Here is a 121,347-nt window from a genome sequence, read left to right on the forward strand (position 1 = left end):
TTTAACAATTAGCACGTTCGTGTTTAGCAAATATTAAAAAAAAAATAATTTGTTCAACATGACCTTAAAATAAATTTAATTATCTTTTCCAAAAAAAATTTTGGCAAACACGATAAATTCTAATTAAATTTTAAGAACATAAAGAAGAAATTAGCAGCTCTAAAAAAATTATTTAAAAAATCTACGCCTTAGGGTTGCCTCTAAAAAAATTATTTAAAAAATCTGCGCCTTAGGGTTGCCTCTAAAAAAATTATTTAAAAAATCTACGCCTTAGGATTGCCTCTAAAAAATTATTTAAAAAATCTACGCCTTAGGGTTGCCTCTAAAAAAATTATTTAAAAAATCTACGCCTTAGGGTTGCCTCTAAAAAAAATTATTTAAAAAATCTACGCCTCATGGGCAGCTCTAAAAAAATTATTTGAAAAATCTACGCCTTATGGGAGTCACTAAAAATTATTTAAAAAATCTACGCCTTATGGGCAGCTCTAGAAAAATTATTTAAAAAATCTACGCCTTATGGGCAGCTCTAGAAAAATTATTTAAAAAATCTACGCCTTATGGGAGTCACTAAAAAAATTATTTGAAAAATCTACACCTTATGGGCAGCTCTAGAAAAATTATTTAAAAAATCTACGCCTTATGGGCAGCCCTAGAAAAATGATTTAAAAAATCTACGCCCTATGGGCAGCTCTAGAAAAATTATTTTAAAAATCTACGCCTCATGGGCAGCTCTAAAAAATTATTTAAAAAATCTACGCCTTATGGGCAGCTGTAGAAAAAATTATTTAAAAAATCTACGATTTATGGGCAGCTCTAGAAAAATTATTTAAAAAATCTACGCCCTATGGGCAGCTGTAGAAAAATTATTTAAAAAATCTACGCCTTATGGGCAGCTCTAGAAAAATTATTTAAAAAATCTACGCCTTATGGGAGTCACTAAAAAAATTATTTAAAAAATCTACGCCTTATGGGCAACTCTAGAAAAATTATTTAAAAAATCTACGCCCTATGGGCAGCTCAAGAAAAATTATTTAAAAAATCTACGCCTTATGGGCAGCTCTAGAAAAATGATTTTAAAAAAATTTCCCTTGAACAAATGACTGCAATCAATCCACATCGAGAGAGTGTCTTATCCACAAATCAATTGACACCTCATCGTGGTGGTGGTGGAGGTGCTGCTGCTGGTGGTGGTTTGACTGGCTGGCTCTTTAATGGTGTCTGGTGTAACCGCCATTCTAGCACCTGTCAATAAAATCATTTCTAACAAGGCAAACATTCCATTGTCATATCTACTGAACATTGTCACTATTATGTGGGGCTGGCAATGACATGCGGATCAATTTGTTTTTATGTTGAAATGACAGTTAAATGGCAACAAAAGATCGATACAAAAAAATCAATTTTATGGTGGTTGGGCCAATAAATTCCTAAACAACCAAGCGAGAAAAAAATAAAGACCTAGGTTAAATTGCATTGCAATGTAAAGCAAAAGGGCAGCATGACATTAGGGTGTAATGGAAATTTTTTTAAATTATTTTTTTTTATATATTATTATATTCTTAAATTAATTTTTTTGTTTCATTTTTTTAATTGCAGGTATGTCCTTGGAAAAAATTGAAAAAAATATTTTGTGAGTATTAATTTTGTATTTAACCCGCCATCGATGGTTCTGCTAATTGTATTGGCTTACTTCGGATCCAATTATTATTTTTGGATTTTATCACAAATCCATATTTTGCTTTCTGTTTCTTTTTTTTTGTTTTTGCATAATCCAATTAGTTTTGTGCCAGCTCATTTGGCGTGATCATGTAGAGTAAGCCATTATAATCAAACAAAAGACTTAAGACACACACTTGATATTTTTCCATGTTCTTTTTTCTTTTATTTTTGGCATTTAACAATTAGCACTTTCGTGTTTAGCAAATATTAAAAAAAATAATAATTTGTTCAACATGACCTTAAAATAAATTTAATTATCTTTTCCAAAAAAAAAAAAAAAATTGGCGAACACGATAAATTAATTAAATTTTAAGAATATGGAAGAAATTAGCAGCTCTAAAAAAATTATTTAAAAAATCTACGCCTTAGGGTTGCCTCTAAAAAAATTATTTAAAAAATCTACGCCTTAGGGTTGCCTCTAAAAAAATTATTTAAAAAATCTACGCCTTAGGGTTGCCTCTAAAAAAATTATTTAAAAAATCTACGCCTTAGGGTTGCCTCTAAAAAAAATTATTTAAAAAATCTACGTCTTAGGGTTGCGTCTAAAAAAAATATTTAAAAAATCTACGCCTTAGGGTTGCCTCTAAAAAAATTATTTAAAAAATCTACGCAATAGGGTTGCCTCTAAAAAAATTATTTAAAAAATCTAAAAAAATTATTTAAAAAATCTACGCCTTAGGGTTGCCTCTAAAAAAAATTATTTAAAAAAACTACGCCTTAGGGTTGCCTCTACGCCTTAGGGTTGCCTCTAAAAAAATTATTTAAAAAATCTAAAAAAATTATTTAAAAAATCTACACCTTATGGTTGCCTCCAAAAAAATTATTTAAAAAATCTACACCTTATGGTTGCCTCCAAAAAAATTATTTAAAAAATCTACGCCTTAGGGTTCCCCCTAAAAAATTTATTTAAAAAATCTACGCCTTAGGGTTGCCTCTAAAAAAATTATTTAAAAACTCTACGCCTTAGGGTTGCCTCTAAAAAAATTATTTAAAAAATCTACGCCTTAGGGTTGCCTCTAAAAAAATTATTTAAAAAATCTACGCCTTAGGGTTGCCTCCAAAAAAAATTATTTAAAAAAACTACGCCTTAGGGTTGCCTCTAAAAAAATTATTTAAAAAATCTACGCCTTAGGGTTGCCTCTAAAAAAATTATTTAAAAAATCTATGCCTTAGGGTTGCCTCTAAAAAAATTATTAAAAAATTTACGCCTTAGGGTTGCCTCTAAAAAAATTATTTAAAAAATCTACGCCTTAGGGTTGCCTCTAAAAAAATATTTTAAAAATCTACACCTTAGGGTTGCCTCTAAAAAAATTATTTAAAAAATGTACGCCTTAGGGTTGCCTCTAAAAAAATTATTTTAAAAATCTACACCTTAGGGTTGCCTCTAAAAAAATTATTTAAAAAATCTACGCCTTAGGGTTGCCTCTAAAAAAATTATTTAAAAAATCTACGCCCTAGGGTTGCCTCTAAAAAAATTTGTTTAAAAAATCTACGCTTTAGGGTTGCCTCTAAAGAAATTATTTAAAAAATCTACGCCTTAGGGTTGCCTCTAAAAAAATTATTTAAAAAATCTACGCCTTAGGGTTGCCTCTAAAAAAATTATTTAAAAAATCTACGCCTTAGGGTTGCCTCTAAAAAAATTATTTAAAAAATCTACGCCTTAGGGTTGGAACATTTTAAAGCGATCAGCGCTATACTTCCGCTTTTCAGTGTGATAATCGGTTACTATATAATATCTGAATACATAAGCACCTGTAAATATTTAAGTGTAACTCCCACATCTGAGTTTATACGACCATATAATTGGTATCAATTTAAGGGTCAACCACAGCCCTTGGATATACCAACAACTTTTCGTGTCTATGTCCTCAGGAGTAAATATATATGACGTAGAATATAAATTTTGTCATTTTTCACACAAAAGTCAGGGTCCACTTGACCCGCTAAATATTGACCGATCTTTATCAAAACAGGCATGCTTATTCTTTGGCCCGATCCCCTTCTCCATGCAAAATTTCACGATGTTCGGGCCATTATTGCGGCCTCTGGAGCGACCAGAAAACCCGACCAAAAATTAAGTATTTGACCCATTTCAACTCCTAAATAATAACCGATCTTTACCGAAAACAATAGGGGTCTTCATTGGCCAGAACCCATCCTACATTCAAAATTTCGTGAAGATTGGTCCATAACTGTGGCCTGTATCGTGTTTACAAATTATAATGGACAGAGGGACGGACGGACACACATGTCTAGATCGACTCTGCTAGTCGAGATATGACGATCAGTGTATTTAAAGGTGGGTCTAGGACCAATATTTCGCGGCGTAACATACTCTTGGGGCTGCACAAAGCTATAATACTCTGACAACATAGTTGTGTAGGGTATAAAAATCTACGCCTTATGGTTGCGTCAAAAAAAAAACTATTTAGTGAGTCCCATAAGGCGTATATTTTTTACAGGCAACAATAAGGCGTAGATTTTTTAAATCATTTTTCTAGAGCTGCCCACAAGGCGTAGATTTGTATACCCTTCTCCTTCTCACTGTGCTACAGGTTATTATGTCTTTGTGCATATGTTTGTAACAGGCAAAAGGAAACGAGATAGACCCATAGTTCCTTTTGAGAATATGCATAGAATCACTGTCTAAGTCGATTTATGATTGTCCGTCCGTCTGTCTAATCTGTCCATGTTAAATTGTAAACAAAGTACAAAGTATATCCAAAGTACAAAGTATATCCTTCGATTTGCACGAAATTTGGCACAGCGTACTGAAATAGGTCTAGAATGATGTGTGTTAAATTTCCTGAAAATGGGTCCAGATTTCGATATAGCTCCCATATTTGTTTTCGTCCGATTTTAGGTAAATGGCGTATTAAAGTCCCTATATATCTTACGATTTGCACGAAATTTGGCACAGCGTAATGAATTAGGTCTTGAATGATGATTGGTAAGTTTCATGAAATTCGGTTCACCTGTTGAATATACTCAAAGTGTTAAAGGGTATCATATAGTCGGCCCCGTCCGACTTTACTACTTTCCTTACGGGTTTAAATAATATTTGTGATGACTCAATTTTTTTCTATGTTGATGGCAGTGACGTCTTTTGTGTTCCAAATAAATAAAATACAACAAAAACAGCAACACCAAAAAATTACAATTTTAAATTTCGAATGACAAACTCTAAAATCAGATAATATCTAAGATAAACTATTTAGAAAAACAATAGGAAAAAAATAAAAAAACCGAAAAAAATCTATAACGAACTCTAAATGGTGATCTGGTTTTCAAAAGGAGGATTGATTAAATGTGATAATGATCACAAATTTATATAAGGTTAAAGAACAATAAATATTTGCTTTTCGAATTTTAAGTACCTTAGTGAAATATCGTTTTAATTTTTTCGGACAAAAAAAAAAAAAAAAAAAATATAATAAATATATATATATATATATATATATAAAATGTTAAAAAAATATAAAAATTAAATTTAAATTTTTTTAATGATTGCCATTATGTGCAATTAATTCAAAACTACTTTCGTTTAGAATTTTTTTTTATGTTACCGGATCAATTGGTAATTAAAAAAAAACCAGCAACTAACTGAGCCATTAGAATTGGAAATTAATTTAAATGCAATTTTTTTCGAAAACAATTTTGCAGCAGGAAATAAAAATCATAGAATTTTTATGGCTTTTAAATTGGCGTTTGAGAAAACATTCAAATCAAAAAATTAAAAAAAAATCGCAACCTTGAAAAAATTATTTTAAAAATGCACGTGGGGTCAACATAACCCCAAAACAAATTATTTAAAAAATCCACACCTATGTGGACCCTCAAAAAAAAATCCACGCCTTATGTGGACCATCAAAAAAATTATTTTAAAAATCCACACCTATGTGGACCCTCAAAAAAAATCCACGCCTTATGTGGACCATCAAAAAAATTATTTTAAAAATCCACACCTATGTGGACCCTTAAAAAAAATCCACGCCTTATGTGGACCATCAAAAAAATTATTTTAAAAATCCACGCCTCCAAAAATTATTTTTAAAAAAATATTTTTTTTATGTTATTAACTTTGTCAAATCCGCCTGGATTTGACCCATTTTCCCATGTTCCATTTTTTTTCTTCATCTTTCCCAATCTCGTCAGCGTCAGCCCCATTGGCTATAAACCATTTAACCTTTTCTTTTCTTTTGTTTTTTTTATTTTTTTGTCTTTTCAAATGCAAATAACGGAATTTATTGGAATAATAGAAACAACAATAACACCAGAAACAACAATAAAATCGCAAATTGTCTAGCAATTTGTCAAACGTCGATTGATTTAGTATCGGACAACTGTTTTTTTTTCTATTGGGATTTCAAAGCGAGATTTTGATTTACCTCCGCAAAACTTTCAATTTTTATGACACACCCGCTGAAGCCATGAGAATGGAGGAGAGGGAGGAGTCGGGTATCTTGGAGGGTAGGTGGTTTGAAAACAATAAACCCAAACTGGCTGTGAAATCAATCACTAAATGATTTTGGTTTTTTTATTTTATTTTTCTTGTGCGAACTGGTCAATCAGAGCAACAACAAAAAAGGGAAACCACTTCACTTTGCAATTGAATCTGAAATCAGAGTAGAAACAATAACAACATCGAATTGAAATCATGGCAATTGTTTTCGCCAATTGCCATAGACCGATCTACTTTCCAACTTCGAAAAAATGGAGTGACTAAAAATACAGAAAAAGCTCTGAGCCTGTCAATCAAGTGTGACAATTGAGGCAGCCTCATCGACAGCAGAAGAGCAGACCAAAAACAATTGAAAATAATCACAACAACAACAGCGACATTGAAATAGTGAAAGTTGGTATTTTATTTGCAAGAAGAAAAACATGGCCAGAAAAAAATACTGACATGGAATTTTGAGGATTATCCCCCCATTCTCAGATCTCATCCCGCTTTACATTAAAATAACACTTCTGGTCCTGCATCGGGAACTTATTTCCCAATGTTTCACAAGTCAAATTTTATTTCAATTATTTTTTTTTTTACAAAATTTGTTGTTGTAAAATTTAGATATGGAAAAAAATACTAAAAATCCGCCGTCATTAACACAAAAATTGGATCTTGATATGTGTTGTTGGCGTTACAATAATCACTTGTTGCTGTTGTTGTTTTTCCATTACATGACACAACAACAATAGACACATTTTTTTTGTAATACAATCGATATAACACTAGAAAGCCAAAATAACAAGGCACACTTCGGTGGTTTTGAAATAAAAACCAGTAAGGAAAGTAGTAAAGTCGGACGGGGCCGACTATATGATACCCTTCACCACTGTGGGTATATTCAGCAGATGAATCCTAACAGACGTCGCATTATTGAAGAACCATTAACATGAAATTAAACATGTCATTCTGCAACATATACTAAATTTTGGTCAGGTATAGAGTTGCTTCTTACGATGGGACAAAATAATGTAAATAAATTTAAAGCGAAATATCGAAATCTAGGTTACACTTATTTCAGTATGGTTTTTGCATTCGGCCACATTTTGAGTTCTTTATTTACTTATAAATCCAAATTTACTTATAAATCCAAAATCGGACGAAAATATATATGGGAGCTATATCTAAATCTGAACCGATTTTCACGAAATTTTACACACCTCGTTCTAGACTTAATTCCGTACGCTATGCCAAATTTCGTGCAAATCTAACGATATATAGGGACTTTGGTGCAATATTTACCTAAAATCGGACGAAAATATGTATGGGAGCTATATCTAAACCTGAACCGATTTTCAGGAAATTTAATACACATCATTCTGGACCTAATTCAGTACGTTATGCCAAATTTCGTGCAAATCGAAAGATATATAGCGACTTTGGTGCACCATTTACATGAAATTGGACGAAACTATATATGGGAGCTATATAGAAATCTGGACCGATTTTCTCGAAACTTGGCAGACATCATTCTAGGCTTAATTCAGTACGATATGTAAAATTTCGTGCAAATCGAAAGACATATGGGGACTTTGGGGCACCATTTACATGAAATCGGACGAAACTATATATGGGAGCTATATCTAAATCTGGGCCGATTTTCTCGAAACTTGGCAGACATCTCTCTAGGCTTAATTCAGTACGTTATGCCAAATTTCGTGCAAATCGAAAGATATATAGGGACTTTGGTGCACCATTTACATGAAATCGGACGAAACTATATATGGGAGCTATATCTAAATCTGGACCGATTTTCACGAAACTTGGCACATATCATTCTAGACCTAAATGATTAGGCTGTACCAAATTTCGTGCAAATCGAGAGATATATAGGGACCGTTTACATTAAATCGGTAAAATATATATATAGGAGCTATATCTAAATCTGAACCGATTTTTCCCAATTTCAATAGGGTTTGTCCTTGGGCCAAATAAGTGACCTATGCCAAATTTCATCCAATTCGGATCATAAATGCGACCTGTACTTTGTTTACAATTTAACATGCACAGACAGACAGACGGACGGACATGCATTAATCGACTTAGAAAGTGATTCTATGCATATTCTCAAAGGGAACCATGGGTCTATCTCGATTATTTTTGCCTGTTACAAACATATGCACAAAGACATAATACCCTGTACCACAGTGTGGTGAAGGGTATAAAAACTATTAAAATGAACATCATCGCCAACTCACACCTCGACCCACCCTCACTGCAGCACAATTTCAAAAGTTACGCTAAAATATTTTAAATATTTTGAAGAACGCGTGGATTTTTTAAAAATATTTTTTAAACCGGAGTGGATTTTTATACCCTACACAACTATGTTGTCAGGGTATTATAGCATTGTGCAGCCCCAAAAGTTTTGTAACGCCGCAAAATATTGGTCTTAGAACCACCTTTAAGTATACCAATCGTCATATCTCGGCTAGCTGAGTCGATCTAGACATGTGTGTCCGTCTGTCCGTCTGTCCATTATATTTTGTAAACACGATACAGGCCACACAGTAATGGACCAATCTTCACGAAATTTTGCATGTAGGATGGGTTCGGCCCAATAAAGAAGATCAGTTAATAATTAGGGGATGAAATGGACCAAATACTTAATTTTTGTCTGTTTTTCTGGTCGCAGTTATAATCCGAACATCTTGAAATTTTACATGGAGAAAGGGATCGGGTCAAAGAATAAGCATGCCTGTTTTGATAAAGATCGCTCAATATTTAGCGGGTCAAATGGACCCTAACTTTTGTGTGAAAAATGAGAAAATTTGTACTCTATAGCGTATAGATTTACCCCTGAAGCGCATAGACCCGAGATGTTGATAGTATACCCAAAAGGAGTGGTTGACCTTTAAATTGATACCAATTATATTGTCGTAGGTACTCGGATGCGGGAGCTACACTTACATATTTACAGGTAATTACGTATTCATATATTATTTAGTAACCTATTACCACACTGGAAGGCGGAAATGTAGCGCTGATCGCTTTGAAATGTTCCATGAGGTTCCAGTTATGATCAAAGACAACGCCTACAATGTTAGGTGATGATCAGATAATAATTTTTGACGGATGAAGTGGACCGAAAACTTAATTATTTGTACTTTTTGAGTCGAAAGCCGAACATCACAACACAAGCCACGGTGAAAGGAATCAAGGGTCAAATAATTAGAGGGGCTGTACTGATTATTAGTAACATTTGCTGACCTCTAGCCAAAGTCAAAAGTATGCAAATATCGCGAAATATTGCCCAATCTCAGAATATAGAACCACAAAATGTTAGATTTTCACGAAAGTTGTGTAGGGTATCGTATGGTCGGCCCCGTCCGACTATACTGCTCCGCTCACTGGTTTTCATTGGCAATGAAATCTTTTATTTATTATACCCTTCACCTACCCTGTGGCACAGGGTATTATGTCTTTGTGCATATGTTTGTATATGTTTGCAAAAGGAAACGAGTTCCTTTTGAGAATATGCATAGAATCACTTTCTGAGTCGAATTATGCATATCCGTCCTACCGTCCGTTTGTCCGTCTGTCTGTCCATGTTAAATTGTAAACAAAATACAAATTTCATCCAATTCGGATCATAAATGCGACCTGTACATTTATGATCCGAATTGGATAAAATTTGGCATAGGTCACTAATTTGACCCAAGGACGAACCCTATTGAAATTGAGAAAAATCGATTCAGATTTAGCTCCCATAAATATGTTCATCCGATTTTATGTAAATGGTGCACAAAAGTCTCTATATATCTTTCGATTTGCACGAAATTTGGCATAGCGTACTGAATTAAGTCTAGAACGATGTTTGTTAAATTTCGTGAAAATCGGTTGCGATTTAGATATACCTCCCATATATATTTTCGTCCGATTTTAGGTAAATAGTGCACCAAAATCCCTATATATCCTTCAATTTGCACGAAATTTGGCACAGCGTAATGAGTTAAGCCTAGAATGATGTGTGCTAAATTTCTTGAAAATCGGTTCAGATTTAGATATAGCTCCCATATATATTTTCGTCCGATTTTCAGTAAATGGTGCACCAAAGTCCCTATATATCTTTCGATTTCCACGAAATTTGACGCAGCGTAATGGATTAGGCCTAGAATGATGAGTGTTAAATTTCTTGAAAATCGGTTCAGATTTAGATATAGCTCCCATATATATTTTCGTCCGATTTTAGGTAAATGGTGCACCAAAGTCCCTATATATCCTTCGATTTGCACGAAATTTGGCACAGCGTAATGAATTAAGCCTAGAACGATGCTTGTTAAATTTCGTAAAAATCGGTTGCGATTTAGATATAGCTCCCATATATATTTTCGTCCGATTTAATGTAAATGGTCGACCAAAGTCCCTATATATCTTTCGATTTGCACGAAATTTGGCACAGTGTAATGAATTAGGTCTAGAATGGTGTGTGTTAAGTTTCGTGAAAATCGGTTCAGATTTAGATATAGCTCCTATATATAGTTTTCTCCGATTTAATTTAAATGGTCCACCAAAGTCCCTATATATCATTCGATTTGCACGAAATTTTGCACAGTGTACTGAATTGAGTCTAGAATGATGTGTGTTGAGTTTCGTGAAAATCGGTTCAGATTTCGATATAGCTCCTATATATAGTTTTGTCCGATTTAATTTAAATGGTCCACCAAAGTCCCTATATATCATTCGATTTGCACGAAATTTTGCACAGTGTACTGAATTGAGTCTAGAATGATGTGTGTTGAGTTCCCTGAAAATCGGTTCAGATTTAGATATAGCTGACATATATATTTTCGTCCGATTTAAGGTAAATGGGGCACCACATTCCCTATTTATCTTTCGAATTGCACGAAATTTGACATATGATACTGAATAAGGTCAAGAATGACGTGTGTTGAGTTTCGTGAAAATCGGTTCAGATTTAAATATAGCTCCTATATATAGTTTTGATCGATTTAAAATAAGTGGTGCACCAAAGACCCTATATATCTTTTGATTTGCACGAAATTTTGCATAGTGTACTGAATTGAGTCTAGAATGATGTGTGTTGAGTTTCGTGAAAATCGGTTCAGATTTAGATATAGCTCCTATATATAGTTTTGTCCGATTTAATTTAAATGGTCCACCAAAGTCCCTATATATCATTCGATTTCCACGAAATTTGACGCAGCGTAATGGATTAGGCCTAGAATGATGTGTGTTAAGTTTCGTGAAAATCGGTTCAGATTTCGATATAGCTCCCACAACTCCTAATGTTTGTCCGATTGACACGAATTTTTGCACAGCGTATCAAATTGAGACTTGAATGACGTTATTCCGTTGTCATGAAATTGGTACAGATGGAGCCATAGGAGCCTTGTACAACAAATTTAATCATGTCTTTAACCAGTGTTCTGTCCATTTGTTACAGTAAAATTCATTATGTTTTCATTTAGTTTTCTATGGAGGTTAGTTAGGGTTATTGTTTTCCATTTTTTTTTATTTTTTGGTTTGCATTGAATTTGATTCGCCATTGCAAAATCACAAAATATTATAATAGAAAATGCGAGCATAAATTGCATAGAAATCTTTTGAAATACAAAAAGAAACAATATTTTGATTCGGATTCATTTAATGCTAACAAGTACCGCAACGTTTCTATTTTTTTTTTTTTAATTTCTTGGTAATCAGCTAATTATGACCAACAACCATAGTAAAAATTAAAAAAAAAAACTTAATCTAGCATTTGAACTTGAGCCAGCACAGTTATGCAAACGAAAAAATTATCAGCCGAGAAATCGAAACAAATGAACAACAAAAAATCTATGATGGCGAAATTTAATAAAAAACCCCCCAACATCCTTCATGGTTAAATACGTAACGCAAAAGCCGATTTTATTTATTTTTTAAAAATATTTTTATTTTAAAAACAATTTATAAGCTTATGTAGAAGGTGGAGTTTTTAAAAATATTTTTTTCGGGGGTCTATATAAGGCGTGGATTTTTTTAAATAATTTTTTCGGGGGTCTATATAAGGCGTGGATTTTTTAAATAATTTTTTCGGGGGTCTATATAAGGCGTGGATTTTTTAAATAATTTTTTCGGGGGTCTGTATAAGGTGTGGCTTTTTTAAATAATTTTTTCTGGGGTCTAAATAAGGCATGGATTTTTTAAATAATTTTTTCGGGGGCCAAATAAGGCGTGGATTTTTTTAAATATTTTTTTCTGAGGTCTATATAAGGCGTGGATTTTTTAAATAATTTTTTCGGGGATCTATATAAGGCGTGGATTTTTTAAATAATTTTTTCGGGGATCTATATAAGGCGTGGATTTTTTAAATAATTTTTTCGGGGATCTATATAAGGCGTGGATTTTTTTTAAATAATTTTTTCTGGATTTTTTAAATATTTTTTTCTGAGGCCTATATAAGGCGTGGATTTTTTTTAAATATTTTTTTCGGGGTCTACATAAGGCGTGGATTTTTTAAATAATTTTTTCGGGGATCTATATAAGGCGTGGATTTTTTAAATAATTTTTTCGGGGATCTATATAAGGCGTGGATTTTTTAAATAATTTTTTCGGGGATCTATATAAGGCGTGGATTTTTTTTAAATATTTTTTTCGGGGGTCTATATAAGGCGTGGATTTTTTAAATAATTTTTTCGGGGGTCTATATAAGGCGTGGATTTTTTAAATAATTTTTTCGGGAGTCTATATAAGGCGTGGATTTTTTTAAATAATTTTTTCGGAGGTCTATATAAGGCGTGGATTTTTTAAATAATTTTTTCGGAGGTCTATATAAGGCGTGGATTTTTTAAATAATTTTTTCGGGGGTCTATATAAGGCGTGGATTTTTTAAATAATTTTTTCGGGAGTCTATATAAGGCGTGGATTTTTTTAAATAATTTTTCGGGGGTCTATATAAGGCGTGGATTTTTTAAATAATTTTTTCGGAGGTCTATATAAGGCGTGGATTTTTTAAATAATTTTTTCGGGGGTCTATATAAGGCGTGGATTTTTTAAATAATTTTTTCGGGGGTCTATATAAGGCGTGGATTTTTTAAATAATTTTTTCGGGGGTCTATATAAGGCGTGGATTTTTTAAATAATTTTTTCGGGGGTCTATATAAGGCGTGGATTTTTTAAATCATTTTTTTCAGGGGTCTATATAAGGCGTGGATTTTTTAAATAATTTTTTCGGGGGTCTATATAAGGCGTGGATTTTTTTAAATAATTTTTTCGGGGGTCTATATAAGGCGTGGATTTTATAAATAATTTTTTCGGGGGTCTATATAAGGCGTGGATTTTTTAAATAATTTTTTCGGGGGTCTATATAAGGCGTGGATTTTTTTAAATCATTTTTTTCAGGGGTCTATATAAGGCGTGGATTTTTTAAATAATTTTTTCGGGGGTCTATATAAGGCGTGGATTTTTTAAATAATTTTTTCGGGGATCTATATAAGGCGTGGTGCCAAATCTAGCCCATTTCAGCAATTATCACCTTTTATTTCTTCCGCAGAAAAAATAAATATTCTAACAATAGCCCCAGCTTTGAGTAACTGTAATAAAATTAGCACCTTTCGAGCCAAAAAAAAAAAAAAAAAAAAAAAACAAGAAAACGGTAGCCGATTAGAGCTGTTCTACTAACCAAACAAAAGACTTAAGCAACAAACTTGGACTTAATTAAAATGTCATTATTTTTTGGCTTGGCAAGCACAACAAAAATATAAATTTGTATTATGCAGTTGCTGTTGTTGTAATTGGTATAGCATTTTTTTGTTGTTGTCAACTATTTTGAGGTTTTGAATTTCATTTGTAATTTTGACTCTAAATTCATTTGGTGCACATTTTTTTCCTCAATTTCAGATTTTTGTTTGTTGGTGAATTAAAGGCGCGTGCTATGATGGCTGGCAGCTGTGCCTGCCACCGTCATAAAAAATCTATGACATAAAAATTTTAAAACTTTTTAACACCTTTGGTTGTTTGGAGATTTTTTTCCAGTTTTTTTTTTGTTTGGTTGAGGATTTTTTAGCGGAAATTCCGTCTTATTTGTCTGCTTAAATTTGCGGTTGCAGAGATATTTTTGAACAAGCGGATTTAGTTTGACACTTCAAATGGGGAGTCAGAGAGACACACACACAGAGAAAAATATAATTCCACACACCTTGTAACAAAATCTCCAAATTAATGAATAACTGAAGTGGTCAGGCCATACGCCTGCATTGCAAATAATTTGACAGGTTTTCTGGGCACATATTCCACCCATTGCAGGCAATTTGAGATGGAGCATTAAAAAATAAAATAAAACATATTAAACATAAATATTTTAAATATTTATGGGAATGACAAATCACACAGAACTATTTAGAGGATTAAGAATTTGTCGGGCATATATTTGGATTAAAAAATATTTAATATTTAATTTTAAAAATAAAAAAATCCACGCCTTTATAGGCCCTTGAAAAAACCAGTAAGGAAAGTAGTAAAGTCGGTCGGGGCCGACTATATGATAGTCTTCACCACTATGGGTATATTAAACAGATGCATCCTAACAGACCTTTATCAAAATGTGAAACGACTTAGATCAATCCATAATCGGATGAAAATAGATATGGAAGCTATATCTAAATCTGAACCGATTTTCACGAAACTTAGCACACATCATTCTAGACTTAATTAAGTAGGCTATACCAAATTTCGTACAAATCGAGAGATAAATAGGGACTTTGGTGCACCATTTACCTAAAATCGGGCGAAACTATATATGGGAGTTATATATGAATCTAAACCGATTTTCACGAAACTTAGCACACATCATTCTAGACCTAATTCATTACGCTGTGCCAAATTTCGTGCAATGCGAGAGATAAATAGGGACTTTGGTGCACCATTTACTGAAAATCGGTCGAAACTATATATGACAGCTATATCTAAATCTGAACCGATTTTTACGAAACTTAGCACTCATCATTTTAGACTTAATTCAGTAGGCTGTGCCAAATTTCGTACAAATCGAGAGATAAATAGGGACTTTGGTGCACCATTTACTGAAAATCGGACGAAAGTATATATGGAAGCTATATCTAAATCTGAAGCGATTTTCACGAAACTTAGCACACATCATTCTAGACCTAATTCATTACGCTATGCCAAAATTCGTGCAAATCGAATGATTTTCGGGCACTTTGGAGCACCACTTACCTAAAATCGGAAAAAAACTATATATGGGAGCTATATCTAAATTTGAACCGATTTTCACGAAACTTAGCACACATCATTCTAGACTTAAATCAGTAGGCTGTGCCAAATTTCGTGCAAATCGAATGATTTTCGGGCACTTTGGAGCACCATTTACTGAAAATCGAAAGAAACTATATATGGGATCTATATCTAAATCTGAACCGATTTTCGCGAAACTTAGCACACATCATTCTAGACTTAATTCAGTACGCTGTGCCAAATTTCGTGCAAATCGAAGGATATATAGGCACTTTGGTGCACCATTTACTGAAAATCGGACGAAAATATATATGGGAGCTATATCTAAATCTGAACCGATTTTCACGAAACTTAGCACACATCATTCTAGACTTAATTAAGTAGGCTATACCAAATTTCGTGCAAATCGAATGATATATAGGGACTTTGGTGCACCATTTACCTTAAATCGGACGAAAATATATGTGAAAGCTATGTCTAAATATGAACCGATTTTTCCCAATTTCAATGGGGTTCGTCTTTGGGCCAAACAAATGAGCTGTGCCAAATTTCATCCAATTCGGATCATAAATGCGAACTGTACTTTGTTTACAATTTAACATGGACAGACAGACAGACGGACGGACGGGCATGCATAAATCGACTTAGAAAGTGATTCTATGCATATTCTCAAAAGGAACTATGGGTCTATCTCGATTCCTTTTGCCTGTTACAAATATATGCACCAAGACATAATACCCCGTACCGCAGTGTGGTGAAGGGTATAAAAATCCACTCCTTATATGGGCCCTTGAAAAATTAATTTCAAAATCCACGCCTTATATAGGCTTTAGAAAAAAATGATTTTAAAAAATCCAAGCCTTCTATAGGCCCTTGGAAAAATATTTCTAGAATATATCGCCGCTCATTTTTTGAAAAAAAAATAATTTTTTTTTACAAATGACAAAAGTGGAAAGTGAAAGCGTTTAAAGATGATATGAAACCATACAACAAATTGAAAAGAAAACTGAACAATAACAAAAAGCTGCAACAACAACACCAAGAAGAAAAACAAAACAGATCAAATGCCATGGAAACGAAAATGAAAACAAAAAAGCAAAAAACAAAAATTGAAACTGAAACTTTGCTGAACTGAAAATTATGCTACAGCAAAAAAAAAAAAACACACACACACAAATTATGTGTTGTTGTTATTCTTGTTGTTGCTGCTGCCACAGTTTATGTTTCGGTGACATGGTCTCCGGTTTCAGTACATTTCACTTCTTCTGTTCATTGCTTCGGTTTTTGCACTTTTGTGTTGGATTTTAGTCTTTGTTTTTTTTTTTTTTGCAAAAATATGTTTTTTTCTTCTTTGGAAATTTGCTGTTTTAGTTCCGCCTCAGAGCTGGAACGAAAGTAATTTTTTTTTGCTTATTAGCAAAAAAAAAAATAAATAAAACACTGCTAATACACCATTAAGTAACAAGATCAGTTAAGATGGTTGCTGCTTTTTTGTTGTCTGAGGCTAATTTTATATAAGCTTTAACCTTCAGTAACCTCCCCTGCCGACGAGTTATTATCGACAGCTTGAAAATTATTATTTTTTTTTTTGGCAGTCATTATGAAGTCTAATGACTGAATGGATTATTCGGGGAAAATAATAACCTGAGAAAGAGCCCTATAAATATTTTTTCAAGGTGTGGATTTTTTTTAATTAATTTTCAAGGGTCTACATAAGGCGTGGATTTTTTAAATAATTTTTTCAAGGCCCAAAATGAGGCGTGGATTTTTTAAATAACTTTTTCAAGGCCCAAAATGAGGCGTGGATTTTTTAAAAAATTTTTTCAAGGCCCAAAATGAGGCGTGGATTTTTAAATAATTTATTCCAATGCCCAAAATGAGGCGTGGATTTTTTAAATAATTTTTTCAAGGCCCAAAATGAGGCGTGGATTTTTAAATAATTTATTCCAAGGCCCAGAATGAGGCGTGGAATTTTAAATAATTTATTCCAAGGCCCAGAATGAGGCGTGGATTTTTAAATAATTTATTCCAAGGCCCAGAATGATTTTTTAAATAATTTTTTTTCCCAAGGCCTATCAAAGGCTCAGAATGGGGCGTGGATTTCTTAAATAATGTTTTCCAAGGGCCTAATATAAGGCGTGGTTTTTATTAAATAATTTTTTCCAAGGCCTATATAAGGCCCAGAATGAGGCGTGGATTTTTTAAATAATTTTTTCCAAGGCCTATATAAGGCCCAGAACGAGGCGTGGATTTTTTAAATAATTTTTCCAAGGCCTATATAAGGCCCAGAATGAGGCGTGGACTTTTTAAATAATTTTTTCAAGGCCCAGAATGAGGCGTGGATTTTTAAATAATTTTTTTCCAAGACCTATATAAGGCCCAGAATGAGTTGGATTTTTTTTATAAAGCCCAGAATGATGCATGGATTTTTTAAATAATTTTTTCCAAGGCCTATATAAGGCCCAGAATGAGGCGTGGATTTTTTAAATAATTTTTTTCCAAGGCCTATAAGGCTCAGAATGAGGCGTGGATTTTTTAAATAATTTTTTTCCAAGGCCTATATAAGGCTCAGAATGAGGCGTGGATTTTTTAAATAATTTTTTTCCAAGGCCTATATAAGGCTCAGAATGAGGCGTGGATTTTTTAAATAATTTTTTTCCAAGGCCTATATAAGGCTCAGAATGAGGCGTGGATTTTTTAAATAATTTTTTTCCAAGGCAAATATTAAAAACATTTGGGTTTTATTCCCCTATGAATATAGGAATGCCGTATTTTTTTGCGAACTCCTTCAATCTTCTCCATTCACACCCCCTCAGTTCGGTTAGTCCGTGAAGAGTGCCATTTCCCAAGAATTGTCTACGAAGGCATGGCAATGGGCACAGGAAATGTTCCAGCGTTTCACAGTCTTCCGCACACGCTCTGCACATGCTGCTACCTTCGCATCCAATATTGAGTAGATGTGCCTTCAGGCTGAGGTGTCCCATCAGAATATCCGCCAGGCGGCTTATTTATTTTTTTTTGTTTAGCGTTAGGATTTGCTTAGTTTTAACCTGTTATAGCATGAACCTCCGCCTGTATGATCGTGCTGTGCTCTGTAAGACGAAGAGAAATTTCGATACCCGGTTCTTCGATAAAAAGTCCCAGTCATGTTTTGCCTTCTAGTCGTCCTACCAGGCGGCATTCGAACTAGTGTTTCGCCATTCCATTGTTCTCTATGTGGTATTATAGTTTAGCACCGTGTCACTACTCTCGTTTCAGATATGCGATGCGGTCTGAATCAAAGGTATTGATTGTTGACTCAGTAGTTGCCTGTAAAATGTTTTTGTGCAGTATGTTGCGTGTCCCGTGTCTATCCCCTCGTCCATTGCATTAAGTCTTAAAGCTACAACCGCCACTTCATATTTTATTTGGATGTCTATTGGATGTATATATAATATTGTCTCCAGACAACAGACGCGTATGATTTGGATTGAAACCCCATTTAGAGCCTACGGCTCTTCTACAGAAAGACAAGCATATATGGGCCCTTGCAGCCCTCTGCTGTATGTGGTCTTACCATTTCATTTTCGTGTCTAGAATTACTCCAAGATACTTAACTTTGTTTGATATGGCTATGGATGGGCTCTTCATATTGACGTATTTTTGTCTTTCTAGTGAAAAAAACATATCTCCGTTTTGAAACGTCGTTGACGCTGTCTACCTGTTGGCATAACAGCTTCCAGATGTTGCGTTTGGCGGTTCTTGTCAATTTATTGTGTATTTTTTCCGTTTATCGTGGAAGTTGTCCCAGAATACTGAAGTTTTTTTTCGGCGTGCTCTGTTGTAAAGCTTTCGAAGCTCTTTTCCTTTGTTCGGAATCTCCCCCATGTCATCCAGGGTTTTTCAAAGGCAGATTTCTCAGGGCTTCTATGCTTTTTGGATTTTCAAATTCCAACATTAGATAGTCCCCCTTTGAAATTGACCGTCCATAATCCATAATTGATAGTCCATAATCTTGGTATTGACCGCATTTAACACTTCCTTATGGGTCTCCTTCTTTAGCCATTCCGGACGCGCTATTTCCGTCGATCACTGCATAGCAGATAACGTCTCGATAGCACTTCCTGGCAATCTTGGCATAAGATGGCGGCTCCTTACCATCTGTTGCTGTCATCTACCTCTTTCGCATCTCCTGTTTGGTCCTTTTGGGATTTCCGGTCTTTGCAGAGGATTCCGACTCAGAACTCGTCTGCCCTCGTCAGTGGATTCTCGTGGCAGTCTTTTTTGACACTGGTGGTTTGACTCAGCTTTCTCTTATTATCGCTCGACGGTAAGCTCTTTTTCTTTTTGGCAGATTTGACAGTCGCCTGCTCATCCGGAGACCTTCTGGCCATCTTCCGCCTTTGTGCCCCAGACAACTGCTTCTTCTTCTGGTTGTGAGTTTGGCAATATTTTTACTCACCTCCTCTATCATCTTGTCAGCCTCTTCTCTCTTCTGGCTTTCCAAGACAATTATGTTTGTCTGATTATCATGATCAGATTTAGAGTTCGAAGTTGACTCCACTCCTGTCTCTAAAGGCTGGGTCGAGATTGCTATTCCCCTGTGGTTCCTAAAATTCGAGTTGGTGCTGCCCAAAGGCTGAGTGCTTGTAGCTATATCTTCGACTACAGACTACAGATGCCCACATCTGTAGGCATCCACTTCTGATGCTCACATCTGTAGTTGATTGTTGCTCACGATCGCAGGATGACGACGGGGCGGGACTCGTGGGCAGATCAACGACACACGCCGGTACTGAGTTATTTAGACTCTGCACCGTAACTTTAATTCTTTTTTTATACCCTTCACCACTCTGTGGTACAGGGTATTATGTCTTTGTGCATATGTTTGTAACAGACAAAAGGAATCGAGATAGACCCATGGTTCCTTTTGAGAATATGCATAGAATCACTTACTGAGTCGATTTATGCATGTCCGTCCGTCCGTCCGTCTGTTGATGTTAAATTGTAAACAAAGTACAGGTTGCATTTATGATCCGAATTGGATGAAATTTGGCACAGCTCATTTGTTTGGCCCAAGGACGAACCCTATTGAAATTGGGAAAAATCGGTTCAGATTTAGATATAGCTCCCATATATATTTTTGCCCGATTTACGGACTTTAGACACTGAAAATCTTTCGATTTGCACGAAATTTGGCATAGCGTACTGAATTGAGCCACGAAAGATGTGTGCCAAGTTTCGTGAAAATCGGTTCAAATTTGGATATAGCTCCCATATATAGTTTCGGCCGATTTTTGGTAAATGGCGTACCAAAGTCCCTATATATCTTTCGATTTGCACGAAATTTGGCATAACGTACTAAATTGAGCCTAGAGTGATGTCTGTCAAGTTTCGTGAAAATCGGTCAAGATTTAGATATAGCTTCCATATATATTTTCGTCGGATTTAATGTAAATGGTGTACCAAAGTCCCTATATATCTTTCGATTTGCACGAAATTTGGCTCAGCGTATTGAATTAGGTCTAGAATGATATCTGTTAAGTTTCTTGAAAATCGGTCCAGATTTAGATATAGCTCCCATATATATTTTCTACCGATTTTATGTTAATGGTGTACCAAAGTCTCTATATATCTTTCGATTTGCATGAAATTTGGCATAACGTACTAAATTGAGCCTGGAGTGGTGTCTGTCAAGTTTCGTGAAAATCGGTCAAGATTTAGATATAGCTCCCATATAAATTTTCGACCGATTTAATGAAAATGGTGTACCGAAGTCCCTATATATCTTTCGATTTGTACGAAATTTGGCATAACGTACTGAATTGAGCCTAGAGTGATGTCTGTCAAGTTTCGTGAAAATCGGTCCAGATTTAGATATAGCTCCCATATATATTTTCGACCGATTTAATGTAAATGGTGCACCAAAGTCCCTATATATCTTTCGATTTGTACGAAATTTGGTATAGTTTAATGAATTAGGTCCAGAATGTGATGATGTGTTAAGTTTCCTGAAAATCGGTCCAGATATAGCTCCCATAGACAGTTTCGTCCGATTTTAAGTAAATGGTGCACCAAAGACCCAATTTTTGGCCGATCGACACAAAATTTTGCACAACATACAGAGGTTGATATAACCTAGTGTGTGGAACGTTTTGACATCGATTCAGATTTGGACACCCTGATTGATATTTGCTTTAAACTGATTTACATAATTTTGTCCCACTGTAAGAAGCAACTCTATATCTGACCAAATAAAAAATATATTTTAAGTTGCAGAATGGCATGTGTATGGATCCATTGTCATGTTAATGGTCCTTCAAAAATGCGACGTCTGTTAGGATTCATCTGTTGAATATACTATACCCAAAGTGGTGAAGGGTATCATATAGTCGGCCCGTCCGACTTTAGTACTTTCCCTGCAGGTTTTAATTTAATTTTTCAAGGCCCAGAATGAGGCGTGGTTTTTTAAAATTTAATTTTTCCAAGACAATTAATTCATTTTCACTTGCTTGGTCTAAATACAAAATTTGTTAATTACAGTCTAATTTGTTTATGACCCCGAAACAAAAATCCCCATTTACTTTTTTTTTCCTTCGAATGAAAATGAGAAATACTTTCACGTATCTTCCCCATCTCCAAAACCACCTACGCACTATTAATTAGCAATCCATGTGTCTTATGGGGATTTTTTTCTGATTGTTCTTCTTTTAATTTGCAGTTTTTTTATGGCATGACGAATTACCCACATGTTGCCATCCCTCCCCTACCCTCCCCTCCTCTCCCTTGTTTTTATTCCACATTTGAATAAATTTCGTAGTTGTCTGACTTTCATGAAAAACTTGTCGAATTAATTGGCCACAATCATGCCGAAAACACTTTCTGTAACAAAAATCGTTTCGGTCTTTCTCTTCTTCTTCTTTGTTGAGAATAACAATTTTATATGGATTTTATTATTGTTGTTGTTTTTTTATTTTTTAAGAAAGTACGTGAAATGGAGCAACACGAAGTAAAACAAAGCTAAAAAAAATTAGAAACATATAATTTGCACATTCACTCATATGTGATGGCAATAATGGAGAATAGAATAATAGTCAACACATGCGGAACAGGGGCGTAGTAAAAATATTTTTTGAAATAAGGGAAGGGGGTTCTTAAAAATAATTTTCTGTGGAGGACGACAAAAATACTCCCCTTAACATCAAATATTTTTTTATAATTTATATTTTTTATTTTAAGGAGGAGGGTTCACCACCACGTCCCTGCTCCCCCAGCCCCACTAATTAAAGTGATTGTAAATACTTTGAATTTCTGTTCATTTTTTTTCATTTCAAAACTGCACACATAAAAAAATACCTCAACCTGATATGAAAGTGTTAATTGTCGTTTCTCGTAATTACAAAAAATGACACGATTTGTTGTTCTTATTGTTGTTGTTGTCGTTTTTTGTTGCTGCAAATTGTTGTCATTATTTGCAAAATAGTTGTCATCGCACAAGCCAACATACATTCGTACATTAGAATTATATGTGTGATATTTTTATTTATTTTTATTCGAGACATTCTCTTTTCAATTCAAATGATCGATCGGCGAGTAGATTACATGTGGCAGGTTTGTTGCTTAAGTCTTTTGTTTAAATGGGGGTAGTTTTATTACTTTATTATTATTTTTTATTGGCAAAAATGTTTCCATTAGTAAATTGGGTTAAAGAGGAGAACAGGTTTTGGAGGATTTAAAAAATATTTTGTAGGGATTTGTTTTCAAAATGTTTTTAAAAAATCCACGCCCTTGAAAAATTAATTTTAAAAAATTCACATCTTAAAAAAATATTTTTAAAAAATTTTTAAAAAAAAATATTTTAAAAAAAAAATCCACGCCTTGAAAAAATATTTCTAAAAAATCCACGACTTGAAAAAATATTTTTCAAAAAAACAAAAAAACAAAAAAAAATCCACGCCTTGCAAAAATATTTTTTAAAAAATCCTCCCCTTGAAAAAATATTTTTAAAAAATCCACGCCTTGAAAAAATATTCTTAAAAAATCCACTCTTTGAAAAAATATTTTTTAAAAACCAAAAAAAAAATATTTTTTAAAATTTTTTTAAAAACCAAAAAAAAAAATATTTTTTAAAATTTTTTTAAAAATCCACGCCTTGAAAAAATATTTTTTAAAAATCCACGTCTTGAAAAAATATTTTTTAAAAATCCACGCCTTGAAAAAATATTTTTTAAAAATCCAAGTTCTTGAAAAAAAAATTTTTAAAAATCCACGCTATGAAAAATTTTTTTTAAAAAAATCCACGCCTTGAAAAAATATTTTTAAAAAATCTACGCCTTGAAAAAATATTAAAAAAAATCCTCGCATTGAAAAAATATTAAAAAAAATCCACGCCTTGAAAAAATAATTTTTAAAAATCTACGCCTTGAAAAAATATTAAAAAAATCCTCGCATTGAAAAAATATTTTTTAAAAATCCACGCCTTGAAAAAATAATTTTTAAAAATCCACGCCTTGAAAAAATATTTTTTTAAAATCCACGCCTTGAAAAAATAATTTTTAAAAATTGACTTGAAAAAATATTAAAAAAATCCTCGCATTGAAAAAATATTTTTTAAAAATCCACGCCTTGAAAAAATATTTTTTAAAAATCCACGCCTTGAAAAAATATTTTTTAAAAAACCAAAAAAATCTACGCCTTGAAAAAATATTAAAAAAATCCTCGCATTGAAAAAATATTTTTTAAAAATCCACGCCTTGAAAAAATAATTTTTAAAAATCCACGCTTTGAAAAATGTATAAAAAAATCCACGCCTTGAAAAAATATTTAAAAAAAATCCAAGCCGTGGGAAAGCCTTGGTGAACCTTGAAAAAAATATTTCTAAAAAATCCACGCCTTGAAAAAATATTTTTTAAAAATCCACGCCTTGAAAAAATACTTTTTAAAAATCCACGCCTTGAAAAAATATTTTTCAAAAATCCACGCCTTAAAAAATTTTTTTAAAAAAATCCACGCCTTGAAAAAATATTTTCAAAAAATCCAAGTTCTTTGAAAATATATTTTTTGAAAACCACGCCTTGAAGAAATATTTTTAAAAAATCCACGCCTTGAAAAAATTTTTTTTAAAAATCCACTCCTTGAACAAATATTTTCAAAAAAAAAAAAAAAATCCACGCCTTGAAAAAAATATTTTTTAAAAATCCAGGCCTTGAAAGAATATTTTTTAAAAACCACGCCTTGAAATAATATTTTTTAAAAAATCCTCCCCTTGAAAAAATATTTTTTAAAAACCAAAAAAAAAAATATTTTTTAAAATTTTTTTAAAAACCAAAAAAAAAATATTTTTTAAAAACCAAAAAAAAAAATATTTTTTAAAAACCAAAAAAAAAATATTTTTTAAACTTTTTTTTAAAAATCCACGCCTTGAAAAAATATTTTTTTAAAAATCCAAGTCTTGAAAAAATATTTTTTAAAAATCCAAGTTCTTGAAAAAAAAAAATTTAAAAAATCCACGCTATGAAAGAATTTTTTTAAAAAGTCCACGCCTTGAAAAAATATTTTTAAAAAGTCCATGCGGTGAAAAAATAATTTTTAAAAATCCACGCCTTGAAAAAATAATTTTTTAAAATCCACGCCTTTAAAAAAATAATTTTTTAAAATCCACGCCTTGAAAAAATAATTTTTAAAAATCTACGCCTTGAAAAAATATTAAAAAAATCCTCGCATTGAAAAAATATTTTTTAAAAATCCACGCCTTGAAAAAATATTTTTTAAAAATCCACGCCTTGAAAAAATATTTTTTAAAAAACCAAAAAAATCTACGCCTTGAAAAAATATTAAAAAAATCCTCGCATTGAAAAAATATTTTTTAAAAATCCACGCCTTGAAAAAATATTTTTTAAAAATCCACGCTTTGAAAAATGTATAAAAAAAATCCACGCCTTGAAAAAATATTTAAAAAAAATCCACACCTTTAAAAAACATTTTAAAAAAATCCATGCCTTTAAAAAATATTTCTAAAAATCCACGCCTTGAAAAAATATTTTTTAAAAATCCACGACTTGAAAAAATACTTTTTAAAAATCCACGCCTTGAAAAAATATTTTTCAAAAATCCACGCCTTAAAAAATTTTTTTAAAAAAATCCACGCCTTGAAAAAATATTTTCAAAAAATCCAAGTTCTTTGAAAATATATTTTTTGAAAACCACGCCTTGAAGAAATATTTTTAAAAAATCCACGCCTTGAAAAAATTTTTTTTAAAAATCCACTAATCCAACAAATATTTTCAAAAAAAAAAAAAAATCCACGCCTTGAAAAAAATATTTTTTAAAAATCCAGGCCTTGAAAGAATATTTTTTAAAAACCACGCCTTGAAATAATATTTTTTAAAAAATCCTCCCCTTGAAAAAATATTTTTTAAAAACCAAAAAAAAAAAATATTTTTTAAAATTTTTTTAAAAACCAAAAAAAAAATATTTTTTAAAAACCAAAAAAAAAATATTTTTTAAAAACCAAAAAAAAAATATTTTTTAAACTTTTTTTTAAAAATCCACGCCTTGAAAAAATATTTTTTTAAAAATCCAAGTCTTGAAAAAATATTTTTTAAAAATCCAAGTTCTTGAAAAAAAAAATTTAAAAAATCCACGCTATGAAAGAATTTTTTTAAATAAATCCACGCCTTGAAAAAATATTTTTAAAAAATCCACGCCTTGAAAAAATATTTTTAAAAAATCCACGCCTTGAAAAAATATTTTTCAAAAAAAATCCACGCCTGGAAAAAATATTTATTAAAAATGAAAAAAATATTTAAAAAAATAGACGCCTTGAAAAAATATTTTTTAAAAATCCACGCCTTGAAAAAATATTTTTTAAAAAATCCACGCCTTGAAAAAATATTTTTTAAAAAATATTTTTAAAAAAAAAAAAAAAAATCCACGCCTGGAAAAAATATTTTTTAAAAATGGAAAAAATATTTAAAAAAATAGACGCCTTGAAAAATTTTTTTTTAAAAATCCACGCCTTGAAAAAATTTTTTTTAAAAATCCACGCCTTGAAAAAATATTTTTTAAAAATCCACGCCTTGAAAAAATATTCTTTAAAAATCCAAGCCTTGAAAAAATATTCTTTAAAAATCCACGCCTTGAAAAAATTTTTTTTAAAAATCCACGCCTTGAAAAAAATTTTTTTAAAAATCCACGCCTTGAAAAAATATTTTTTAAAAATCCACGTCTTGAAAAAATATTTTTTAAAAATCCACGCCTTGAAAAAATATTTTTTAAAAATCCACGCCTTGAAAAAATATTTTTCAAAAAAAAAATCCACGCCTTGCAAAAAAATTTTTTAAAAATCCACGCCTTGAAAAAATATTTTTTAAAAATCCTCGCCTTGAAAAAATATTTTTTAAAAATCCAAGTTCTTGAAAAAAAATTTTAAAAAATCCGCGCTATAAAAATTTTTTTTTAAAAAAATCCACGCCTTGAAAAAATATTTTTAAAAAATCCACGCATTGAAAAAATATTTTTTAAAAAACAAAAAAATCTACGCCTTGAAAAAATATTAAAAAAATCCTCGCTTTGAAAAAATAATTTTTAAAAATCCACGCCTTGAAAAAATATTTTTTAAAAATCCACGCTTTGAAAAATGTATAAAAAAAATCCACGCCTTGAAAAAATATTTAAAAAAAAATCCACACCTTTATAAAATATTTCAAAAAAATCCATGCCTTCAAAAAATATTTCTAAAAATCCACGCCTTGAAAAAATATTTTCAAAAAATCCAAGTTCTTTGAAAATATATTTTTTAAAAACCACGCCTTGAAGAAATATTTTTAAAAAATCCACGCCTTGAAAAAAATATTTTTTAAAAATCCACTCCTTGAACAAATATTTTCAAAAAAAAAAATCCACGCCTTGAAAAAAATATTTTTTAAAAATCCAGGCCTTGAAAGAATATTTTTTAAAAACCACGCCTTGAAATAATATTTTTTAAAAAAAATCCATGCTTTCAAAAAATATTTTTCAAAAAAAAAAATCCACGCCTTGAAAAAATATTTTTAACAAAAAAAGAAATCCACGCCATGAAAAAATATTTTTTTTAAAAAAAAAAAAAAATCCACGCCTTGAAAAAATATTTTTCAAAAAAAAAAAAAAATCCACGCCTTGAAAAAATATTTTTAAAAAATCCCTGCCTTGAAAATTTTTTTTTTTAAAAATCCACGCCTTGAAAAATTAATTTTAAAAAATCCACGCATTGAAAAAATAATTTTAAAAAATCCACGCATTAAAAAAATATTTTTTAAAAATCCACGCCTTGAAAAAATATTTTTTAAAAATCCACGCCTTGAAAAAAATATTTTTTACAAATTTACGCCTTGAAAAAATATTTTTTAAAAATCCACGCCTTGAAAAAATATTTCTCAACAAAAATCCAGGCCTTGAAAAAATATTTTTCAAAAAAAATCCACGCCTTGAAAAAATATTTTTCAAAAAAATTCCACGCCTTGAAAAATTAATTTTAAAAAATCCACGCCCTTGAAAAATTAATTTTAAAAAATACGCGCCCTTGAAAAATTAATTTTAAAAAGTCAACGCCCTTGAAAAAATATTTTTAAAAATACCCACGCCTTGAAAAAATCACGCCATCTATAAGCCCCTGTATCTGTCCTATCATTTTGTAAAAAAAAATTCCGATTTCCTTATTTGTTATTTCCCACCAAATAAGGGATATCAGAATAGCTCGCCATTATGGTCCATTGTTGTTCTAAACAAAAAGTAGAAGAAAACCCGAACTTCGAATTCTATTGTGTGATGGAAAGCCAGCTGAAACTGGAATACAGAAAAAAATCTCCTGCTTTTCCCCAAATGGCAACTAGGCAGTCATGGATGCTGGCTTCATCCACCATCCCTAACCAGAAAAAAATGAAGATCCCGCAAAAACGTTTTTTGGTAACTGCTGGCTGGTTGGGATGGCTGGCGGAATGGCTGACTGCCTGCCTGCCACAACAAAGACATTGAACATCTTGTTAGGCTTAGATTGTGATATTGTTAATGATTTCGAAGCTGGAGGTTTTCTGTTTTCTGTTACGTTTTTTATGTGGTTGCTTCGCATTGGAGGACTCCTTGTGGATGTTTCCACTTTTTCTTCTTCATCGAGGCTGCCAATGCCATGGCGGAAAATGCTGATGGTCATTGTCGTAGTACATCGACCGATTTCTTTTGCGCTGCCAATTTTTATTGCCTACCGAACTACTGTCGGTTGGCTGGCTGGTACTTAGTGTGGTGGACCCTGGCAAGAGCCTAACCATGTCTTTGGCGGAATGTGCCAAGGAAGCTAAGAAAAGTTTACAATGGAGTCTTGTTGTTGGTGTTGCTGTTGTTCTCTTTGTTGTTGTTGCTGTTATCCTCGAGGGTGCATGTTTAAGTAGTTATTTATGGCCACAAAAGTGTCAGCTCTTATCAACATGAAACATCTATGTTTTCAAGTAGGCAAGACAAGACAGAACCACAACACGAACCAACGGCAACAACAACAACAATGGAGGAGGAAAATAAACATTGTTCTGTTTGTTGGGCACTAAATCTTGTTAGGAAAAATGTGCAGCACCAAATAAGGAAAATATCCAGCCAATTGGGAATTTTTAAGAAAAGTGTTTTTTGCTTTTCCTTTTTCTTCTTTTTTTTTTGTAAAAAAAAAGATCAAAAGGAATCTTCATCATTGTTTGTTGTAAAGAAGGTACAACAAGACTTAGAAATGATCAAATGGGAATAGCCATCAAGTCGTGTCATTTGGAGGACAAAAACAAAAAATATGGACAATAAAGTTCGACATTGCAAAAATGATTTAAAAAATCCACGCCTTATGTAGACCCATTCTGGGCCTTGAAAAAATTATTTAAAAAATCAACGCCTTATGTAGACCCATTCTGGGCCTTGAAAAAATTATTTAAAAAATCCACGCCTTATGTAGACCCATTCAGGGCCTTGAAAAAATTATTTAAAAAATCCACGCCTTATGTAGACCCATTCAGGGCCTTGAAAAAATTATTTAAAAAATCCACGCCTTATGTAGACCCATTCAGGGCCTTTAAAAAAATCATAAAAAATCCCCGCCTTAGGTAGACCCATTCTGGGCCTTGAAAAAATTATTTAAAAAATCCACGCCTTATGTAGACCCATTCAGGGCCTTGAAAAAATGATTTAAAAAATCCACGCCTTATGTAGACCCATTCAGGGCCTTGAAAAAATTATTTAAAAAATCCACGCCTTTTGTAGACCCATTCAGGGCCTTGAAAAAATTATTTAAAAAATCCACGCCTTATGTAGGACCCATTCAGGGCCTTGAAAAAATTATTTAAAAAATCCACGCCTTATGTAGACCCATTCAGGGCCTTGAAAAAATTATTTAAAAAATCCACGCCTTATGTAGGACCCATTCAGGGCCTTGAAAAAATTATTTAAAAAATCCACGCCTTATGTAGACCCATTCAGGGCCTTGAAAAAATTATTTAAAAAATCCACGCCTTATGTAGGACCCATTCAGGGCCTTGAAAAAATTATTTAAAAAATCCACGCCTTATGTAGACCCATTCAGGGCCTTGAAAAAATTATTTAAAAAATCCACGCCTTATGTAGACCCATTCAGGGCCTTGAAAAAATTATTTAAAAAATCCACGCCTTATGTAGACCCATTCAGGGCCTTGAAAAAATTATTTAAAAAATCCACGCCTTATGTAGACCCATTCAGGGCCTTGAAAAAATTATTTAAAAAATCCACGCCTTATGTAGACCCATTCAGGGCCTTGAAAAAATTATTTAAAAAATCCACGCCTTATGTAGACCCATTCAGGGCCTTGAAAAAATTATTTAAAAAATCCACGCCTTATGTAGACCCATTCAGGGCCTTGAAAAAATTATTTAAAAAATCCACGCCTTATGTAGACCCATTCAGGGCCTTGAAAAAATTATTTAAAAAATCCACGCCTTATGTAGACCCATTCAGGGCCTTGAAAAAATTATTTAAAAAATCCACGCCTTATGTAGACCCATTCAGGGCCTTGAAAAAATTATTTAAAAAATCCACGCCTTATGTAGACCCATTCAGGGCCTTGAAAAAATTATTTAAAAAATCCACGCCTTATGTAGACCCATTCAGGGCCTTGAAAAAATTATTTAAAAAATCCACGCCTTATGTAGACCCATTCAGGGCCTTGAAAAAATTATTTAAAAAATCCACGCCTTATGTAGACCCATTCAGGGCCTTGAAAAAATTATTTAAAAAATCCACGCCTTATGTAGACCCATTCAGGGCCTTGAAAAAATTATTTAAAAAATCCACGCCTTATGTAGACCCATTCAGGGCCTTGAAAAAATTATTTAAAAAATCCACGCCTTATGTAGACCCATTCAGGGCCTTGAAAAAATTATTTAAAAAATCCACGCCTTATGTAGAGCCATTCAGGGCCTTGAAAAAATTATTTAAAAAATCCACGCCTTATGTAGAGCCATTCAGGGCCTTGAAAAAATTATTTAAAAAATCCACGCCTTATGTAGACCCATTCAGGGCCTTGAAAAAATTATTAAAAAAATCCACGCCTTATGTAGAGCCATTCAGGGCCTTGAAAAAATTATTTAAAAAATCCACGCCTTATGTAGACCCATTCAGGGCCTTGAAAAAATTATTTAAAAAATCCACGCCTTATGTAGACCCATTCAGGGCCTTGAAAAAATTATTTAAAAAATCCACGCCTTATGTAGACCCATTCAGGGCCTTGAAAAAATTATTTAAAAAATCCACGCCTTAGGTAGATCCATTCTGGGCCTTGAAAAAATGATTTAAAAAATCCACGCTTTATTTAGACCCATTCAGGGCCTTGAAAAAATTATTTAAAAAAATCCACGCCTTATGTAGACCCATTCAGGGCCTTGAAAAAATTATTTAAAAAATCCACGCCTTATGTAGACCCATTCAGGGCCTTGAAAAAATTATTTAAAAAATCCACGCCTTAGGTAGACCCATTCTGGGGCTTGAAAAAATAATTAAAAAAATCCACGCCTTAGGTAGACCCATCCTGGGTCTTGAAAAAAAAAAATTGAAAAATTAATTTTCAAAAATCCTCTACTCTCACCTCTGTATAGATATTTATAGACCAATTATTTTTGCCAAATAATCAAAACAAAGGCCCAGAAAATCCCAATACGCAAATAAATAAACAAAACAAATTGGTGACTCATAATTTTGATCTGTATTTGGATCAACGAAAATAAATAAATAAATATGCGTGACGCACTTCGACACATTCATAAAATTCTCAATAAATATATTCCAAATTATTATTAATAACACAGACAAACAGAGCGATCGACACCACACACACACACACACTGACACACTCATTTACACAATTTGACGAAATTACAACAAAGACCACAAAAATTCAATAACACAAAGAAGAGGAAGAAACACAAGAATGGCTAACAACCGATGGTAGAATACAAAGAGCCAAACAACAAACGGAAAACGGTACCTAACTGTCGATACAAATAATTAGCATATTCACACATAAACACATTCACATATATAGGGAAATACAAAGAAAGGCATGGGAATGAAAAAAAGTGTAAGAAAGTAAAAATATTTTTTAAAAAAATCCACGCCTTGTGTTAGGCCCTCAAAAATATTTTAAAACCCAATAAGGAAAGCTGTAAAGTCGGACTGGGCCGACTATATGATACCCTACACCACTTTGTATATTATATATATATTCCACATAAGTCTGCTAATAGACTCCGCCTTTTCGAAAGAACTTTGGCATGAAATTGAACGAACTTGAATATGTGATAAGTATGCCTTTCTGGAACCTATGCTAAATTTCATTTCATTGAACCGATTTTCACGGACGAAATATATATGAGAGCTATATATAAATCTGGAACGATTTTTACGAAGCTTATAGCACATCATTCTAGACTCAATTAAAATTTCGTGCAAATCGAAAGATATATAGGGACTTTGGTGTACCATTTCTATTAAATCGGACGAAAATATGTAAGGGAGCTATATCTAAATCTGAACCGATTTTTACGAAACTTAACACACATCATTCTAGACTTAATTCAGTACGCTATGCCAAATTTCGTCCAAATCGAAAGATATATAGGGACTTTGGTGCACCATTTACATAAAATCGGATGAATATATATATCGGAGCTATATCTAAATCTGAACCGATTTTCACGAAACTTAGCACACATCATTCTAGACCTAATTCATTACGCTGTGCCAAATTTCGTGCAAATCGAGAGATATAAAGGGACTTTGGTACACCATTTATCTAAAATCCGACGAAAATTTATATGGGAGCTATATCAAAATCTGAACCGATTTTTCCCAAATTCAATAGGCTTCGTCCTTGGACCAAATAAGTGACCTATGCTAATTTTCATCCAATTCAAATCCCAAATGCGCCCTGTACTTTGTTTACAATTTAACATCAACAGACGGACGGACGGACATGCATAAATCGATTCAGAAATTGATTCTATGCATATTCTCAAAAGGAACCATGGGTCTATCTCGATTCTTTTTGCCTGTTACATACATATGCACAAAGACATAATACCCTGTACCACCACAGTGTGGTGAAGGGTATAAAAATCCACGCCTTGTTAGAGACTCCCAAAAAAAATATTTTTTTGAAAATCCACGAAAATCCGTATTTTTTAAGAGACTCATTTGGTTTTTTTTTTTAATTATTAAATTTTTGGTATTCTGCCTCCATAAAAACCCTCTTTGGTTATTTTATTATATCATCACCATCCGTCCGTCCGTCCCCATGATGATGATGATGATGAGTTAAATGTTCCATAAATTTTAATGACTGATTCCTACGCTCGACAAAAATTGTCATAAAAAATCTGACAGACTGACTGACAGTCTGTCAGTCTGTTACAGTGACGATCGAAATAACCTTCGTGGTTATGAATTGCATTCTGAAAATCCAAAAAAACAAGTTGTTAATTCATGGACCTCCATCAACGTAAATGCAGTGAACCCATAACTGCCAATAAGTGACCCCGCGTTTGTGTCTTAAGTCTTTTGTTTATCTCTTTGGAAAATTTACAATTTATTTCATTTTTATTTTTTTTTTTTTTTTTTTGATTCAAATAGACAATTACACTATTAATTAGCGTAAAACGCAAACTCATAAAAATAAATAAATTTTATTTTACTCCACCCCCCAACCAGTCCCGCACCATTGATCTAGATCGCAACAAAATTCGTAGCAGTGAACTTGACTTTGATAATGAAGTCGTTTAGGCAAAAGGCCAAATGACTCCAATTTGATATGATTGAGTGGCAGTTTTTTTTTCGAAAACAAGTTTTTTGTTGTTTTTTTAAGCCTAATTAAAACATCATGGCACAGTGCAAACCACCCGGCAGCACACCAAAACAGCCTAAACGTGCATTGTATTTAAAAAAATCCAATCGAAAAAAATTCACAATTCATGTGGTGACTTTTGGACAAGTGCAGAAAATATATTTTTGTCAACACATCAGTGGATAGATAATAAACATATTTATGTTTATAAAAATCAAAGCACACACACACAGCTGCACATACGGACACACACAGTGATTTGATCTTTTATTTCAAGATTAAATATTGGTGGTCGTTTTTTTTTTTCGTTGCGTATTATTATCACGCTCTGTGGCAATAATTTACCATGATGGCCATTGTGACAATTTATAGGTGTTACATACATATATACAATATATATGTATGTCGAGAAGAATAGTCAATTAATATACAATAAATATTCTACAAAAAAATATTTTATTTATTTATTGGAAATTCGGACGTTTCAAGGACTGGAATTTAAAAAAAATATATATATTTATTTTTGAGGGTCTACCACAAGACGTGGATTTTTTAAAAATTATTTTTGCGGGTCTTGAACAAAATTATTTTTAAGAGTCTTAACCAAATGGTGGATTTTTTAAAAACTATTTTTTAGCTTCTTATCCAAGGCGTGGATTAAAAAAAAAATATTTATAGCCTTAACCATGGCGTGGACAAGTCTGGAACCTTAAACCAGTAAGGAAAGCAGTAAAGTCGGACGGGGCCGACTATATGATACCCTTCACCACTATGGGTATATTAAACAGGACTATTAACATGAAATTGGATGAAATAATATATGTGATATTTATCTAAATGTGAATCTACCTAGATATATCCATAAAGTATGTAAATCGACTTCAAACAAATAAAAATAGGTCATACGTTGAGCTATGTCTGTACTTTTAGAAAACGCAACTACGTAATTCTATGCTCAATTTTGTACGTTGTGCACAATTTGATGTGAATCTGACTAACATGAGGAGTTTAATGCGAAAATATATATGGAAGCTCCATCCAAATATTATGCGATTTCAAGCAAACTTGTCACAGGATAGGTTATACTAATTTCAGAACATGTTATTCCTATTACTTCAATTACTTAAAATATGTGAGCTATATATATGCGAGCTATATAGAAATCTGGACCGATTTTCTCGAAACATGGCAGACATCACTCTAGGCCCAATTCAGTACGTTATGCCCAATTTCGTGCAAATCGAAGGATATATAGGGGCTTTGGTGCACCATTTACATGAAATCGGACGAAACTATATATGGGAGCTATACCTAAATCTGGACCGATTTTCTCGAAACTGGGCAGACATCATTCTAGGCTCAATTTAGTACGTTATGCCAAATTTCGTGCAAGTCAAAAGATATATAGGGACTTTGGGGCACCATTTACATGAAATCGGACGAAACTATATATGGGAGCTATATCTAAATCTGGACCGATTTTCTCGAAACTTGGCAGACATCATTCTAGGCTCAATTCAGTACGTTATGCCAAATTTCGTGCAAATCGAAAGATATATAGGGACTTTGAGGCACCATTTACATGAAATCGGACGAAACTATATATGGGAGCTATATCTAAATCTGGACCGATTTTCACGAAACTTGGCAGACATCATTCTAGGCTTAATTCATTACGCTGTGCCAAATTTCATGCAAATCGAACGATATATAGGGACTTTGGTGCACCATTTACATGAAATCGGACGAAACTATATATGGGAGCTATATCTAAATCTGGACCGATATTCTCGAAACTTGGCAGACACCACTCGAGGCTTAATTCAGTACGTCATGCCAAATTTCGTGCAAATCGAAAGATATATAGGGACTTTGGGGCACTATTTACATGAAATCGGACGAAACTATATATGGGAGCTATATCTAAATCTTGACCGATTTTCACGAAACTTGGCAGACATCATTCTAGACCTAAATGGTTAGGCTGCACCAAATTTCGTGCAAATCGAAAGATATATAGGGACAGTTTACTTTAAATCGGTTAAATATATATATGGGAGCTATATCTAAATCTGAACCGATTTTTCCCAATTTCAATAGGGTTCGTCCTTGGGCCAAACAAATGAGCTGTGCCAAATTTCATCCAATTCGGATCATAAATGCGACCTGTACTTCGCTCACAAAAATACATGGACAGACAGACAGACGAACGGACATGCATAAATCGACTCAGAAAGTGATTCTATGCATATTCTCTAAAGGAACCATGTGTCTATCTCGTTTCCTTTTGCCTGTTACAAACATATACACAAAGACATAATACCCTGTACCACAGAGTGGTGAAGGGTATAAAAATATGTTAAAAAAATCCACGCCTTATATAGGCCCTTGAAAAAATATTTTTAAAAATCCGCGCTATCTATAGACCCTTAAAATATTTTTATAAAATCATCGCCTTCTAAAATCCACGCCTTTTATAGGCTCTTGGAAAAATTTATTTTTATAAAATCCTCGCCTTCTAAAATCCACGCCTTTTACAGGCTCTTGGAAAATTTTATTTTTATAAAATCCACGCCTAATATATAGCTTTGAAAAGTTTATTTTAAAAAATCCACGCCTTATACTTACTTACTTAGCTGGCTTGTTACAGAACTTTCGTTCCATAACCCGAGCTTAAAAAAAATCTAAGAGCGTCGGTCTTATAAAATCCTCGCCTCCTAAAATCGATGCCTTTTATAGGCTCTTGGAAAAATATTTTTATAAAATCCACGTCATCTATAAAATATTTTTATAAGGCTCTTGAAAAAAATATTTTTAAAAATCCGCGCTATCTATAGACCATTAAAAAATATTTTTATAAAATCCTCGCCCTTGGAAATATATTTTTTAAAAATCCACCCCTTTTATTGGCCCTTGAAAAATTTATTTTTATAAAATCCTCGCCTTCTAAAATCCACGACTTTTATAGGCTCATGGAAAAAAATTTTATAAAATACACGTCATCTATAAAATATTTGTATAGGATCTTGAAAAATATATTTTTGAAAATCCGCGCTATCTATAGACCCTTAAAATATTTTTATAAAATCATCGCCTTCTAAAATCCACGCCTTTTATAGGCTCTTAGAAAAATTTATTTTAACAACTTTTTACTTAGCTTTACTTACTTAGCTGGCTTGTTACAGAACTTTCGTTCCATAAGCCAAGCTTAAAAAATTCTAAGAGCGTCGGTCTTATAAAATCCTCGCCTTCTAAAATCCACGCCTTTTATAGGCTCTTGGATTTTTTTTCAAAAATCCACGCCTTTTATAGGTTTTGAATAAATATTTTTATAAAATCCACGCCTCATACTTACTTAGCTGGCTTGTTACAGAACTTTCGTTCGATAAGTCGAGCTTAAAAAAAGATTTCCAAGCGCGTCGATCTTGTGCGCATCTCCTCCAAGTTGAAAGACCACCTTCAAAATGGTTGCTTTCCACTTGGTCTTTCCATTTGATTCGTGGCCTTCCCCTTCTACGGGAACCATCAGTAGGCTCGCTTTAATATTCCTTTTGAGCTGGGGTATTCTCATTCAATCGCACAACATGGCCTAGCCATCGTAGTAGCTGTAGCACTACAACTGACTATATCAATGTCCGGGTATAAATGGTAAAGCTCATGGTTCATTCGACACCGATATTCACCGCCAATGCAGATCGGCCCATAGATCTTACGGAGAATTTTTCTTTCAAATACCGCAAGAGCTGCCTCATCTGCTTGCGCAAGTACCCATGCTTCAGATCCATATAACACAGCACGGGTAGTATCAGCGTCTTGCAGAGTGTGAGTTTGGTCTGACGGGAGGTGGCCTTGTTTCTAAACTACTTACTTAGACCATAGTGACATCTTTTGGCCATCACAATCCTTCTCCGAATTACAAAACTGATGTCATTCGTTTTATTTATGGCGGTACCAAGGTACATCACATCTTTAACTACCCCGAAGCTGTAGTTCTCAAGTTCCACAGTTGGTCCGAGTCTACTGGACGTCTGGCGCGATGATACCATACGCTTGGTCTTCTCGCCGTTTACTGCCACCCACCCACTTTGGCAGACTCCTTCTCAATTTGTTGAAAGGTGGCTGTTAGCGCTCGCAATGTTCGACCCATTATATCGATGTCGTCGGTGGGGCGTAGGTGAGTAACATATGCTGTTTGTTGTACAGAGTGCCATTTCTGTTCACTTTTGCCTCTCGTGTGACCTTTTCCAGCAGGATGTTAAAAAGATCACACGACAAACTGTCACCTTGTCTGAATCCTCGTTCGATATTAAAAGGGCTCCGATAGGTCCTTTCCGACTTTAACTGCTGATCTTGTGCCAGTTAAAATTATCCTGCATAGCCGTATTAATTTTGCAGGAATGCCAAACGCAGACATAACGTTATACACCTCTGAAGGGATACGGCTGTCGAATGCGGCTTTATAGTCGACGAATAGGTGGAATCGATGTCGATGTGTTTTTCTTGGGTCTTTTCCAGGATTTGGCGCAGAGTGAAAATCTGGCCAATGGTGGATTTGCCAGGTCTGAAGCCGCATTGGTATGATCCAATTATGTCATTGACCATTGGCTTCAATCGTTCACTCATCACTCTGAATAGCACTTTATATGCGATGGTAAGAAGGCTAATTCGTCTATAGTTGGCACATATTGTCTTGTCTCCTTTTTTTGTGCACGGGACACAGGATGCTGAGGTTCCATTCATTTTTGTGGATTTTTATCGCATTTTTCGACAGAATTGTCTGTAATTTATTTTAGTTCTTATTGGGTAGCAAATCTCCGCGCTAAAAATTATAAATATAGGTCAATTTTTCGGATAGCCCCCATATAAGGGTAACCTTATAACAAATCTCCCTATCAAAAATTATTAATATTAGCCCACTTTTAGGGGGCTAACCTCCTTTTTATACCCTTCACCATAGTATGGAGGGTATATTAATTTTGTCATTCCGTTTGTAATTCATCGAAATATTCCTTTCCGACCTTATATATTCTCGATCAGGGTTAAATTCTAAGACGACCTAGCCATGTCCGTCAATATGCCCGTCCGTCTGTTGTAATCACGCTAAAGCTTCTGAAGGATTTGAGATAGGCTGCTGAAATTTTTGTATAGCTTTGTCTTTTGTCTGCTGGCAGGTCAACTTCGATTATGGGATATATCAATGCACAGTTAGGCTTAGCTCTCATATAACGGTACCCGCCAATTTTCGGTATTTTGTAATTTGGTCACATATGGTAACACATCTTCCTACCAAAAATTATTAATATTCGCCCTCTTTTAGGGGTTAGTTCCCATATAACATAAGAAGGACCGATTTTCACGAAACTTGGCAGACATCACTCTAAGCTCAATTAAGTACGTTTTACCAAATTTCTTGCAAATCGAAAGTTATATAGGGACTTTGGTGCACCATTTATATAAAATCGGACGAAACTATATATGGGAGCTATATCTAAATCTGGACCGATTTTTACGAAACATGGCAGACATTATTCTAGGCTTAATTCATTACGCTGTGCCAAATTTCGTGCAAATCGAACGATATATAGGGACTTTGGTGCACCATTTATATAAAATCGGACGAAACTATATATGGGAGCTATATCTAAATCTGGACCGATTTTCACGCAACTTGGCAGACATCACTCTAAGCTCAATTAAGTACGTTTTGCCAAATTTCTTGCAAATCGAAAGATATATAGGGACTTTGGACGAAAATATATATGGGAGCTATATCTAAATCTGGACCGATTTTCAGGAAACTTGGCAGACATCATTCTAGGCTTAATTCATTACGCTGTGCCAAATTTCGTGCAAATCGAACGATATATAAGGACTTTGGTGCACCATTTACATAAAATCGGACGAAACTATATATGGGAGCTATATCTAAATCTGGACCGATTTTCACGAAACTTGGCAGACATCACTCTAAGCTCAATTAAGTACGTTTTGCCAAATTTCTTGCAAATCGAACGATATATAGGGACTTTGGTGCACCATTTACATAAAATCGGACGAAACTATATATGGGAGCTATATCTAAATCTGGACCGATTTTTACGAAACTTGGCAGACATTATTCTAGGCTTAATTCATTACGCTGAGCCAAATTTCGTGCAAATCGAACGATATATAGGGACTTTGGTGCACCATTTACCTTAAATCGGACGAAAATAAATATGGGAGCTATATCTAAATCTGAACCGATTTTTCTCAATTTCAATAGGGTTCGTCCCTGGGCCAAATAAGTGAACTGTGCCAAATTTCATCCAAATCGGATCATAAATGCGACCTGTACTTTGTTCACAAAAATACATGGACGGACAGACGGACGGACAGACGGACAGACGGACGGACGGACATGCGTAAATCGACTCAGAAAGTGATTCTATGCATATTCTCAAAAGTAACTATGTGTCTATCTCGATTCCTTTTGCCTGTTACAAACATATGCACAAAGACATAATACCCTGTACCACAGTGTGGTGAAGGGTATAAAAACTCGAACCTGACTATAATGAAATATATCGGACATAAGGCGTGGATTTTTTTAAAAATATTTTTCAAGTCTTTCCTTAGGTGTGGATTTCTTAAAAAATATATTTTTTTTTTTTCAATTAGCCCCGATTTAATTATTTGCAATCAATTCTATGCTTTCTCAGCAATCATGTTCCGACCACAACAACATGTTGTTTGTTCTCATTCTTAATGTGGCCAGCCGGCCAGCTAATTCCGCAATAAATATGTGAACTAGTTTTCACCATCCTCATGCGTTTATTGCCTCAATCAATTGTTGTTTTCTTTGAAAAAAAAAACTCAACACAAACAAAGTTATTCCGGTCATGTGGTTTTTCTTGATTTTTCCACTCGCACACACACACACACACAACAATGTTTTCATCAACGACGACAACATGAGGGGAAAATTAGTGTTAACTGCAACATAAACTTGTTCTTGTTTCGATGCATTTTCCAATGATTCGCTATAATCAGTTATCTTCTGGTTGTTTGTTGGTGTTGTTGATTTTTCCTCACCATCGGAAAAGTAGAAAAAAAAAAAGAATCGCACGAATCAAAACAACTTTGAACTTGTACTCATTTTTCAATTCTTTGGAGTTGTTTGTTGTTGTTCTTGTTTTTTTTTCAAACACACAAATCGTCTGGTTTTCAGATTTTTTTTTTTGCTACATTGAAAAATATTAGTAGGCTGTGGCGGCCCCCATTGGGTAGTAGCCAGTCTACTACAGGCTACTGATCTTCTATTTTTTTCTGCTGGTAGTTGGTCTGCCTATTGGTCATATGTTGTGGAATAATTACCGAACAAGAATCACATATGAGGTTATTAATGGCTGGTCTGCCTGCATGTCTGCCCATATTTGTTTGCTTATTCATAATTCCAAAAAATTCAAATCACTCGGAACTGTAGAACATGAACGTGCCAATTGTTATGGAACTCATTTACAAAATTTACAAAAATACCAGCGGAGTGGAGCAGTATAGTCGGACGCGGCCGACCATATTATACCCTACACAACTTCCACGAAAATCTAACTCTATGTGGTTTTAAATTCTGAGCTTGGCAATATTTCGGGTTATTTGCATCCGCTTGATCGACTAGAGGTCAACAAATATCACTTATATTCAGTAGAGCCCTTCTAATTACTTGTCCAGATTCCCTTCACCGTGGTTGTGTTGTGATGTTCGGCTTTTCATTGTGGCCAATAGGTCGACTCGAAAAAAAGACAAAAAATTATCCGTGACCATACCTGGATCTTTATGGAAAATTTCAAAGCGATCAGCGCTATATTTCCCCCCTCTAGGTAATGGGCTACTATATAATTGGTATCAATTTAAAGGTCACCCACTCCTCTTGGATATACTATCAACTTTCCGGGTCTATGTCCTTCAGAATTAAATATATACGCCATAGAATACAAATTTTGTCATTTTTCACACAAAAGCCCGGGTCCATTTGACCCGCTAAATATTGACCTATCGTTATCAGAACATTCATGTTTATTCTTTGGCCCAATCCCCCTCTCCATGTAAAAAATCGAGATGTTTGGGCCATAATTGCGGCCTCTAGAGCGACCAGAAAATCCGACAAAAATAAAGTTTTTAGTCCTTTTCATTCCCCTAACAAAAACAATAGGGGTCTTCATTAGCCACAAACCATCCTACATGCAAAATTTCGTGAAGATTGGCCCATAACTGTGGCCTGTATCGTGTTTGCAAATTGTAATGGACAGACAGACGGACGGACACATATGTCTAAATCGACTCAACTAGTCGAGATATGACAATCGGTATACTTAAAGGTGGCTCTAGGACCAATATTTCGCGGCCTTACAAACTCTTGGGGCTGCTATAATACCCTGACAACATACTTGTGTAGGGTATAAAAATCCACGCCTTATGTTGAGCCCCAAAAAAAATAATTTAAACCCGTAAGGAAAGTAGTAAAGTCGGACTACTATATGATACCCTTCACCACTTTGGGTATATTCAACAGATGAATCCTAACAGACGTTGCATTTTTAAAGGACCAGTAAAATGAAATTGGATCCATAAATATGTCATTCTGCAATTCAGTACGCTGTATCAAATTTCGTGCAAATCGAAGGATATATAGGGACTTTGATGCACTATTTACCTAAAATCGGACGAAAATATATATGGGAGCTATATCTGAATCTGAAGCGATTTTCAAGAAATTTTACACACATCATTGCAGGCTTAATTCAGTAAGCTATGCAAAATTTCGTGCAAATCGAAGGATATATAGGGGCTTTGGTGCACTATTTACCTTAAATCGGGCGAAGCTATATATGGGAGCTATATCTAAATCTGAATCGATATTCACAAAACTTTGCACACATCATTCTAGACTTAATTCAGTACGCTGTGCCAAATTTCGTGCAAATCGAAGGATATATAGGGACTTTGGTGCACTATTTATTGAAAATCGGACGAAACTATATATATGGGAGCTATATCTGAATCTGAATCGATTTTCACGAAACTTTCCATTCTAGGCTCAATTTAGTCCGCTGTGCCAAATTTCGTGCAAATTGAAAGCTATTAAGGGACTTGGGTGAACCATTTACCCTAAATCGACCGAAGCTATATATGGGAGCTATATCTAAATCTGAACCGATTTTCACGAAACTTAACACACATCATTCTACCCCTAACTAATTACGCTTTACCAAATTTCGTGCAAATCGAAGTATATATATGGACTTTGGTGCACTATTTACTGATAATCGGACGGAAATATATATGGGAGCTATAGCTGAATCTGAATCGAATTTCACGAAACTTAGCACACATCATTCTAGACTCAATTCAGTACGCTGTGCCAATCGTGTGCAAATCGAAAGCTATTTAGAGACTTTGGTGCACCATTTACCTTAAATCGGACGAAAATATATATGGGAGCTATATCTGAATCGATTTTAAGGAAATTTTACACATATTGTTTTAGACTTAATTCGGGGCGCTATGCCAAATTTCATGCACATCGAAGGATATATAGGGACTTTGGTTCTCCATTTACCTTAAATCGAACGAAAATATATATGGGAGCTATATCTGAATCTGAACCGATTTTCACGCAATTTAACACACATCGTTTTAGATTTAATTCAGTACACTGTGCAAAATTTCATGCAAATCGAGAGATATATAGGGACTTTGGTTCACCATTTACCTTAAATCGGACGAAAATATATATGGGAGCTATATGTAAATCTGAAGCGATTTTCACGAAATTTAACACATATCGTTCTAGAGTTAATTCAGTACGCTGTGCCAAATTTCATGCAAATCGAAGGATATATTGGGTCTTTGGTGCACTATTTACTTCAAATCGAACGAAAATATATATGGGAGCTATATCTGAATCTGAATCGATTTTCACGAAATTTAATACACACCATTCTAGACCTAACCCATTACGCTGTGCCAAATTTCATGCAAATCGAAGGATATATAGGGACTTTGGTCCACCATTTACCTTAAATCGGACGGAAATATATATGGGAGCTATATCTAAATCTGAAGCGATTTTCACGAAATTTAACACATATCGTTTTAGACTTAATTCAGGACGCTGTGCCAAATTTCGTGAAAGTATATATGGGAGCTATATCTAAATCTGAACCGATTTTTCCCAATTTCAATAGGGTTTGTCCTTGGGTCAAATAAGTGACCTATGCCAAATTTCATCCAATTCGAATCAAAAATGCGACCTGTACTTTGTATACAATTTACAGACGGACAGAAGAACGGTCATGCATAAATCGACTCAGAAAGTGATTCTATGCATATTCTCAAAAGGATCCATGTGTCTATCTCGTTTCCTTTTGCCTGTTACAAACATATGCACAAAGACATAATACCCTGTACCACAGTATGGTGACGGATTATTTAAAAAAACCTTGGAAAAAATTATTTCAAAAAATCCACGCCTTATGTGGAACTTGGAAAAAAATTATTTAAAAAATCCACGCCTTATGTGGACCTTGGAAAAAATTATTTAAAAAATCCACGCCTTATGTGGACCTTGGAAAAAATTATTTAAAAAATCCACGCCTTATGTGGACCTTGGAAAAAATTATTTAAAAAATCCACGCCTTATGTGGACCTTGGAAAAAATTATTTAAAAAATCCACGCCTTATGTGGACCTTGGAAAAAATTATTTAAAAAATCCACGCCTTATGTGGACCTTGGGAAAAAATATTTAAAAAATCCACGCCTTATGTGGACCTTGGAAAAAATTATTTAAAAAATCCACGCCTCATGTGGACCTTGGAAAAAATTATTTGAAAAATCCACGCCTTATGTGGACCTTGGAAAAAATTATTTAAAAAATCCACGCCTTATGTGGACCTTGGAAAAAATTATTTAAAAAATCCACGCCTTATGTGGACCTTGGAAAAAATTATTTAAAAAATCCACGCCTTATGTGGACCTTGGAAAAAATTATTTAAAAAATCCACGCCTTATGTGGACCTTGGAAAAAATGATTTAAAAAATCCACGCCTTATGTGGACCTTGGAAAAAATTATTTCAAAAAATCCACGCCTTATGTGGACCTTGGAAAAAATTATTTAAAAAATCCACGCCTTATGTGGACCTTGGAAAAAATTATTTCAAAAAATCCACGCCTTATGTGGACCTTGGAAAAAATTATTTCAAAAAAATCCACACCTTGTAGAGATATTCAAAAACTCCAATGTTTTTATTCACGCCTTAATGTAGACCCTCAAAACATTAAAATACCCATACAAATATCGCCTAGAACGGATTATTATTTTGTCATTGAATGATTAGATGACAAGACACGTTCGTTTCTTAAGTCTTTTGTTGTGTGTGTGTGTTTTTTTTTCTTGGGGTACGACAGAAACACACCTACCTAACACCATGATAAAGCAACTGTTTAACGGAGACACTTTAAAAATATAATTTAGAAATAGATAATTGCAGAACAGAGCAGAAACATGATCCCCTCACCTCATGCTACACCTCTCTCCCCCTTCCTCCTTGTCATTATGGTCATTGGCACTTCCCACAAGCAGAAAAAAATAAAAACCCGACACGTCTCATTTTTTTATTATTATTAATGTACGTTAAATAAAGCAAATATTTAACAAGTAATCATTCTTGGCAATCATAATTTTTTTGTGTTGTTGTTGTTCAAATAGAAATGAATACAACAACAAACACCCTCACCACAAAAAAATTGCCAGCAACAACAACAACAGCCATGGCTATGATTTATTTAATTGCTGTTATTTATTTAAAGATTGATGTTGATTATTTGTTGTTGTTGTTTTTGTGTGTGTGTCTTATTATTACAGTGGAGGAGGGAAGGTAGGGGAGTGGATCATTGGATTGATGTCTAGAAGAAACCTGAATTAGTGGAACAACCACAAAAACACAACAACAACAAACACCAACACCACACGAAACACGCAATAGTTACATTTTGTTCTGCTTCTTCTCCTTAATTTCATATCAATTTCTTATTAGCGCATAGAATGTAAATGGAGCCACCTCCGAGCTTAAGCTTCCGCATTGAAACACGGTCATGATCGATGACCACCATATGGAGGTGTGGAAGGGGTAGTGTTTATATACCCTTCACCACACTGTGGTACATATGTCTTTGTGCATATGTTTGTAACAGGCAAAAGGAATCGAGATAGACCCATTGTTCCTTTTGAGAATATGCATAGAATCACTTTGTGAGTCGATTTATGCATGTCCGTCCGTCCATATATTTTTGTGAACAAAGTACAGGTCGCAATTATGATCCGAATTGGATGAAAATTGGCATAGGTCACTTATTTGGTCCAAGGACGAACTCTATTGAAATTGGGAAAAATCGGTTCAGATTTAGATATAGCTCCCCTATATATTTTCGTCCGATTTTCAGTAAATGGTGCACCAAAGTCCCTATATATCTTTCGATTTGCACGAAATTTGGCACAGCGTAATGAACTAGGTCCAGAATGATGTGTGTTAAGCTTCGTGAAAATCGGTTCAGATTCAGATATAGCTCCCATATATACTTTCGTCCGATTTAATGTAAATGGTCCACCAAAGTCCCTATATATCCTTCGATTTGCACGAAATTTGGCACAGCGTAATGAATTAGGTCGAGAATGATGTGTGTTAAGATTTCTGAAAATCGGTTCAGATTTAAATATAGCTCCCATATATATTTTCGTCCGATTTAAGGTAAATGGTGTACCAAAGTCCCTATATATCTTTCGATTTGCACGAAATTTGGCATAGCGTAGTGAATTAAGTATAGAACGATGTGTGTTAAATTTCTTGAAAATCCGTTCAGATTTAGATATAGCTCCCATATATACTTTCGTCCGATTTAAGGTAAATGATGTACAAAATTCCCTTAATATCTTTCGATATGTACGAAATTTGGTACAGTGTAATGAATTAGGTCTAGAATGATGTGTGTTAAGTTTCCTGAAAATCGGTTCAGATTTAGATATAGCTCCCATATATATTTTCGTCCGATTTAATGTAAATGGTCCACCAAAGTCCCTATATATCATTCGATTTCCACGAAATTTGGCATAGCGTAATGAATTAGACCTAGAATGATGTGTGTTAAGTTTTCTGAAAATCGGTTCAGATTTAGATATAGCTCCCATATATATTTTCGTCCGATTTAAGGTAAATGGTGTACCAAAGTCCCTATATATCTTTCGATTTGCACGAAATTTAGCATAGCGTACTGACTTAAGTCTAGAATGATGTGTGTTAAATTTCCTGAAAATCGGTTCAGATTTAGATATAGCTCCCATATATATTTTCGTCCGATTTAAGGTAAATGGTGTACCAAAGTCCCTATATATCTTTCGATTTGTATGAAATTTGGTACAACGTAATGAATTAAGTGTAGAATGATGTGTGTTAAGTTTCGTGAAAATCGGTTCAGATTTAGATATAGCTTCTATATCGGACCAAATGAAAAATTTAGTAACGGTTGCAGAATGACATGTTTATGGATCCAATTTCATTTTACTGGTCCTTTAAAAATGCGACGTCGGTTAGGATTCATATGTTGAATATACCCAAAGTGGTGAAGGGTATCATATAGTCGGCCCCGTCCGACTTTACTACGTTCCTTACTTATATAGAGCCTCGGAAAAAATTACTTAAAAAATCCACGCCTTTTGTAGGCCCTGAAAATATTTATTTTAAAAAATCCGCGCCTTATATAGACCCTTAAAAATATTTTTTAAAAAAAAAAATTTTATATTTATTTCTAAATATTTCCCCCGAACTTTCTTTCTATAAAAATTACCGTTATAAATTATTAATATTTTGTATTATATTTTTTCCTATCTTTGCAGATTTTTTATGTGATTTATGATTTTTTCAAAAAAAAAAAAAAAAAACACAACCAAGCAAAAGGTGTTAACTTCGAGTAAAAACCAAGAAGCATCGTTAATTAAATTAGAGCGTGAACAAAATTACAGCCGGTGTTCATGACAAGAAGAACAGATCGGCAGCAACCAGTAGCCATTAACGCTAACAAATTGCAAAGAAAGCTGCTGGTCAGAAGACAGACAGCGATTAGCTGATAGAAAAAACAGCACATAAATCTTAGAAAAAGAGAAGAAAGAAACGAAGAATTAAAAAGAGAACAAAGACAAATTAAGAAGCAGGAAGTCTGAACGAAATACATCCCTCACTTTTAGAATAGTATTACATGTAAATTACAACAACACAATGGAAATCATGACATCGAGAACAGCATCAGCATCACCAAATGTCCAAAAGGAGTTGCGTTTATTTGCACCTCCCATCACCACAGCTGCCAGCAGCAGTCACAGTGAACACATTGGTGGGGGACGTTCACCCTTTCAACGTGAGGTCCGCGAATGGCAACGCATTGATCCGGATACAGGTGCATTGTTAACGGGTCGGCTGGAGGCAGATCGTTGGGTTAGCGGACCATTGAACAGTTATGGCAAGGTAAGTGGGGGAAAATGTGAATTTTTATTTAAGGGGAAGTGGGGAGAAAGTAAAAAAAATAAAAAAACCACGACTAAGGATAGACCTCAAAAATATTTTTTTTTAAAAAATCGACGCCTAAGGATAGACCTCAAAAATATTTTTTTAAAAAATCCACGCCTGAGGATAGACCTCAAAAATATTTTTTTAAAAAATCCACGCCTAAGGATAGACCTGAAAAATATTTTTTTTTAATCCACGCCTAAGCATAGACCTCAAAAATATTTTTTAAAAAATTCACGCTTGAAAAAATTTGTTTTTAAAAAAATTACGCTTGAAAAATATTTTTTTTAAAAAATCCACGCCTTGTAAAGGACCCTCAAAAATATTTTTTTTTTAAAAATCCACGCCTAAGGATAGACCTCAAAATATTTTGTTTAAATCCACGCCTAAGGATAGACCTCAAAAATATTTTTTTAAAAAATCCACGCCTTGTAAAGGACCCTCAAAAATATTTTTTTAAAAAATCCACGCCTTGTAAAGGACCCTCAAAAATATTTTTTTTAAAAAATCCACGCCTTGTAAAGGACACTCAAAAATATTTTTTTAAAAAATCCACGCCTTGTAAAGGACCCATAGAAAATATTTTTTTAAAAAATCCACGCCTTGTAAAGGACCCATAGAAAATATATTTTTTTAAAATCCACGCCTTATAAAGGACCCATAGAAAATATTTTTTTTAAAAAAAAATCCACGCCTTGTAAAGGACTCATAGAAAATATTTTTTTTAAAAATCCACGCCTTGTAAAGGACCCATAGAAAATATTTTTAAAAAATCCACGCCTTGTAAAGGACCCTCAAAAATATTTTTAAAAAAATCCACGCCTTGTAAAGGACCCTCAAAAATATTTTTAAAAAAATCCACGCCTTGTAAAGGACCCTCAAAAATATTTTTAAAAAAATCCACGCCTTGTAAAGGACCCTCAAAAATATTTTTAAAAAAAATAAAGGACCCTCAAAAATATTTTTAAAAAAATCCACGCCTTGTAAAGGACCCTCAAAAATATTTTTAAAAAAATCCACGCCTTGTAAAGGACCCTCAAAAATATTTTTAAAAAAATCCACGCCTTGTAAAGGACCCTCAAAAATATTTTTAAAAAAATCCACGACTTGTAAAGGACCCTCAAAAATATTTTTAAAAAAAACCACGCCTTGTAAAGGACCCTCAAAAATATTTTTAAAAAAATCCACGCCTTGTAAAGGACCCTCAAAAATATTTTTAAAAAAATCCACGCCTTGTAAAGGACCCTCAAAAATATTTTTAAAAAAATCCACGCCTTGTAAAGGACCCTTAAAAATATTTTTAAAATCCCCGCCTTGTAAAGGACCCTCAAAAATATTTTTTTTTAAAATCCCCGCCTTGTAAAGGACCCTCAAAAATATTTTTTTTTAAAATCCCCGCCTTGTAAAGGACCCTCAAAAATATGTTTTAAAAAAATCCACGCCTTGTAAAGGACCTTCAAAAATATTTTTAAAAAAATCCACGCCTTGTAAAGGACCCTCAAAAATATTTTTTAAAAAATCCTTGCCTTGTAAAGGACCCTCAAAAATATTTTTTAAAAAATCCACGCCTTGCCAAAGACCCTCAAATGCCCTCAAAAATATTTTTTAATAAAATCCACGCCTTGTAAAGGACCCTCGAATGCCTTCAAAAATATTTTTTTAAAAAATCCACGCCTTGTAAAGATCCCTCAAATGCCTTCAAAAATATTTTTTTAAAAAAATCCTTGCCTTTAATAGGCCTTCCAAAGGGGGTTTTAAAAAAATCCACGCCTTGGGTTTCCATACAAAAGACTTAAGACACAAACATAATTCTTGTCACCATAATTTAAAGCACGGGTGGTCGTCTTTTTTATGATTTTATTTTTTAATTTTTTTATTTTATTCTTAATATAATTTCAAGCATGTCACGTCACACACACACACACCTAGACAGATAATCTGTCAATAAAATTCAATACAATTCAATTATTCTTACCTCTCTTTGATGTCGAAGTTTTTTATGTTGCCGTTTCTAAATCCCTTTTGATGTGAGCCAGAATTTTATTTTTCATTAGAAATTATTTATTATTTAACAAGCTTGATTTAATCTCCGCATGACATCAGCTTCATCATGAGCTCTATGGAGTGTCACATATAAAATTCTAAGTTCGCTATGAGACCCAAAATGCCAAGTTTTCAGATTGAATGGCAAACAGAAAAAAATATCAAATAGCAAATCAATCTCCTCCCAACAATAACAACAAAATTAATGTCGGTTTATTTTTGTTGTTGTTATTTTAATTTTCCCTGGGATGTGTATGAAGCATTGAAGCATAGCTATCGTCCTGAGACAATCTGGATAATTAATTTCTATTCAACAATTTGGCTTTCATGGATGAGAATTTCTCAAGGGAAATTATTGGGCGATTTATGGATATTGGGGTGGGTGGGATTTTTTTTTTGAAAATTTTCAAGTGAAATTTTTTATCTAACGAATTCTGAAATTCGGAAAATTATTGTCACAATTTAATTTTGTTATATTTTCAGGTTATAAATACCCTGCGAACAAAAGATTTAGGAAACAAACTTTTTTCTTCCACAAAAAAATTTGTTTCTCATTTTTTTCTTCCCAATAACTCCTCCTTGATAGTCTCCTCTCCTATGTTCTCCATCATACTATTTTTGTTTCATATATGTGTGTGTGTGTAGGTATGTGTAACAACAATTTGAACCTAACCGAAACCTAACACCTTTTGGCTCAATAAACCTCAGAATACAATGTATTAGCATCTGATATGAGTTATGCATGGCTAACACATACACACACTCACATAGCTTACCATGCAGAGTGACAACAACAACAAAAATTATCAATTGGCATTCGGAGACTTTCATTTCATTGTTAGGCGACAATCGAAGTAATCTTAGGCCATGAGGTTAACGGAGCACGATTTTGGTTTTCAAACCAGACAGAGGCGGGAATAGAAAAAAATATTTTGGGGATCCAAAAAAGGCGTAGATTTTTCAAAAATTATTTTTAAGGGTCTATCACGGATTACGGACTGTGGGCCTATCACAAGGCACGGATAACGGACTGAGGGCCTATCACAAGGCGTGGATATTTTAAAATTTATTTTTGATGGTCTGTTACCAGGCTTGGATTTTTTTACCCTTCACCACACAGGGTATTATGTCTTTGTGCATATGTTTGTAACAGGCAAAAGGAAACGAGATAGACACATGGTTCCTTTTGAGAATAAGTCGATTTATGAATGTCCGTCCTTCCGTCTGTCCATGTTAAATTGTAAACAAAGTACAGGTCGCATTTATGATTCGATTTGGATGAAATTTGGTATAGGTCACTTATTTGGCCCAAGGACGAACCCTTTTGAAATTGGAGAAAATCGGTTCAGATTTAGATATAGCTCCCATATATATTTTCGTCCGATTTAAAGTAAATGGTGTACCAAAGTCCCTATATACACTTCGATTTGCACGAAATTTTGCAAAGCGTACTGAATTAGGTTTAAAATTATGTGTACTAAGTTTCGTGGAAATTGGCTCAGATTTAGATATAGCTCCCATATATATTTTTATCCGATTTTATGTAAATGGTGCACCAAAGTCCCTATATATCCTTCGATCTACCCGAAATTTTTCACAGCGTACTGAATTAAGCCTAGAATTATGTGTGCCAAGTTTCGAGAAAATGGGTCCAAATTTAGATATAGCTCCAATATATAGTTTTGTCCGATTTCATGTAAATGATGCACCAAAGTCCCTATATATTATTCGATTTGCACGAAATTTGGCACAGCGTACTGAATTAGGTCCAGAATGATGTGTGTTAAATTTCGTAAAAATCGGTTTAAATTTAGATATATCTCCCATAAATATTTTCGTCCGATTTCATGTAAATGGTGCACCAAATCCGTATATTTATTTAAGTAGTAAAGTCGGTAGAGTCCGACTCTACTACTTGCCTTACTGGTTTAAAAAACAATTTTGAGGGTCTATCACAAGGGGTGGATTTTTTAAAAAATATTTTTGTGACCCATCACAAGGAGTCGGTTTAAAAAAAAATCCATAGAACCTTGAAAAACTATTTTAAAAAAAATTCATAGAGATTTAAAAAATATGTTTAAACCAGTGAGCAGAGCTGTATAGTCGGACGGGGCCGACCATACGATACCCTAAACAACTACCACGGAACTCTAACTTTCTGCGGATTTTTTTTCCGAGTCTGGGCAATATTTTGTGATAGTTGCACCCTCTTGGCCGATTAGAGGGCACAGGGCACCACTTCCTTACACTAACATATTTTCCGAATATAACTAATATTCAGTACAGTCCTTCTACTTACTTGTCCATATTCCCATCACCGTGGGTTATGTTGTAATGTTCGGCTTATAATTATGGCCTATAGATCGACTCAAAAAAAAAAAAAAAACACACACACACACACACACACATAAAAACTATGTATTCGGTCCACTTTATCCTAAAATTAGTATCTGATCATCATCGACAATTATTGACGTGTTCCTTGGCCATAGCTGGAACCTCATGGAACATTTCAAAACGATCACCACTTTAATTCCGCCCTGCAGTGTAGTAATGGTTTACTAAATAATATATGAATACATAAGCTCCTGAAAATATTTACGTGTAACTCCGGGTAAATACGACAATATAATTTTTAATTTAAAGGCCAACCACTCCTCTTGGATATACTATCAACTTGTCGGGTCTATATCCTTGAGGTTTATATAAATACGCCAAAGAATACAAATTTCGTAACTTTTCACACAAAAGTCAGGGTCCATTCTGACCGATCTTTATCAAAACAGGTATGCTTATTCTTTGGCCCGATATCATTCTCTATGCAAAATTTCACGACGTTCGGTCCATAACTGCGGCCTCTGGAACGACCGGAAAATCAGATTAAAATAAAGTTTTTGGTCCTTTTCATCCCCTAAATATTAACCGATCTTTACCAATAGGTGTCCTCATTGACCAGAACCCATCCTACATGCAAAATTTCGTGTTTACAAATTATAATGGCCAGACGGTCGGACGGAGGGACAAACAGATCGATTCAGCTAGTCGAGATATAACGATCGGTATACTTAAAAGTGGGTCTACGACCAATATTTCGCTGCGTTACAAACTCTTGGGGACTGCATAAAGCCATAATATCCTGACAACATAGGTGTGTAGGGTATACAAATCCACGCCTTATGGAGACCCTTAAAAAAATATTTTTAAAAATCCATATTATTTTCATAAAGACCTTGAAAAATATTTTTTTTAAATAATCCAGAGATCCAAACAAGGCATGGGTTTTTTTTCAATTACTTCCGCCATAATTTTAATTGTTGCTGTTTTTGTTTTTGTAACTTCTTGAAAAGGCACTTACACATTGATATAATTTTCTAACAGCCATTATATCATAGAGGCAACAAGCGATTGTATGGCAGTTGAAAAGTTGATGAACTTCTTCACAAACAAAACTAAGCGAGGAAACAAAACAAAAGACTTAAGACACGAACTCGAACTTAGAAAACCACAGCAATGGGTAAATGGTACTGGCAGTTGTAAATGTTGGTGCCATGAATTTCTCTTTATGTATGACCTCTTGAAACCTGGGTTTTTTTGGAAAGTTCAGAATATTATACAATTTTTTTTTCTAAGTACAGCAACAACAACAATGCCAACAATACAATACAAGCGTGAGAATATTGAAGTACTGAGTTGGCAGAACTTCTTTTTTTTGGTTTACCATAAAAAAAATACAAAAAAAATCTTTCACAGAAATAGTGATGAAAAATGAATGACGATGTTGTTGTAATTTTTATTGTTGTTTGCAACAAAAAAGTCAACAACAACAGTAAAAATCGTGCGTTGCCCTAAAGGGTTTTTTAGCCATTCTTGGCAATTGCCAATTGCTTGTTTTGAGGTTCTTTTTTTCTTCGTTTTCTGTTTAGGGTCCACACAAAGGAGTAGAGAATGATAGCATGAAGGGTAGAGAGAGGTGAGGGTAAGGGATCACTAAGAAAAAAACTTGTGAACACGTTTTCTTTATGATTTACATAAAATCTTTATGGAGCAGTTTCTTGCCTTGGGCGGATTTTTTTTAACAACATTTTACGAACTGTCCTTTTGAAAGACGTTGACGACAACGTTTCGTTGCGGTGGTTTCTTCTGTTTTAGGTCACAGACCACCACAGTATGACTCACAAGCCAACCATAACGGGGGTGGGGTGGTGGTGTGGATTTCACAATATTTTAATAAGAAAAAAACTGAAAAACAGATTAGACTTTTTTATGTGTCTATCAACGGTGGGGTCGGTTCCCCTTTTGGAGGTTGAAGGTGCACCTTTGATGGTGGGGGAGTCTGAATGGCAATATGGTGTTGTGCTGTTCGCCTCTTGCTGTGGCTGCTGCACTGCTGTTGTCGTTGTGCTACACAGTTGCTCTTTGACCATCAACTTTACCATACTTAGAAATAAGTAAAGCGAACCGAAAATGAAAAAAACTGAACCCAAAAAGGCACCCCAAACTCCATGCATGATATAATGTGTTGGCCTTATAAATGCGGAGTATGTGAGATAAGTGGAGATTTTTTTATTAAATAAAAAGCTTAACTTCGATTTTACCTCACGAAGAACAGAGAAGTTGTTCCAAAAATTTAATGAGAAACAATTTAAAACTATTTTTTTCAAGACCATATAAAAGGCGTGGATTCCTAATAAAAATATTTTGGAGGCCTAAACAGGTTGTGAATAAAAAAAAAAATTGTGAAACAATCAGAAGATGTTTTAAAGTTATTTTTTAATGGTCTACACAAGGCATGAATTTTTATACCCTACACACCTATGTTGTCAGGTTATTATAGCTTTGTGCAGCCCCAAGAGTGTTTAACGCCGCGAAATATTGGTCCTAGGCCCACCTTTAAGTATACCGATCGTCATATCTCGACTAGCTGAATCGATCTAGACATGTGTTGCCTCTTATCGGGAAACAGGGTGCAACTATCTCGAAATATTGCCCAGACTCGGAATAAAAATCCGCATAAAGATAGAGAGATAGAGAGTTTTTAAAAAATCCACGCCTACATAAATTTGATTGTAAAAAATCTACGAATTCTAAAAATATTTTTTAAAAAATCCACTTCTTTAAAAAATATTTTTGAAAAATCCACTTCTTTAAAAAATATTTTTTTAAAAAATCCACGTCTTCAAAAAATATTTTTTAAAAAACCACGCCTCGAAAAAATATTTTTAAAAAATCCACGTCTTCAAAAAAATATTTTTTTTAAATCCACGCCTTGAAAAAATATTTGTTTAAAAAATCCAAGCCTTCAAAAAATATTTTTTAAAAAATCCACGCCTTCAAAAAATATTTTTTTAAAAAAATCCTACCTTTCAAAAAATATTTTTTTTTTAAACCAAATCCAAATTCTCGCTAATTTTTTCTGTTGTAACCCCCACTATATAAATAGCATCCCTCGTACGTGTAATAACCTTTATCTTAGTCATGATTTTGAACTTCAATTTTTGACGTTGTCTTCTTCAATTTATAGCAAACAAAAAAAATATCCAATAACAACAACAACAATGTACCATAACCATTGCAGACTAACTAACTGAAGTCTCTATGGTGAATAGAAGACACATTTTTTCTTCGAATTTTTTCAACCAAAAAAAAAGAGGAAAAAATAGACATCGGAACCAACAACACAAACCTAACAATTGAACAATTTAAAGAAGCAAAACAAACATCTGCTGGCATATGGCAACTGTTTTCGCAAACAAAAGGCCTTTTCTGCTGAATTTTAACAATGTCTAAAAAAAGAAGAAGAAAAACTACTGAAAACATAGAGAAGAGCTTCGGTAAAAATGCAAATAAAATGAATGTTTGTTTGGGCTGTTTGTTTGAAGCAGCAACCCAAACAAACAGGCGGACGTAGCAACATGTTGTGACTTGTTGCAACGTCTCTTTCTCATTCTGGTCTACAGATGGACGCTGTTGAAGAAAAGTTCAAGTTGAAGGTCTATTGAGGAATAATATTAGTGGTTATGCGATCTGGATACTCTATAGAAGGTAGGCTGTTAGACAAAGTTGGTGAAATAAAAGAAGTTCGATAGAGGTTCTACTAGAGGAAAATTAATGCTTTCCATGATCAAAAAAAAAAACCCTGAATTTGTTAATGGACCATCAAAAATTGATTAACAAAAAATTAAATTTTTTTGAAGGGTAAAATTTTTAGAAATATTTTTATAAAATTTTTTTGAATAGTGAATTTTTACAAAAATATTTTTTCAAGTCCCAAAAAATTTAAAAAAAACTTGAATTCCGAAAACCATAGGGCAACCTCTACTTCGTTCAATATCGTCCTCCTTTATTCCATATGTTATATATGCCACAACCACTGTCATCAGTGTAACCTCCACATCATCATCATCCTCACGATGTGATGCGATGTCTAACTCACTAACTGACTGATGCTAATGTAGTCGGTTGTTGTTTCGTGGTTCCTTGTTTTTTTTCTTACTTCATTTTTTATACCCTTCACCACACTGTGGGACAGGGTATTATGTCTGTGTGCATATGTTTGTAACAGGCAAAAATAATCAAGATAGACCCATGGTCCCTTTCGAGAATATGCATAGAATCACTTTCTGAGTCGATTTATGCATGTCCGTCCGTCTGTCTATGTTAAATTGCAAACAAAGTACAGGTCGCATTTATAATCCGAATTGGATGAAATTTGGCACAGCTCATTTGTTTGGCCCAAGGACGAACCCTAGTGAAATTGGGAAAAATCGGTTCAGATTTACATATAGCTCCCATATATATTTTCGTCCGATTTAAAGTAATTGGTGCATCAAAGACCCTATATATCTTTCGATTTGCACGAAATTTGGGTTAGCGTACTAAATTAGGTCTACAATGATGTCTGTTAAATTTCCTGAAAATCGGTCCAGATTTATATATAGCTCCCTTATATATTTTCATCCGATTTAAGGTAAATGCTGTACCAAAGTGCCTATATAACTTTCGATTTGCACGAAATTTGTCATAGCGTACTGAATTAAGTCTAGAATAATGTGTGCTAAGTTTCGTGAAAATCGGATCAGATTTAGATATAGGTCCCAAATATAGTATTGCCCGATTTTAGATAAATGGTACACCAAAATCCCTATATATCTTTCGATTTGCACGAAATTTGGCACAGCGTACTGAATTAAGTCTAGAATGATATGTGCAAAGTTTCGTGAAAATCGGTTCAGATTTGGATATAGCTCCCATATATATATATATTTTCGTCCGATTTAAGGTAAATGCTGTACAAAGTGCCTATATAACTTTCGATTTGTACGAAATTTGGTATAGCGTACTGAATTAAGTCTTAAAAGATGTGTGCAAAGTTTCGTGAAAATCGATTCAGATTTAGATATAGCTCCCATATATATTTTTATCCGATTTAAAGTAATTGGTGCATCAAAGACCCTATATATCTTTCGATTTGCACGAAATTTGGGTTAGCGCACTAAATTAGGTCTACAATGATGTGTGTTAAGTTTCCTGAAAATCGGTTCAGATTTAGATATAGCTCCCAAATATATTATTGCCCGATTTTAGATAAATGGTGCACCAAAATCCCTATATATCTTTCGATTTGCACGAAATTTGTCATAGCGTCATGAATTAAGTCTAGAATGATGTGTGCTAAGTTTCGTGAAAATCGGTTCAGATTTAGATATAGGTCCCTTATATATTTTCATCCGATTTAAGGTAAATGGTGTACCAAAGTGCCTATAAAACTTTCGATTTGCACGAAATTTGGTATAGCGTACTAAATTAGGTCTACAATGATGTGTGCTAAGTTTCATGAAAATCGGTCCAGATTTAGATATAGCTCCCTTATATATTTTCATCCGATTTAAGGTAAATGCTGTACCAAAGTGCCTATATAACTTTCGATTTGCACGAAATTTGTCATAGCGTACTGAATTAAGTCTAGAATGATGTGTGCAAAGTTTCGTGAAAATCGGTTCAGATTTAGATATAGCTCCCAAATATATTATTGCCCGATTTTATGCAATTGGTGCACCAAAGTCCCTATATATATTTCGATTTGCTCGAATTTTTGGCATAGCGTGCGGAATTAAGTCTAGAATGATGTGTGCTAAGTTTCCTGAAAATCGGTTCAGATTTGGATATTGCTCCCATATATATTTTCGTCCGATTTTAGATAAATGGTGCACCAAAATCCCTATATATCTTTCGATTTGCACGAAATTTGGCACAGCGTACTGAATTAAGTCTAGAATGATATGTGCAAAGTTTCATGAAAATCGGTTCAGATTTAGATAAAGCTCCCATATGTATCTTCGTCCGATTTAAGGTAAATGGTGCATCAAAGACCTTATAGGTCTTTCGATTTGCACGAAATTTGGCATAGCGTACTGAATTGCATCGATAATAATGTGTGCTAAGTTTCGTGAAAAATCGGTTCAGATTTAGATATAGCTCCCATATATATTTTCGTCCGATTTTATGCAATTGGTGCACCAAAGTCCCTATATATATTTCGATTTGCACGAGTTTTGGTGTGGGGTTCTGGATTTAGTCTAGGATGATGTTGCTAAACTTCGTGAAAAAAATCCATTGCTAGGCCGGTTGACACAATTTACTGAAGTAATATAAAGTAGTCTCTGGCAAGTTTCCTGAAATCGGTTCAGATATAGATACGTAACAAACACGCAACGTCTGTTAGGATATATATGTAGAATATAACCAAAGTGGTGAAGGGTATCATATAGTCGGCCCAGTCCGACTATACTATTTTCCTTACTGTTGTTTTTTTTTTTTTTTTTGCTTTGGTCTGCCTCTCTTCATTTTTGGTTAATGGCATGACCGCACATGGCACAAAAGTTCATATCGTGATGAAGACTTCTTGAATTTATTTAGAAACACAATTTTTTTTATTTGGTGTTGTTGTTGTTGCAGGCAAAACTAAACAATGCACATGCATAGGTATTTGAATACATTGTTGGAGTAACAACAACAACAGAAGCCTTATCTTCTACTTCTACTCCATTAGGAAAAGATTGTAAGATGTTCGGTAGAAAAAAGGAAGCTACTTAATTTTTTAAAGATAAGGCAAGCCATTAGAGGAGATATTTTTTAAAAATTCTAGTTTCTTAAACAATAAAGGGTTTTTCAACTTTTGAGGTGTCGATTTTTTGAAATATATGTGTTAAAAATATGTTTATTTGCTCCTTGAGCTCGATTAGACATGGTCAACAGCACCTCTTCCTTACACTTACATATTTTCCGAATATTACTTTTCATATTCAGTACAGTCCTTTAATTAATTGTCCAGATTCCCTTCACCGTGGGTTGTGTTGTGATGTTCGACTTAAAAAAAAAACACAAACAAACTAAGTATTCGGTCCACTTCACGCCTAATTATAATCTGATCATCATCGAAAGTTATAGACGTTGTCCTTGACCATACCTGGAACCTCATGGAAAACTTCAAAGCAATCAGCGCTATATTTACGCCCTCTAGTGTGGTAATGGGTTTCTAAGTAATATATGAATGGGACCTGTAAATATTTATGTGTAACTGTCACATCCGAGTACAGACGACAATATAATTTATCAATTTAAAGGTCAACCACTCCTCTTGGATATACTATCAACTTCTTGGGTCTATATCCTTCAGGAGTAAATATATACGCCATAGAATACAAATTTTGTAATTTTTCACACAAAAGTCAGGATCCATTTGACCCGCTAAATATTGAGTGATCTTTATCAAAACCGGCCTGCTTATTCTTTCTCTCGATCCCCTACTCTATGTAAAAATTCGCGATGTTCCGGCCATAATTGCGACCTGTGGAATGACCAGAAAATCAGACAAAAATAAAGTTTTTGGTCCATTTCATCCCCTAAATATTAACCGATCTTAGGGTCTTCATTGGTCACAACCCATCGTAATGCAAAATTCCATGAAGATTGGTCCATTACTGTGGCCTGTATCGTGTTTACAAATTATAATGGATAAACGGATGGACGGACGGACACGCATGTCTAGATCCTCTCAGCTAGTCGAGATATGACGATCGGTATACTTAAAGGTGGGTCTAGGGTCAATATTACGCGGCGTTACAAACTCTTGGGGCTGCACAAAGCTATAATACCCTGACAACATAGTTGTTTAGGGTATAAATATACGCCTTATATGGAGCTCGAAAAATCATTCAAAAAATCCAAGCCTTATGTAGGTCTCCAAAAAAAATTATGTAGGTCTCCAAACAAAATATGTTGGGGAGCATAGGCAATTTTTCCATTCGAATTGGCTGTAAATCGGTATTTTTTGGTTATCATTGGATTGCAAATCGTTCTATTAAAAATTTTACAAATTGATCCACTCTTTATGAGAGCTCCCATTTAACTTTAACTTCCTAATTTCGATATACTTAGGAGCTGTACACGTTTTCCATTCGAATTGGCTGTAATTCGTTATTTTGGGTTCTCATTGGGTGGCAAATCTCCATACCAAAAATGTTTGAGTTTGGTCGATCTTTGGGCATAGCTCTCATAGAAATCATACCTAAAATTTCGATTTTTTACGGGGCTTGAGCATGTTTTTCACCCGATTTGGTTTAAATTTAGTATTTTGGGTTCTCATTGGATAGGAAATCGTCCTACCAAAAATGATTGATTTTGGTCGATCTTCGGGCATAGTTCCCATAGAAGTCATACCTAAAATTTCGATATTTTTAGGAGATTGAACTAGTTTTTCACCCGATTGGACTTCAATTTGATATTTTTGGTTCTTATTGCAATGCAAATCGTTCCACCAAAAATTGTAAATATTGGCCCCCTATTTAGGGTAGCTCCCATATAACGTTACCTTCCAAATTTCGATATTTTTGTGAGCTTGGGTATGAATTTCGTCCGAATCGGCTGTAATTTGGTATTTTGGGTTCTCATTGGTTGAAAAATCTCCATACCAAAAATTGTTGATTTTGGTCGATCTTTGGGCATAGCTCCCATAGAAATCATACCTAAAATTTCGATTTTTTTACGGGGTTTGAGCATGTTTTTCACCCGATTTGGCTTAAATTTAATATTTTGGGTTCTCATTGGATAGGAAATCGTCCTACCAAAAATTTTAAATTTTGGTCCACTTTTTAGGGTAGCTCCCATATAACGTTACCTTCCAAATTTCGATATTTTTGTGAGCTTGGGTATGAATTTCGTCCGAATCGGCTGTAATTTGGTATTTTCGGTTCTCATTGGGTGATAAATCTCCATACCAAAAATTGTTGATTTTGGTCGATCTTTGGGCATAACCGCCATAGAAATCATACCTAAAATTTCGATTTTTCATGGAGCTTCAGCGTGTTTTTCAATCGATTTGGCTGTAATTTGGTATTTTGGGTTCTCATTGGATAGGAAATCGTCCTACCAAATATTTTCAATTTTGGTCCACTTTTTAGGGTAACTCCCATATAACGTTACCTTGCAAATTTCGATATGTTTGGGAGCTGGGCATGTTTTCCATTCGAATTGGTTGTAATTTGGTATTTTGGGTTTTCATTGGTTGACAAATCTCCATTCCAAAAATTGTTGATTTTGGTCGATCTTTGGGCATAGCTCCCATAGAAATCATACCTTAAATTTTTTTAAGGAGCTTCAGCATGTTTTTCAGCCGATTTGGCTTAAATTTAGTATTTTGGGTTCTCATTGGATACGAAATCGTCCTACCAAAAATTATAAATATTGGCCCACTTTTTAGGGTAGCTCCTATATAACGTTACCTTCCAAATTTCGATATTTTTGGGAGCTGTGCACGTTTTCCATTCGAATTGGCTGTAATTCGGTATTTTGGGTTCTCATTGGTTGACTAATCTCCATACCAAAAATTGTTGATTTTGATCGATCCTTGGGCATAGCTCCCATAGAAGTCATACCTAAAATTTCGTTATTTTATGGAGCTTGAACTTGTTTTTCACCCGATTTGGCTTAAATTTAGTATTTTGGGTTCTCATTGGATACGAAATCGTCCTACCAAAAATTATTAATTTTGGTCCACTTTTTAGGGTAGCTCCTATATAACGTTACCTTCCAAATTTCGATATTTTTGGGAGCTTGGGTATGAATTTCGTCCGAATCGGCTGTAATTTGGTATTTTCGGTTCTTATTGGGTGGCAAATCTCCATACCAAAAATTTTTGATTTTGGTCGATCTTTGGGCATAGCTCTCATAGAAATCATACCTAAAATTTCGATTTTTTACGGGGCTTGAGCATGTTTTTCACCCGATTTGGTTTAAATTTAGTATTTTGGGTTCTCATTGGATAGGAAATCGTCCTACCAAAAATTATAAATATTGGTCCACTTTTTAGGGTAGCTCCCATATAACGTTACCTTCCAAATTTCGATATTTTTGGGAGCTTGGGTATGAATTTCGTCCGAATCGGCTGTAATTTGGTATTTTGGGTTCTCATTGGGTGGCAAACCTCCATACCAAAAATTGTTGATTTTGGTCGATCCTTGGGCATAGCTCCCATAGAAGTCATACCTAAAATTTCGATTTTTTACGGGGCTTGAGCATGTTTTTCAGCCGATTTGGCTTAAATTTAGTATTTTGGGTTCTCATTGGATAGGAAATCGTCCTACCTAAAATGATTGATTTTGGTCGATCTTTGGGTAATGTTTCCATAGAAGTCGCACCCACAATTTTGATATTTTAAGAAGCTTGAGCATGTTTTTCACCCGATTTGTCTCCAAATTGGCATTTTGAGTTCTCATTGGATAGGGTTCTCTTTAGATAGCTACCATAAATTTTATAATATTGGTCCATTTTTTAGGGTAGCCGTCATATATCGCAAAAACGATATCTCAAAAATTTCGATCTTTTTGGAAGCCTGGGCCGTGGCACCGAAGTGGCTGTAAAGTGGCGGTAATACAGATATCTGGTTTTTCAAATCCCCTTCTTGTCACGAACTGGCTGCGAACTTCGAACGAAACAAAGAAAAATATAAAAAATATTAAAAAAAAAAACTAAAACAACAAAACATGAAATTGAAACAAAAAATCCAAGAACTCCGATTAATAATAATCAAGCGACATATGTTCTGCATGACAACAACAACAAGAATAAAGACAACAACAACAAAACTCTGAAGACAAAAAAACCAAAAGGAAATTGTTCGTTAATAATGTGGGTGGAGTTTTATAGTTTTTGCAAAAAAAAAAGAAAAAAAATGATTCTGACTTTAAGTATCTGAAGGTTGACGACTTTTAAACGATCCGAAATGGACAAGAACAATAACAACAACAACAAAATAAAATTACCACCAGCTATTTAAGTAGAAAAGGAGAAACAAAATTAAACCGAACAGCTGAGCACAAAATCCGGTAATTATCCCCACCCGCCCAAAAGCAATTCTGAAGAAACCAATTGTGAATGAGGGACTGTGCGGAATGACTGTCAGACTGACAAACTGACTGAATGAATGAAGGAAAAAACTGAAATTAATGAAATTATCATTGTGTCAATTTGGTGGTGGTGTTGTTGTTGTCGTTGTCAAGGAACCCCAAAATAAATAGTTTGCTCGTGAAATCAATTTAGAAAAATGCTTCAAGCTAAACATTTGCTGTTGAAAATATCGAAATTTTTGGGATAACGTTATACAGAGATTACCCTTGAAAATGGTCCAATATTTAAAATTTTTGCTAAGAAAATTGGCTATCCAATTAGAACCCAAAATACCGAATTACAGCCAATTCGAACGGAAAACGTGCCAAAGCTCCCCAAAATATCGAAACTTTTAGGGTAACATTATATGGAGACTATCGTAAAAAATGAGTCAATATTTACAATTTACAATATTTGGTAGGAAGATTAGCTATCTAATGAGAACCTAAAATACCAAAAAAGAGTCAATTCGATTGAAAAACATGCTCAAGCTCCTTAAAAAACCTAAATTTTGGGTGTGAATTATATGGGAACTATACCCAAAAATCGACCAAAATCAAAAATTTTTGATATGCGGATTTGTCATCCAATGAGAACCCAAAATATCAAATTAGAGTCAAATCGGTTGAAAAACGTGCCCAAGCACCCATAAATATCGAAATTTTTTTGGGTAACGTTATATGGAGACTACCCTAAAAATGGCCCGATATTTAATTTTTTTTGGTAGGAATATTAGGTAACTACTGAGAATCCAAAATATCAAAATGCAGTCAATTCGGTAGAAAAACATACTCAAGCTCCTTAAAATACCGAAATTTTAGGTATGACTTCTATGGGAGATATACCCAAAGATCAACCAAAATCAAAATATTTTGGTATGGAGATTTATCCACTTTATAAGAATTCAAAATACAAAATTTTAGCCAATTCGGATGAATGGCTCCCAAAAATATCGAAATTTGGGAGTTAACGTTATATGGGAGCTACCCTAAATAGTGGACCAATATTGATAATTTTTGGTACGAAGATTTGCAATCCTATGAAAACCCAAAATACCAAATTACAGCCAAAACGGTTGAAAAATGTGCCCAAGCTCCCCAAAATTCCGACGGTTTAGGGTGTTTTTATATGGGAGCTATCTGAAAAAGTGAACCAATTTTGATAATTTTCGGTAAAATAATCCGCCACTTTATGAGAACCCAAAATACCAGATTATAGCCAATTCGAATCAAAAACATGTCCAAGCTCCTCATAATACCGAAATTTTAAGGGTTCCTTACCTTAGAAAGTACATCAATATTAAAAATTTTTAGCAGGAAAATTTTCCGCTCAATTAGGACCCAAAAAACCAAATTACAGACAATTCGAATGAATTTCGTACCCAATCTCCCAAAATTATCGAAATTCGGAAGGTAACATTATATGGGAGCTACCATAAAAAGTGGACCAATATTGATAATTTTTGGTATGAAGATTTGACACCCTATGAGAACTTAAAATAGCTATTTACAGTCAATTCGGTTGAAAAATGTACCCAAACTCCTCAAAATACCGAAAATTAAGGGTAGGGCTATAGGGGTACTAACCTAAAACTTGGACCATTGTTCATAATTTTTGGTAGGAAAATTTTCCACACCATGAGAACCCTATATACCAAATTATAGCCAATTCGATTGAAAAACTAGCCCAAGCTCCCCATAATACCGACGATTTGAGGGTGTCCTTATACGAGGGCTACCCTAAAAAGTGGACTAAAATTCATAATTTTTGGTAAAAAAAAGTTGTGCTATCCAAAGAGAACCCAAAATACCAAATTCCAGCCAATTTGGTTGAAAAATGTGTCCAAGCGCCCAAAATACCAGCATTTTGAGGGTGTCCTTATATGAAAGCTACCCTTTGAAATGGACCAATAGTAATAATTTTTGGTAGAAAAATTTGCTATTCCATGAGAATCCAAAATACCAAAATTAATCTAATTCGATTAAAAAACGCATCGAAACTCCTAAAAATACCGATAATGGCGCCCAACGTGGGACCAAATCAAAATAGACCAAAACATTTCCCTAAATATTCTGTAAACTCTAGCAAAAATGTTTCAGCGATTCCAAATTTTAAACTCAATGAAAATCCATGTTTAATTAGGCGCATAGTGAAAGTGGCGCCCAACATGGGACCACATCAACAACTCAATAAATTTCCCTCAAATTTTGTTGGTTGTAATAAAATGTTTCAGCTTTATCACAATTAATTTTTTTATGGCAATCTGAGGGAAATTAATGACATTTTTAAAAGTGGCGCCCAACGTGGAACCACATTAAAAACCTAAAACAATCATCCTCAAAGTTTGTAAACTGTAGCAAGGCGTTCAAGCGTTAACACAACTAATATTTTATGACGATTTGAGATAAATTATCAATGTTATAGAAAGTGGCGCCCAACGTGGGACCACCTAAAAACACCAATAAATTCCCCTCAAACTTTGTAGGATAAAAAAAATTCCAGAGTTACCACATTTAAAATTTAAGGGCGATTTGAGGACAACAATTCACATTATTGAAAGTGGCGCCCAACGTGGTACCAACTCAAAGCCCCAATAAATTTCTCTCAAACTTCGTAAGCTTTACTGAAATGTTCCAGAGTTATCACAATTACATTTTTTATGGTAATCTCAAATGGCAAATGGCGCCCAACATATCTGTAAAAAATGGCGCCCAAAGGCGTCAAAAAGCCAACCAATTTCCTTAAAAATTCGGTAAAATGTAGCAAAATATTCCATACAATATCAAATTTTAAATTCTATGAAGTTTCAAGAAAATTTCCGGTCATAGAGGAAGTGGCGCCCAACATGAGGTCAAGTCAAAAATGCCATAAATTTCTATTAAACTTGGCAGATTTTGGCAAGATTGTTACCGCATTTCCTCACAGACAAATTTGAAGAAGTTTCAAGTCAAATTTCCGGTCATAGAGAAAGTGGCGCCCAACATGGGGCCAAGTCAAAAATGCCATAAATTTATATTAAACTCGGCCGATTTTGACAAGATTTCCGCACGGACAAATTTTATTACGATTTGAGTTTACAGTTGTCATATAGGGAAAGTGGCGCCCAACGTATGATAAATTATATTAAAGTACACTAACCTCCCACCCTCTGTATCCTCTCTCATTTAAGTTCCCTATATTTAATTGCGCATTTTTTCTAATTATCACCCTTCTCTGTTTCCCTCCCTCTTTTCAGATATCCGATTCACAGAATATTTCCCAACCGAACGGCACCCAACAGACCCAGCGCAAACAAATCGAAGTGATACAGCGGTGTACAAGTGGCGGTGCAGCAATGCAAGTGATACGCTCTCAAACGGTTCAGACCACCTCATCCCGGTGGTCTAGCAGTGCCTCCTCATCGGCGACAGCATCACCCTCACCAACATCACCAGCAGTGTTTAATGCCAGTGCGAATGGAGTAAGAGAAATTTCCTCTAAACCCACAACTAGCCAACAAAACAAACGTAGCACAAATACCTCATCCTCAACCACCACCCCCTCCTCATCACCTTTTAGAGCCTCCAATGGTTTTCTTCATTCTCATCATCTACCACAACAGAAAACCAAAACCAATCAGACGAAAACCACAAAATTTCCAACCTCCCGGGTAACTGGCACAAAATCAAATCGCACCACCGGCACCTCAAATTCCAAATCATCACCATCCACCACGACGAAGACCTTGTCATCATCCTCCTCCACCACCGCCTCGTCTAACCCAATTGGCAAGAGAAATTGGCCTCAAATTGTTATCGAAAATATGTCATCCTCTTCGCTGGATATTTGCGATAATGATGATGATACGGAACACATTCACGACACCGACTACATTGTGGAGGATGCCAGTGATGATGATCGTGCTGATCATGATCCGCATCATCATGATCATCATTATAGCGATGATGACGTCAATGGCAATCACCATGAAACCCACAATGGCACTCAATTGGCACACCAAAAAACACTTCATCATCCCATAACACTTGTAGATCACGAAGATGAGGATGATGATCGCGATCATTATCATCATGAAACCTTAGATGTAGATCGGTTTTTTACAAAACCACAAAATCCGAACACATTTAAATCGTTAGGAGGGCCAAATGCCAAACAAATTGCAGCTGATAATGATACCAACGACAACAAATATGATCATGATGATGATCCGCATCATCATCATCGCGCTGATTCTCCACAACGTTATGAGCTACAAAATGGCCATAGCAGTAGTAGTTGTAGTAGTCTGAATAGTCATAATGGCAATGCCAATCAATTATTTCTGTTGGATACGGCGCCAAGTTTGAAGTTAAGTAATCTAATGGTAAGTAACAGACAAAAAAAGTTCGACGGTTCGCCAGCCAAGTTAGTTAGTCAACGATTAACGTAACATTTATTCATAGCATCGTGTTTTTTTGGTTCAATATTTTAAGCAATCTTTGTTTCTTTTTTTTTGCTGACAGTGGATTTTGAAAATGGCGCCCAATTAGGGGCACAAGTTTACGTTAATTTTTGGCAGGGATGAAAGGCTACCGATAAGGTAAAACCATATACCAATTTCCATAATGTTGAGCCCATTTTGAAGAAGTTATGAGGAAATTAATAAAAATGGCGCCCAACGTGGGGTACAAAAAATATTTTTTGAAATGATAAAAATTAGTTAGGATCTCTTAGGGAAACCATATGCAAATTTCCACAATGCTCGAACTTGCTTCAAAGGTGTTATTAACAACTAATTGCAAAATGGCGCCCAACATGGGCCTAAACATAATGCAAAAAAATACTTGTTTTAATATTAAAATAAATTAGCAAGATCATAGGAAACAATTTAAAAAATTTCCTATTCATCGAGCCCGTTTTAAAGAATTTCTGAGTAATTTAATAAAAATGGCGCCCAACGTGGGCTACACATAACACAACAAATATTTTTTTTAATGTCAAAATTAAGGAGCATCTCATAGGGAATCTATAGGCGAATTTCCATAATGATTGACCTCGTTTAAATGAAGTTAACAGCGAATTAATGAAAATGGCGCCCAACATGGGACTGACTACACATAATACAAAAAATATTTTTTTTATTTATCAAAATTAGGTATCACCTAATATGGGAATTTCCAGAAGTTATAAGGAAATGAATGAAAATGGCGCCCAACGTGTGGCACAAAAAATATTTTTTTAATGTCTATATTTAGTAACACCTCATAGGGAAACCACTCGCAAATGTCCATAATATTTAAACTGGTTGTAAAGAATTTATGATCAAATTAAAAAAATGGCGGCCAAAGTGGGCCAAAAAAAATATTTTTTGAAATAAAAATACAGTAACACCTCAAAAGGGGAAACCATATACAAATATTCATTACGATTGTGCTCGTTTTGAAGAAGTTATGATCAAATTAATGAAAATGGCGCCCAACGTGGGGCCACGCATTATTGTAAAAAAAACACCTCATAGGGAATCCCTATACGAATTTGTATTATATTTGAAATTGTTTAACAGAAGTTATTAGCAAATTAATGAAAATGGCGCCCAACATGGGAGCGGAGCAGTATAGTCGGACGGGGCCGACCATGTGATACCCTACACAACTTCCACGAAAATATAACTTTCTGTGGTTCTAAATTCTGAGCATACGGCAACATAATTGGTATCAATGTAAAGGTCTTGGATACACTATGAAGTTCTCAGGTATATGTCCGTCAGGGGTAAATATACGCCATAGAATAAAAATGTTGTAATTTTTCACACAAAAGTCAGGTTCCATTTGACCTTCTTTGTTCCGATCCCCTTCTTTATGTAAAATTTCGATGTTCGGACCATACCATGCTGCCTCTGGAGCATCCATTAAAACCGACAAAAATTAAGTATTTGGTCCATTTCATCCCCTAATTATTAACTGATCTTTACCAACAACAATAGGGGTCTTCATTGGGCAGAACTCATCCTAAAACAAAACAATAGGGGTCTTCCTACATACAAAATTTCGTGAAGATTGGTCCATAATTGTGGCCTGTATCGTGTTTACAAATTATAATGGACAGACGGACGGACGGACACACATGTCTAGATCGACTCTGCTAGTCGAGACGATTGGTAGACTTAAAGGTGCGTCTAGGACCAATATTTCGCAGTGTTACAAACTCTTGGGGCTGCACAAAGCAATAATACCCTGACAACATAGTTGTGTAGGGTATAAATATACAACTTTCGCAGAAGTGGCGCCCAACAGGAGGTCATATAAAACATCTAGCTTATTTGCCTCGAAGTGAGTACAATTTTTAATACAAAACCTTAAAATGTTCTCCTTTAATATTTTGTTGAGATTGAAGCTAAATTTTAGACATTTGAGTTATCTTGGTATAAATGGCGCCCAACGTGGGGTAGTTTCTTGCCTAATATTTTTTAAAACTTTTAGTTGGTTTCACTTTTGTAATGTTATTTCAATCAGTTCCTCCATCGATACTAAATTTTTGCAATAATTTAGTATTACTTTTTTTAAGTGGCGCCCAAATTAGGGTAGAGTTTCAATCAGTGTTAAATGTTCTTAAGTTTGAAAAAAATTATAAATACCTCTCAAAGTAATTACCATAGTGGCGTTTGAATTTAGTACAGCTCAGTTTAAAGAACTGATGGGAAAATTTATGAAATTGGCGCCCAAGCTCGGGCAACATATACGTTTAAAAATATTGACCTATATCAAAATGTTTCTGAAAAAATATTTTTTTCCACAACCACTTCGGTGGGGAAATAATTCTATAAGCTTCGAAATACCGAACAAATGAGCGGTACCGCTTTTGGGAAACTATACCAAAACGGGGACCAATATTGATAATTTTTGGTATGAATAGTTGCTAGTTTTGTGCAGTGGTTGTCGTTTTTACTTATTAGTGTTGCCATTTCCCCATGGTGCTCTACCCTGCTATAGGAATGTTGATTCCGATCTTGGTTATTAGAATGTCAGGGGGCTTCCTATCATCTGGAGGGGTCACATCATCCTGTTTTTATAAATGTTTTTTGGAACCAATTTTAAATAATTGTTTCTCCTACGCTGCGATTCGAACCTTGAATCCATCGGCGTGTGTATCCTTTAATAGGTGTATGGGAAATCAGTAAAAAATGGCGCCAAAAATATATACAATATTCGGTATCACTAATATCCATTTAAAGACCGATATTTATGAGTATTTCCAGTCATTTTTGGTCTGTATATATTTGCGAACCCACATTTCAAATTACCTTTCGACCGTAATTGTATGTATTTCAATTATTTCATAATATATTTCATATTTCAATATTCGCAAAAATAAACCATTTAAATGAAGTCATTTCATGTTAAGTGGCTTTGTGTGAGCCAAGTTCGTGCCTTAAGTCTTTTGTTTTTTTTTCTCTTTCTCATGTCTCTTTTCCAATGATCATTAAATAACAATTCAATACAAATAATCCATTACACATTTCTGGTAGCATTCGTGTATATATGGCCATATTTAACGGGGGAGGACAGAGAGATAAACCAAAAAATATGTTCCATTACAGCCTACAATGAGGCACCGATTTTTTTGACAGTTTAAAACGAAAAAAAATATTCATTGATAAATTATTTCGAGAGTGTAATGGAGTTATGATGTCAATTTCCGTTTATTGTGAAATAACCTTAAAATATACTGGAATTACATCATAATTTGTTAGATGAAAATTAAAGTCCAGTTATAGTTGTGTAGGGTACCACATGATGGACACGATATTGCCTTCTGTAGGGTCCATTCGTATTTATCGTATTTGCAAGCCATTATTTTAATTTTCTATACTAGAAACTAGAGGTGTCTGAGAGCAAAATTCAGTAATATCGGCAAAAATTCAGTAATAAGGGAAATTTAGTTATAACGTTGGGCGCCACTTTTTAAATCCGTCTTAGATTATATTAGCCAATGTACCAAGTTTAATAGAAATGATCTTTTTCGGCTTTCTTTTCAACAATTGGTCGTCATATTGGATCCTGAATTAGTGATCACAAATTGATTTGATCGTATATGAACGTTGGGCGTCATTCATATAAATTTTCACATAACGCCTATAATAAGGCATCAATCGCCACAAAGTTTTGACTTTGAAATGCTCGGAATATTTTTCAAAACATGAACCAAATTTATAGGATGGCGAGCTCGGTAGGTGATATTGCCTTCCGTTGGGCGCCATTTTGGTTAATTCACATTTATCGCATATGGAAGGCATTATTTGAATTTCTAGACTTGATACTAGAGGTGTCTGTGGACAGACTTTGATAATGGAGGATTTCTAGAAAAAATTGTCTAAAATGTTAGATTCACGTTGGGCGCCAATTTTACAAATGTTGTTATAATTAATTTAGTCATACCTTAATCAGATTAAAATTCTATTTGACAGTACACGGGATATTGGTTGGATTTGTCTACGGTTGTTTCTTCTCCACAATTTAACGGCATTTTGGATTCTGATTTAGTGATCCTAATTTAATTTCATGATATATGGACGTTGGGTGCCAGTCATATCAATTTTCACATAACTTCTATAATAAGGCATCAATCGCCACAAAGTTTTGACTTTGAAATGCTCGGAATATTTTTCAAAACATGAACCAAGTTTATAGGGTAGGGAGTTCGATAAGTGATATTGCCTTCCGTTGGGCGCCAATTTTGGACCATTCATTCATATTTATTGAATGTGGAAGACATTTTTTAAATTTCTAGACTAGACACTAGAGGTGTCTGTGAACAGATTTCGATAATGCAGGAATTTGAGGGAAATTTTACTGAAAATGTTGGATTCACGTTGGGCGCCACTTTCCCATAATTTTGTAATAATTTATTTAGTCGTACTTAATTCGGTCTTAGATTTTAGTTGCCAATGCACAGAGCTTAATATAAAGGGATTGTATTTTTTCCTCCAGTAATTGTGAAAATTGTGATAATTATTTAATTCCGACGTTGGGCGCCATTCTGATCAATCTTCACATAATGGCTATAATTTGTCCTCTATCGACATAAGGATTTGAATATGAAATGGTCGGAATACTGTTCAAAACATGCACCTAGCTTATAGTGTAGGGAGCTCGGTAAGTGTTATTGTCTTCCTTTGGGCGCCATTTTGTTCTATTCACATTTATCGCATGTGAAAGACATTATTAGAAGTTCTAGACTTGAAATAAAAAATGTATCTTTAATAATATAGGATATTTTGGTAAAATGTTGGATTTACGTTGGGCGCCATTTTCCCAACATTTTGTTATAATTTATTTAGCCGTACTTAATTCGGTCTTAGATTTTAGTTGTCAATGCACAGAGCTTAATATAAATCGATTGGATTTTTCCCCTCCAGTGATAATTGTGACAATTTTTTCTTCATACTCTCCGTTGGGCGCCATTTTGATCGAAGTATCGATATTTTCGGATATATATTCAATATTCCTTTGTTCACATATGGAAGGTATTTTTTTTTTAGAGGAAATGTAAAAATATCTCGCTTTAGAAAATAATGTCATTGGATAATTATGTGAATACATGTTGGGCGCCATTTTTAATAAATTTCTACATGTTTTCCCAGCCGCTAATTTGGCTAATTTGGAATCTTTGGTTCTCATTGGATATTACATTTTCGTACCAAAAATTTTCAATATATGTCTACTTTTTAGGGTAGCTTTCATATAAGGGTACCTCCGAAAATTCCGTATTTTAGGGGTCTTGGGCACATTTTTCCGTCAAATGAGCTGCAATTTAGAATTTAGGGATCTCATTGGGTAGCAACTCTCATTACCAAAAATAATTAATGTTGCCTAAATTTTTATGGTAACCTTCATATAAGGGTACCTCCCAAATATCAAAAGTCTGAGGGATTTTGGTTACATTTTCAGCCGAATTCAATGTTATTCAGTACTTTGTGTTCTCATAATGTAGCAAATTTTCCTACGAAAAATGATCAATATAGGTCTAGTTTTCAGGGTAGTTCCCACATATAGGTACCTTCCGAATTTCGATATTTTGGGTAGTTTGAGGCATTTTTTTCATTCAAATTGGTTGTAATTTTGTATATTGGGATTTTATTGGATAGCAACTTTGCTTTCCAAAAATAGTTGATATTGGTCCACTTCTTAGGTTAGCTCCCATATAAGGGTACCTCGCGAATTTCGATATTTTGGTTAGTTTGAGCTCATTTTTCAACCAAATTGGCTGTAATTTAGTATTTTGGATTCTCATAACGTAGAAAATCTTCCAACCAAAAATGATTAAAATTGGTCCACATATAGTGTAGGTCCCATATATGGGAACCTCCCGAATTTCGATAATTTGAGCTCGGAATTTTGAGCTCATTTTTCAACCAAATTGGCTGTAATTTAGTATTTTGGGTTCTCATAACGTAGCAAATCTTCCTACCAAATATTATTAATATCGGTTCACTTTTTAGGGTAGCTGTCATATAAGGGTACCTACCGAATTTCGATATTTTGGGGAGTTTGAGCTCATTTTTCAACCAAATTGGCTTTAATTCAGTACTTTGTATTCTCATAAGGTAGCAAATCCTTCTAACAAAAACTATCAATATTGATCCCCTTTTTAGGGTAGCTCCCATGTAAGGGTACTTTCCGAATTTCGATATTTTGGGGATTTTGAGCTCATTTTCCAACCAAATTGGCTGTAATTTAGTATTTTGGGTTTTCATACCATAACAAATATTCGAACCAAAAATTATTGAAATTGATCCACATTTTACTGTAGGTCCCATATAAGGATACCTCCCGAATTTCGATATTTTGGTGAGTTTGAGCTCATTTTTCAACCAAATTGCCGGTAATTTAGTATTTTGGGTTCTCATACCATAACAAATATTCCAACCTCAAATTAACGAAATTGATCCACATTTTAATGTAGGTCCCATATAAGGGTACCTTCCGAATTTCGATAGTTTAGTGAGTTTGAGCTCATTTTCCAACCAAATTGGCTGTAATGTAGCATTTTGGATTCTCTAAACGAAGCAAATCTTCCAACCAAATTTATCAATATTGGTCCACTTTTTAGGGTAGCTACCATATATGGGAACCTCCCGAATTTTGATATTTTCGGGATTTTAAGCACGATTTTCACCCAATTTGACTGTAATTTGGTATTTCGGGTTCTAATTGGCTGGAAAAACTTCCAACCAAAAATTATCAATATTGGTGCAAATTACACGTTGGGCGCCATTTTCGATATTTTGGGTAATTTGAGCTTATTTTTCAAGCAAATTGGCTATAATTTAGTATTTTGGGGTCTCATAGCGTAGCAAATTTTCCTACCAAAAATGATCAAAATTGCTCCACTTTTTAGGGTAGCTCCCATATAAGGGTACCTAGCGAATTACGATATTTTGAGGAGTTTGGACACTTTTTCCAACCGAATTGATTGTAATTTGGAATTTTGTGTTGTCATTGGCTGGCAAATCTTCCTACCAAAAATTAGCAATATTGATGAACATTTCACGTTGGGCGCCATTTTCAAAAATTGCCATAAATTAGCCAAATTTGCGATATAAGTCGTCCAGCTTCCTTCCAATATCAATAAAATTTTGTATTTGAGGGCTAAATGTGGTCTACAAAAATTTAATAACAATTTCACAATTTTTTTTTTTTATTTTGCCCAATGACCTCATAGACAGCAACAAAATCCAAAAAACCGCCCAAAGCCATTATCCCAAAAATATCATTATAATATTTCGTTTTGTTTTTTTTTCTTTTTTTTGTAATTAGACCAAGAGTTGTGCTTGAGAAAGTTCTTCTTCATAGTTTTCTACTTCAAAGTAGAAGTAAACCGGATGAAGTTTTTTTTTTTACTTTGGGAACAACATGGAAATGACAGATATTTTTTTTTTTTTTTTTTTTTTTTTTGTAAAAAGTGGCCATTAAAATTGAAACATCTACACTTAATATCTAACCCTCTTCTCCCACTCACACACACTTTACCAACATTAATGATGGTTAAACCCAAAATTGACTTGAGGCATTTATTATTCCCACAATTCCGAACAACAACCAACACTCACTCATTGAAAGCCTTCCAAGTGAAGCCAATCGACAAAGCAAGAAAAGTTCCGTCCCCTCATATATTTACATTTCTTTACAGTATATTTCAAAATCCATTAATTATTTCTTCTTTTGGGATTCGAATATTTTTTTTCATTCTGTTGTTGGTGGTGTTGTTATTGTTGTTTAGATTTGAAATATTACTCGGAAGAAATTCTCTTCTGGGGGTTATGAAAGGCATTCAAGTCAGTCAGACAGTCGAATAAGTCATTCGTTCACCAACCATCCACCCACATCTGTTTGGTGTGGTGGTGGTTGCTGTTGTTTTTTTTTCTATTTTTTGAAATACAAGACCAAAGACAAAAAAACAATTTCAAGTCAAAACAATAATAGAAAAAGCAAAAATACCGTTAAAGTGAAATGTTTTGTAAGTTTTGTTAATCATTGTCATCGAATGAGAAACTCGCTGAAGGGAGATTGGTATGAAAACGAGGGGAACGATTTAAAAATTATTTTTGAAGGACCTAAAAAAAATATTTTTGAGGGTCTTCATAAAGGCGTGGATTTAAAAAAAAAAATTAAGGTTCTTCATAAAGACGTCGATTTTTAAACAAAATTTTTTAGGGGTCTTCACATCTTGTTTAGGTCCCTAAAAATATTTTTGAGGGTCTTCACGCCTTGTTTAGGTCCCTAAAAATATTTTTGACGGTCTTCACGCCTTGTTTAGGTCCCTAAAAATATTTTAGAGGGTCTTCACGCTTTGTTTAGGTCCCTAAAAATATTTTTGAGGGTCTTCACGCCTTGTTTAGGTCCCTAAAAATATTTTAGAGGGTCTTCACGCCTTTTTTAGGTCCCTAAAAATATTTTAGAGGGTCTTCACGCTTTGTTTAGGTCCCTAAAAATATTTTTGAGGGTCTTCACGCCTGGTTTAGGTCCCTGAAAATATTTTTGAGGGTCTTCGGGCCTTGCTTAGGCCCCTAAAAATATTTTTGAGGGTCTTGGGGTCCCTAAAAATAATTTTGAGGGTCTTCACGCCTTGTTTAGGTCCCTAAAATATTTTTGAGGGTCTTTACGCCTTGTTTAGGTCCCAAAAAATATCTTTTTATAAATCCACGCCTTGTGTGGATCCCTAAAAATATTTTTTTCTATAAATCAACGACTTGTTTAGGTGCCTAAAAAAAAGTTTTATAAATCTACGCCTTGTTTAGGTCCCTGAAAATATTTTTTTATAAATCCACGCCTTAGGCTTACTTACTGACACAACCTTCGTTCCATAAGCCGAACTTAAAAAAGATTTTCAGGCGCGTCGGATTGAAGCATCAGCTGTTTCGCTTTTATATTCCTTCATCCATTCTCACAACATGACCTAGCCAACGTAGTCGCTGCAGCTCAATACGTCTAACAATGTTGATGTCCCAGAATAGGTGGTACAACTCATAGTTCATTCGACAGCGATATTCAACGTCAACGCAGATCGGCCCATAAATCTTTCGGAGAATTTTTCTCTCAAACACTCCAAGAGCTGCCTCATCTGTTTGCGTAAGTACCCATGCTTCAGATCCATATAACAGCACGGGTAGTAGCAGCGTCTTGTAGAGTGTGAGTTTGGTCTGGCGGGGGGTGGCCTTGTTTCTAAAGTGCTTACTCAGACCATAGTAGCATCTGATGGTCATCACTATCCTTATCCTTCAAAACTGATGTCATTCGTGTTATTTATGGCGGTACCAAGGTATATAAAAAATCTTTGACTACCTCGAAGCTGTAGTTATCAAGTTCAACAATTGGTCCGAGTCTACTGGACGTCTTGCGCGTTGATACCATCAGCTTGGTCTTCTCGCCGTTTACTGCCAGACCCACTTTGGCAGAATCCTTCTCAATTTGTTGAAAGTCGGCTGTTGCCGCTCTCAATGTCCGACCCATTATATCGATGTCATCGGCGTAGGCGAGTAACATGTATTGTTTGGTGTACAGAGTGTCATTTCTGTTCACCTTTGCCTCTCGTATGACCTTTTCCAGCAGGATGTTAAAAAGATCACAGGACAAACTGTCACCTTGTCTGAATCCTCGCTCGGTAAAAAGGTCACACGATAAACTATCACCTTGTCTGAATCATCGTTCGGTATTGAAGGGCTCCGAGAGGTCCTTTCCGACTTTAACTGCTCATCTTGTGACAGTTAAAGTTGTCCTGCATAGCCGTATTAATTTTGCAGGAATGACAAACGCAGACATGGCTTTAAACACCTCTGAACGGATAGGGCTGTCGAATGTGTCGGTGTGTTTTTCGTGGGTTTTTTTCCAGGATTTGGCGCAGAGTGAAAATCTGGTCAATGGTGGATTTGCCAGGTCTGAAGCCGAATTGGTTTGGTCCAATAATGTCGTTGACCATTGGCTTCAGTGGTTCACCACACAGCACGCTGGTTAGCATTTTATATGCGATGGAAGAACGCTAATGCCTCTATAGTTGGCACATATCGTCTTGTCTCCTTCTTCTCACGGGACACAGAACAATCATTGGAACCAAATTGTACTAATCAGCTGGTGCATGCTCCTGACCAGCATCTGACCACCAGTCTTGAATCGTTCGGCTGGTAACCCGTCGGCTCCTGCTGCTTTATTGTTCTTTAGCCGATTAATAGCTATTCTGACCTCATCTTGGCTAGGCGTATACCACATCTATATCTATTATTGGTTCTGGGGTATCCTTTTCACCGCTACTATTTTATACCCGAAGCTTTTCAAAATGCTCCTTCCAGATCCTCAGCACGCTGTCTGTATCTGTCACCTGGTTTCCTTCTTCATCTCTACAAGAGGATGAGCCTGCCCCCAAGCCTTCAGTTTGGTGTTTTACCCGTTGGTAGAGTTTTCGGACTTCATTCCGGACTCCTATACATCTCGATTTGCTCACGCTCGCGTGTTTCTTGTTCTTTCTTTTTTAGTTTCTGAAAATACGTTTCTCCTCTCTCTCCTTTTCCCCGATAATTCTCCATCGCATTACGTGTTGGTACTGTCCGCAGGGTTGCCCTATACGCTACGTTTTTCATATCAGTATCATTACGACACTCCTGATCGTACCATGGGTTTCTTGATGGTGGTTTTTGGTACCCAAGTGTTGCCTTTGCTGCAGTTTGTAGGGAGTGGCAAAGAATTGCCACTGTGCTTCTATATTATTATCGGGACAAGGGGTGCTTTCGTCAAGCAGTTGGGTAAATTGAGCGGAGTTGGCCTCTGCCACTTGTTGTGTTTGCATATTTTCGACGTCGAGTTTCCGTGTTGTGTTAGATCGCACCTTTGCTGCTACACTGAGACGGGTGCGAAGCTTGACTGCCACAAGGTAATGGTCCGAATCGATATTCGCTCCTCGGATCGATCGAACGCCTTAAGCTTAGTCCAAAAAATATTTTTTTTAAAAAATCCACGCCTTGTTGAGATTCTTTAAAAAAATTATTTTCCAAATTTCCATACCACCCTCCATTGTCTTTGTTTCCAGTCCCAGTCCCATGCCATTGCCCAGAAACAACTGAAACCTAATCAATCATTTAAAGCCATAATGTAACACTACAACAATGTTTAAGTAACATTTAACGAAATACAACAAAAACAACAACACTAAAAGACACACAACAACAACAACTCCATTATTTTTTCACAATTGTCTAATTTTTGGGTCTCTCTCATAATTGTCTTTGCAGAAAAGTAGTTCCAGCATCTCAAATAGTTCAAATAATTCCACAACTGCAGTGGAAGCAACAACAACAACATCGACGTCGACATCAACGTCAACGAATTTCAATTCGAATTTAAATAAAAATTCGTCAATGAACACCCACACGGCCAATAAAAATATGGCAGGGAAAAATATAAGCCTACATGCAATTGTTGGCAACAACAACAACACGAATGCGAACAGCAGTATTGGAGATCGTACAACAAAGACAACAGCATCATTGACACCATCATCATCGTCGTCGCCATCAGCCACAGCATCACCAACCACATCAACGACACGACCATCTTGGCAACAACCTTCCATATTTAGGCAAAATGGTAACAACAGCCCCAGCCGCAGTCCGCTAACCAGTCATCGGGGTATGGTAAGAGGTACCACAACACACAGTTCCACCACCACCACCACGACGAACCATACCAGTTCCATGCCATGTTCCACTCATTTAAGAAAATCACGCGTAGGTGACAACAACAGCGGCTTCGATGGCAGCAGCAGTGATGAATCTCGTACGACAACTGAACTTCGTCATCATCGCGATCATCAGCAACTGCTGCGTCAACGGGAGCCGTCACAACAACAACACGAGCACCAGCAACGACAATCACCTCCTGCGTTGTACCAATTGAAACCACAGAGCGATCGGTTGACACCAACGCAATCCACTCAGCAGCTCAAGTCACCAACACAGCAGCAACAACAACAGCAACACCAACAACAGTACCAGTCTCCACACAGCTATAATCGTGTCGATTTGGAAAGTTTCCGGCATTATGGCAACAACAACAGTCACCACATTACCAGCGACACATATGTGAATGATACGACCCCGGCTCCGGCTCTTCTTTCCAATGATCTTCGTCATCATCCTCATCATCACAACGATGATAATGGAGATGGTTTAAGGTAAGATTTATTTTAGAAAATTACAACTACTGTCACCCTACTTGCAGAATTTCGAAAGGCTAGGTTTAGCGGATGATTTGTAACAACAACAAAAATAAGCCAGTAAGGAAAGTGGTAAAATCGTACGGGGCCGACTATATGATACCCTTCACCACTTTGCAAATCGGGAGATATATAGGGACTTTGGTACACCATTCACCTTAAATCGGACGTAAATATATATGGGAGCTATATCGAAATCTGAACCGATTTTCACGAAATTTAACACACATCATTCTAGACTTAATTCAGTACTGCATGCAAAATTTCGTGCAAATCGAAAGATATATAGGGGCTTTGGTACACCATTCACCTTAAATCGGACGAAAATATATATGGGAGCTATATCTAAATCTGAACCGATTTTCAGGAAACTTAATACACATCATTCTACACCTAATTCATCACGCTGTGTCAAATTTCGAGCAAATCAAAAGATATATAGAGACTTGGGTACACCATTCACCTTAAATCGGACGAATATATATATGGGAGCTATATCTAAATCTGAACCGATTTTCACGAAACTTAATACACACCATTCTAGACCTAATTCATTACGCTGTACCAAATTTCGTACAAATCGAAAGATATATAGAGACTTTGGTGGACCATTTACATTAAATCGGACGAAAATATATATGGGAGCTATATCTAAATCTGAACCGATTTTCAGGAAGCTTAACATACATCATTCTAGACATAATTCATCACGCTGTGCAAAATTTCGTGTAAATCGAAAGATATATAGAGACTTGGGTACACCATTCACCTTAAATCGGACGAAAATATATATGGAAGGTTATATCGAAATCTGAACCGATTTTCACGAAACTTAACACACATCATTTTGGTGGACCATTCACCTTAAATCGGACGTAATATATATATATCTATATCAATTAAATCTGAACCGATTTTCAGGAAACTTAACACACCAATAGGTGTAATCGAATGATATCGTGCACCTTGGGCCAATATAATATCTAAATCTGAACCGACTTAACACACATCATTCTAGACCTAATTCATTACGCTGTGCCAAATTTGACATATACCAAATTTCATCCAAATCGGATCATAAATACGACCTGTACTTTGTTCCCACAAATGCATGGACGGACAGACGGACGGACGGACATGCGTAAATCGACTCTGAAAGTGATTCTATAAAGGATATTCTCAAAAGGAATTATGGATCTATCTCGTTTCCTTAGACCCTCAAGGTAGACCCTCATCTGAAGGTAGACCCTCGAAAATAAGTTTTAAAAAATCCCCACCTGAAGGTAGACCCTCAAAAATATTTTTTAAAAAATTCACGCCTTGTGTAGGTCTCCAAAAATAAGTTTTAAAAAATCCACGCCTTGTGTAGGTCTCCAAAAATAAGTTTTAAAAAAATCCACGCCTTGTGTAGGTCTCCAAAAATAAGTTTTAAAAAAATCCACGCCTTGTTTAGGTCTCCAAAAATAAGTTTTAAAAAATCCAAGCCTTGTTTAGGTCTCCGAAAATAAGTTTTAAAAAATCCACGCCTTGTGTAGGTCTCCAAAAAGTAAGTTTTAAAAAATCCACGCCTTGTGTAGGTCTCCAAAAATATTTTTTAAAAAATCCACGCCTTGTGTAGGTCTCCAAAAATAAGTTTTAAAAAATCCATGCCTTGTATAAGAACCTCAAAAATATTTTTTAAAAAATCCACGCCTTGTGTAGGTCTCGAAAAATATTTTTAAAAAAATCTCTTCGTAGCCCCTTTAAAAATCCGCTGCCTCAGCCTCCACCTTTACCCAGCTTCGATTTATTTCCATTTCTTTTTTTATTTATAGTTATTATTGTTTTGGATTTCCAATTGAAACAAATCATCATCATCATCCCTCTTACATCTGATTTTCTCTCTCTTGTCCCCTCCCCTGCCTCCACTTACTCCCCTCTCTCTCTGTCACTATGTAAATGTACTCTCATTCCGTAATGAAATATATATATTGATCTGTTCATTTGTTAAATGAATAATTTTTGTTGCCTTTGTCGTTGTTGTTGTTATTGTGGTCTCGTTGTTGTTGTTGTAGTTTTGTGAAATTATCTTCCGAGGGAGGCTATTAACAACAATTGGCAATTTTTGCAAATTTATTTGAGTTTTAATTGTGTTTTCGAGAGGTCTGGTAAGCGATGATCGATCGATGCAACAGCGGCAACGACGACAACAACGACGACGGCATCAACGCGACAACGGTGAAAGAGTGCGACACAATTTTTCTTACTTTCAAAATAATTTTTATTACAAATTTTTTAAAATAAAAAAAATATATTTTTAAATTTAAAATAAAATATTTTAAAATTAAAAATAAAATATTGAAAAAAATATAAAAAAAAATGAAATAAAACTGTGAAAAATCAAATAAAAATTATGTCATTAAAATAGAAGAAAAATATTTAAAAAAAATTTAAAAAAATGAAAGACTTAAGACACAAGCGTGGAATATATAAATAAAATTACAAATATTATATTTTAAATTCCAAATCAATAGAAAATATCTCAATCAACAAATTAAGAAAATATCAAGTGAAAAAAAAACAAAAGATTTAAGACACGAACTTGCATTACAACTTAAATAAATAAAAAAAGCGTGAAAAAAATTTGAGTGTCAATATTAAGGTTGACTTTAAAAAAAAATTGAGAACCTAAACAAGGCTTGGATTTTCTAAGATTTAAAAGATTTAAGACACGAACTTGCATTACAACTAAAATAAATTAAAAAAAAAAAACTGAAAAAATTTGAGTGTCAATATTAAGATTGACTTTAAAAAAATAATTTGAGAACCTAAACAAGGCGTGGATTTTCTGAACAATATTTTTGAAGGATTTTGGATTTTTTAAAAACTATTTTTGAGAGCCTTGGATTTTTATACCCTATACAACAATGTTGTCAGGGTATTATAGCTTTGTGCAGCCCCAAAAGTTTGAAACGCCGCGAAATATTGGTCATAGACTCACCTTTAAGTATACCGATCGTCATATCTCGACTAACTGAGTCGATCTAGACATGAGTGTCCGTCCGTCCGTCTGTCCATTATAATTTGTAAACACGATACAGGCCACAGTTATGGACCAATCTTCACGAAATTTTGCATGTAGGATGGGTTCTAGCCAATGAAGACCCCTATTGTTTTTGGTAAAGCTCGGTTGATATTTAGGAGATGAAATGGAAAAAAAAAAATTTATTTTTGTCTGATTTTCTGGTCGCTCCAGAGGCCGCAATTACTACACTGGAGGGCGGAAATATAGCGCTGATCGCTTTGAAATGTTCCATGAGGTTCCAGTAATGTATAATTTTCGGTGATATAATTTTGGGATGAAGTGGACCGAAAACTTCATTTTTTTTGGGTTTTTTTTCGTCTATAGGCCCAATTATAAGCCGAACATCACAACACAACCCCCATTGAAGGGAATATGGACAAGAAATTAGAAGGACTGTATTGAGGAAGGACTATCACGAAATATTGCCCAGGCTCGTAATAAAAATCCGTAGAAAGTTAGAGTTTCGTGGTAGTTGTGTATGGTATCGTATGGTCGGCCCCGTCCGACTATACTGCTCCGCTCACTGGTTTAGAAATAGTTTGAAGGACCTAAACAAGGAGCGGATTTTTATTAAAAAATATATTTGAGAGACCTGAAGAAGGCCTGAATTTTTTATAAAAAATACAGGGTCAAACAAAAGCGTGATTTTAAAAAAAAGACGTGGATTTTTAAAAAAATATTTTTGAGGGACTAATAAAAGGCGTAGATTTTTTAAAAAAAGTATTTTTGAGGGTCTACCCTAAGGCGTAGATTTTTAAAAAATATTTTTGAGGGTCTACCCTAAGGCGTAGATTTTTAAAAACATATTTTTAAGGGTCTACCTTAAGGCCTAGATTTTTATACCCTTCACCACACTGTGGTACAGGGTATTATGTCTTTGTGTATATGTTTGTAACAGGCAAAAGGAAACGAGATAGACACATGGTTCCTTTTGAGAATATGCATACAATCACTTTCTAAGTCGTCCGTCCGTCTGTCTGTCCATGTCCATAAATTGTAAACAAAGCACAGGTCGCATTTATGATCCGAATTGGATGAAAATTGGCACAGCACATTTATTTGGGCCAGGAACCCTATTGAAATAGGGAAAAATCGGTTCAGATTTAGATATTTCATGTAAATGGTGTACCAAATTCCCTATATATATTTCGATTTGCACGAAATTTGACATAGCTTACTGAACTGAGACTAGAATGAACGGCGTAAAATTTCTTGATAATCGGTTCGGATTTATATATAGCTCCCGTATATATGTTCCACCGATTTCATGTAAATAGTGTACCAAAGTCCCTATTTATCTCTCCATTCGCACGAAATTTGGCACAGCGTACTTAATTAAGACTATAATTATGTGTGTAAAATTTCTTGAAAATCGGTTCAGATTTAGATATTTCATGTAAAAGGTGTACCAAAGTCGCAATATATGTTTCGATTTGCAAGAAATTTGGCATATCGTACTGAATTGAATCAGGAATGATGGCGTAAAATTTCTTGAAAATCGGTAAAGATTTAGATATATCTCCCATATATATGTTCGACCGATTTAATGTAAATGGTTCACCAAAGTCTCTATATATCTTTCGATTTCCACGAAATTTGGCATAGCGTACTGAATTGAGTCTAGAATGTTGTGTGCTAGCCTATATCCGAATATATCACCCATAAGTCTAGAATGATGTGTGCTTAGTTTCGTGAAGATCCGTTCAGATTTAGATATAGCTCCCATATATATATTTTCGTCCGATTTTACACAAATGGCGCACCAAACTCCTAATATTTGTCCGATTAACACGAAATTTTGCACAACGTATCAAATTGAGACTTGAATGACGTTATTGGGTTTTGTTGAAATCGGCGAAATTGCAGCAATAGCATCCATATGTACTTCGAACGGGTGTCTGATTGAAATTAAATTTTTAACAGTGCGGGTTGCAGAAAGATGTGAGTTTGTTCTTTCGAGGGAACACTGACATACAATGGTAAGGATACATATGTACAATATACCCAAAGTGGTGAAGGGTATCATATGGTCGGCCCAGTCCGACTTTACTACTTTCCTTACTGGTTTTGTAGATAAATTCGTAGACAGCATCATCTTTTGTAGACTTTTGTCGAAAATCCTATATCACCATTTTCGTATTCGAATTTTAAATTAATTTTCCACGCCATCGTGGTTCTTTTGTTTTTTTTATAGACAATAATTCCGAGACCCCGATGTATTATTGATATTATATTATACAAAGCAAACTTCTTCGTGAGACATCTCATTTTTCGTAAATCCATTATCACCATTTTCGTATTCAAATTTAAAAAATATGTTTAAAAACATATTTTTAGGGTCTACCTTAAGGCGTAGACTTTTAAATACCTATTTTTAGAGTCTACTTTGAGGCGTAGATTTTTAAATACCTATTTTTATGGTCTACATTAAGGCGTAGATTTTTAAATACCTATTTTTGGGGTCTACCTTAAGGCGTAGATTTCTAAATACCTATTTTTAGGGTCTATTTAAGGCGTAGTTTTTAAATACCTATTTTTAGGGTCTACTTTAAGGCGTAGTTTTTTAAATACCTATTTTAGGGTCTACATTAAGGCGTAGATTTTTAAGTGCATTTTTTTAGGGTCTACATTAAGGCGTAGATTTTTAAATGCATTTTTTAGGGTCTACATTAAGTCGTAGATTTCTAAATACCTATTTTTAGGGTCTACATTAAGTCGTAGATTTCTAAATACCTATTTTTAGGGTCTATTTAAGGCGTAGTTTTTTAAATACCTATTTTTAGGGTCTACTTTAAGGCGTAGATTTTTAAATAACTATTTTTAGGGTCTACTTTAAGGCGTAGATTTTTAAATAACTATTTTTAGGGTCTACTTTAAGGCGTAGATTTTTAAACAACTATTTTTAGGGTCTACTTTAAGGCGTAGATTTTTAAATAACTATTTTTAGGGTCTACCTTATATAAGCCTCTGAAAAATCAATTTAAAAAATCCACGCCTGAAATACTTACTTACTTAGCTGGCTTGTGACAGAACTTTCGTTCCATAAGCCGAGCTTAACAAATATTTCAAAACTCGTCGGTCTTTTACGCAGTTCTTCCAATTTGAAAGACCATATTCGACAATGTTGTCTTCCACATGGTCTTTCCATCTTATTCGTGGCCTTCCCCTTCTGCGTGAACCATCAGCTGGTTCGCTTTTATATGCCTTATAGGCTGGGGCATCTTCTAGCCAACGTAGTCGCTGCAACTCAATACGTCTAACAATGTCGATGTCCGAGAATAGCTGGTACAACTCATGGTTAATTCGACGGCGATATTCACCGTCAACGCAAATCTGCCTATAGATCTTTCGGAGAATTTTTCTCTCAAACACTCCAAGAGCTGCCGCATCTGCTTGCCCAAGTAACCATGCTTCAGATCCATATAACAGCACGGGTAGTATCAGCGTCTTGTAGAATGTGAGTTTGGTCTTGCGGGAGGTGACCTTGGTTTTGAGTTGTTTGCTGAGACCATAGTAGGAGGTGTTGACCATCACAATCCTTCTCCGAATTTCAAAACTGATGTCATTCGTTTTGTTTACGACGGTACCAAGGTATATAAAATCTTTGACTACTTCGATGCTGTAGTTCTCAAGTTCCACAATTGGTCCGAGTCTACTGGACGTCATGCGCGTTGATACCATCATCTTTGTCTTCTCGCCGTTTACTGCCAGACCCACTTTGGCAGACTCCTTCTCAATTTTTTGGTGGCTGCTACCACTCGCGAGTAACGCCTAATATAGGCACTTGAAAATGTTTTAAATGTAATTAAAAAAAATCCACGCCTGATGTTGGGCCTTGGAAATTTAATTTAAAAAAAATCCACACCTTGTGTGCGACCTAGAAAAATTAATATTAAAAAATCCACGCCTTCTATAGGCTGTTGAAAAATTAATTTAAAAAAAATTTTAAACTTTTTTTATTTTTCTTTCTAAAATTTCCTTTCTCTCTTCCCCCCTTTTCAGACTCTCTTCACGACATTTGCGCCGTCAACAAATACCCCAAGAAAACGACTCATCCTCCAGCACACTACAAAGATCCCGTTCCATATCCACAGACGATCTGAGTACCGATTGGAATATCAACGGTGTTGATGACGAAGAACCTGCCGAGTGGAGAAGGGTTAGCAAACTACGAAGATCTTTTCAAAATTCCGGTAGCAGTAAAATTGAAATATCCCCCAGCCCTCGAAGGCCTCTGGACCTACCCGAAAGCTCAGTGAGTGTATCGAAAATTCGTGCCGAATTGGAAAACGGTCGACGTTTAAATACGGTTATGAAAAATAATCATGTCGATCTGGCTGCCCTGAGTTCCATTCTCAATTCGAATGATCAGAAACCGGTATCTCCATCACCTGTGCGAAGTAGTTTTTTGACAGCAGAATCTCTCAAGGAAATTCGTGGTAAATTAAAGCGTCTATCGGATGAGTCGCTGTATAAGGAGGATTTTATTACCACACACCCAGCAAATTCGGAACTTCCCGAGCGGGAACAAATTGAAATTCAGCCAGCGATAATTAGGAAGAGTGTGGAGAAATCTCCGGAGAGGTATAGTGAAAGGAGTGGAGAATCGGTGGTGGGTAAGCATACCACCAACAGCCTGGAATCGAGATTGAAGTATAAGGACACCAATCCAATTGAGTGGCATCTGAGACGCAAATCGTACGGTTTTGAAAAAATGTCACCACCCGATAAATCTATGCAGCGTATGGATGCCTCCACGGATAGTGGTTTGGGTCGTTCGGGAGAGCTACAAAATTGGTCACCCACCCATCAAGCGCAGCACCATCATCACCTGCAGCAGCAGGAGAGTAATCGCACGGTGGTGGTGCGACTGGGAGAAGGGGTAAACACTTCGGGCTTGGTATCTTCGGTCCGAAGGCGTTATGGTACCCAGAAATCTTTTGAGGATGCCGCAAATTCTCCTCCAAATGACGAGGAGGAGACTGCTCCCAATAAAAGGCACTCCATTGCGGTGGATGAAAGCCAATATGTAAGGGATAATGGTCGGCAGACCACCCAGGTCCGCTTAAATGGTTTCTATGAACGAAATTCTCCCTCGCTGGGAGAGGGGAAATTTATGCAAAGCCAAGAAATAACCTCCACCACGTCGAATAGTGCAGGAGGTTTCTCGCAAAAAGTACAACAAAAGCGTGTGGAATTTTGTAAAACCGAAGTGCATTTCGCCACCGAATCAGGAAGGGTGAATATTGTGGAAACGGATAGTAAACCTCCACCAACCAACAATTTTCGAAGACGTCGCAGCCGTAGCTCCAGCGTGGGACCTTTGCAGAGCTTAGTCAAATCTGCCGGCACAGTTTCAACAGCAACCAGGAGTAGTTCCCCAGGTGGGGCAGGAGGTGCCTCCACGGTGGCAATGCCTGTTACCCTCTTTGGTGATGATAAACTGAGACGTAAGACTATTGCCTCGACCACAGTGGCCTATCGTGCGCCCTTGGTAGATTCTCCGGAACCGGAAAAAACCACAGCCACTGGGCAGATAAAAAATGTCACTGTCACCACTGTGGCAGAGGCCTTTTCGGAAAGTTCGAGAAGTAGCAGCTATGCCTCGACCAGCGGCGTGGATACCACCGATTATGAAACCGATGAAATGACTTCGTTAAGAGGCATTCTGAAAAATAAACCAGCCAAACCGAAACCATATGTTTTGGGAGAGAATATCGAAACGGCAGATGAGCTATGGGGTGGGCAGGTGAAGCCCACGCAGAAGACCGCCAACGAAATTAGAGGTAAGTTTTGGAAAATAGCTTCAAAGGAAAACAAAAATAATTCCCTTTTATTTTTCCGTCCTTAGGTCTCAATGATTCTCCTTTAACTCCCATAAAGTCGGTTGCCGAACGCATTCAAGACCTTTCACAGACCAATGGTTTCTCTACAAAAATCAATTTGAATGTGGGTAATACCACCTCCCCTGTGACGGTGCCCTCGACGAAAAATTGGGAAGAAAATGGTAAGTTGCAATAACAAAAATAACCTCAGGTCTTTAAAAAAATATAAACCCAATAAAAATTATTAAAAAATGGTCCCAATAAAATTAAAAAAAATGTCCCGCTCCTTGACAAAAATTCCTTCCCAGAAAAATATAAAAATTCACCTCACTTCCCCCTAAAAAATAGATTCATCAATTTTTACTTTAAAGAATTCCGAACCAAAAATTCCCTCCTCCTTTAAATCCCAACACAAATTGCCTGTCCATCTTCCCCAAGCCTCCATCACCCAATCATCCTCCACCATACCTGCCTTGTGTACCCCATGTATATAAAAAAATATATTTGTAGTACTTGACATATTATTATACCCTTAGCCATGTAAGTTGTACCCACCTTACTGTATATGGTAGAAAAACAAAATATTGAATTGGTTTTTTACTTCTTATGGGATGATCTACTTTTTTGTCGTTGTTGTTATAATTATTCTAATTATTTAAACAATATTTATTTTAAATATTCAATAATTTATTTATTGTATTGGTAACAAATATTTTTGTGTGTATGTAAGTTTTATAATAGTTTTTATTTAATAACCTATTTTTTCTCTGTAAATCTCTAATTGGCTTCTAACATTGTGGGCTGCATTTATGGCTACAATAACAAAATTAACATTGTTTTTTTTTAAAAACTAATATTGAATCAATAAAAACATAACAGACTGATCAAACTTTCTTCTGAGGGACATAAAAAATATTGAAAAATCGGAATAGGTCTCATTCATCCATAGAGAAAGAATCCCAGGCTCTTGAAGTTCCCTTTTTCTATAGAGAAACAATTCACATGCCTTAGGTTTCTATTTTTTCTGTAGGAAAAAAAATATAGACCTCAGACCTGCATTATCCATATCACCATTTTCGTATTCAAATTTTAAATATATTTTACATTTTTCCCCAAAACCCATATCACCATTTTCGTATTCGACTTTAACAGCCTGTTTATGTATTTCTAAAGAAAGTTTTCTTTCGCTTTCAATGCGAAAGAAAATCAATTTTGGTTTATATAAAAACTTTTTACAGTTTAAAAGAAGCATCATCCACATAAACATTTTCGTAAGAAATTTTATATATATTTTCTCCCCAAAAATATCAGGCTTATGTATTCCAAAAAAATTTCCTCACTTGCGCCAAATGTCAAATTCACTCACTTGCTTTATAGCTATCGAATGAACTGGAAATGTACCAAAATTTAAAGCACTTTCATACAACACAATATCTAAACAAAATAAAAATTTTTGAAAAATGATTTATAGGTATCGTTTGGATTTTTTATTCATGTTTTTGGAAAATAAAATTGTACAAAATTCTTACAAATACTGAAAATTTCCATTTGACATTTTTTTATATTCAAATGTGTGATTGTATTTGTGTAGTTTGTTATCATTCCCATTTGAATCTCATTTATTGAACATTGGTGTAAAACTTTACATTTAATTTCGTCGACCTTTCATCGATATTTTTCCTAGAGAAATAAATTCGCCACCAGCACCACCTTCTATAGTCTTTTCCATTTTAAAAAAAAAAATCCATTGTAACCACTTTCGTATAAAAAAATTAAATATATTTTCTAGCCAAAGTAGAACCCTTTTCGGGAATATTTTCTTGTTTTTTTGCGCTGCATTATCTATATCACCATTTCGTAATAAAATTATATATATATATACTCCCCAAAAAACACCATTTGTTAAATTAATTTTTTGGTTCTATTCGTTTTTTGTTGCCAACTATTCCGATGTATTATTGTTATTATTTTCTATTTTTCGTAACTCCATTATCAACATTTTCATATTTTTCGCGGGAGTGTTTTCCTGATGAAAAAATACTATACTTTGCTGATATTCACTTCACTATTTTCTATAGAAAAAACTTCGTCGACCTTTATTCATAATTTTCCTGGAGGAATAAATATAATGCTGCCAACGAAAAGAGTTATCTTGTAAAGGTTTGACCGTTTTCCAAAAATCCATATCACCATGGGTTTTATTTTCCGAAGAAAAATTACAAAAAATCACTGATCATTGGTTGTTACCTGTTTTTATAGAACACAACTTCGTCGACACTTGTCCGATATCTTTCTAGAGAAATAAATGCGTGGGCAGCATTATTTTGGTAGACTTTTCCTTTTGTCAAAAATCCCATATCACCATTTTCGTATTCCAATTTTAAATTAATTTCCGCGCCCAAGTAGCTATTATTTATAGATAACAATTCCAAGACCCCGATGTATTATAGTTATCATTTTCTACAAAAAAAAAAAAAATACTTCTTCGTGAGTCTTCTCAATTTTCGTATATCCATTATCACCATTTTCGTATTCAAATTTTAAGTATTTTTCGCGCCACACTGGTTCTTTTTCTTCGATATAGGCCAGTAGAGACCCCACATTTAAATATATTTTCCGCGACGAGGTTTTCTATTATTCCAATAGACAAAATTACAAATAATTCGTAGGAATACATTCTTTTGAAGAAAAAGTCACAAAACCCAAAGACATTTTTTATTCTCTATAGAAAAAGTTCGTCACCATTTCCCTATTCCAATTTTAAACATATTTTCTAGCTAAAGATTTCTATCACTGATCCTTGGATGTTATTATTTTCTATAAAGGAAAATTTCGCCGACCCTTGTTCGATATTTTTGTAGAGAAATAAATCAATAAGCTGCATCATCTTCTGGAGACTTTTCAATTTTCCAAAACAAATCTCTAGAAGACCTCTGGGAAATTGTTCATTGGAAGAACCCCACAAAGTTGCCTAAGAGACGTCTTCCTGTGCAAATCTTTATATATTGCATAATCTCCGTGGAATTTTTTTCTTAACAAAAAATACAAAAATCACTGATCATTGGTTGTTTGCTATTTTCTATAGAAAACACTTTGTCGGCCATTGTTCGATATTTTTTCTATAATAATAAATCCATAGGCAGCATTATATTCTGTCTCTTCAGCAGCCACACTTAAGTGCGGGAAGTTGTTTTTGTATTTTACTGCACTTCTGTTCCACCTCTTCATTCGTTATCCCTACGTTTCATTCAAACTGGACATTCAACAACTGTAAACCTTTATTTATGACAAATAAACCTTTTTTTTAAAGACTCTTAAACTGGGTTGAATCTTATTCCGAACATCGACAGTAACAACATTTGCATCAATAAACAAATTATTATGAACCTCCAGTACCTTTATTCAATGGAAATTTATATTCCGTCTTCTATCTTTAAATTCATGGAAATTTTCTCCTCCTCTTATTTCAAAATTCCATTATCAACATTTTCGTATTCAATTTTTTTTAGCTTTTTTTCAGATTTTTTCCATTTAGTCCGACTTAAAGATATAATTATTCCACCGGCACTGTAAGTTTCTAGGTCCTCCTATTACATTACAGATATGCCAGGGCTCCTAAACTTGTTGAATTTTGTTCTTAACTTTGTCAGTGGCGACTATTTTTTAAAGATTTATAAAAAATCCAGTCCTACCCCTTCTGTAAATTGATTGCTATGAACCTTCTGTGTACCTTTATTGAGTTTCGCATACTACCTTAAAATTCATGGAAATCTCCTCAAACTATTTTTAAAACGTATTTTAAAATATTTAAATAGATTCGACTTTAATGTAGGACTATTGTGTCGATAGTTCTTTCGTTTCCAAAACCCCTTACGGACATGACAAGATTCTTTAAATCGTATGTCGAATTTGTCGGGTACGGCAATTTTTTACAGATTTGTAACAAAAGATCTATACCTACCTCTTCTAAAAATATAATTATTACGTATCCTATATATGTACTTTTATTGAGTGCCGCCTTCAATCTCCAAATCCATGGCAATATCCTCCTCATTCTATTTTGAAAATCCTTTATCACCATTTTCGTATTCAATTTTTTTGGAACGCATTTTTTGTTTTTTGTTCAGACTTTAAGGTAGGATTTTTGAGTGCCTCTTTTTATTGAGTGCCGCCTCTAATTTTCAAATCCATGGAAATCTCTTCCTCCTCCTCCTCAATCTATTTCAAAAATCCATTATCACCATTTTCGTATTCAAATTTTTAGAAGGAATTTTTTCTATTTAGATCAGATTTTAAGATAGGATAATTGCATCGTTTCAGTTTTACTCTAGGTCCTCCGTTTCGCTTTAATATTTTCTTACCTTGACGACCTTTCCGAAATGCCCACCATGAAGAATCTTCATACTCCCCATAAATACTGCTTAAAGAAGTTAGGGAATTTCGGTGTCGATAATATTCTCCCAACTTCGAAGTAATTCGCAGTGTAGTTTTAGTTCTATTTTCTCCTTTATTTTTCTTTCTCATTCTTATCTCTAAACAATTTGCTATCCATTTCTCTCTATCTAATATCACCTACCACGCTTTGTATCCTTGAATTCCAAGCACCTGCCTTGCATGTTTTAAATAACGCTTCCAATTTATTTTAGCTATCGATTATTTAGAATCCGAACTATCGTATTTTGATCTAAAGGAACCTGACTCTAAAATATACCCCATATTTTCTATATAAGTTTTCCACTCCCATTAAACCCTTATACTACTTTCTGAGACTCTTTTGGAGGTGAAGAACTCCAGAGACTAGCCCATTTGGGGACCACCTTACTGAGGTTCCATGTTCCGCTCTAGCTAATCTCCTAGTTATTTGTAACATTTATTTTAATACCTCCTATTTTTTTTTTAATTTCACTAATTCCGAACTACACAATTCTCTTCTCTCTCTTTCTTTCCACTCTCTTGCTCTTCACTTAACCTTCGTCTTGCAACTTCTGAAAAACTGTTAAGCTTTAAAAGCCTATAAATTACGTAGATCACTCTACTATTTTGCGAACTAAAAACCAGTACGATTGTAGAAAACAAATCTAATCACTAAAACCGAATCAACAACAACAACAAAATGACTAAAAATGTAACCGAGTGTAAAATTAGCAAAAAATCGAGAATCCGCACTAAGAATATCAACACAAATTTCGCTACCAAAACAGGTCAACAGCCGAAGCAACACCACCAACAACAACGGCGTCTCAGTGCCCAAGAATTACTGCTACAGGATCTCAAAGATCATCAGAAGATATTGGATGAAGGATTGAAATCCACGACGTTGATTATTAAGACCATGCGTTCGGCCACGGAATTTGATGAGGCCATGAGACGACTCAGCATTGCCTCCATTGAGGCTCAGGCTGCCACGCAACCAAAAATAATTTTGCGTTCGAATAGCTATCAGGAACCAGGAACAACTTCATATCAAGAGCTACCCGATCCTCTAACCGATAACAGCCACAATCAACAGCTGTATAAATCCACAAGCTTCTCATCCAACTCTTCTTGGTCGACAGTGGATTCAAGGAAATTTTCCATGGATTCGAGGAAAACCTCTACCGATTCGGGAGCTTCGTTTGTGCGTCATGATTCTGGGCCTCGTTTAAGCTTTTTGGGTAATGAACAAATTCCGGTTAGCCAACAACTACAACGCCTGCGGCTTATCTATGATGCTGCAACAATTTCCGCTGACCCGCAAAACGGTGACGAAGAGGAAGATAGTGCCGATGAAGAGGTGAAAAGCTACTTCCGTGGCCACATGGATAGCGATAGTGGTGGTGGTACCCAAGAGAGTTCGTCATATGAAGATGATTTCGCCTTGGAACATTCACACAGTTGGAGTCGCCTGAAGGCCAAGAAAACCATATGGAAAATTGACACGGATAATAGTACTTTGGAGAAAACAGGTAAATATCATAGAGGGGAGTTACCAAAAGAAGATTTCCATTAAAGACTTCTATGTTTCTAGTTTTTGGGGAAAAACTAAATTCTTGGGAAAGTAAAGTAGATCATCTTATAAGTTATCAAAATTATTACACATTAGGATTTAGATTTTAAGAAACAAAAACATTGAATTCACTTAACAAACCATTAGCACTGGGCAGGCATACAACCTAACCTCACTTCATAAGAAACAATATAAACTTTACAAAATGCATCCCGATTTGCGCACAAAATAATCTCTCAATAACCCCCCATACAAAGGTATTTTCCAATTGTTTATTATATACAGAACTCTTGTCCTTTGAGTTGTAACGGAAACCCTTCATATTAAACGTTATCCGAATTCAGTTTATTTAAAAAAGCGCTCCATACAGCGTTCAGTTCCTTTTAGTGAACATCGTTCAATAGTAGGGATACCAAAGTCAACTTTCAACCAAACGATTCAGTTAAAAAGTTCCCTCTTAGGTTTAGAATGACTTTAATCAGCTCTTCTATAAAAAACCAGTTAAACCTTCGACCCTTCACGTTGCCTTTAAATACTCCCAGAGTCTTGAATTAGAGTATCAGATCATCTAAAAAGACTTCTTGAACCTCCACCTCTTCTATGGCATTAATTTAACCTATAAAGATTCTCTTAGCATTCAGCATGCCCAAAAAAGTCCTGAGCCTTCAGATTTCGGTTCGTTCAATTTCAGTTTATTTAAAAAAAAAACGTTCCACATTATTCAGTTCCATTCTGTGAACAATTCCGTTCATCTAGTAGTAATGTGAAGATCGACAATAGACCAAGCGATTATTCGTGACGTTCAGCATGGCTATAAAAAATTCCTAAGTAATAAAAAGCTAGCTTTTTAGTTTTCTGACACTTCAACTGCCTTTAAAAACTCCCAGAGTTTGAGCATCAGATCAGCTAAAAAGACTTCTTGAACCTCCAACTCTTCTATAGCAATAATTTAAGTCTTCAGCTAGCCCATAAAGGACCTTCAAAATTCGATTCGCTCAATATCAGTTAATTTAAAAAAGCGTTCCACATAATTCAGTTCTATTCATTGAACATGTCCGTTCATCTAGTTCAATGTAGGGATACGAAGGTCGACAATAGACCAATCGATTATTTGAAGGGTCAGCATGGCATAAATAATTCCCTGAGTAATGAGATCCCCTATAAAAATTATTTAAAACTTCAGCTAGCTTATTAAGATTTTCTAAATCCCCAAAAGGAGTTCCAGCACATCTATAAACACTATCTGAGCCTTCAGTTAGCCAATAAAGACTCCTTGAAGTTGTCTATAAAGACTCCACGAATTTTATAACGTTTTTAAAGACTCTGAGTTTTACCTTTAAGCCTAAAGGTAGTCCATAAAGATTCGGTGATCCCTATGCATGTTTATAAAAATCCGAAAGTTTTCGCATACTCATGAGCACTCACTGATACTTCTATTTTATTTAAACACTCCATAAAATCGCTTATAAACCCTCTTCAGCTTTAAATTCGTTTTTAGAGACTTTCTCTGATCATCAGCAGGGCTTCAAATATTGCCTGAACCTTCTGCCCGCTTGTTAAAACTCCCTCCGAAGATAAAAATTCCATATAAAAACCCTTTGAACCTTCAATTCGCCTTCTGCACACTTATAAACAGTCCCTGAGACTTCAGTTTGTCTTCAACACACCTACAAACGCTCTTCAACATGCAAACGAAGCTTCAGCAAGTCTATAAAGACTCCCTCTGAGATTCATTGAGCCATCAGCATTCTTATAAACCGCATTTAAGGCTTCCCTGAATTTTCAGATCGCCTATATAAGCCTTCGACTAGCCTAAAAAATCCTTGAATTTTCAGCTCGCCTTTAAAAGCTGCCTATGATCACCTACAAACACTCCTTGTGGCTTCGGTTTTTCTTGAACACACCAATAAAGGCCGTTTAAAATTTTGACGAAGCTTCAGCTAGTCTGTGAATACTCCTTCTGAGATTCATTGAGCCATTGCCCGCATATAAACCTCATTTAAGGCATCATCAATCATATGCAACTCCCCTGTGCCTTTAAAAGTTCTGTAAATACTCACGTTGGCCTTCAACGTGCCCTTAAATGCACTTTGAGTCTTCAGCACACCTATAAATACTCCTGAAGGTTTCTGTTTTAGCTTCGATACGGCTATAAAGACTTCTTGAGCTATCAGCTCAGCTCTCCCATAAAAATCATTTAAGCTCTAAACTGCTCTTTGAAGATTTCTGGAGGGTTTCCGAGCCTATACAAAAATAGCTGAGACTTCAGTTCGCCCAATGAGCATCATCACTTCATTTGAGGCATCTGCTAGCCTATAAAACTTTCCTGTACCTTCAAAATTTCTGTAAATACTCCTGTTGACCTTGAACACACTTATAAAAACACTTGGAGACATCAGCACACCAGCAAACACTCCCGAAGGCTTCTGTTCGAGCTTCAGTACGGCTATAAAGACTTCTTAAGCTATTAACTCTCCTATACAAATCATTAAAGTCCTCAACTAGCCTGTGAAGATTCCTTGAGCCCTTCGACAAGCCAATACAAAATTCCCGAGCCTCCAGTTAGCACTATGAGCATTAGTACGCCTATAACGATTCTCAGGCCCTTCATATCACCTTCAAAAGGCTCCTCAACATTAGGTTCTACTTTATATAGTCAGTCGAAGTTTCATTCGAGACTCCAGTTCCAGTGAATTTAACATTCCATTAAAAAATCCTCCTAAACTTCAGCACGTCCTAAAAGTCACGTTGAGCCTTTGGCTAGACTCCTGGCTCGACTGCCTGCTATGCTAGCCTGTAAATCTCAGCGCATTCTCTGATCTCTGAGGCTTCAGTTTAAAGCACACGTTTAAAGAATTATATCGCGACCCCTTGAAAGCTCCATTTGAGTCTTCTGTTGGACTACCGAAACATCGACTTACCTTCAAAGACTTTCGAAGGCTTCAGTATATCTATAAAGTCTCTTATAACTACTACTCATTGATCCTTTAAATAATAAAAATACTGGGGCTAATATAAAAGCCTGTGCACCATTATCATAGTTCTATCTATCTTTATCGTCCGCAGAGAGAAATTATAAGGTCAGTAATATTATGAGGTACAAAATGTTTTTCAAAATATAAAAAACTGAATGTCAAACTTTACATACCCTCCAATAATACCCTACTATGGTGTAGGGTACACCGGGGTACATCCCCACATTTCCCCTTGATTTTATGTCACAGCTATTTTATAAATTTGTTTGTACAGTACTATTCGATTCCAAAACCTCCTTCCAACATCTAACCACTTTTCCCACCTCATTACAGATCTACCACACTCAAATGTGATGAGTATTAAATTACATTCACCACAGGCGGGAACAGAGGTGAACCCAACAACCACCACCACAGCGGTAAAGGTTGTGCCGCCGATAGCAAAGCCAAGAACCGTTAACAGTAATGGTGAGTATGGTGGAATTCAGAATTACTTGAAATTTCAAAACTAACTGCTCTTTTATTTCAACCACCTCAGTTGCTATGGAAACCAAAACCACCACGACGACGACACAACCCCACAAACCATATCAAACGAGTCTGCCAACCAAAGACTCTCTAAAAATTATCAAAGAAGCTCGTGGTGCCCGTCAGCTGCGCGATCATGAACTCTCCTACTTCGGTATAGCAGCCTCACAACAAAACGAAACGGAAAAATTAAAATCGAAATATCCTGCCCTCAATTCGGGTAATCGAAATTCTCCCAAACGTTCTTTACCTCTAAGGAGGGTAAGTGAAGAAATGACGGGAAGACGAGAGGAGAATGATAGATCCTCACCGGGCAGGCAATGGCAATTGGAACATGATAAACCGGATTTGCTGAAACATAATCCACCTGCTTCCAAGAGCAATTCCCAACTAAAACCAGCGGAAAGAATTTCTCTGAAGAAGAAAGCCGAATTGGAGGATGCCGAGGAGGAACATCTCTATGAGAATATTGCCAATGAAATTACCCCGGTGTTTAAGGTCAAAGAGGTATATGATCGGAAATTGGACTTACAACGGGATGCAATGATTTTGAGTGAAATGAATGAAAGTGCTGATCAAACTTTGAGGGTGAGTATTAGAAAGCATTAAAAAAATCATGGGGGTATTTGACCTTGAAAAAATATTTTTAGAAAAATCCAGGCCTTAAGGAGAACCTTGAAAAAAAATATTTTTTAATCAATTTTTATTTTTGTCTCCCTCCAGGAACTCTCCGATGAATCTTCCCTAAAGGATCGCAAACGTCGTTCTCTGCAGAGACGTAACTCCAAGCCACTCGAAACCATTGACGAAAAATCGATTACGGAAAAGATCTCCGACACGTGTATAGCGGTGAAGGTGGCCCGAGGCACATTTGCTTCGGAGGCCCGTAAAACCTCACGCCATTCGACACCATCACCAAATCGCCAAAATATTGCCCCAAGGGAACGTACTTCATCCCAATCATCAGTGGAATGTTGTCCTCGGGCCAGATCCCGTTCCCTCTCCAGTGAAAAGGAATATGAAAACATAAAATCCGCAACAAAATCTTCACGATCCACGCAAATGGTTAAACATAAAAGCCATAGGCCACATGAGGAGCGAAGATCCAGTTCATTGGACTCACAGCGCTCTTACCATTCCCAATATTCCTCAGGTGAGGAACAACAGCAGAACCAACAGCTTCGCAACAGTTTCCGTCGTGAAGATCGTTCCCGGGCCAAAACCAAACGTCCCAGCAATCCATCCTCCTCCACATCCAAATCCCAACGCCCTGATCTGAAATCATCCTCCACAAAATCCTCTGCACACAGTGAGTTCCAACGTTCATCCAGTACCACACGTTCTTCAACACACAAAGAACGTGCAGAGTGCCACAAGGAGAACACAAATGGACTTGCCACATCCCAACAGCATAGCAAACGTGATCCCCATACCCCGGGCGGTTCATCATCGCTACAACGTGGTTCCGCCATTAGTTCCAGCGGTCGTCGTCATCGTGATGAATTACGTGATTCACAGCGCCTGAAACGATCCAGCAATCAAGGGACTTCTTCTTCGTCGCAAGTTAAATCCTCCTCAGAACGTCATGAAAAATCGGAGACGAATGGAAAACATTCCTCATCACGTCTGACACGCGACGATGAACGCAATAATTCCCTGCGTTCTTCGGCACACCGCATGGAACGCAGTGGCGGAGAAAAATCGGAGAAATTATCAAAATCAAAAGGTAAGCTGAGAATTAGAGATTGATTATTTTATATCTTCCCACACACACCAATACATAAACATCTGAAGAACGATAGAATAGTTTCCTTGGACCAAGAAAGAAACAATTCACATTTAAGAATATACCCCATATAGCGGTACTGTCTCATGTTTGCCATCAGATTCTCAGAAAATAAAAAAAAACTTCTGGAAAATGAATTGTCATTAACATAACAGATCCTAGCCGCATTCCCCATTGTGAATTAGCACCTGGAATTTTCGAAAGGAAATATACAAAATATATATATTTTGTATAGGGGATCCGAGTAGGAGAAATATGGAAATTGCTGCAAAACATTGCCGCATTACCTTTTAGTTCTGGCAGTTTTCGCCAGTGGTGCTGGCGAAATGAATTGCATATACAACCCTGTATTCGTTATCGAAGACACAATCCTTGTTGTCCAATATTGTTATGTTGATAGTGAAGTATAGATATAGTATAGATGGAGCTGTTAGTGTTTACCGAAGTGTGGACACGCAACATTGCAAGGTTCTACAAATCGGAGAGTATATCAGATATATTACGATGTAATATGTCAACGTCAATTCCCATTTTCTCCCTACTTTAATATCCCATGCAACCTATTTTGAAAGTTCAGCCTAATTTGTTAACCGGAGTGAGCTTGAGAAATTAATTCAATAAATGTTTGACGCTATTCAAGATTAAATCTGCAACACATGAATAACGTTCGACTTCGACAAACATCTTTCTAGAAGGCCGAAAAATCATATTTCCCAAAGACAAAAATAATAAATTAATTGTTTTCTTTAACGAAGCACTATAAGGTCCTAGAATCTATTAAAGTATTTATCTTTAGATTTTAAATTTTAGTAGTGACAACCTTACGAGATCCAGCTGGGAAGGGGATCTACTTACATACTTAGCTGGCTTGTGACAGAACATTTGTTCGATAAGCCGAACATAAAAAAATATTTACAGGCGCGTCGCTCTTTGGCGCAGTTCTTCCAATTTAAAAGACCGTGTTCGGCAATGTTGTCTTCTACTTGATATTTCCATCTAATTCGTGACCTTCCCCTTCTGCCTGAATCATTAGCTGGTTCGCTTTTATATGCCTTTTGATCTGCGGCGAATTCGTTGGCCTTCAGCTCGGTACGTCTGACTATGTCGATCTCCGAGAGCAGCACGTGGTTCACTCCACGGCGATATTCACCGTTGTCGCGTGATCCCCTTCCCTTTCGGAGATATTTTCTCTAAAACACTCCAAGAGCTGGCTCATTTGTTTGCGAAAGTACCCATGCTCCAGGTCCATATAACAGCGCAGGTAGTATGAGCGTCTTGTAGAGTGTGAGGTTGGTGGTGATGGGAGGCGGCCTTGTTTCTAAACTGCTTACTTAGACCATAGTAGCATCGGTTGGTCATCACAATACTTCTCCGCATTTCAGAACTGATGTCATTAGTTTTATTCATGGCGGTACCAAGGTATATAAACTCTTTAACTACCTCGAAGCTGTATTTCTCAAGTTCCACAGTTGGTCCAAGTCTACTGGACGTCATTCTCGCCGTTTACTGTCAGGCCCACTTTGGCAGACTCCTTCTCAATTTGTTCAAAGGTGGCTGTTACCTCTCGCAGTGTTCAACACAGTATATCGATGTCATCGATGTAGGCGAGTAACATGTGTTGTTTGGTGTACAGAGTTTCATTTCTGTTACCTTCTCCAGCAGGATGTTAAACAGGTCACAGGACAAATTGTCACCTTCTCTGAATCCTCGTTTTGTATCGAAGGGCTCTGAGGGGTCCTTTCCGATGTTAACTGCTGATCTTGTGCCACTCAAAATTATCACGCATAGCCGTATTAATTTTGCAGAAATGCCAAAAGCAGACATGGCTTTAAACTCCTCTGAACGGGTAGGGCTGTCGAATGCGGCTTTATAGTCGACGAATAGGTGGAATTGGTATGGTCCAAAAATGTGATTGACCATTGGCTTCAGTCGTTTACACAGCACGCTAAATAGCACTTTATATGCGATGAAAAGGAGACTTATTCCTCTATAGTTGACACATATCGCCTTGTATCCTTTTTTGTGCACGGGTTCCAATCATTGGGCATGCATTTCTCTAGCCAAATTGTACTAATAAGCAAGTGCATGCTCCTGACCAGCATCTGATCGCCGGTCTTGAATAGTTCGGCTGGTAATCCTTCGGCACTTGCTGCTTTATTGTTCTTCAGCCGATTAATTGCTACTCTGACCTCATCTTGGCTAGGTGCTGTACAATATATACCATCATCTTTTATTGGTTCTGGGGTATCTTCTTTACCGTCACTATTTGATACCAGGAGCTTTTGAATAAGGAGCTCAAGAATTGTTGGAGATTTTCTGTTTCACGAGGTGAACAGTTTTTTTTTATTATTTAACGACAGAAGGGGAAAGGGTTAGATTTTTCCATAGAGTCTTTGGAAAAAATTATGAGAAGAAGAGAACGAAGAAATACAGTCGATTTAATCAAGATGCCCAGGAGTTAAGCGCCATATGTACATATTTATGGAAAAAAATACCATTCCGGCGAATAGGTTTACTAAAGGAATGAATAAATATTATTAAAGACAAGTTGGAAGAACTGAAAAAACTTGCATCCGAGATTAATGAGGAAGAAATAAATTCCGTACTGAAGTGGATTATTCAAATAAAGAAAGTGGATGGTATCAAGCGGGATTATCTGGTATTCTATTGTCCGAATATATGATTTTGCATTGGAGGAAATTTATGATGATTAGCCGATATGCCTGACATATCTAAGAACACAGCGCAAATTGAAACGGATTCTTTGAAGAAGTTGTATATAGAGATCACTCTATTGCTTCCTAAACATGGAGGTGTTGAGTTCACTGAAGATATATTCTTACAATTTAATAGAATGCTCGAAATATATTTGTATATAAAGAAGGAGCTGAATGAGGTAGTGGAAATCTTCCTATATTTGATCTTATCAGCGTTGCATGTGGGCTTTTAGACACTTACTTAAGGTAACACTCCGACGTTGAAATCTTCTGTAACATAAAAATACTATTGCGGCCAAAAGGTTAACTAAAGGAAAGGATAAATATTATTAAAGACAAGTTGGAAGAACTGAAAAAACTTGCATCCGAGATTAATGAGGAAGAAATAAATTCCGTACTGAAGTGGATTACTCAAATAAAGAAAGTGGATGGTATCAAGCGGGATTATCTGGTATTCTATTGTCCGATCTACGCCAAGAACTCCAGAATATATGATTTTGCATTGGAGGAAACTTAAAATTAAGCCGATTATGTGATTAACCGATGTGATGACGCGAGTCATGATTTGCCTGGCATTTCTAAGAACACAGCGCTAATTGAAACGGAGTCTTTGAAAACATTGTATGTGGAACTCACCATATTGCTTCCAAAACATGGAGGTGTGGAGTTCACTGAAGATATATTTTTCAAATTTAATAGAATGCTCCAAATATATTTGGCTGAATGATGTAGTGCGAACCTACCTATATTTGATCTTATCAGCGTTGCATGTGGCATATTAGACTCTTATCTTAATACACTCCAACGATCAAATCTTCTGTAACATAAAATTCTGTTCAAAGTATTTTGAACTCAGACTCTGAGTCAAAAATTCTATGGGTTACACATGTTAGGCCTCTCCTAATTTTCGATATTTTGAAAAGTCTCAAGTTTGACATTTTACGTTCCTAGTAAAGGAGAATCTTCTCCACAGACAATTAGGTTGTGCTAAAAGCCAAGCATGAGCTTGTAACTAACATCGATTTGAAATGCATATCTCGGTATTCTTTATATTTAGTTAGTTCCCAAAATCTGTACTTACGTTTCGGAATGTGCCATGGATTCCCAGTCAAAATAGCATATATTTATTATCATTTATTTTGTCTATATAATTTTTGTCATTGTTTTTTTTTAATATTCCCCCTTATTATTTTTGTATATTCTATTCTTTTGCAGAATTACTGGTTCTGGGCCTATTGATAATGGGTGCCACACAGCCAACAAATTTGCACAAACGTTTTAGGTTAGAATGAAATGAAAAAAATTGAAAGAAACTAAAATAACTGCTAATAATAGAACAGATAAAAGCACCAATTCCCCGATACACCCTTTAACACTACACAGAAAATATTTTGAATTTTATAGAAGAATCAAAAAATCAAAAAAAAAAAATCACGCAACACAAGCACATTAAAAAAAATTAATAAATTGATAAAGCTTCCCTAGAGGATATTTAACAGTTGAGGTCCAAATTTTGAAGTGATTAAAATTTTAGAAAATATTTCGTTAATGAAAAATGGTTTCTAATGCGAGTTTTCTTCTTTTTTCTATTCGCCCCCCATAGCTCACTCCAGTCGCTCAACATCCCAACAACGCCATGAACAACGCAGCAGCACCACCACGACGACGACAGCAACAACGACATCTACATCTAATGGCGTTGACGAAAGGCATGGCGGCAAGTCTAGCAAATCAGCCGTGAAAGCCGTGACAACAACCGCCGAAAATACGACGTACGTAAGCGTAACGAATTTAGCAAACGAACAAAAACAAGAAACAACAAAAATTTTAGAAACGAATAACGAACACGCGAGAGAGGAGATTAAACAAATCTCTTCCTCTTCAGCTTCTGCTTCGGCTACTCACACAATTGCGGGAGAAGAGAAACAAGAAATTACAAACGCTACGGCGATGGCTAATGAAAAATCCCCTCCCCCTAAACCACCCCGCAAGAAACGTAAACATTCCCTTATTCCCATAGCCATACCGGCAAAACCTGAACGAGTGCCACCCTTGCCACCATCTGCCACCTCGCAAAATTCTCAATCCCCCTCTCTGGACTCACCCACCTATGAATATAAATTAAAATCGAAAATAATACCACCCACCTATTCGAATCAGAGTACTTTGCGTAAAAGTTCTCTACCACGGCCCATCAGCCGTTTAGCTTTACTCAATAAGTCGCGAAAGCATTCACAGAAATCCACCCATTCCACATCGTCCTCTTTTGCTTTCCTACCCTATTTACCGGCCAAACGGAATTCCGATGTCAGTCATGTCTATGATAATTATATGTTATATGCCGTACCCGCGGCCATTAATACCAAAGCCTATCAGCAGAATTTAGTTAATGATCATGCTCAGCTATTCGGTTCGGCGGGTGCGAATCGGTATCATCAGCATCAATATTATGGTGGTGGTGGTGGTAAGGGGTTAAGGCGTCGCACGGTACGCAGTACGGTGTCGACGCATCAACCATTTGGCATATGCACATGTTCATAGTTTTTGTTTTTTTAACGAGAGAGGGAAGAGAGGATGCTCTCTACTCTCCATATTCCCAAAAACCTAGAAATTAATCACTTCTCGCATTTAAGCTTCTCTTATCTGATTTTCCTGGCACCAACTTCCTACCTCATTGCTTCCCCCCAAAACAAACACAATACCACTAACCTTAAGAACCTCCCGTCTCCCTGGTCTACCCCTCATCCCACATCTTAGCACCAACTTTTTGTGATAATTTTTTTAACAAAAAAATGGAAAAAATGCCAAAAAATTTTTTTTTTTTTTTGGAACGAAATGATCGAATTCAAAATTCAACCGAAAATTTTGCACCACCACAACCGACACTGCCTCTCATCTTTCAAAAGCGCACCAACAACCACAAACAAAAATTTTGCTCGTTATTTTGTGTGGATACATTTTTACTTTTTCACAGTGTAAGGAAATGATTTTTAAAATTTATTTTTGTAGTTCTTCTAGCTGTAGCTCTTTTTTTCCGGATCGCTCATCTACTTACACATCTCTCTACTTGTTGTTGTAGTATTAATAATTAGTTCTCTGTAGTGGTATTCTACTCAATTAACTTTTCATTTTATTCGTTTCAATCTAACCTTCATATAACCTCTTAATAGTGATCATCTTGGAAGTAGTTTGACGTTGGGCGCCATTTGTCAAAATATACAAAATAATCCCGGATTATTGCTATAGAAAGAGTTCCTTTAAGAAAATTTGAATTTAGAACGAATATTTTATAATTTTTGATTGGACCCCCCATTGGGCGCCAATACTAAGCGCCCTCACGTTGGACGCCATTTATCAAAACTAAAAAAAATATCATAGATCTTGATCACAGCAACATTTTCTTTAAAAAAATATACATTTAAGCGGAGTATTCCAAAATATTTGGTTGTGCCTCACATTGGGCGCCAATACTAAGTAGCCTCAGGATCGATGCCATTTATCAAAAAATATATATCTCATCAGTTTTTCAGAATACATTTTTTAGGAATATGCTTCCATAAGGAATATTCTAAATTTGTTTCATTGGACCCCACGTCGGGCGCCATTTATGAAAACTAAAAAAAAAAATATCTCAGATTTTCACAATACTAAGTGCCGACACGTTTGACGCCACTTATTGGTTTCCTTATTTAGTTCATTTAAGTCGAGTATTTCATAATTTTTGATTGGACCCCATATTGGGGGCCAATACTTGGAAGTCTCACGTTGAACGGCATTTATGAAAAAATATAAAACTTATCACATCTCCATAATAGATTTGTGAGAAATTGTGCCTCCAGAACGAATATTTTACATTTTTTCATTGGACCCCACGTTGGGCGCCATTTATCAAAACTAACAAAAATATCATAAATGTTCACCACAGAAATATTTTCTTTAAAAAAATATACATTTAAGCGCAGTATTCCAAAATATTTGGTTGTGCCCCACATTGGGCGCCAATACTAAGTAGCCTCAGGATCGATGCCAGTTATCAAAAAATATATATCTCATCAGTTTTTCAGAATACATTTTTTAGGAATATGCTTCCATAAGGAATATTCTAAATTTGTTTCATTGGACCCCACGTCGGGCGCCATTTATGAAAACTAAAAAAAAAAATATCTCAGATTTTCACAATACTAAGTGCCGACACGTTTGACGCCACTTATTGGTTTCCTTATTTAGTTCATTTAAGTCGAGTATTTCATAATTTTTGATTGGACCCCATATTGGTCGCCAATACTTGGAAGTCTCACGTTGGACGGCATTTTTTTATAAAAACAACAAACTGGGATTAAGCCTGACTATTTTGCAAAAACAAAATACAAATGATATCCCAAATAACCCGCCAACACTACTGAAAAAATAGAAATCTTATCAGATCTCCATAATAGATTTGTGAGAAATTGTGCCTCCAGAACGAATATTTTACATTTTTTCATTGGACCCCACGTTGGGCGCCATTTATCAAAACTAAAAAAAATAATCTTAAATGTTCACAGTAGAAATATTTTCTTTAAGAAAATAAACATTTAGGACGAGTATTCCATAATTTTTGATTGGACCCCACATTTTTGAATGGGCCACACATTGGGCGCCAATATCAAGTAGTCTCACGATGGACGCCATTTATCAAAAAATATAAATCCCATCAGATTTCAATTATGGAAATCAAGAAATATTTCTCCGGAACGAATATTCTCATCATTTTTATTTTTTTCATTGTACCCCACGTTGGTAGCCTTAACTTCGATGCCATTTATCAATAAATATACATCTTTTCAGGTTAAACATAATAGATTTAAGAAATATCATTCTAGAACAAATATTCTATATTTTTTTTTTTCATTAGAACCCACATTGGGCGCCAATACTAAATAGCCTCACATTTATCAAAAAACACAACAATTCGAATTACTAAATAGATTTCAAAAATAAGTATCTAAAACCAATATTCCAGATTTTTTCACCGAATTCCACGTTGGGTCCCAGTCTCCAAAAATGAACAAATATAAAAAATCGTCTCCGATTAGTTGGGTGCCATGTATCGAAGCCTTAAAAATAACCTCAGATTCTTATCTTTCTTTTAATTTTTATTGGACCCCTCATTGGGCGCCATTTTCAAATAGACATGAATTGTGCCCAAAATTAGATATTATTTCAGATTTGCACAATAGATTTAAAACTAAGCATCTAGAACGAATATTCCAGAAAATTTCATAATGCCCCGCATTGGGCGCCAATCTCCAAAAAAAAGAACAAAACCTAGAATACCATCACATATTTGCTTTACCACTTAATTTGCTAAGGAAAGCTGTTATTTTAAATTTATATTTCGAAATTCTTAATAGGTCCCCACGTTGGTCGCCAGCTCCAAAACAAGGAACAAAATTTAAATTTCTACGCCATTTATCAAAACTTAAAAAATTTATAACAAATTATGATAAAAAAATTAATTTGTGAAAATATTCCATAATTTTTGATTGGACTCCACATTGGGCGCCAATATCAAGTAGCCTTAAATTTGGCATAATTTTCCAAAAAAAAAACATCACAAATTAAATTTGCAAAAGAGAAAAACATCTCTAGAATGAATATTCTGGAAATTTTAGTGGGACCCCATGTTGGGCGCCAGTCTCCAAAATCATTAAAAAAAAAAACAGTAAAAAATCTTCATCGATTCACTTGGGTGCCATTTATCAAAGCCTTAAAAAATAACCTCAGATTTCCCCTTTATAAAAATAGGAATTTAGGACATATGTCATAATTTTTTTTATTAGACCCCTCATTGGGCGCCAATAGCAAATGTACATAAATTGTGTTGTTTGTAAAATTATTTTTTCAAGTGTTCGATATGGAGGCATGGAGTTTGTAGAAATATTTTTAAGTGTTTTGTTTTTTATGCTGAGGTTCTGAAATCTTCATTTTGTTATTTTTTAAACGAATTCACATTGGGCGCCACTTTCCTGTAATTCATAGCCCGAAGTTGGTTGGAATATGTCTCGATAGCAGTAGGTATTTTTTCTAGTATCTAGATATTTTTTAAAAGTATCACCCAGTTCATCATTTTATAGCCGATAGTTTTATCCCAAGATTTTTTCGTTATCAGCCCTACTTTAGGCGCCAATATTTTTTTTCAATTTCATTTCATTTGCATAGACGAAGCTATGAATTTTTGAGGCACTTTTGCCATGGTTAATATGTTAATCTATTGGTCTATAGAATGTGAAGTTCTTATATTTATACTTCTTAAATGACCTGACGTTGGGCGCCATTTAGAATTTATTGAATTGATAGCCTTAAATATGTCTTGATATTTATTTTTATTGTATCGACTATAATTCCATCTGTAGTATTTTTCATCATCGGCCGCAGCTTGGTCGCCAATACATATTTTTTTTTAATTTATTCATATTTATTGCATATTTGGGGTTGAATTTAAAGGGGGTTCTATGTATATGTTAATCCTAACGTTCTATAGGTTCCAAAGAAATCGATGTTGTTTTTCAAACGACCACACGTTGGGCGCCATTTACAATTTCTCTGATTCATTGTCGGAAATATGTTGGAATATGGCTCAATAATAAAATATTTGATTTCTTCTTTAAATTTATGGAAAGTACTTTTCACTATAAGCCCACGTTGGGCGCCAATATGATTTTTTTTTTTAATTTCATCCTACCGATTGTATAGCTAGGGTTGAGTTTATTTGTGCGTTTTTTCTCCATGTTTAATAAGATATAATAATCTATAGTCTATGGAACGTTACCCACGTTGGGCGCCATTTAGAATTTCTCTAATTCATAGCCTGAAATATGTTTGATGGAAGATAATTTTATTGAAAGTACATTTCAATATCAGCCCACGTTGGGCGCCAATATGATTTATTTATTTATTTGAGGGTTTTTAGTGCGTTTTTTCTCCATATTTAATAAGTTATTAATCTATATTCCATAGAACGTTCCCCAAGTTGGGCGCCATTTTCATAATTTTAAATAAAAATACTTCTTGAAAAAATATTATATATATGGACATGTTGTTTATATCGTATACACAATAATTAAATTAATTGCCCCCCTTGTTGGGCGCCAATATTTAGTTGTTCAATTTCTCCAGCTAAATTGCCTAGCTGAAGTTGAGTTTCAAGACCGGGTTGTTTCTTAAAATGTTTATATTCATGACACATATATTAGATGTGCTTCACGTTGGGCGCCATTTTTTTTTTAAATTTTGACGAAATAATAATTCCTAATAATATTATAAAATTTATCTAACCATGCCTATAAATATGTTGCCCATATAGCATCACCAAAAAAAAAAATCAAATTAATAGGGCGCCACTTTGGGCGCCAATAGATTTTTTTCATCTCCATTGCATAGCTAGAGTTGAATTTTAGGGGCTATTGATCTTTTCGTTAGTTAATATGTTAATATATGGTCCGCAGGAAGTCATCTCGATTGCATAGCTGAAGTTGAGTGAGTTTTAGGGCTAGTTTTCTTTTTGTTTGCTAATATGTTAATCTGTGGTCCATAGGAGGTGCCCCACGTTGGGCGCCAATTATTTTTTTTTTATTTTTTCATAACGATTACATAACTGTAGTTGTGATTTAGTAGCTATTTTTCTCTTCGTTAGTCTATATATTAATCTATGGTCCATAAGAAGTACCCCACGTTGGGCGCCAATACATTTTCTTATTTTTTTTCATCCTGATTGCATAGTTGGCGGTGAGTTTTAGTGGCTATTTTTCTCTTTGTTCGCTAATATGGTAATCTATGGCCCATAGGAAGTGCCCCACGTTGGGCGCCAATACATTTCTTGTGTATTTTTTCATGGGCGCCAATACATTTTTTATACTTTTTCATCACATTTCCATAGTTGGCGGTGAGTTTTAGGGCTAGTTTTCTTTTTGTTTGCTAATATGTTAATCTGTGGTCCATAGGAGGTGCCGCACATTGGGCGCCAATTATTTTTTTTTTTTTATTTTTTCATAACGATTGCATAACTGTAGTTGAGTTTTAGGGGCTCATTTTCTCTTCGTTATTTTATATGATAATCTATGGTCCATAAGAAGTGCCCCACGTTGGGCGCCATTCACAATATTTCTTAATTTTAACCTAAAAAAATACTAAAAATTATTTTTTATTTAATTTAAACAGTAATATAATCTATGAACATGTTGCCTCCTATATAGTACCAAAAAAATTAATTTTTAGAGATGCCTACTATTTTATCTTCGTTGAATCCTTCTAGCTCTTCTGTATTATAGAATAACTGAAAACTTTTATTGCGACTCTCTTTTTTTCTCCTCCACGTAGTCAGTAGTAAAAAAATATAACATCGAAACCAACTTTTCTCAGTAGTAATTTTTCTCGAGTGTAGTTTGAGAAATCAAACTAAAAATATTAACAATTTTTTTTTTTTTTAATTTTTTTTCTAATTTCGATTTTTATTTTAAATTTTTGCAGCCAGAGTAAAAATTCCCCAAAACGTCAAGAACAGCAGCAACAGCAGTCACATCATCATCGTCGCCAACCTCATGCCTCGGCCACCACCTCATCGTCATCACCATCCAAAGATCGCTCCCGAGAACGCTCCAAGGACAAATCCGCCAGCGAACGAAAACAAAAGACCTCAAAGACCCCGGAGGTCATTAGCAAAACCCATGAACATGTCTATGGTCTGAAATCGGCCATTATAAAGACCACAACGAAATTACGTGAAAAATCTCGAGCTCGCAAGGAAAAGAAATGAAGAAGAAAAAGAAAAATTAACAGAAGAAAAAAAATAAAAACAACGAAAGAAAATAAAACTAATAATAGAAGGAAGAGATGATCCTGCCACCCTAATATACATATGCTAATCCTTATCCATTATCTATATACGAAACAAAAAATATGATTTTACTAATTTTTACTCACTCGCACTTTAATGACTTAACCTAGAATTATTTTTAATTTTTTTTTTTAATTCCGACAACAAGTATTAATTAATTAATTAAAAATAATTATTTTCCTTAATTTAGTTTTTTTATTTGTATTATTATATTAACTCTACATGATACTCATATTTTATGAATTTTTAATTATTTTTTTCGCCTAGAAATTTAAGTTTTTGTTTTTTGACTTTTTATGTGTTTTTTCAAAGCAATTGTTTGCCTTAAAGTACTTTAAGAGAGTGTGTCTGTATGTGTGTTATGGTTTTCAATAAGAAAGAAATTTAGAAATTTTGTAACAAAAAAAAAACGAATGATTTTATTTTTTAGTGTCACTTTAAGTTTCGAGGAGAATCTCCTCGATACCGTCCATTTAAATTATTTAATAAATAAAACAAATATTAATAAAATTTTTAAAAAATAAAATAATTAAAAAAAACCTTTTTTTATTTTCTAAAATTTTTTTTCAAGGTACCAGGCAGGGGTATATAAGGCGTGGATTTTTTAAAATTCATTTTTCAAGCTACCAGGCAAGGCTATATAAGGCGTGGATTTTTTAAAAAATATTTTTCAAGCTACCAGGCAAGGCTATATAAGGCGTGGATTTTTTAAAATTAATTTTTGAGAATCCCAGGCAAGGCTATATAAGGCGTGGATTTTTTAAAATTAATTTTTGAGAATCCCAGGCAAGGCTATATAAGGCGTGGATTTTTTAAAATTAATTTTTGAGAATCCCAGGCAAGGCTATATAAGGCGTGGATTTTTTAAAATTAATTTTTGAGAATCCCAGGCAAGGCTATATAAGGCGTGGATTTTTTAAAATTAATTTTTGAGAATCCCAGGCAAGGCTATACAAAGCGTGGATTTTTTAAAATTCAATTTTCAAGCTACCAGGCAAGGCTATATAAGGCGCGGATTTTTTTAAATTCAATTTTCAAGCTACCAGGCAATGCCGTGGATTTTTTTAAAAATACACATAAAAACTACAAATTCTCCCCTTACCAATAGTGAAAGTTTCACGTCAATCCGTGCATTCATTCCGGAGCTATGGCTATTTAAAGTTTACCTTGTGTCAAAATATAGCGGCTACACAATTCTGTTCGCCTATTAACTGAAATTGAAAAATTGCATGTTCACAAAAACAGAAAAATGGCGAGGATAGGTAGGTAGGTGTGTTACCAGATTGGTTAATACTTACGTTGTGTGTGTCTCATGTCTCATTTTTCAAATTCTGAGCATACTTTTAGGCGTTACATGAACAACATGCCGCATACCAATGTGTAATGGAAATCCTTTTGGAATATGGGCATGTAAAAGTATGCTCATTATTTGTAGACTAAAAGTGAACAAACGATCTGGCAACAATTACTGACTGTATACTTCGTTGTTCTTCGAAGGCTTGAAATTTCTTCATTTGCATTTTTTTGTGGTACTAGGCAAACAGAATCGTGTAGCCGCTACATTCTGACACAAGGTAAACTTTAAATAGCTATAGCTCAGTAATGGATGCAGGTATTGGCATGCGATTTTCACTATATGTTAGGGGAGAATTTGTAGTTTTTATGTCGATAGTCGATATTAAGACATTTATAAAATTAGTTCTTCTTCTTAGCTGGCTTGTGACAGAACTTTCATTCTATAAGCCGAGCCTAAAAAAATTTCCAGGCGCGTCTTTTGGGCAGTTTTTCCAATTTGAAAGACCCTGTTCGGCAATGTTGTCTTCGACTTGATCTTTCCATCGTATTCGTGGCCTTCCACTTCTGCGTGAACCATCAGCTGGTTCGCCTTTATATGCCATCTTGGCAGGGGCATCTTCATCCATTCTCACAACATGACCTAGCCAACGTAGTCGATGCAGCCTAAATATGTCTAACAATGTCGATGTCCGAGAATAGCTGGTATAACTCATGGTTCATTCGACGGCCATATTCACCGTCAACGCAGACGTCGGCCCATAGATCTTTAGAATAATTTTTCTCTCAAACACTCCAAGAGCTGCCTCATCTGCTTGCTGTTATAAGATCCATATAACAGCACGGGTAGTAACAGCGTCTTGTAGAGTGTGAGTTTGGTATGGCGGGAGGTGACTTTGTATCTAAACTGTTTAATCAAACCATAGTAGCATCGGTTGACCAACACTATCTTTCTCCGAATTTCAAAACTGATGTCATTCGTTTTATTTATGGAGGTATCAAGGTATATAAAATCTTCAACTACCTCGAAGCTGTAGTTTTCAAGTTCCACAGTTGGTCCGAGTCTACTGGACGTCTTGCGCGCTGATACCATCAGCTTGGTCTTCTCTTCGCGTTTACTGCCAGACCCGCTTTGGCAGACCCTTTTCAATTTGTTCAAAGGTGGCTGTTACCGCTTTCAATGTTCGACCTATTATGTCGATGTCAGGCGGGGTAGGCAAGTAACATATGATGTTTGGTGTACAGAGTGTCATTTCTGTTCACTTCTGCCTCTCGTATAATCTTTTCCAGCAGGATGTTAAAAAGGGTCACACGACAAACTATCACCTTGTCTGAATCCTCGTTCGGTATTGAAGGGCTCTGAGAGGTCCTTTCCGACTTTAAATGCGGATCTTGTGTCTTTTAAAGTTATCCTGCATAGCCGAATTAATTTTGCGGGAATGCCAAACGCAGACATGGCGTTATACACCTTTGAACGGATAGGGCTGTCGAATGCGGATTTATAGTCGATGAATAGGTGGTATGTGTCGATGTGTTTTTCGTCGGTTTTTTTCGAGGATTTGGCGCAGAGTGAAAATCTCGTCAATGGTGGATTTGTCAGGTCTGAAGCCGCATTGGTATGGTCCAATAATGTCATTGACCATTGGCTTCAGTCCTTCACCACACAGCACGCAGGATAGCTCTTTATATGTGATGGGTAGGAGACTTTTTTCTCCATAGTTGGCACATATCGTCTTGTCTCCTTTGTTTGTTGTACTAATCAGCTGGTGCATGCTCCTTACCAGCATCTGACCACCAGTCTTGAATAGTTCGGCTTGCAACCCATTGCCACCTGCTACTTTATTATTCTTCAGCCGATTGATTGCTATTCTGACCTCATCTTGGCTAGGTGGTATACACTCTATACCGTCATCTATTATTGGTTCTGGGGTATCCTCTTCACCGCTACTATTTGATACTAGAGGCTTTTAAAAATGCTCCTTCCAGATCCGCAACATGATGTCTGTATCTGTCACCAGGTTTCCTTCTTTATGTATGGTTTTTGGTATCCATGTGTTGCTTTTGCTGTAGTTTGTAGGGAGTGGGCAATTCTCAGCGATTGTGCTGCTATATTATTATCGGGACAAATAGTTCGAATTTCCAAAAATCCAGCCTTATCTAATGCCTACTGTCTTTTATATATAGATATAATGTGCTCCATGTTGGGCGCCATTTCGATTTTTTTTTGGAAAATTTTGACGAAAAATAATTCTTCTATTATAAAATTAATATAACCATGGTTATGATCATGTAGCCTATATAGAATTGAAAAAAAAATGAATTTAGAGCCCACGTTGGGCGCCAACTTATATTTCCTCTCAATTGCATAGCCATCTCAATTGCATAGCTAGGGTAAAGTTTTTAGTGCTATTTCTTTCTTTGTTAGTTAATATGTTTAGCTATAGGAAGATAGGACATACCCCACGTTGGGCGCCATTTACAATATTTCATAATGTTAACTCAAAAAATACTAAAAATCAGTTCTTAATAATATTAAAATACTTGTTGGTTTTTAATATGTTAATTTATGGAGTATATATAATGTGCTCCATGTTGGGCGCCATTTCGATTTTTTGGAAAATTTGGACGAAAAATATTTCTTAATATTAATAAAAAAATTAATATAACCATGCCTAATGATGTATATGGCCTATATTGTATCGCAAACAAAAAATTAAATTAATTGAGTCCCACGTTGGGCGCCAATGTTTTTTTTCATCAAAATTGCAAAGCTAGGGTTAAGTTTCAGGGGCTATTTCTCTTATTATTATTATATGGTAATCTATGGTATAATTTGTCAGTCTATGGATGTGCCCCACGTTGGGCGCCATACACAATACTTCATTATTTTAACCTCAAAAAATACTAAAAATTAATTCTTTATAATAATACACTAATATTATCTATGAACATGAACATTTTGCCTATATAGTATCGAAAAATTTGAAATTTTTAGAGATGCCTACAATTTTATCTTCGTCGAATCTTTCTAGCTCTTCTGTATGGTAGAATAACTGAAAACTTTTGTTTCTACATTTTTTTTATTCTCATCCATGTAGTCAGTAGTAAAAATAACATTTGTTTCCGGGCCCTCTCATCGAAATAAACTTCTCTAAGTAGTTACGTCTTTAGAGTGAGAAATCAGAGAAAAAATTCCCCAAAAGGTCAAGAACAGCAGAAGCAGTCACATCATCATCGTCGCCAACCTCTTGCCTCGGCCACCTCATAGTCATCACCATCCAAAGATTGTTCCCGAGAACATTCCAAGGACAAATCCGCCAGCGAACGAAAGCAAAAGGCCTCAAAGACCCCAGAGGTCATTAGCAAAACCCATGAGCATGTCAATGGTTGAAGTCGGCCATTACAAAACCACAACGAGGTGGATTTTTTAAAATTAATTTTTCAAGGTCCCAGGCAAGGCAATATAAGGCGTGGGTTTTTTATTATATTTTGTGACTTATGCTATTTTCCTTTTTATCTCGAATGCACACCTGTATGTTATACATTTTTTTATGAAAACAAAATCAAATAATTAATAACTATATGATATAGAATAGCAACAACAACAACAATGAACATTATATGTAACCAAACAACAACAATATTTCAGGCTAGAATCACAAATCAAAAAAGCCCAAAAATGTGGCAAAATGAGAGAACCCATCTTTTGTGGAGAAGATCGGAGACACTCACTCTCTCTCTCTAGGGAGAGCTTGACAGCTAACATAACCTTAATATTTAACCAACAACTAGCCACCTTTGTTATTGTTTTGCTGTTATCAGTTTTAGCCTTTCAGGTATTCATTTTTTGTGCGGCTTCTTATCAAACCCCGGCCATTGGCAGTCCGTAAAGCCTGTGGTTATCAGTTCAGAAGCGATAAAAAGTTCGAGATACTGTATTTGTATTGGAATCCATGTAGTTAAAGAGATACTCGTACATTTGTTCATTAACTATATTTTTATAACGGAAAATATTAGCTCCGATATAGGCAGGTGATGGTTAATTCGTATTACCCAATAAAGAGGGTATTACTCACAGACGATTAGATTTTATTTCGATAAATTTTTTTCTTCAAATTTTTAGAAACTGAATCATCTGAAGGGACTTTTTGGCAATATTTTTTTTGGAAAGTAATTATTCACTATTTGATAATTATCATGGCATTGATGTAACGACCTGCTGATAAGCCGAAAACCACCATCACGAAGCTATGCGTATTTTTATAAGATAAAAACAGATTTATTTGTTTAACAAAAAAATCTTCATGTGACAGATGATTATTTAACAGAGATGATGGGAGATTTGATAAAAGAAAAACCTAAAAATATTTTTTTTAATATTTAAAAATATTTTTTTAACAATCCACGCCTTGCTATAGGCCCTCAAAAATATTTAAAAAAAAATCCACGCCTTGCTATAGGCCCTCAAAAATATTTAAAAAAAAATCCACGCCTTGCTATAGGCCCTCAAAAATATTTAAAAAAAAATCCACGCCTTGCTATAGGCCCTCAAAAATATTTTTAAAAAATCCACGCCTTGCTATAGGCCCTCAAAAATATTTTTTAAAAAATCCACGCCTTGCTATAGGCCCTCAAAAATATTTTTTAAAAAATCCACGCCTTGCTATAGGCCCTCAAAAATATTTTTTAAAAAATCCACGCCTTGCTATAGGCCCTCAAAAATATTTTTTAAAAAATCCACGCCTTGCTATAGGCCCTCAAAAATATTTTTTAAAAAATCCACGCCTTGCTATAGGCCCTCAAAAATATTTTTTAAAAAATCCACGCCTTGCTATAGGCCCTCAAAAATATTTTTTAAAAAATCCACGCCTTGCTATAGGCCCTCAAAAATATTTTTTAAAAAATCCACGCCTTGCTATAGGCCCTCAAAAATATTTTTTAAAAAATCCACGCCTTGCTATAGGCCCTCAAAAATATTTTTTAAAAAATCCACGCCTTGCTATAGGCCCTCAAAAATATTTTTTAAAAAATCCACGCCTTGCTATAGGCCCTCAAAAATATTTTTTAAAAAATCCACGCCTTGCTATAGGCCCTCAAAAATATTTTTTAAAAAATCCACGCCTTGCTATAGGCCCTCAAAATTATCCACGCCTTGCTATAGGCCCTCAAAAATATTTTTTAAAAAATCCACGCCTTGCTATAGGCCCTCAAAAATATTTTTTAAAAAATCCACGCCTTGCTATAGGCCCTCAAAAATATTTTTTAAAAAATCCACGCCTTGCTATAGGCCCTCAAAAATATTTTTTAAAAAATCCACGCCTTGCTATAGGCCCTCAAAAATATTTTTTAAAAAATCCACGCCTTGCTATAGGCCCTCAAAAATATTTTTTAAAAAATCCACGCCTTGCTATAGGCCCTCAAAAATATTTTTTAAAAAATCCACGCCTTGCTATAGGCCCTCAAAAATATTTTTTAAAAAATCCACGCCTTGCTATAGGCCCTCAAAAATATTTTTTAAAAAATCCACGCCTTGCTATAGGCCCTCAAAAATATTTTTTAAAAAATCCACGCCTTGCTATAGGCCCTCAAAATTATCCACGCCTTGCTATAGGCCCTCAAAAATATTTTTTAAAAAATCCACGCCTTGCTATAGGCCCTCAAAAATATTTTTTAAAAAATCCACGCCTTGCTATAGGCCCTCAAAAATATTTTTTAAAAAATCCACGCCTTGCTATAGGCCCTCAAAAATATTTTTTAAAAAATCCACGCCTTCCTATCCACGCCTTGCTATAGGCCCTCAAAAATATTTTTTAAAAAATCCACGCCTTCCTATCCACGCCTTGCTATAGGCCCTCAAAAATATTTTTTAAAAAATCCACGCCTTGCTATAGGCCCTCAAAAATATTTTTTAAAAAATCCACGCCTTGCTATAGGCCCTCAAAAATATTTTTTAAAAAATCCACGCCTTGCTATAGGCCCTCAAAATATTTTTAAAAAATCCACGCCTTGCTATAGGCCCTCAAAAATATTTTTTAAAAAATCCACGCCTTGCTATAGGCCCTCAAAAATATTTTTTAAAAAATCCACGCCTTGCTATAGGCCCTCAAAAATATTTTTTAAAAAATCCACGCCTTGCTATAGGCCCTCAAAAATATTTTTTAAAAAATCCACGCCTTGCTCTAGGTGTTGTATAAATTGAATATGAAACAACTCAACTACTTTTTACTATGTTTTATATCATTATATTATAGCATAGTAGGCCTTGAAAATATTTTATGTCATATTAATATTTTCAAGAAGAAATTTTTTCATTCTGTTTCAGTCATTCATACCATTGAGTTCAAATTATTTTTCTTTCAAATAAATGTTTTAAAAATTTTTCTAACTGAACTGAATCATCGGAATTTTTCTATAACAAAGGTTATGGGCCCAGTTCTTGTTTAAAAGAATAAATTTTAAAACGGCAAAGAAGAAACAATTTCAGAGGCAGCAATGGCGAATCAATTTGGAAATATTGATAAACTGAATGGTGAGAACTACATTACGTGGTCGGTGCAAATGCGAAGTTTTCTTATTACGCAAGATCTGTGGACGGCTGTGAAGGAACAATGTCCAGGAGATGCTGCGGCGGGTGTTAGAGCAACCTGGGAAATAATGAATCAGAAGGCATTGGCAAATATTACTCTTTGTGTTAAGCCGTCAGAGCTTATACACATCAAAAATTGTGAATCTGCGAGGGATGCATGGAATGTGCTTAGTGCTTTGTACAAAAGAGATGCACCGGGACGTAAGGTTAACCTATTCAAGAAATTGGTAAAGTACAAGTTCTCAAATAAGGAAAAGTTTTCTGGTCAAATTGGTGAATTTTGCACAATAGTGGATGAGTTGAAAGGAATCAATGTTACGATGCCGGAAGATTTCTTGTGTGTTTTACTTCTTAGCAGTTTACCTCAAGAAATGGAAAATTTTGTCGTAGCTGTTGAAAGCAGGGACAAATTACCAACGTTGGAAACATTAATATCAAAAATATTAGAAAGTGAGCATCGTCAAGTCGATAAAAATGAGCCAAGTTATAACGAAAACGTTTTCATGCTGAAATCAAAATCAGAAATTGCATCTGGAAAGCATGCTAAACCAAAATTTGAGACTTCAAAAGGCGATTCCCAGAAAAAACGTAACAACGTGAATCTAATATGCTATAAATGCGGAAAAAAGGGCCATATTAGGTCAAAATGCAACTCGAATGCAAGATATGGTGCAGAATCATTGAGTGGTCTTGGTATGATCAACAAAACAACAAGCAATGTGTGGATATTGGATAGTGGAGCAAGTTCCCACATGTGCCGGGATTCTTCATATTTTTTGAACATTACGCCTAAATCGCAAGACATTGTTATAGCCTCAGGGGAGGTAATACAGGCTGAAGGTATTGGAACAGTGCTGGCCAAATCTGCTCATAATGATGACATTACAATTAACGACGTCTGGTATGTGCCTAAACTACACTCGAATTTTCTTTCAGTAGGAAAAATTGTACAAGCTGGACACATAGTTCAATTCAAGAAGGGAAAAACGGTCGTTAAAACTCAGTCAAATAAACTGTTTTTTATTGCTGTTTTACGTAATGGTGTATATGGTGTAAATTTGGATAGTAACGTGAAAGCAGAAGTTGTTAGCGGTGTTCAAGATGATAAGAAAGTTAAAC

General features: G+C 35.0%; 1 protein-coding gene across 1 annotated transcript; it reads left to right on the plus strand.

Annotated features, from left to right (window-relative positions):
• Positions 1 to 48,079: 48,079 nt before the first annotated feature.
• Positions 48,080 to 106,015, plus strand: LOC133336772 (serine-rich adhesin for platelets). Its single transcript, XM_061545052.1, has 12 exons — positions 48,080 to 48,325; positions 67,089 to 68,216; positions 79,611 to 80,551; positions 87,660 to 88,539; positions 88,603 to 89,443; positions 89,509 to 89,664; positions 94,684 to 94,993; positions 95,069 to 95,427; positions 98,777 to 98,911; positions 98,982 to 99,559; positions 99,695 to 100,697; positions 105,078 to 106,015. Exons 1-12 carry the CDS (start codon positions 48,080 to 48,082, stop codon positions 106,013 to 106,015), a joined length of 7,515 nt encoding a protein of 2,504 aa, XP_061401036.1.
• The last annotated feature ends 15,332 nt before the right edge of the window (positions 106,016 to 121,347 follow it).

The sequence above is a fragment of the Musca vetustissima genome, unplaced genomic scaffold, assembly GCF_032173495.1.
Source record: "Musca vetustissima isolate MV318-11 ecotype Yass unplaced genomic scaffold, APGP_CSIRO_Mvet_v1 utg57133, whole genome shotgun sequence".
NCBI lineage: Eukaryota > Metazoa > Arthropoda > Insecta > Diptera > Muscidae > Musca > Musca vetustissima.

Bases quoted from the DNA above. Each gene is read 5' to 3' on its own strand.
- LOC133336772 (XM_061545052.1), top strand. From the start codon at position 48,080: ATGGAAATCATGACATCGAGAACAGCATCAGCATCACCAAATGTCCAA. The intron at 94,994-95,068 runs GTATAAATCCAC...CATGGATTCGAG, and splicing joins AACAGCCACAATCAACAGCT to GAAAACCTCTACCGATTCGG. The intron at 100,698-105,077 runs GTAAGCTGAGAA...CGCCCCCCATAG, and splicing joins GAAATTATCAAAATCAAAAG to CTCACTCCAGTCGCTCAACA.